This window comes from Nilaparvata lugens, chromosome 6 (genome assembly GCF_014356525.2).
Source record: "Nilaparvata lugens isolate BPH chromosome 6, ASM1435652v1, whole genome shotgun sequence".
Taxonomy (NCBI): domain Eukaryota; kingdom Metazoa; phylum Arthropoda; class Insecta; order Hemiptera; family Delphacidae; genus Nilaparvata; species Nilaparvata lugens.
Window position 1 is genome coordinate 53,114,875 of NC_052509.1, and position 106,297 is coordinate 53,221,171.

The window sequence follows — 106,297 nt, forward strand, 5'->3', positions numbered from 1 at the left end:
ACATGTTGTGAGAAATAAAATGAAGTTGAGAAGAAGGCACTTTGATTTTATATTTTCATGTAAATACTAAACAAACATCAATTGAATATTTTTAAATAAATAAATTATTTGAAGAGTGAATGTTATGTAACGTAACATTCTAGTTTACCCGTTGGTGGTAATGAAGTGCAACTCCAGAGCCACGACTGCTTTTCCTGTGCAACCAGTGGCGCCAATTAGGGGGAGGGGAGGTGCAGGGCGACCGGGGCGGTCACCCCGGGCGCCGTGGCTAGGGGGGCGCCGCGGTCGTATAATGTTTACCGCCCAGACATTATCGGTTCAAGTTCAAGTATATTTATTTCACCTTCACGTTAAAAGTCTTGAACCATTTTCTTATCAATCCATTTCTATGTATAACTCATTACTTTTATGTGTAGTGTGAATTGTAGCATAAACAATAAAAACTTGACGTTCTCTGACTAAACTTTGGTAAATACAGTCACTCTACGCATAGCATAGGCGTATATTTTTCCAGTCATTGAGTGAGCCTGTGCGCGCCCACTCACTATCACCGTAAACAAAGCCGTAGTGCATTCGTGTGACGTCAGCACAGGTAGTGCTTCTACACCAATAAAAATTCGTCGATTTAAGCTGATCAGCTTCGTTTACGGAGGTAGTGGCCCACTGCCCTGCAACCTGTAAATCGTCATTGGTCGCTTCATTGTCTCAAGCTGGGTGATAAAACTTCTTATCTTACTTATACTACTCTTTTCTAAGCTTGTATTCAGCAGGCTAAAACCGATTTATTTTTAAATTTCCGTTGAAATTCCAAAATTGAAAATTTTCAATTTAAAATAAATTAAAAATGTTTCAATTTAGGAATATCAACGGAAGTTAGAAATTAAATCTGTTTTAGTCTACAGAATACAAGGTTAGAAAAGAGTATAAAATAAAACAAGCTGGACCGGATGGTTATATGGAGCTGTTCAAGCATATGGGGGACTCTTCTTCAAACGTCACTTCCTCCATTTGATAAATGATATGTTCTGGAGACAATTGAGGATCCCAGAAGTTTGGAAAGTGGCTACATTCAAATCTCTTTTCAAAAAGGAAGATTTATAGTCCATTCACTATATACATTGGTGCTTGCAATTTATATTCAAAAAACTAGATTTCTTCCCTTTTCATTGTCGTCCTCTGGATTGCCTCCAGATAATACTGACTGTAAACTAGTATCACATAATATAAATTGTGTCAGTCCATACTACAGCTGTGGATGTCCTACATTAGAGAAAGAAAACGAAATAAAATATTTAGGTGTAGTATTGGATGTACATTTACGGTGGAGAACGCACATTTCATACATCTGTTCAAAGCTTAGAAAATTAATTTATAAATTCGTTCAATTAAGGAATGTCCTTCCTATCTATCAATTAAGAATGGTATTCTTGGCACTGATACAGTCAATTATCTGCTATGGTATTGTATCCTGGGGAAGTTGTAGGAATTCAATTTTGCAACCTCTCATAATTCTTTATAGAATAATAATAGAAATATGTTTAAAGAGACCCATAAGATATCCAACCGAAGTATTGTATAGAGAATTTGGCGTTTTTAGTGTTGATACCCTATTTGAAATAAATTTTTTGAAGTTTGTGTATTTAAGACGTTCAAAGTTTCCAGTTATGGATGAACATGTATATTCCACTCGTCGAAATCTTGCTAATAAATTAAAAGAACCCTTCACAAGAAGTAGAGTGGCCTCCTTACATGCTTTTGCTAAGGGACCACGACTTTTCAATAAACTGCAATCAGATATATCAGATGCATCCAGTTATAATTTGTTTAAGAATAGACTTAATCGCTTCTATGAAGAAAAACGTTTAATGGAGGTGTGATATTATTTACAATTTTTTTTGCTGTCTTCATTCAAATCTAGGCTTGTTTTTTACTTATTTTTTTCTGGGTAATTTATTGTTAAAGATTCATAATCCCATCTTGTGAAAAGCAATTATTATTTAACGAATATTATTACATAATTAGCATTTGAATAAATGCATTCTCTATTTAATTCCATTTGTGAAAAGCACACTGATTATTGTATAAAATTTACTTTATTGTTTGATACCTCAAAATTGTTATTGTATTATAATTAAGTTGACTCAACTAGAGAGCGAGACATCCCTCAACACAAGTTTAGCCTAAAGAGGGATGGACTGTGTTTTTTTCTGTTACATGCTTAATATTATCATCTATATATGTTCAATCATTATGCTTAAGGTATGTATTTGTGTTACCAATTGTAATGTTCAATCATTATGCTTAATGTATGTATTTGTATTACCAATTGTAAAAATGCAGTGAAATAAACGAATTAATTAATTAATATTGTAGTTCTATTTTTAATATATTTTTTAATATATTATCCGGATACATGAGAAAAGTCCAGAACCAATTTTTTCATGCAAAATTTTCTTGTGCTAGATACAGAGTTGCCCAGAAACCTCGTATTTTCAGTTCATTTTCCAGTTTTCAGCTATTTCTCCCAAATCCAGTAATCGGACGGAAAAATTTGCTCTATACTAGGCTTTGTTTTAGATTATAAAATTCTGAATAGAATGAGATCATTCGGAACTCTCTATATCCAATAAGTACTGAGTTATGATTTTTCAAAAATGAGTAAAATTTAAAGGAAAAATCAATTTCATGAACTTTAGTTTATGATTAACAATATCTTCCGATTGTTATCATTTAGTTATATATAATTCAAAGTCCCTCTGAGCGTATTTTTATGCTCTACAATCTAAGATCAGGTAGAGTCCCAGAGGGATTTTGAATTATACCTCTAACTTAATGTTAACAATCGGAAGATATTGTTGATTAAAAACTAAAATTCATCAGAATTGATTTTTTTTAATTTTACTAATTTTTGAGAAATCATAACTCAGTACTTATTGGGATAGATTGTTCCGAATGATCTCATTTTATTCAGAATTTAATAATCTAAAACAAAGGCTGGAGCAAATTTTTCCGTCCGATTACTGGATTTGGTAGAAATAGCTGAAAACTGGTGAATGAACTGAAAATACGAGGTTCTGGACTATTTGTTCCGGTCTTCTCTCATTTTGTATCCAAAAAATATATTTAAAAATCAAAACTACAATATAAATTGCAAGCACACCTTCTTTTTTATGTCTATATTGACTGGACTAAGAAGTTCCTGTGACAACTATAAAGGAATCAGCTTGCTAAACACTGCTTACAAAATTTATAGCATGATTATCACGGAGAGGATGCAGCCCAGAAATTCTCCTCCTGGAAGAGCAATGTAGCTTCACTTTTAAATACTACCTTACCGCGCTATACTTGGGAGGGGGCGATTTAAAAATCTCGCCCCGGGCGCCTATCAACCTCGGGGCGGCCCTGGGCAGGGGGTCCTAGGCCCCCCCAAGGATTAAATAAATATTGAAAATACTGGTCTATCTACACGAATTCCTAGAATCTCATTCTGATTTAATACTTTTTTAAACAGTAGTAGTATAATTCCTTCTACAGTATCAACAATGTAGCAAAATTGCCTTGAAAGTATGGATACGGGTAAGGAGTAATACATAATATATTTTTCTCTGTGGTATAGTTGAAGCTTGAATATAAAATGGGTACAATATTATTGATCAGGGCACAATAAGTGAGTTATTGCATAAATTTCAACGTGAGAATTAACAAGTTTCAAGATGTCACAGTGAAAGCAAAAGAAAGGGCACAATCAGACAATCATAAATGTATGTACAGAGTCGGTGAGAATTATGGGAACAGCTTAATGTTTCTTTAGCTTTTTAACTGAAAGTTATTCTCCAATTAGAATATGATCCCAATGGAATTGTCATTGTAAAAGAAAAATTTATCTTTTTCCATTATCTGTTTCAGTGTAGTCATACTTTAGGGCCTCTCTGTAGACCTATATTTCTAATGAATATTTCATGATTTCATAACTAATAATGTATATGTTTGTATTGATACGTCAACCACATTATTTGTATAGAACTGGAAAAAATGAAGCATATAATAACATCTTCGAATGTAACATTTATGGGGAAAAACCCAGGACCCTCTATCCTTTGGGGGTATTCCTTGGGTATTCCTTCCCCCCCTCATACCTCTTGGTTTTTGCCCCCCACCCCCCTAGCAGTTTGGTGAAATGGCGCCACTGTGTGCAACTTCAAACTGTCAGCATTGGTTGAATACGATGCATCTATGTTACTCTTGAGGAATGCTGACAGCTTCAAGTGAATCTCAATAGTGTTTGCAGCATTGATTTACAAAAGTACCAGAATCAAATCACAGCATTTTAGAAATGAATTGATTATCCTCCTAGAGAATAGTGAAGTATAGTACGGTAAGTGTAGTGAATATTGAAACAAAGTTTTAGAATGAACACCTTTGAGTTTACTGTTAGTGGTGATGAAGAGCAGCCCCAAAGCCATGGCAGCTTCCTGTACAACATCCTCGTTTTCGTGTTCGAGCAGATTAGTCAGCTCCAAAACCATATCCACCGAACAGTTTTCAGCCGCTAGCTTTCCTGCTCGTCTCATCAGCATAAGTTGCAGAACTTTCAGTGTGGCAAGTTTCGCTTCTGCTCTGTCGTGACTTAAATAGATTGAAATTGTTTCGCACAGTCCTTGTTCAATTGCATAGTCGGTTGCTTTGCCTGAATTGCTCATGAAGGCTTCGAGAGCGCTGAGGACGGCAATCTGGAAATATTGAAGAAAATTTGAGGAGAATAATTGATGATTGTCAACTCATCGAAGAAATTTATATCATGCGAATAAAATTGACCAAATAATAAATTTTAATTGATTAATTATGAACATGTTAGGCCTATACAACATCAAATTTATAAAATAGAATTATATAGTACCGGTACTCTTTTTTGAATTTAATAAAATAATATATTAAAAATACAAATTATAACAACTAGTTTCAGTGGATCACTGTAATTACTATGTACTATAATCATATTTTATAAATAAAAATAAGTAGCCCTGTATTCAAATTTTAAGAAAACATCAAATTTATTTGTTCAAATTTTAATGAAGTAGGAGTTATGTTATGTTTTGAAGGGACGGATTCAAGGATCCAAAGGTTCAAAGAACCTCACACGTCAACCGAAGCTTATTGTGTGTCACAAGTACAGTACATTAGTTGGACAACCTAATTTCAACGGAGAAAAATTGATTTTTTTAATTAGTTTAAAAAAATAAAATATTGTTGGGAAAGTTGATATACGGTAATCAAAAAGCCTGAACTATTAAATAACGGTACTGATTATAATTCATTGGCAGAATATATTATAGTACAATTGATTTTTCAATCAGTTTGAGAAGGGGAATATTGTTGGTGAAGAGGTTGTACTGTAATCAATACCGTAATCATGTACTATTAAATACTGATTTGAATTTATTGGCAGAATATATCTTTTGGTAAATATTCAAGAGTACGGTGTTCAATAAGAAGGTTTTTGAAAGCCTAGGCCTTCTCTTTGTTGAAGGATGGATTCCATTTCATCTAAATTGAATAGTCTTGTAGTTTTGTATTGAAAGTTTCAGTAAAGTTATATTTCCTATCAATCTATTTTCTCAATCAAATTTCGATTATGCCGATGAACATACAATAATTTGTCAGTTGACAATAAGTTTTAATATCTATAGTGAGTCTGTATCTATCTTAAACCTGATGAAGTTTAATTTCGCTTAATTAAATATGTTGTATTCTAATATTATACTGTAGTCTATAGATTTTTCTAGTCTTCAACTTTCAGATCGGTCATTATTCACAATAATAGACTACTACTTTTTTGCAAAAAGTTGAAAAAGATATTTTAGACAGTTCGGCATTCCTACATACGGTACTCAATTGGATTCTAGCTTAAATTGACATATTAAAAGACAAATTTGAAATATAGTATTTGAAAAAAAATGGAGCATTTTATTTACCAGAGCATCAATATCTTCCTCCAGTCCAACTCTTTCAACAAGATGCTGATCAAATTCGTTATCAATTAAGCAGGAGAATGCTGAAAACATTTATTCTAGTCTTGTTAATAATTATTTCAAAAAGACAAAATATCAAATAGTGATTTTAATTGTTGAAACGAAGATTTTAATCAAAGAATGAAAAAAAACAACATGTATGGACTATTCATAAATTCATTAGTGAGTTGCAAAGAAATGAGTAAGTACCTAGTTTACACTGCATGTGATTTCATTTTTTTTGTGGATGATGCCCACATAAGCTTTTAGCTTGTGTGTGGGTAATGGGAAGTGAGTGAGTGATTTCATGGACATGATCAAAAGTCCGTGTCTATAATGGGATTCGAACCCACAACCAGGTAGAGCTAGCAGACTGAGGCCCGTATGCAGAAACTCGGTTTAAACGGAGAAATGTCAGCTGTTCGTTTAAACCTCGTATGAAACACATTTTCATAAATGCAACCATATCTACAAGTAAACGTGGTTTAGCGTTAAACGTAGTGTTAGCATATGGCTCTGGAGTGTGCAACGCCTTAGTCGTCTCAGCTATCCTGGACGGCTAAATAAAATAAAACAAAAAAACCGGCTGTCAATAGTAAATTAGAAGCAATAACTCGATTAATTAAAGATAAAATGAAAACTGGTACTTGTCATCACTTTATCAATATCGGTATAATGAAATAATTGAAAGAATTCAGAATTAGCTACTTCTCATTCATATGCTGAAATCCTCAGTATATAAAAGTAGTAAACATTATTCTACTTCCATTCATAATGGCTCTATATCACGCAATATAATTATATTGTTTATTAGGGTGATTTCTATTGACCATGGCCCAATGACCAAATTTTCAATAACAGCAATAAGAAAAGTATTTAACAATAAGAAAAATATTACCTACTATTAGAACTGGAATGTCTCTCAAATATTGAAATTCATCATCAAATTAAGATGATGACATGTTCATTACTTTTTTAACACTTTTTCTATTGATTATTCATTAACATAGATTTGATACATACCAAACACACTCTTGCCAAGTGTTTCAATTGTATTCGCTGCCTGTTTCCTTATTTTAGGATTTTCATCAGGTATAACTTTTGATAAATTTTTTATAATGAACTGTTTGTTGACAATGGCTTGAGCTCCATTGGGTTGAGTTGCCAAAACATTCAAAACCAAGAGAGTATGATAACGAATGAAGTCGTCTTCTGATAGTATCATTCGAACCAATCTGTTATTCATAACAATAGCCAATATAGTGATAGTGATAATAATCAACAAAACACTTGGGATAAATACATTTAAAAAAGTTCAATAGCTGTATCATGAGTTTTGCTAATCCTAGAACTAGATCTACCAGAAATTAGTAGTATCAGTTTCTTACGGAGGGGATAATATATCAATAGATATCAAAAAGATCAATTTCTGAAATCATTACAAATTTGATTAGATTCTTATTAGTAGTTGGAATTTTATATTGGAAATTAATAAAATGGAAGAGACAAAGCTGCTAGAGTCGGAACAAGATGGAACGAAAATAGAAAAGCTGCATTCCCTCAAACTATGAAAAGTTGGAAATAAAAAAAACTACTAAACCTACTTTACCAAGTTGGAGAAATTAATTCTTATTTCACTCAGCATCTTCCTCCTCAGAAGCTCTACGGCTAAGAATAATAATAATAATGATCAATGAGAATTTCCTGAGATTACAATAGTCATTAAGTATTGAGATGATATCATTATGAGCTATCATAATAATATTATGAACGGTATAGTATTGTATAATTATCTTGTACTCTCTTCAATCAGTATGAATGTAACATTTTACTAATCTTCTTGTTTTAATAATGTGAATTTACTGATATTTGAATAATCCATACCTTGCCAAAACATTTAATCTGATAATGTCTTGTGCTTGTTCTGGATCATGTGCAAAATCCAATAGGGACACCAAAGCTTGTCTGGCAATCGTCAAGTCACTGTGAAGTAACTCTTTTCTCTGTAACAATAGATTGTTCCAATTTGTTCAATTATGTGTAACAATTGTTTTCATGGTAAGTAGGCTAATCTAATTCAAGTATCAAAAATGAAATTTCGTAATAATTACGCATTCCAAGATTATTACTAGAAAGTTCATATCATGTTAAGGAGTTCCATAATTTTAATAAAAAATTCTATGTTCGTTGAAAATATTTTTTCTGTATCCACTGGAAATAGATTGGATATAAAGGTATCTTTCAGTCTTATTTACAAGAGGTTAACCGCATTGCTTAGCTCGATCAAATTTACTCGATTTTACAAAATATTTTACTCTATAAGAATAATATAACGCAATAGAGGAGTTGCAGTAGAGGTGATGTGGTAGATATTGTTGACTTGAAATAGTCATAACTACTTTTTCATTAAAAATTGAGAAACTATTTCTATTCACTACCTACATTATCATCATCTAATTATCATGCTCTACTAAACCCTCTAGTAAATTGATGATTCCTTTCGAGTTTGCTAGATATTTATAATAGTATAGCAATAACAAGAAAACTATTTTCTCAAGAATCCAATAAATAATAAGTTGATGTGACAATTTCAAGTAATTTACGACAATCTAAAGCAAAACTTTCAAGTAACTTGTGAGTAAAATTTCAAGTAGGAATAATTGATTTGAATAACAAGTACGCTAGGCCTACATAATAATCATTCTATAACAAGATTGAATTATGAGTCTCCAGCTTCAAAATGTACTGAGCAAATCAGTTATTGTTTGAAATAAAAACTTTAAGAAATTCAATAATGTTTACAAGTTTTGGGATAGCCCATCTGCCAAATGCTACTTGTCTTTTAGTGCCATCAACATGGGGACCAAAAATAGTAGCATCATATTTCAAGGGTCCAGATTCTATGTAATCAGCTTCCAACATATCCTGACCTGTTAAAAGATTAATACACATATTAAATTGACTAAATCTACAATAGAAGCAATTTAAAAAAGTGTACTAGTGATATATCAAATTCAAAATAAGATATGACTGCACACAATTGAAGATAGTCTTATAGTGTACGGTATCCAATTTGGTACCCGTATGTTGGTATTTTCTCTTTTAATCGTCTAGTACTGGGCCTGTATTTAGAACACAACCTAAACAAATCTACTTTACCGTACTTTTCGCAAAGTAATAAATCATCCTTCTAAATAAACCTATTATTTTCTTGTAGGAAGGCTAGATGGCTTATTGTTATAATCTTTAGGATAGTTGGTGATATATTTTTGTTAATTAAGTTGCTTCAATCATTATTTTATTTTTATAAAAATTGCCAAAAATTAAATTTTATGTTCATTTATAAAATTTATATAATCTCAACTGCAATTTAATTTTGATATCCATGTAAAATAATTAAGGTATTTAGTTATTTTAGTTAATAATTATTACTATAGGCATATCATGCTAGTCTCCTATGTACGATGTAGCCTACTAAAAATGGATTCACTCACGGAAATGCCTGAGTCCTCGATTAACCTTGAAATAATTATTTTGTTCCGCCATTATGTATAACAAATTTTTAGCTTCTCAACTTTAAAATGTTGATTTGAAAATTTTAATCTTTATTTTTGAAATCAATCGTTTTTATTCAATAAGATTGATTAACGTACAATATGACAGATTCAATAACACATGTTCTTCGGACATACAGACAATAGGATGATTTTAGCTATTTACATTTTAATTAATTTTGCAGTTGAATTAATTTGTATCTCAATAGCAAAGACAAACTAATGTACTTAAAATTAGTAGTTTAAATTTTCATTTAGTTCTTTTGCCGCAGAATTCAAATTTTTACCGCCAGTATCAATTGTCTAGTCATCGACACGAAATAGAAAATAGAGTGGTTGATAGTTAATTTGATCATAGCAATGTAAAAAATAATGCGAAACAAAAAACTTCTTGAACAGATTTTCAAGCATCAAAAACGAATAAATGATTTTATATTGTATCTATATGAAAAATTAGTAGAATAGAATTTTGCACAGTTGTGAGTGAGTACGGAAGCAGTCTATTGGTTGTCGTCTGGACTTTGGACAGAGACAGAAAATAATAGTGAAGAAGTTAGAAGATGGCGGATTAGCATCACAAGTGCTATTAATTTCTTCTTTTGAATTTCTGTTTGGTAAGTCGAATTCTCAATTCAAGTGTTAATTAATTTAGATTCGTCACAGGTTCAACTTAAACAACAATAATTTATAAGGTCTTATTAGTAAAAAAGCCATATTCTGCGTTTTTGAACAAACCCATTGACAAAGTAGGTTATAATATATTAGACTATCTCTATTTCATAGCCTAGACAGGATAGGGATAAGAAAATTTATACGCGCACAAAATGTCAAGAAATTGTTTAACCATTTCTGAATTTTATCGTCTGCTATCATGTAAATCAGCAGCCCATTGCTATGTAGAATAAATGTTGAAATATTGAAATTAAGAGTTAAATTATATGATGATGCCTATTTTGATAAGAGAATTCATTTTTTCTTCTGCTACCCGCTTTTATAACCTTACATTAGTTAAATTTTAACATTTTTTTTCTCAGAGTCTTAATTAAAGAATTATGTTAACTGTAAGTTGATTAGTTTCTTTGTTGGCCACTGATAGAATAATAATGTAACTTGATAATATTTCAGAAGTAGCGTACTCTGTAATTCAATTTTCAAAAAACTCTAAATCAAAATTAGCCTATTTGTAAATCAATCACAATCAACTTCTTTATATTTTGTCAATTATTGAATTTTGTATCTTTTTATAATTTAACTACTGTACTATAGACTTAATAGTAATGTAGCAAGCTTTTAGTTTGCTTTAAAAAGCATTATTATTTGATGTTATTGTATACATACGGTAAATCTCATGAAATATTATTCTACATTAACTTTGACCCCGTTCCTAACAGTCCTTGTTATGAAAGTCTTAACTGCTTGTCCTAATTCCTTGTTGAAAGATTTATAGCTTCTGTTAAATTGACAGTTGAAAGAACAATAATTCAACTTGAACCTAACATTCTTCTCTTCAATCGGATTCTATTATTTCAATGAATATTGATTTTATTTAGTCAAAGACCCAAGATAACTTGAAACTCATGGTAACGATGTCATAGGCTTCATCAACCTTATGTTTCGGATTAGAAAATAACTAATTGTAATATTACTAGCCTAGTATATTTTTGTTTCAGATTTTAAAATAGTTTTTATTAAGAATATTTATTATAGAGATTGAAGAACAACAGTCTACTCTGGATATATCGTGTCAAATTTTGAATAGTATATAGTAATAATTTATTAGTCTACCATATCAGTTACCGTATTCTACTTTTTAACACTACAATAGAATATTATAGGCGAAATCATTGATACATCCTGCACTAACAGAATCAACTATATTAAAAATCTCATTATCTCCCTTCTTGATGTAAATGACTATCAGAACAATAACTTTCCAAAAACCATTCACTTCAGTGCAATTTTTCTCAGCCTTATTATCTGTAACAGTGATTGTGTGAGCGGCTGTAAAATAATAAAAAGTGAGTGTGGTACTGTACACTCGCGTTTGATAACAGATTATTTGAGTAGAAAAACGAGCGCTCTGTATGGTGTGTCTCACTTGAGCTGCCTTAGTTGGTTGCTTGGTCTTGTCAATGAGTTGCTTATTAATTTATGTAGGCGCTTCCCAGTTCATTGAGTAGTCGCGTTGACAGTGTTTAATTTGGTAGTTGATCGTTGTGTTTGGTGAATGCCAGTGTTTTGTCAGAAGCTGGCCAGTGCTTTTGCAGTGTTACAGTTGTTTGAAAGTTTTAGTCTGTGTACATTCTTATCAAATTCAATAGCTCAGATTTTTTGACTTATAAAAATGACAGAATTGGTAGTCTAGGTCTGTGTAATATTGTGAGTCATATGCCTAATAACAAAACTCTTATTTTTATTTTCGATCTTCGACAGGAAGCAGGGGTACGATTTAGAATGTTTTGATCAGTAAAATTGTCACTTGAAATGTGGTACCAAGGATTGCAATTATTGTTCTTAAACTGTGTGTGATTGGTCACACATGTGTGGTGCGACGTAAAAGTGTGATATTAGACTTGGTTGTCTAAAACTTCTGAAAAGTAAGAATGATTTTATTTGTAGATCAAGAATTATGTTTGATGGTTGTTGATAGATTTAACTCAACATTGAAAAAAAATTCTTACGAAATATTTTTTTCTTTGAATTGATAGAAATCATATAGGCCTACACAATTGCTATAGAAATTCTCAGACAGAAAATAGTCCTAATACACACTTGATTGATTGATTGAGTACTTTATTCATGTAGATTACAACAATATATACTGGCTTATACACTTATATACAATAGCTTACAATACAGCAAAATTACTGATGAATTTACATAATATAGACTAAGAAAATTATTATTGAACTGTATATGATATGAATAAAGCAATTTGTGATAACTATAGATAATATTGTTATGCATCTACATAAATTGGCGGAGCTTTGGACATATCAATGTCCATTCTTCGGAAAGAATATTCAAAATATCCTTCCCACTAACTCTCTACCAAAATGTTTGATGTATAATGTTTAAATAACAAACATATAAAAACCTAAATTTATTTATAATAGCAAATAAAAATTAAACTTGCGCGCTGATGTTATTTAAATATTGGAAAATAAATTCGTCTTTGGCAATTTTTAAGCTTAATCACATAAATGTCTAAATTGTACTACCGTACATGTTACCTTATGGAATTTTCTATCCCCAATACTTCTTCAATTTAGAATCAGTTCTGAATCCAACCGCTTCAAATCATCGACATCAATTTCAATTAATTTAGTCCATTTTCAATTTCAATTCATTTAGTCCATTTTCAATTTAAGTTCATTTCATTTAGTCCATACCCAAAAATTTACTAATTCAATGTACATTGTAATATGAGAAAATGTGTATGATACATTCTGTTTTAATCTAGTCAATGATTAATTCGAATAGTTCCGTTCAGTTGATGTCTGATTTTTTATCAGTAGAGCCTTTTACTTGAGATATTGCATCGGAATCTTCTAAGTTCTTCATGGATCAAGAAACACAAGATAACAATAGTGTGGCTCTTTTATCGTTCAAACAAGTTTGCATACGCGAATGTCAACACCACTCACTGTCTCTCTTTTTCTCTCTATCCATATTTGTCTATTGATCTGTTGATTCAACCACTCTAACCATCTCATTGTTTAGTCCCATGGTGTTTTGGTTAAAACCTTGAATCCTATTCAATTTGTGTAGCTCCTGGTTATCATATCCTAATAATTTCTCCCACGATTTGAATCAGATGACTTGAAGTTGCCTCAACCATTGATTTGTTGAAGAATTTAGAGAGTAGTTTCGGTTGACACACCGAATTTACTAGAGTTTGGTAATGGTGTAACAAATGAAAATAGTTTGTTGATATTTTAATAAATAAGTTGTGACGATTTGAAGCAATATTAACCAACCATGGCTGTTATTCGTGCCTATGATAAATGTCTGCAAGTCTATAATGCTATTGTGAAATTCACTTTAAACTCATTACCCCAAATAAAAGTGCTTCTCATTCGCCCAATGCTGTTTGTTTGAGGATTCTAACTTTAGTGTTTTGTATGGGTCATGTAAGTATATTTATAGTATAGAAAGATATACTCTCAGAATTGAATTGAATTGAATGGCTGCCTCAGATATTTTGATATTCAATATTTCTTTAATACATTGCCAGGTCTGCAAAAAGAGAGAGTGACGGAGACATTTAGAGACAGTAATATTTCATCCACTAGAGTAGGCTTATGAAAGTAACATGAAGTTTTGCTCCTGTCGAGTTCTATCTAAATAAATGAAAATAAGCCAAACATGTTGTATGGTATTTGGTTATTGTAATTATCATTGCGAGCTGTGAGTCGGGTGATGGATGGGGTTATGTCGGAAGGTCGGTCTTGCGTGCTCTTAATAAAGTATAGTCTTATGTGTACACAAATGTGTTTTATTTCTTCAACATTCTACATACACTATATATTTATAGTGAGGTCCACGTTATAATGGCAGTCAAGATAGATAGGAGAAAAACGTTGCCGATCCTCTTTCTTGTCAATGCCTTCTATAGAAGGTAGCTGATACAGGTTTATTGATTTAATATTAACTGTTCATTCTCGTTCAAAATAATCAATTATATTTTATTAAGCAAGAAATTGTTAAGTTATTACTGGATTGGCTTAGGTCATTCACCACCTAATTCGTCTGACAATAAATCTTCATATATTTTAAAAAAGATATATTTCTTTCAAGTGCCGTAGTTTATTGCACATGCTAGACTTTCCAAACTAATTGCACGAATTTTAGGCAGGTGTGATTGATTTTGCCAGAGAAAGTATATTAATATTTTCCATTTTTCTCCCTTTTGCTTTTCTGACAGGCTGAAGTGGTTCTAAAGCAAACATAAGCTCAATAAACATAATCATCATCATCATCATCACAATCATAATTGCCAAATATTGGGAGATTGCAGAATTTTATTAACTTAACATATTCCAACTGGATATATCTAGACTTGGTGAAAGACTGATTATAACCTGTTATATTTCTATAATGAAGTGTCACCTAACCTTCTGTGGTATGTTGTAGTACAGCAGTAAGTCACTAAATAATAAACTAACCTTCTATAGTTGGGTAGCATTTAAATACTTTACTAGATTAGCCCATATTAACTTTTAAATAAAGTATTGGTAAATTATTGAATGTTTTAATGTATAGATTACAATATTTGTAAGGGAACTGACAAATTTTAAACTTTTGTCAACCCTTCCTTCTTCTCTGATGCTTAATCAATATTTGAACATGATCAAACTATGAATATTTATAAATCTTTTGAATAGAAGAAAATCTGCTTGTAATTTCTGTTTATTTGTGAAGGTGATATTTCAGTACTAACTACTACTTGTCCCAGGGGTGCCCAGCCCCCCCAAGGCCAATGGCGCATGCCCCCCCCCAATTCAAGTGTGATGCCCCCCCCAATCCATGTGTAATGACCCCCCCCCCCAAAGTACCCCAACTCCCAACTCTTTACTTTTTAACATTAGTCAGTGTATGACAATAAAATTCACATCTTAAGGTGCTTACAGATATACGCGCCGCGAACATGAGCAATTCACTTTTAATCAGCTGATTCCAAGCTTTTTATATCTGTATTTTACCGTTTCTGTAAAAATACAGATATAATCAGCTGATTAAAAGTGAATTGCTCATGTTCGCGGCGCGTATATCTGTACGCACCTCTACATTCTAATCTTCCATAGGACATTATTTACCTTTGGTCTTGTGAGGAATTCTTTCTGTTTTCATAATATTGTAAAAATATATACCATCGTTTCTTATCTCTTTAAAATAGAAATAAAGTATCTTTTTGATATTATTTTTGAGACTAGCAGTGCACCCGTTCTTGTTCGGGAGGACTAGAAAGAACTTCATTACATCAGGAAAAACTACATGACACATATTTTAATAGGATATTAAAAGATAAGTAAGGGAGGCTTTGCTTTTTAAATGTTAAGGTTACTTATAAAAAGTTGAATAATAATATCATTGATAATTCTTTATTGCAAAAGAATATTGCATAGCAATCTTGGTAAACATTCATACAAATTTGGAACGATTTTATTCATACAATATAATGTCGGCAAGTTTAGGTATTCTAAATCCTATACTATCAAACGACCAATTTCTGTTTAGATGTTTTGATGTTTAAATTTTTAGATGTTTATATGTTTGTATTTCACCGGATCTCGAAAACGGCTCTAACGATTCTCACTAAATTCAGAACATAGTAGGTTTATAATATGAAAATTCGATTACCCTAGGTCTCATCCCTGGGGAAACTCGCTGAAGGACATTAGAAGAATTTATTCATCCTTGGAAAAACAGCTGATAATTTCGGCATCTGTTGATGATGGAAGTGAGTGAGCGAGTGCATGTGTGTGGGACTGAGACAAAATTATGACTCAGCTGTTGAACTTTTGTACATAATTCAATCGGGTACTTAGTGACAGTTGTACAAAAGCCGGTTAAATTTTAATCCTGATTAATTCCAGTAGAACCAATCAGATAAGCTATCTTTTTGAGATGGTCTTCTGTGATTTGGTTCACGTGAAATGAATCAGGATTAAGATTTAACATGCTTTTGTGAGAGAAATGTTTGCATTCCTCTGCGAATTAATCTCAATCCACTGTGATTAGATAGAACCTTCCTGTATGAACTATGAATATTTAGTATAATTTCTTCTTTCGTAATAATTCTTGATAATCATTTCTTTAAAATGATTGGGGAAGTACTAACAGGCACGGCCCAAAACTGTTACTTACCCGAATTTTGATTTATTCACTACGAAAAATATATTTCGTCTGTGATTTATTCACAGACGAAATCATCATCTGTTTTTCCAAGGATGAATTATCCTTTTCATGTCCTTTAGGGAGTTTTCTCAGGGATGAGACCTAGTGCAATCGAATTTTGATATCATAAACCTACTATATTCCGAATTTCGTGAAAATCGTTAGAGCCGTTTCCGAGATCTGTTGAACATAAATAACCATATAACGAGATAGCCAGATAAAAAATATAAAAATATAAACTGTTATACAGAAATTGCTCGCTTAATATAATAGGATAACAACTTATAGTCCAGTCAAATGATCGTTTTTCAGGAAACAGCCCCGAAAGAATTTTTTTCGATGGTTCTATCTGTATTTTGGGCTTTTTTTAAGTTTTCCATTAAATCTCGAGAACCTCGAATTTATCGAGAAAAAGCATTCTCTTATAATATTAAAGATAATAAAATGTCCAATGAATTGACTGGTCGCGCAGGACTACTCTTTGGATTTTTTATCTGAAGTGTTCCACAAGATACACAACTTTGAATGTGCGAGAAATTTGTGATATTTCCCCCATTTTCACAGTCTCGCATATGCAACGTTGCGTATCTTGTGGAACACTTCAGATAAAAAATCAAAAAAAGTAGTCGAGGTTGTGATGAATTCTCCTCTTTTCACTCCCATGAATTATACTTCTGTTTTCAATACCGTTAAAAAGTTACAGCCAATTGAATGATGATCTTTATTTTCTCATTTTTCTTGCGATTTTACTGTTATTAAAGAGTCTCTAAAATGAGTACAATACATGATAGAAACTTGCAATTGGTCTTAAATGAGAGAAAATTCCATGCTCTATAAGCTTAGTTGCCCTAAATTGATCTTGCATTACTGTTTAAATCGAAAAACTGTCGAGACTGTGAAAATGAGAAAAATATCGCATATTTCTTGCAACAGCAAGGAAACTCAAACACAGGACCATTAAAAATTAAAATGAAGCAAAGGAGATCAGAATAATAGTTAATGATGAAGTTATAATTTATTTTTGTCAAAGATTTACCTTCAAACTCATAGGCTTAAAATTACTATAATTCCTGCATACAAAACATTATCAATTGTGATTATGCTTTATATTGAGTTACACTTAGCAAAATATAACATTGTACAGGTGGGAAAAATTAACTACATTAGGATATCTCTATTTAATACCTTGATTTTTTAATCATAATTCAAAATGTTGACATAAAATATACAAAAAATCATGCCCCCCCCCAAAAAATGTTGATGGCGCAAATTGCGCCATGCCCCCCCCTTGTGGGCACCCCTGACTTGTCCAATTCTTTTTCAACATTCTTAAAAAAATTTCTTCTATCTACTTCATCACTGTTGCTTAATCAATGCTATTTTCGTTATGGAATGTTCTTTTTCCATTAGTTCGATTTTCTAATCGTTCTAGAATTTCTAGAAATGTGCGTTTTCCTGATTATTGATAATTTACTGTCAACTGAACTAGTCAATACATTCCCAACAGATGGATGACAATTGATTCAGAGAAGATGCGTTATTTGAAACTATAGAACTGAGACAGGGATTCAATGGGGTTTTGCTGTTTCTTTTTGGCAAAGTGTTGAATTTTGGCAAAAATAAATTACAAATTAGAGACTGAAAGTACGCTCTTCAGTCTGCCAAGTTTTGAGAGTTCCTTCGCTGAGCTTTTGACACTTGACGTATCTTTCTGTAAAACTTTGTTTCTTCTTGGTTCCATTGCATAGTTTTTTTTTACATGTCCCTCCAACCCAGTAATTCATTTCTACCAGTTAGTTTTCTTTAATCAAATGGGTAGAAATGAAACTGAGAGATTTTGTTTTAGTTTATTTATTCAGTCAAGATACACAATTATTAAAATTAATGCAACCAACTACTATATCAAGTTCACCAGAAGATGAGCTCTGCCTGTCATTCCAAAACCATTGTCAACAATGAAAAGCGAGCCCTACTGATAAACTATAGTGAGATTCACAATATAAAGGCAGCACCTGTTTAACAGTGGTTTGCTATCCTTGTCTGTCATGAGACAAAGTAGATAGCTCCATCATTTTCTAGCTCTGCTCACTTGCTAAATTATTTGTAGGCTATGTAGAAATATAATTAGCTACCAGAATTATTAAAATGTATTACCAAATTATGAAAATATATATTTTATTGAAGATTATAATAAATTTAGGTATTTGAGATAGAATTGACCATTATTAAAAGAATCAACAATATCAATCAATTCAAATTTCCATTTTCACACAATATACATAGAATAGAATAGAAAAAACGTTTATTGAATAAATAAGCTATCTTAAGAGAACCTCAAAGAGGCTGCTTGACAAGGTACTATATACAAAACATGTAAATTCAAATATAAATATACATATATCAGTGAACTTTATTTTTACTCAAATAAATTCACTTATCAGTTTATTACACTGTTAAATTTACAATCTAACAGTTAAATTCACTTATCAGTTTATTACACTGTTAAATTTACTTAACAGTTGAAATTATCATGATATTAATTAATTAATTGTTGGCTCAGCTCTCAAAAATCTCAAAAGTGTTATAATATTTAGTCATCCTGAACTTACATGCAAAAAATAGAACAGAATGAATTACAACAATACAATACATTAATAATGAGTTACGTTATTTTACATCTAAAGTGTAATTTATTCAACCAAATCTTTAAATTTCTTTTCAACAGGCGCATATTAACAAACTCCAATTATTGGGTAAATCATTGAAAGTTATACATGATATAATATTATAAGAATTAATACTAACTATTCAATGAAAATGAAAATTATCAGATCAGATTTACCAGGATGACTCGAATTACAACTATTTACTATAGAAGACGGTGGGAAAAGAAATTCGACAACTATGCCGTCCTATCATTTCCATTGACTTGATAACGTGAATATCACTACAGCTAAAGTCACATGGCGTCATTGTAGTGTTGCTACTTAGGAACGGATAAGTTGAATTAGTGTTTCAGCTGATGAATAATGAGGAAGTGTATTTAGAAATGTAATGAAGAATGAAGATAATAAAAAAAGAAGAATGGAATATAACAGGTCGATGTTGAATAGTGGACTACATAAGTTAGTTGAATTGTATTCATCATCATTTGGTATGTTGGAGCAAATTATTCTGTGAATGGATAGTAGGATAATGCGGAGAATAGGAGGAGTCCTAATAGAGATTGAGAGAGAAAGAAGGATGAGAGAGTGAGAGACTAGACTAATTTGGGCCAAAAGGGTTAGTGCTCCAGAGAGAGAAAGATGATTGAATGATCGCATCTGCACATAGTTTGGTTTAATAGACTGGCAAGGACTCATCCTATTTGATTGGTTGCCTATTTGGAGCTAAATAATTGTACTTTTATTGCATTATTTACATTACTGTATCCATTTTTCCATTATTGCTGGGGAATTCTGTGGAATGGAATAATTATTGGTTGTTTTTTCTCATCTAAAAACATGTAACCTAATTGAATTGGGATTCATAGGAAATTGAGGTTCAATTGAGATTCCTTGTGGTTTTCTGGGAGTGGTCTGTTGAAGTATTTCATGCTGAAAAAATTGACATGTTAGTAGAAGAGACCCTTTAAAACGCAAACCCCCACTTGATAATTGTATATAGTTGACAGCTTGGCACTATAGTTAGTAATTTACTATAAACGTAGTCTTAGTATGTAGTTGATTTTATACACATAGTAGTATATTGAAAAAACCTAAAGATGGCTCCACAAGTTGATTTTTATTCAGAATAAAGATACTAGATATTGATTTTTATTATTTGTCAGATCAACATAATCTGCTTTGCCAACTGCTTGGCTGTTCTGGTTTGAATGATTCTCTCATATTTACATGATTGCATGCTGGAAAAACATTAGTATCTGTAATATGACATTGAAGCTGATATAAACATTTGAACTTGTTGACATGAAAGGCAATAGATCTTTTCAATATTGACATTATTCTCCCTCATATTTTGTAGATTGTGTAGCTTAGCAAGTAATACAAGTAATAGACTCTACTCAATTAATTTATCTAGGCTAGATTTGTTAAAGAAGCGAAATATTTGCATTTTTCACATATTTATTTAATTATCTAATAATGTTTTATGACATCATATTTATTATTTGTTGGATGAAACAAAAAATACAATATTCTGGAAAGAAGAGATAAGCTAGGCTAATGCTGAAAATTTCTTCTATTATTCAATTTTGTGTTATAAATAATCCAAATATTCAGATAAAGTCCAAATTTAAATTATATTTATCATCCCATCAAGTTCTTAATATTTTGTGTCCATGTTGAGGAATTTCAAGTAGGCTATCTTATAACCTTGTCCAACAAATCATGTCTTGAAATGCGTTTTGTAAAATTATAAATTTATTCTCCTATTTTTTATATAATTTATATATTTTTATTAACCAACATAAACATATTCTTTATAATATCTAATTTACTTATAACCAGATTATCCACAATATATATCTTGACTTGTATCGAAACAAATACTTTTATATTCCTTATTATATTGGACATTTTAAACTCATTTACATGAAAATATCATCAACTATATTTTTTAATATCTTGTTTGAGTCTATCAACCAATAATTTTAAACTTTGTATTTTAAAATAAAATTTATTTAGGTCTATAACAGTATAACAGGTCTATAGGTCTAATAACAGTATATTCTTGGCTTCAATAAAAACGGGATATATTTGAGAACAACTCCTTGCAATATTGGACATTTTCAACACACAGTAAAAAAATTTCAATACACAGTATTTACTTAGAAAATGTTATGTATCTGTTTTATCGACCAAGTAAAGCCTTTTTCATTCAATACCAGAATAACCGCATATAATAACTAGACTTGCATGGGAACAAATGATTTAGAATCCGTTTAGTAATTTAATCTGATATTGGACATACCGATTAGGAAAAAAGATTCCAAATATCTCTACCGTTCGAAATAACGTTACTGAATTAGTAAAACCGTTTAAAACTTTCACTGCTTTGGAGCTTAGAAACTTGTTGGACAAGTTCGGGTGTCTGCATGGTAATTTGCTTGATTGATTTTCAAAAACTATTAATTATTCATAGTTGCGTCAATACGGTTGTGGCGATTTAAATTTTGCAAAATCTCCTTGAAGATTTGCGCATTATTTGAACGTATTGCAATTAGTTCGATGGTTGAAGAGAGAAGAGATTGAGAGAGGTTGTCATACTGTTTTCTGTAGAAACTCCACATCATGCTAGGAAATTTTATTCTGTTTATAAAACCAGTCCTGACCCAGTAGGCATGATGCTGTATGGTTAAAGCTGTTGAAAGAGGGGATATTCAAAACAGTATTTTATTTATTATATCACAAGCATTGTATAAAGCTTCGGAATAGAAAAGCCTATTCAGGTGAGGTGTAACCTTTCCGCAAGGGACTCCCCACCAACAAAAACCATACGAATTTACTTTTTTACCAGTTACTAATTACTTTTAGGCTCAACATTTCATAATTTGCTCATGATTCTTTTCTCACTTCTATCTAGTCTTCAAGCAATGTACCGTATTCATGAAATTGAAATTGTTCATGTCAACGTTTATTTCTTCTTGTCTGTTTTTCGTGATTGGTTCGTTATGATTGATTTTTTTGCTGTTGAAGGTGTTCTAATTATTGAAAGTCTGTATTTGGACTACGCATTTCATTTGCAGTGCGTCACCTGTGAAGCTAGGATCGGTGTCAGAATTTAATCGCAGTAGGCATTTAACCAATGGTAAGTGAATTTTTCTCAATGTTTAATTTCAATAGTCTATAGTGAGATTCATTTAAAATATCAGCATTGATTGATTTTGTTTATAGTCTACATGATTAAAGAATGCTGATGATTATAATTTAAAGTGAATCTCACAAAAGTGAAGCTTTTTTTAACATGTATTGGATTATTATTTAGATATTTATTATTGGATTATAATTATCATTATTGAGATTATTATTTGTATATAATTTTTATTATTTGGATTATAATTGAAAGTGAATCTCACAAAAGTAAAGCTTTTTACACATGTATTGGATTATTGAATAAAACGTCTTTTCACAAGCATTCATTTAAATTGTCACAATTATTTATTAAAACATTTTTGTGATGTACTTAGTGTTTGTGACAATTTCAAGTCCTTGCATCCGATATGGATATCTATCAAAACATCACCACAACACAGAAATTTTAAATTGATTATTCACTGTGAAAAGTTGACTATATATATACTGTTTGAAATCTGACTATTTACTGTCTCATTAGAGAAATATATTCTCGGTTTCATTTTAAATAATCCAATATTATTGTTTACTAACATTGATAGTGTTGGTAAGTAAAATAAACAACATGAACCACAATCAATGTGGGATTCATAGCAATGAAGTTATTTCATCAATTATATTCCAGTTTCACTTCTGTGAAATGAACAACTACAAGACTTACCCCATTTCGGACTATGTGTAACCTTATCTAAAATTGGGAAGTAAATAAAAATAAATCAATAATAATTTAAAAAATACAATCTCACTGTAATACAAATTACAATCATTGTTCAGAAATGATTTGTCCAATCACAAAGAAAATAATATTTTACAACAATTTGAGATGATATTGGCGGGTATTTAGTGTTATCAAACACCGACCCTTTTTGTTTGTTAGCTTCTTCAATTTTATTAACCTCAACAATGTAATTTCAGTTTCACTTTCGATAAAATTAACATGAATTTGATACGCATATTTCTCACAAGTTTCTGTGCAACCCCAACAGCTATTTCAAAATCGATTGACTGTCTTTGCTCACCAAAATGACCTTTCTGAGCAGTTTTTGTTACTTTCCCTCTTGCCGAGTGAGAGAATCATTTTTGGTCTGCTGGCTCGTTGCCAGAGTAGGTGTCAAGAGGAGAAGAAGAATGGGAGGAAGAAGGTTAAGGTGAATAAGACAGTCACTCCATCATTCACACCGATCATTACAGCTTCAGATATTGATCGTTGTAGAAGTGCCGAATTGGAATGGAACGCGGTGTTCTTTCTCTAAAAACACCGCTCTGGATGCATTCATTCTAATTATTTTTGTTGTTATTGACATTCTTATCAGATCTGGGGTAGAAAAAAGCGTAGGCTTGTTGCGGTTTGTCAGAAACTATTGAAAAATATGCAGGCAAATGGAAAAATACTTTCTTAAACTGCCAATTCAGACAGTCCTGTATTTCACACTCTCATGTACCCTCTAATCAAATTGTTATTAAAAATGAAAGACCATCCAAATATTCATTATTGTGAATTAATGAGCTAACTTTCAATTATTGTTACCTCTAAATTAGTAGATTTTTTTCAGTTTGTTATGGAATTAATATAATTTCTAATTATATGCAAAACGTCTGTTCTGAAATTTGACTTGATATTTCAAGTATACGACAATAGATGGTTCAGCGACGAGGAAAAGCTCGATTGCTGTTACAGTTTTACAAGATTTTCTCTTCACTGTATCATCTATAGAATCTCATGAAGATTTTGTAGTTTTATATTGCAAAAAACCTCTCTCACACTAGAATAAGAGGCCTATAATTATTGTTACTAACTACGATTATTAAGTTGACTTGAACTCTTATATCATGGCATTCTATGTACACATTCCAGTGTGTGGTAGCTTTCACCTGTAGCAGACGACAGAATTTCAATTTTTTAAACATGCTACATATATCAATGAGAATATAATTTATGATTCAATTATATGATTACATTATAGATTTTTCTGGTAATGTAGTTTTATCTAATTGATTGTTCTTTTTCCAGACTACCCGCAAGAAAGCTGACGACGAGTTTGAAGATGAACAAAAGAAGAAGAAGATGAAGCTTACGGATGCGAGAAACAGTGCAACTGACATCCAGTGGACGCTAAAAGCAGTACTGGCAGACGAAGTGTACGAAAAAGTGAACAGTGATACAGCCGTCTACGTCACCACCTTGACCGATAAGAGTGCTATGTCAAGATTCATTAAGTTTCTATGCGTCGAGTACCCAATACCCAGGCTGCACCACTTGAAACGTGTGAACAAAAGCAAGGTCATCTTGCAAGTTGTCGGTGATGTTAGTGAGGAAGATTTGCGCGAGAAACTTGTGTCAGAGGGGTTTAAATTTGGAGAGAAATTTGAGGTTATGTGTGTACCTAGTAAGAAACCGCTCACTAGAGCGCAGTACTTGGAGGCTAACAAAATATGGCCGTGTAGTGTGCACGACAACAAGTATTTGGAGAGTTTGTTGAACGGTGATGTTTTCAGTGGGGAGGATTTGGTGAAGCATGAGAAATACATGAGGATGGCTGTTGAAGCGGCGAAGCATTGTAAATCTGGGGAAAAAGTTGGGGCAGTAGTGGTGGATCCTGTGTTGGATGAGGTTATAAGTGTAGCATCGGATGATAGAGGAAACCACCCTCTAAAACATGCCGTTATGGTTGCTGTTGATCTGGTGGCGAGGTCACAGAAGGGTGGTGCATGGACGTGTTCTGATTCAGATTACTATTTTGGTTCCAAAGTTTCTAAGCTGTCTTCTCCTCTGGAACAGAAAGAGAGTAAAGGTAATAGAGTGGAAAACTCTGAAGTTTGTAAGCCGTCTTTCCCAGTGGAACACAAGAAATGTGGAGGTGATAGTGTTGAAAATACAGTGAAGAATTATGAAGTTTCTAAGCCGTCTTCCTCTCTGGAACACAAGAAAAATGAAGTTAATAGTGGTGAAAATACAGTGGAAAGCTCAGAAAAGCCTTCTCGTCCTCTGGAACACAAGAAAAGAGGAGGAAATATCTGTGAAAACGCAGCTGAAAACTCTGGGTTACCTTACCTGTGCACTGGTTATTACATTTATTTGACTAGAGAACCTTGTAGCATGTGTGCCATGGCTCTAGTGCATAGCAGGATTTTGAGGACGTTCTACGGGTGTGCTTCTAGCCACGGTGTGCTGGGAACTCTGGCTAAAGTTCATCTCTTGAAAGACTTGAATCATCGGTTTGAGGTTTTCAGTGGTGTGTTGGGGGATGAGTGTGCTGGATTAAATAGTTGATGGTGGAAAATTGTTGGATATTCGTGCTGCAAAATATGGATTTAAGAAGTAATACTCGTGAATATTAATAACTGTATCATTCATTTATTACATTGTGTACAAATATTAAACTTGAGGAAAGGCACAATAGACTCATACCCAAAACTACAGTGCTGTGGTTTATTTAACTTGAATATTTTTATGATTACTGAAAAATTCTCAACTAAGACAAAATTTTGACTTTAAAATTTACAATTAGACAAGAGCTTACAAGAAGAAAAGTTACTATTGTGGAACCTACTATTACAACCTACCGTAACTCGAGATACAACTATGGAAAAATTAAGGATGATGAATCGACAAGTTGTGTTGAAAATCTAGGATGTGGGTAGAAATTACTTTTATTCAATTATATTTTTATTGGGCGAAATTTTGTTGATTTTAAATGCTGCTTGAGATGGTCTTTCTTATAGTTGATTTATGTTTTAATAAGTCTAGGTTGTTGTAAATGGCACTGATAGAGACTGAAATTCATAGACGCTGGTTTACTATTCTTGTCTCAATAACTGTAAGTCATGTTCTAGGTAATGATAATAACCATTATTGAAGTAATGTTATATTTTTACAAGAGATTCTTGAAGAAAATGTAATAAAAGCAGATGTTTAGTTAATAATATTCATTATTTATTCACCTATATTGCCGAATACATAACTTTGTCAACAAGATTTCAAAAATCTTTTATACTCTTTTATCAAATACAGAATTATCACTGATGAATGTCGATATATCCTTCTTTTACTATTCTTCTTATATTAAAAAAAATCTGGTGTGGTACACTCACACAACTTTCCTTGCTCATTGAACTGTAAGCCCCGTTCTTAAACGAGAATAATTTAGGGGAATAACATAATGATGATTGGCGGCAACATATTTGAAACTACAATCAGACTTCTGTATAATATGTGTATATATAATTATTGTTTTCAGAGAACTTTTCCCTTTGTGTAAATTGTGAAATTCATGCTTTTTTAAAAGTCGTCAAAACAGCTGTTCTACAGATGAAATATCTTGCCTATGACTGTGTTCTTTTTATAAACTGCTCTACCTACCTACCTCATGCACGAGAAGGAGGTTACAAAGTTCATTTCTCAAGGATGGGATGGACCCCCCATTAGTTTCCCAGGAAAAAGACTCATGCCAGTTGATAGAGCTGATATATAACTATACAGGGTATGAAATTGAAAAAAAAATCGGTCGAGTCATTTTTGAGAAAATCGTGAAAAACATGTTTTTTTAGTAATTATCCGCCATTTTTCTCAAGAATATTACGGAGCTCCTGTAATTTTCCCAGAAATGAGACTTATCTCAGTTGATAGGGCTTATGAATAGCTATCCATGTTATAAATTTGAAGAAAATCGTTAGAGCCGTTTTCGAGAAAACCGTGAAAAACATGGTTTTTTAGTAATCATCCGCAATTTTTCTCGAGAATATTACGCAGCTCCTGCAATTTTCCCAGAAATGAGACTCATGTCAGTTGATAGGGCTTATAAATAGCTATCCATGGTATAAATTTGAAGAAAATCTTTAGAGCCGTTTTTGAGAAAATCGTGAAAAACATGGTTTTTTAGTAATTATCCGCCATTTTTTCCGCCATCTTCAATTGAATTTTATTGAATTTCTTATTGTCGAGTCCTGATGGTATAAGGACCTCATGTTTAAAATTTCAAGTCAATCGGTTGATTAGGAATGGAGTTATCGTGTTCACAGACATACACACACACATACACATACACACACACACACACACACACACACACACATACACACACACAGACCAACACCCAAAAATCATGTTTTTGGACTCAGGGGGCATTGAAACGTATAGAAAAGAAATCAGGGTACCTTAATTTTTTTGGAAAGCAATACTTTCCTTACCTATGGTAATAGGGCAAGGAAAGTAATAAATACAGTATTTTATGCTTGTTTTCAATTGAATATTGTCATAAATTCCTGACTAGGATTTGTATAGTTTAGGATATATGCTATGAATACAGAATAATAATCTCCTAAATTCACTAATAACCCTTAACTATATTTAACTGCTTGGATTTCGCCAGGTTCTATCCTGATTTCCTATTTGTGAATCAGATTAGGTAATTTGAACAATATTTTGGTAGCAAATGTAATCCGTTTCTACTTTACTTGCCCTATTACCGTAGGTAAGGAAAGTATTGCTTTCCAAAAAAAATCTGGTGTGGTACACTCACACAACTTTCCTTGCTCATATTCGAAACTACGATCAGACTTTTGTATATGTGTATATATAATTGTTTTCAGAGTACTTTTTCCTTTGTGTAAATTGTGAAATTCAATGATTTTTTTAGTCGTCATTTCTTTAAAGTCGTCAAAACAGCTGTTCTACAGATGAAATATCTCGACTATGTGTTCTTTTTATGAACTGCTCTACCTACCTACCTCATGCACGAGAAGGAGGTTACAAAGTCCATTTCTCAAGGATGGGGTGGACCCCCCATTAGTTTCCCAGAAAGGAGACTCATGCCAGTTAATAGAGCTGATAAATAACTATACAGAGTATGAATTTGAAAAAAATCGGTCAAGTTATTTTGAAAAAATCGTGAAAAACATGGTTTTTTAGTAATTATCCGCCATTTTTCTCAAGAATATTACGGAGCTCCTGCAATTTTCCAAGGAAAAAACTCATGTCATTTGATAGGACTTATGAATAGCTACCCATGGCTTGAATTTGAAGAAAATCGTTAGAGCCGTTTTCGAGAAAACCGTGAAAAACCTGGTTTTTGGTCATTATCCGCCATTTTTATCAAGAATATTACGGAGCTCATGGAATTTTCCCAGAAATGAGACTCATGCCAGTTGATAGTGCTTATGAATATCTATCCATGGTATGAATTTGAAGTAAATCGTTAGAGCAGTTTTCGAGAAAACGGTGAAAAACATGGATTTTTAGTCATTATCCGCCATTTTTCTCAAGAATATTACGGAGCTCCTGAAATTTTCCCAGAAATGAAACTTATGCCAGTTGATAGGGCTTAAAAATAGCTCTCCATGGTATAAATTTGAAGAAAATCGTTGGAGCCGTTTTCGAGAAAACCGTGAAAAACATGGTTTTTTAGTCATTTTCCGCCATTTTTCTCAAGAATATTACGGAGCTCCTGAAATTTTCCCAGAAATGAGACTTATGCTAGTTGATAGGGCTTATAAATAGCTATCCATGATATAAATTTGAAGAAAATCGTTAGAGCCATTTTCGAGAAAAACGTGAAAAACATGGTTTTTTAGTCATTTTCCGCCATTTTTTCCGCCATTTTGAGCTTTTTAAGCTTGAGGTCCTTATACCATGAGGATCTGACAATAAGAAATTCAATAAAATTGAATTCAAAATGGCGGATAATTACTAAAAACCATGTTTTTCACGGTTTTCTCGAAAACGGCTCTAACGATTTTCTTCAAATTTATACCATGTATAGCTATTTATAAGCCCTATCAACTGACATGAGTCTCATTTCTGGGAAAATTGCAGTAGCTCCGTAATATTCTTGAGAAAAATGGCGGATAATTACTAAAAAACCAAGTTTTTCACGATTTTCTCAAAATAACTTGATCGATTATTTCAAATTCATACTCTGTATAGTTATTTATCAGCTCTATCAACTGGCATGAGTCTCCTTACTGGGAAATTAATGGGGGGTCCACCCCATCCTTGAGAAATGGACTTTGTAACCTCTTTCTCGTGCATGAAATAGGTAGGTAGCGCAGTTCATAAAAAGAACACATAGTCGAGATATTTCATATGTAGAACAGCTGACGAATTTAAAAATATGACGACTAAAAAAAATCATCGAATTTCACAATTTATAAGGAATAAGTTTCCTATAATTTAAAGGAAAAAGTACTCTGAAAACAATTATACATACACATATACAAAAGTCTGATTGTAGTTTCAAATATGAGCAAGGAAAGTTGTGTGAGTGCACCACACCAGATTTTTTATTGTCCTAAAATACCAATACGATCAATTATAATATACAATATTGCATTTTAGCAAATGATGGTTGCTATCTCTCAAGTCTAAAATTGCAATAGAGTGTGTCATACAGACAATTATTGTACATGAGTATCACACATGACACCATGACCTATCATGAGATCAGCATTGGTTAAATGGCAAGCAAACATGTTGTGATACTGACATTTAGAAGTGAATCTAACTGTAGCTTTGCCATTTGTTTTTAATTGCTTTTGATTAAGAGCATCAGCAACTGTCTTCCTCCTCCTCATCCTCCCCCTCGTTCTCCTTCTCATCTTCCTCCCCCCCCAGGAAGGCTGCATGTGTAGGACAACATCAAAATTATTGAGAGCAGGCATTTTTTCGGTCGGTTTCTTGTCTCATGCTTTTCTAAGTTCGGTAGTGTCGTCTTGTCAAGTGTTTTTTCTCTCATCTATAGTTTGGACCTCTTAATGACATAATGATGCCGGTTCATATAGTGAGATTCACTTTGAACGTTCAGCACTCCTTATAAAATGACATGAATGCTTCCCATTCAACCAATGCAGACAGCGTGAAGTGTATAGACTATGCTTGTAGTAGGATCGTGGTTGATAATAATAAGAGCTGAGTCTAATTGTATAACAAGGCTGCTTCTGTTGTACAGTGGAGGAAAAACTGAAAAGTTAGATGATGTTTGAAGTAGTCGGTGTCGGAATTTTGAGAGTGTTGGACAGTTTTTCACAAGGATATCAATCGGTTTGTAGATGAGCTATTTTGAATAGTTACTAGATAATCTTGTTGAATTGCTGATACTAACTGGCTCGTGAATGAATTTTTGTATTTATCTCGCTAGATTAACAAATAAAATGTCTATTTTCTAGAAAAACTAAAACTGCTACATCAATTACAGAAAATATTAGATAAATTACAATTTCATACAATAGTAAGTTACAAAAAATTTCTTATAATGTGTTCTCTACATGTTTAGTGTTTTCTGTGTGGAAATTGACCATATATTGGAAATATATCAGGAAAATCAGAACAGGCAGGCTCCTGGAATTCTTCTACTTTCAGTATCAATACATGAGAATTTACTTATGAAAATTGAGAATTTTCAATATCATTGACATCATTTTGCTGGGGTTTAGTGTTAAGAGAATATTAAAAAAGAAAAGAAATTGGATGAGTCATAGACATTCACTCTAACAAAATAGTTCTGATCTACTCGAAACTAGAGTAATTCACATTGGATTAGCCGATTGAGCAGTTGATTTGTATTCTCAATTAATCTTATTCAACGATCTGCAATTTTTTTGTTACTTATAAAAGTTTATTTAAAAAAGACAACAGTTTTTTTATAAGAATTTATGTGCCGTGTGATGTCATTTCAATTGAATAGGGACTATGTTTAAATAATTCCGATAAAAATGAGAGGATAATTGTTATGCAACATTGAAATTTGTTGTCAGAGTTGAAACTGATATCTTCATGTCTGCGGTTGAATTGAATCTCAGTTAAATTTAATACAACGCAATAGTGATATATTGTGGTGCATTGAAGTCATATGAAGTTTGAATGTTGAGCTCAAGTTGTAAAGTTTTTTTCTGAGGAAAGATGTCAAATATAAAATAGTTGCCGAGTTGAAATAAATAATGATTTGATAAAATTCTGATGTATATTCTTGAACTGTATTAATACAAAAAATACCGTATAGAAAAAATAATTGATACAAACATATTCGATAGAATCATCAGTGTATTCAGTTATTTATTTATTCACAATGGAGAAAATATATATTTGATTGGATTCATCTCTATACTATGTAATTTACCTATTTATAAAAAGAATTTGACTCTTTCCAAACTTGTTAGCTTGTAGCTTGTTATAAAAAATTCACTATTTATGCATCCGTCATTTAAAGGAAAGGAAAACCATACATTAATATTATGATTTTGATTAATATTTATTTATTCCATAAAAACATAGAAAGGCTCACAAACTCCAGTACCAGCCTTAATGACATATTTGATTGTGTAACTTTACAATTAAAAAAAGAAAATAATATCGCACTTCATTAAAAATATTCGCAATTCAGTAGGCTATAACTAATAAGATTAGAAGAGAACGATATATTGGTTAGATTCCGGAAAGTTAGTAAAAGGGTATAGGATGAAAAATATTTAAATAAAAAGAAAGAAGAAACAGTTGAAAAAAGGAGAGTTAGTAGAGCTCAAAAATAATAATTTATTCATCAGTTGAGCAGCATAATTTTTCACAAGATTTTTTTGAATGTATTGAAGCGGTCATAGAAGGGGTCAAGGAATGGGTTTAGTCTATTGTACAATCTCATTGCTCTATTTAGGTAGGAATTGAAATGGTGAGCGGTTCTGACAAACGGTATCTGAAATAGCATATTAAGAAGTCTTGGTCCATTGCATGGAACATGGAAATTTATCAAATTGATGAAATCTTATTATTATTATTATTTAGAGATGAAATATTATTATTTAGAATTTCATATAATAACATTAATGCTCTAATGGATCTTCTGGTTTTTAATTTTTGGACCTTAAGGTTTCGGTGGAAAAAGCTATCGGACAAAATGTATTATACGTTTTTAAATAAAGATACCTCAATAACCTATTTTGAATAATCTCCAAATCATCTCCAAAATCATATCAGAATATCAGGCACTGTAAAAGGGAGCTTAACCAAAAGACAGGTCCACAAGTCAAGGGCTATATCACAGCTATATTTAATAAAAATATGTCCTTTGGAGAATGTCAACTATCAAGTAGGGAGAAGTAGCGCTATAAACTAGCCAGCCCGAGTTGAAAGAATTGGAAAGTATAAAAAGATAGTTCAAGATGAATTAAGTTATTACTTTCATGCAATGATTTTCACTGCTCCCAACTCGGGCTTACCAATTCAACGTACTTCTTCTCAACGTTGCCATTCTCCCTTCTACTTGACATTCTAAAGGAGGCTATGGTTTACGTCAACAAATAAACAAGTCGTTCTATTCTACTCTAAAGGTGCAGACTTCGAGTTCGATCACATTGGATGCGTATATGTGGAAGTGCACGCTTGTTTATGCATAACTAAGTGCGCAGATGAGGAAATAGCAATAGAAACACCCACACTGAACGTGTGCACTTGCTGGTGGCGTTCAGTGTGAGCAGCGACAGACAAGTCACAAGTGGTCGTGGTCTATGGGTGGTCGTGTGGTCATGTATGGTCTCGCGTGCACTTGCATATACGTGCATCCAATGTGATCGTTATGCACCACGAACACGTGCATTTCGCTTCGCATTAGCTGATGCCTATTATATCTGTATTTGTACAGAAACATTTAGGTACAGATATAATGTACCTGTAATGTAATAGAAAAACAGCACTAACTGTCTATCATGGCTATTTCATGTCTCACATCAGATACAGTATCTTATTCTGGGGTAGCAGCCAAACAAACCTTCAGAATATGTTTCGTAAGCAAAAGAAAGATATCAGGGTTATTGAGGAAGCCGAATCTAGGGTTTAATGTAGGCCAATTTTAAAAAAAAACTCAAATTATTAACAATTTCAGCCCTTTATTTTTTGGATATTGCATCTTTTGTTTACAATAATAAGCAGCAATTCATGGAGGATAACATTTTACACAGATACCCCCAAGACATAAGATGTTTAACCTCCAGTACTCACTTATAGACTTTCGCTCTTGGAGGGGGGACCACATTAAGCTGGGCTTAGAATTTCCAACTGTTTGATGGACGAACTTAAGAGTGTTGACAGTCTTGGTAAATTTTATACAGCTCTCAAATATACTCTGACTTAATGCTATCCTTATTCATTAAGAGAATGTTATGAGATCTTCTCATTGGAATCCTTGAGATCAGAGATTATCCAGACGATTTTGTAAAATGAAAAACTTTCCCTCAACTTTCCACTATACTTTTATGATTGTATAGTGTCAGGGAAACCATATATTTGACTTGTCGTACACCGTTTGAGCTGTGCTCATCAAATGCGGTTTTACGATGAAATAACAATAACAATGAGCGTCAGCTGATGAAAAGTGAAATGCGAGTGTTCGTGGCGCTTAAGCCTTTATTCACCTCAATATTATAACTACGCGAGGTTCACTGTTCTCAGAATTGTATCCTCTTAAGCTCTGCAGTAATAATTCTATCAACAATATTTAATGTTTTTTGTTGCAGACGCACTGAAACGCGAGAAGAAGAGGAGGCCGCCTTTGACCGGCCGCCATCCCGGCTGAATGCAACGCATCTGAATCGGGCTTCAATCAAATAACTTCAACCAAACTTCCCGCCGCGCGCGTCATATACCAGCCACAACGTGCATATACTGTCATGGGAGATTACTAGAGTGCTGTGATGATATTTTAGATAGGTGTCTAGATAGGCTCGATTGTTGTTGATTTTAACTCTTTAATTATAATTGTTGATATTTCAGAAGCATTTTATTATCAGTGTAGAGTTCAGTTTTTTAGCTCAAATTTTTGATATTTTGAAAGCATTTTATTATCATTGATAGAGTGTAGGAAACATAGTGATATTATTTTTAAATTTTTGCCAGTTTTATAGTTTATTATTTATGTAGACCATGTATATTGTAGGGGGGTAGTCATTTACAACATGGTTGCCTAGTGCAACACTAAACAATCACGATGGACTGATAGGGGGTGGCCTGGTTTTGTATATTTTCGTTTGAGATTAATTTAGTGGGTGATGCGTAGAATAAACTCGCTGAACAAGTGTGATCTGAGGCGCGGCAACTTTTCGCGGTATTTCCTGGGCGGGCATCGTGTGGTTTCGAGAAAAGTGCGCAAATCCATGATACGACTGGTCCTGTCTACGCAGCATTACGAGATGGCTTTCCTGCAAATTCCTCATTCAGCCCTGCCTGAAAAGAACAGCAAGGACCCTCCGTGTGTTGGCTCCATGCAAGTGTTTAGCGAGTCCTACTACATTTGAACTCAGGACTCCCTACAGTTTTGAACATTGTACATGCAGTGGTGCAGAGAAACGTCAAAGGCAATTTTGTTGAGCTCAAACTTAGCTATTGATACTGATATCAATTTTCGTGTATTGGTCTACAGTAAGACACTACACTCATCTAAACAAGTTTCTAAACTCAGGTATATGCAGTGGTGCAGAGAGAAAACAAAGGCAATTTTGTTGTGCTCAAACTGGATACTGATATTTTCTTGTTTCATTCTAACACTACTTCCATCTAAACAAGTTTTAAAATCGTTTTAAACTTAGGCATATGCATCGGTGCATATATAAGACAAAGGTGAGCCCAAAACCAGCGATTGGTACTGTTAGTATTGTTATATTTGTGTTGTTACTCTTGAAGAACAAGATCCCCAACGTCGAAAGAAGTTCTAAAATTGTCCTAAACCGAAGTTTATGCTGTGCTTTAGAGGGGAATCAAAGGCAAATTTGTTGAGCTCAAACCCAGATACTGATACCGGTTTCTTCGTATTGTTACTCTCGATCACAGCTAAATCACCAGGAAGTGCCTTATACAGGGTGTGTCAACCCACACCATCCCTCTGGGATGGAATTTCTGATAATGGCGGACGAAATGATGAATTCGTCGTCGTTTCTGGAGGCGGCCGACCAGGACCTCGGAGGATGGGGGGCGGTGTGGCCTGATGACGTCATGGGGGGTGGACACAGTGAAGTGGGGGCGCAAGCGAACCCCTCCCGTAAGCGCAAGGCGGGGGCCCCCATGCACCCCCTGCCGTCATCAGCTGATTACAAGATGCACCACGACTCCGCTCCCAAACAGGCTAAGGGTGAGTGAACAGTTGATTGTTGATCATTTCATTCATGCATGAATATCACAGATAATTTATGAATGAAGCTTGCTAAACTCGGGTTTTGGGCCAAGCCACATGAAGCGTTTTTCAGGTGTTTCTGCACTGGCGGCGGACGAGTTGGCAGGGCAGGAAGCTCTCCGATTGGATGATAATCAGCTGATTTGCGAACGCCAACCCAATGAACACAATTGTTCTGGTTGATAAAATTATCAGGGGAAAAGACTCGCGGTTGAGGTTGATCCACATCTGTAACAATAGTGTTGAATTCAAATGTCGATGAATGATTGCAAAATTGGAAATTAAACTTTTTTGATTGTCAAAAATTTCTTCAAGCCTCTTCTGCTGATAATTTCACCAATAAAAACAAAATAATTTGTTTACATCACTTTATTGTTTTTGTGAATACACCAGTACCTACAAATTGATAATTTGTCTTTAAATATCAGAACCATTTCATAGTTACTAGTGATTGGAATAATCCAGAATACAGAGATAACAATAAATAAAATATATTCAATGTTATCACATTGAATAAAGTCGTCAGTCACATGGGATCAGTTTCAATTTAGTTCAATTTCATGGGATCATTCACATTAGAACGTCTCAATTTCACGCAATCTGGCAACGCCGCTATTTGGTCGACTAGGAAGCACAGTCCAACCATTACTTAGTAACTCAAACTTTATTGAGTGTATCATAATCTAACGTTGTTAGATTTCAAAATCAAAAGAAATCAATAATTTTAATTAATGAATTAATTAAAAAAGAATGGTTATAATTAATTATACACATTGACACCTATAATGATAATTAAATATATAATTTAATGTTTTTTTTAAATCACGGAATATCATTGTACAGTATGCAACAGTAGCTTGACACATTACTTCATTATGATAATTTTGTAATTAATCAAGTGCTCTCTCCGTGCCTATAGATGTTTGTGGCAGTTCAAAGTTCCCCTGCCAAAGATAACCGAGTTATATCTGAATCTGGGCTTGCTGAATCTTTATTTGTGTAGTAGTGTGCTGTTTGTTATGACGAAAATCGTGATGGATTATTTTGATCCAGGTCTGCTAACCTATGATTCACACTAGTAGACCTATCAGTTAGTTATCACATGTGAACCCTTTCATTCAAGTTCGTCATAGAAATAATGTAAAACAGAATATTTACACTGCTATTTGGGAAGTTTCAATCTAGAGAACAAGTAATGAGCTCAAAATTACTGGCTAGGTTATCAATATTCATGATGACCCAATAGTGTTGTATGCTTTCATTGAATACTCAGTTGTTACTTAAAGTTCGGTATTAGTCTTCAAGAAAAGTTCTGTATTTAGTATTTGAGACAAAGACTGAATTCTCAAATTGCTGAAGCATGTAGTTCTATGATTGCAACATGACTTGTTTAACGTTCACTAAACAATACTTTCTTTAAACACAACATTTTTTGAAAAGAGATAAGGATGCCAATAATATCCATAACATTAAATAATCCTTGTATTTCATGAAGAAATATTATTTAATTGTTAGTCAGTGGTAGCCTACTAATAGTGGTGTTACTATATTTATACCCGTTAGGCTATCAGGAGTTGGGCTAGCATGATATGTCCAATTTTTTATCACGACTACCAACAGAGTTTTTAATTCACCTATCCAGATTTGGCAGTTTAAACCAGTAAAATATAGAACTAATTCTAACTACAAAATTTAATCATTTATAACTGTATGATTCCTTTAAAATGCTTCCGTACAAACAAATGAAATAGAACTGATACTTTCATTACGATTTAGAATGCTCTAAGACGCATCATTTCTATCAAGTTATTGAGTAGTCGATGTTGAAATATATTTCACTTTTCTCAGTCTCTCAGCCTACCTGGAGAGCAATTATTTGATATTCGGAGGGTGTTGACCAACTAAATAGACAATACATAGAATTACAAATCTCAGTACCATTTTTGAATAATTTTATCACAAACATGTTAAAAAAATGGCATGAATGTCCGAAACATGTTGTGATAAAATAATTTAAAAAGGGTACTAAGATTTGAATTTCTATTTATATTACGAGTAGCCCTAAACAGCAAAGAGACAATAAATAGACAATATATTGTACTATTGTCTATTTAGATGGTAATTCCCCTCCTCATTTTAAATTAATATATTACTCTCCAGGTAGGCTGTAGAGCTGAGAGACTACTCCAAATGTAGTATCTTGTATAAATATTGGGCACTTTCTTGATAATGTCATTACATCTATTATTACTCTAATAGTATGATTTCTATTTTTAAAAATTCCTGATTTTAATAGACTATTTGCATTCAATTTCAGATGACAGAGATGATCAAAGTAGTTCGGGTTGGCAGGCCCCTGCTATGGAAGAACTGGGGAACTGCAGCAATTTGGCAGATGAACTGGATAGCTCTTGCGGCCTGACTGGAATCAGTGTCGACTTGAACCAGTCCTCCTACAACAATATCAGGTACAGTTAGACTCATTTCTCTTCAAAGTCTCAAATCTGCCTAGTAAACAGTATTTTCATCCAATTTCGTTAGTGTTTTATCAACCTACAAACCCTTACTAATAATAATAATAATGGAGATAACAGGTAAAACCCGGAGGATCTCAGTCAGTCAAGATCGTTTAGTTTGTCAAGTTTCACGTAATCAAGGTTTCGTTGCAGACTGATACACAAGTCAGCTACATCGTTGCACACTAGGGATATTCATCAGGTATCTATTTCGACCATTTACTGAGATCCTGAAACAAATGGGAAGTTGAGAGCTGGTTAGTTCGTCAAGTTTCACATAATCAAGTTTTTGTTGTAGATTGATACACAGTCAGCTACATCGTTGCACACTACTTAGGAGTTAGTGAAAATGGGTTTGGTAGAAGTTGGGTAAGAGTTAGGTTAGGGGTTAGGTGTATGCTTTCAAGTGGCTATAGTACACTATTATTCGCATTTTTTTTGTAACTTTGGAATTAAATAGATGATCTGTATCCACTGGGTATTCTGAAAGCAACAGGAACTTGACGAACTGAAAATTGATGTACTGAAATTGCCTACCGGGGCTGGTTCTTGACCAACTGAGATCTTGATGAAGTGAATGTCACCTCAAAAACTAAAACATTATGAGATACACTTGCACATATTTGTCTTCAAAGTATTAACTCCACATAATAAAGGGTATCTTCTCACCAATTTTTTTTTATTTACATTATTGTATTTTTTCTTTTGAATTGTATTGTTTTCGTGAGAAATGACATTTATTTTATTTCTTATATTTCAGTGATGCTCTCTTGACTTTGCCGTCGCTCACAGTTTTCAAGCAAGAGCTGCCGTCTCCTGGCAATAATAACCATGACAACAGGTAAAATTCAAACAAGCCATGTCTTTACTATAGATCAGTTCTGCTGTTTATGAATGAGTGAGTGAATGAATTGGTGCCATTCCGCTTCTATATAGATTAAATAATGATTTTCAGCATACAATTTTCATAGTCGGCTAACCACGAGAAAGTGCCTATATTGCGGGCTATACATTCTTCTTGTAAAGTCAATGAGAATAGATTAGGCATAGGACGGCAACAGGACCGCATAGTTGTCACGTTTCTTTTCCTACCGCCTTCTATAGTAGATAGCTGTGATTTTGTGTAGACTCACCGCACTCGCTTAAAAGCTGCGTTTAAAAAAGCTCTTGAAAAAGTTGACTCTGCCGGCGACTTAACACGCCACTCGCCGGCTTTTGAGCACTAGCGCATGCGCATACTCCTCAATTCTAGTGCTTAAAATCTGGCGCGAAAGGCATAACGACATAACCTAACTCTCAAATCAAGCCAAGCTCTGCATGAAGTCGAATAAATTTCTAAAAATATTAAATATAAGTAAAAACAGGTAATAAGAGCAGTAAAACAGTGTTGAAAACAGTATTCCATACGCCAGCTACTTGGCTACTGAGCGAGTGGAATGTTTTGTGTGTACTCGACAACTAGCGCACTCGCCAACTCGCCGGCTTGTAGCTTATAAAAAAGCCCCTTGGACTTGATCCTTAATGACAGACAAGTTCAACAAACGAATGTTAATCAGGTACTGACTTGAAATTGTGAATCTCACCATATGTGACTACTCAATGATTATAAAACATATTGTCTATAGTCCGTGAAAACCTTGGTTTTATGGCCAATGCTATTTCAATATAACAATATGAGCACACTTTTGCGGTTTTTATGCTGATTCTATCAAAAAGGCTCTCTTTTTCGCTCTTTCTCACACAGTTAGCTCAAAGGCTTTCTGGCTTCTGTGAAATATGGCAGCTCTGTACTCGATAAGAGCAGTGTTGCAATCTAAGCTTTGCACATACTGTAGTTGTCTGTTTCTTGTCCGCTACATACTATTGTATTTGTGTATTGCATTATATTTTTTGCCTAATGCAATTAATAAATATGTTTGTTTTTTAGTGTGCTGTCCTACAACAACTATAATGGAAACAGCAATGGCAGCGGCAATCTGTCTCCCAATCTGCTGTGTCCCTCTAATGGCGTCGCTGCAAATGCTGCCTCCAACAACATCAACTCCACCTCACCGTCACAATCTCAGTCGGCCCAGCTCAAATCGATGATGTTATACAACGCAACCGGTGAGAAAATATTTTTTTTTCAAAACCGCATCTTTTCAAAAACGTTCATAATTTCAATCACAATTTCCCATCTTTAAAAACGTTCATTATCTCAATCATTACAATTCCTCATCTTTGACAAATGAGATGAATTATTCCATAATAAGCAGTGTAGAAGACAACAGAAACAGCACGCATTGGTTGACAAGTGTGTGGATGGGTAGTTTGCACTGGCCTTCATTGGTCTTCGCTGAGCTGGCCTTCGCTCGACAAAAAACGGAACGATGGCCAACAAAGGCCAATGAAGACGAGCGCTGGCAAACCCCCCATCCACACTCTGGCGCTGGTCGTCATTTGTACGTATTGGGCCAACATGTGGATGCAGCATTAAGGATGTTCAAACAAATGTAACTGCCGACAGCCCATGAAAGTTGAAGTCTTGTTTAAATTCATTTTATTTTAGGCACTCGATTATGCTAGGTTACGATTGGAATGATATATTATTTGACTAAAGATTATTGAAAGTTGTGTAGCATGTTTTAAAATGTAACATAATTATGTTTGTTGTAGATGAACGCAAAGACAAGCCTGCCCCGCCAGTACCCGTGTGCCTTGTGATTCCAGACAACACGATGTCAGCGCTATCTAGCGAGAAGAGCGCTAACGACTTCAAGGAGAAGATCGCCTGTGGAGAAGGCAGTACCAGAGCTGCTGCAGCGGCGAGCAAGAGGTCCGAGTTGGAAGGCAACAAGAATAGTAACATTGCTGTCAGCTCGTCGTGTATGTCTCCCACTAGTTCATCGGAGCCGTCGGCTGAGGATTGCAGGTGAGCTGTTGTCAGATTCACTTCAAACTGTCAGAAGGGGAGATGAAAAGAAAGGCTTTTCCAATTAAACATTGGGTAAAAGAAACGAGACGGGGCCGCGCTACCTGTACACTGGGCTAAAGGTTCATCCTCTAGCGCTCGGATAGCATACTTTATTGTCCTCTAATTCCGCTTCATTTCCCTCATTGGTGGCCCCATGTGGATCCTTGAATGTAGAACACTAACTTATCTATTACTTTGCACCTTACATCTGTTGTATTTTCTATTGGATCTACTAATTATTGAATCTAAGTCAGTGATCCAGTACTTGTAATTATATTATTCCCAATTGTTCATTTGATGAACCTCAACTTGCTCACTAGCTGTATACAGACTAACTTGAGTTACTTATTAATACTTATTGAACTTATTTGGCTTAAGACAAGGTTGTCCGCTTTCTCCAACATTTTTCAATGTGTATGCTGATGATCTGTGTAGAAGTTGGAAGCAAAAGATACAAGGAGGCCTCCAGATATCTCCTACGATGCTTCTCAGTTCACTGTGGTTTGCTGATGACCAGGTAATATTGCAAGAAACTGAGGATGAGGAAAGAGAGCATTATACCATCTGAATCTCCTCAGTGCTGAGTATGGCATGACGATCTCATTCAGCAAAACGAAGGTGATGGCTTTCCAGGGAAAATATCCATTGAGATCTAAAATAGTCCTCGATAATAAAGTCCTGGAACAAGTATCACACTTCAAGTATTTGGGATTTGATATAACCTATGAAATGGACCAAGACTTGAGTGTAAAAATGAATAGATTCCAATCCATTTGTGGAACAATAAATAGGACTTTGAGAAACAGAGCCAGGAGAGAGACAAAACTTAAATTCTATAAGGTTATGGCTATTCCAACGCTCTTATATGGCTCTGAATCTTGGATACCTAGGAAGAAAGAATGGAGTAGGTTACAGGCTGCCGAAATGAGGTTTTTAAGAGCAGTAAAAGGGTGCACAAGGGAAGATAGGCTTCATAAAGTTGATATAAGAAGCGAGCTTAACATAATCTCCATATGGCAGAAGATTGAAGAAAATCGGCAAAACTGGAAAGAGCATGTTGAAAGGATGGAGAGCGACAGTATTCCCAGGGCAGTCATGTTGTATAACCTGGTTGGAAGGAGAAGTGTAGGCAGACCCCGTAAAAGATGGATGTGATGGTGAGTTTGAAGTTGGAACAGGCAAATTGCCTAATCCTTGTAGGAAGACGACGACGACGAACGTACGATTTTTTGGCGTCCTTTTAAATTCTATTAGATTGAACACAACTTGGCAAACATATGAAATGTATAATGTGTTTGTCAAGTTCCATCCAATCTCGTAGACTTGATAAGGCCATCAAACAAATGAAATTTACGTCCAAAAATCGATGTGGGCTTTACGCACCACGTACGTTTGTACTCATCATCGAACGATAGTAATGTGTGTGTTTATCCAATAACTGTATGCTACCACTGGTTTACTGCTGAAAGTGCCTTAAAGTAAGCTGACTGGTCCACCAAAATATTCCTCAGAGTGGAAACCTTAACAATAGACCACGAAAATGTCGAAATTCAATAACAATAGGCGACCACTGAAGGGTAACTCGATTTTCTGCCTGTCCATCCATTGTTTTCAGCGGCCCCGTCTCGTTTCTTTAGCCCTAAAAATTTATTTCCCAGACTAATGTAACACATGATGGACGTGTTCCATGAAAGCACATCTGAAGTAAATTTATATACACACTTTTCATGCATGTAATGAAGTCTAAGTTCATGATTAAATATCTCTGTAGATGGGCTGAGAGTGAATGGAAAAACACAATATCTTTGAACGCCGATTGAAATACCATCAACAACTACCAAATATAATATAAAATATTATAAATTATATAATATTGAAAGAATATAAAATCCAACGAGTACTGTTAGCGATCCCATCCGTATTACAAAGCATCTTGCACACATGAACAATAGTAGCTTCCAGTTGTTGCTGCGGGAATACTGAATTGGAAATGTCATGTTCTGTACGTTGTTTTTAGTTCTGGACATTTCCAAAATGTCATGTAGGTTACCTTATTCTCAGTTCCGGACATTTCCAATTCTGCGCTCCCGCGGCAGCTAGAGGAAGCTACTTTTATTGTCCGTATGTGCAGCGTACTTGATACATTGCTCCTTATGCATTCTATTTTATGCATAGGTCGATATAATAACAAACAAATAACAAATGATATCCATAAACGAGGACTACTGAAGGACTCTGTAAGATCTAGGATGGATGCAATACCTTCAACTACTTCAAAAATTATGACAAATCATACATCCAACAAATTTTGTCTATTTAGGTTGTGAATCCATCCTTTTATTGATACATTGCTGTCAAGGTAGGATGGATAAAAACATTAATGGCAACCTATAAATCCACTCAATAATTTAATGAAGCCAATAATTATAAATATGAGAACAGTTTTCCAGAACTTCATCATTAACATTAATTTGTTACGGATGAATTTATCGACAGTTCTAGGTAAGTTCTGAATCACGTAAAAGCAATTTCATGCAATATTTTATCTTAATCTTCATTCTATTTGATTACAAAATAATACTTTATTTGACAAGAACTCTCTTTTGATTTCAGATTCCAGTACGTGTTAGCGGCTGCAACATCGATAGCAACGAAGGTCAACGAAGAAACGCAGACTTATCTCAATCAAGGCCAGTCCTACGAAATCAAACTGAAGAAACTCGGCGACTTGTCCAACTACAGAGGCAAGGTTCTCAAGGTAAATTATTTCATTCACTTCAGTTATATTAGCTCCCAAATACGTTTAAATTTTCACGTTGAAAAATGCGTTGAATAAAATTCAATCCAATTTTCAGTTCTGAGCCTATTCAATAAATAATACTTTTAATAATGTCTATAACCTCAAACTTGGAGTAACAAACATTCATGGCCACTCGACAAGAAATAATAATCAACTAGAAGTTAGATTGTCATATACCGAAAAGAACTTAACTATATGAGAAATAAGTTATTCAATAAGTTACCAGTAAGTAGTGCTAGACATGTTACCTCAAGTAAGTTTGAATGTATACTGTAGGAGTGGTTAAAATCAAAATAATGTTATTCTCCCCAAGAGTGGCATGATATAAGCCTCAATGGCCTCAGTTTTCTATAGATTTATTGTTCTTTGCATCGATGCTTGTTTATCTTATTGCTTCTGAAGGTGCGTACAAACTTGCGCGCCACGAACCAGGACCTCCTATATACTACCGGAACAGAGCCTAGAAAAAAAATCTGGTGTGGTACACTCACACAACTTTCCTTGTTCATTGAACTGTAAGCCTCATTCTTAAACGAGAATAATTTTGGGGAATAACATAATGACGATTGGCGGCAACATATTTGAAACTACGATCAGACTACTGTATATGTGTATATATAATAATTGTTTTCAGAGTACTTTTTTCTTTGTGTAAATAAAATTGTAAAATTAGATGATTTTTTAAAAGTCGTCAAAACAGCTTTTTTACAGATGAAATATCTCGACTATGTGTTCTTCTTATAAACTCCTCTACCTTATACCTCATGCACGAGAGGGAGTTCACAAAGTCCATATTTCTCAAGGATTGGGTGAACCTCATTAGTTTCCCAGGGAAAAGAGCTGATAAATAAGTATAGAGTGTATGAATTTGAAATAAATCGGTCTACTCATTTTTGAGAAAATCGTGAAAAACATGTTTTTTTTAGTAACTATCCGCCATTTTTCTCAAGAATATTACGAAGCTACTGCAATTTTCCCAGAAATGGGACTCATGTCAGTTGATAGGGCTTATTAATAGCTATCCATGGTATAAATTTGAAGGAAATCGTTAGAGCCGTTTTCGAGCAAACCGTGAAAAAATTGTTTTTTTAGAAATTATCCGCCATTTTTCTGAAGAATATTACGTAGCTCCTGCAATTTTCCCAGAAATGAGACTCATGTCAGTTGATAGGGCATATAAATAGCTATCCATGGTATAAATTTGAAGAAAATCGTTAGAGCTGTTTTTGAGAAAAACATGATTTTTTAGTAATTATCCGCCATCTTGAATTGAATTTTATTGAATTTCTTGCTGTCGGGTCCTCATGGTATAAGGACCTTAAGTTTAAAATTTAAAGTCAATCGGTTATAGGTATCGTGTTCACAGACATACACACACACAGACCAACACCCAAAAATCATGTTTTTGGACTCAGGGGACCTTGAAACGTATAGAAAACTTGAAATTGGGGTACGTTAATTTTTTTTTGGAAAGCAATACTTTACTATCAAACCTATGGTAGTAGGGCAAGGAAAGTAAAAAATGACCGCCGTATGTGGTGGTCATATAGAAATTCCTACTGAGAAAAAAATCACTAATCAGCTGTTAGTGAGCGTTTCAGTTTGTCGAAATCTCGGTTCGTCTAGTTCCTGTTTAGATATCAATTCCGGCCACCACTTACGGTGGCCATTTTTTTTTTGTAGGCGCAGTTCCGGTATATAGGAAGTCCTGCACGAACACGCACATTTTGCTAATCAGCTGATGTTCAGCTTATTATATCAGTATTTGATCAGAGACAGTGAGATAAATATATATAATATGTATAGCATCAGCTGACGAAAAGTTGAATGCGCGTGTTCGTGGCGCTCAAGTCTGTAGGCACCTTAAGATGAATATTAGATGTTGTCTTTTCTGTGATATATCTTTGTAACTTTGATTTTATACTGTGATCATGTGGATAATACTATACTCTGTTGGAGATGTCCATTTGTTCTTGTAAATACGATGACAAATAAATGCTATTCTTTAAAATGTATGAATTCAGGGCTACTTTCTTGTATTTATAAAATAGAATTATAGTACCCTTTAAAATTAATAAAATCTGTATCCTTCTTTTATTATTTTATTAATTTTAAAGGGCACTATAATTCTATTTTATAAATGCTATTCTATTTTATTTCTTCATTGCAATTTGTCTACTTAATTTGTAGTTTGATGACAAATAAATGTGTTTGTTCAGAGCGTGGTGCGCCTGAGCTTCCACGAGCGTCGCCTGCAGTACACAGAGAGCGAGCAGATGGCAGCGTGGGTGGCCAGCCACCCGATGCAACGCCTGCTCGAAGCCGACCTGCCTCTCTCCTACGGCATAGTCGACGTCCTCCAGCACGACTCGCTGCTCAACACCATTCAGTTCCTCTGGGATCCCACCAAGGAAGTTGGCGTCTATATCAAGGTCAGTTATGATTTTTGGAGGTTCAGTCAGTGGAAATGATGGGAATCATGTAAAAAATAAATCAGAAACTGTACTTTTTATTTATATTTTGAACCTTGAATGCCGCATATTAAATTAATTCAAATTTTTTTTAGTTCAAGTAACTTACTTGTTGAACTATTATTTTTGCTGATTGACAGAATCCAAAGTCAGGGCAGTAGACTGTGAATGATAGTTGGTATTAATACCTACAAATAAATCTCTGAATTCTGTGCATAAAAAACTGATAGCTTGAAGTGTGGTGAGTACGCCAATAAAAGACAAAATGAGTCAACAAGATGAGATTTAATATTAATAAAATAATAGGCAGATGGCCACATACAAAAACAAGTGTAAGTAGATTAAATCGAATAAAATCTTTAGATGAATTTTATTACAACATGTAATAAAACCGTTAGAAAATAAGCGATTACCAACTTTAAATGAATTTAGGTCAATGACACTAATGACCATTGACGACTGACAACAATTGATAAGGTACTGTCAATAATACCTGAATTGAGAATAGAAAATTTTAAATGATACAATAATGAAGTTACTGCTGAAAAATTCAATCTTAATGATTTTAAAAAGAATAATAACAAATAACAATGAGATGTAGATAATGCTCTATATATTGAAATGAAGTTCCAAGGTCAATGTCATACACATTGAAATAGGCGTCAGTGTCCTTAAAATAACGCTTGTGAGCTAAGGGTAGCTGTCAAATACAATGAAATAATTGTTAATATTGAGTTATAGGCGACATAGGCCTTCAATGAATTGAATGTCAAGTTAAACATCAATTGAACAACTCAGATATGAGATTACGCTTGCAAGCCAAGGGTAGCTATCAAATACAATGTAATAATTGTCAATGTTGAATACAGGCGACATAGGCCTTCAATGAATTGAATGTCAAGTTAGACATCAATTGAACAACTCAGATATGAGATTACGCTTGCAAGCCAAGGGTAGCTATCAAATAATAATAATTTCTCTGGATGTTGGACGACACATCCAGAGGAGTTTATTCATAAATTCATACATTACATATTTTTTCATATATTTTCAATAATATAACAATATTCAGTGTTTACAAAAATGATACCTCACTATATAATATATGTGTCGAGGTTATCATCAAATTAATACTAATTTATGCTACAACAGATAATACAAAAATTCCAAAAATCTAAAACTATATCTATTACCCTAAGCAACCCTCTGCACTCATATGGTTCTCAACCTTTGTTTTTTGCTGTCGATTGCTGAGGTAGGATCTGAACCATTCAAGTGGCACTCCTCTTATACCTATTGCCTCAAGCTTTTTTATTAATAAGTCATGAGAAACAGAGTCGAAGGCCTTTGCTAAATCTAAAAATACTGCTAGACATTTATTCTTTTCCTCTAAATTGCTAGTTACAAATTTTGATAATTCTAGTACAGCTAATTCTGTACTTATACCTTTGCGGAAGCCAAATTGGTTAGGAGAAAGAATATTATTAATTTCTAAAAAGCTTATTAATCTTGATTTAACTAGTTTTTCTAAAATTTTTGATACATTGCTAATCAGTGAAATAGGTCTATAATTACTAATAATTAGTTTATCGCCTGCTTTATGTATAGGTCTGACACAGATTTGCTTCATTGCTCTTGGAAAAGTACCATATAACAAGCTCAGATTAAAAATATGAGTTAAAGGCTTAGAAATTAAATCTTTTATTCCTTTCAAGGTCCTGTTATCTAATCCATCTAGGCCTGGTGCACTATGATGTGTAAAGAATCAATTGTGTTTATTATTTCCTTTTCATCTATGGGGAAAAGAAACATATTACTCTGTACATGCAATTCTGGTACATTATCTGCTATAATTTCGTTAATATTTTTATTCAGACTCTCAGATATTTTGTTAGCCATACTCTCTCCAATATTAACAAAGAAATTATTTACATGACTCAATAGTTCTCTAGGATTATCTTTCAGTGTGACTATGTCACCATTAATTTTCAAAGCATTCAGTTGTATATCCTTTTTCTGATCTGAATCTGTAGCATCCTTGATTATTTTCCATGTCTTCCTTACATCATTGTTTGCTTCATTTAGTTGCATCTTGAAATAATTTTCTTTTGTAGTTTGGATGAGTGACGTCAGTGTATTTCTGTATCTTCGGTAGTAGTTAGCGAGTTCTCCGTTCTCTGGGTCCAGCTTCCTTCTTCTATTTAGAGAATCCCTTGTTCTTATAGCTGAGATAAGTCCTCGTGTTATCCATGGTTTTATGCTCTTGATCCTCTTCTTTTGTCTGTAATGATGTGTATTGCTCTCCATATGTTTTTGTAGAATTTCTAGGAACTTTTCGTAAGCTGAGTCTGTGTTATTTGACTCAAAAACCTCCGTCCATTGTTCCACTCGCAGTCCTCTCCTCAAGCCGTTCAAGTTGACAGATTTACAGTTAGTTGAGAGTTGACAGTTAGTTGAGCTCTGTTCATCCCCATTTGTTCTGTCTAACTGATGTTCTTCCAGTCCAAGAATTGTAATGAAGTGGTCTGTGATACTCGAGTGATACACGATTGGATGGATTTTACTTTTACAGTTGGTCAACATATGATCCAAACAAGAAGACGTTCCCGCTGTTACTCTGGTAGCCTTTTTAATGCAGTTCTTCAAACCGTGTTCACTCAATAAGTCGTAATAATCATCAAGTTGATAATGCTGATGTGGCTGTAGCGTATTAATGTTGAAGTCTCCTGCGCAAATAATAAGTTGACCTCTCAGTCTACCAAGCACTGTTTCAAAGTCCTCTAAAAACTCTGTTATGCTGGCGTAGGAAGGTGATCTGTACACTGCTAATATATTATATCTCTCCTTTGATGTTTGAAGTCGTAGATGAAGAACGTTGGCCTGTCTGATATTTAGTTCTACCGATTGTACATTGAGATTTTCCTTTGCATATACAATTACTCCATCATTTTGAGTACGATTATTCAAAGAGTGAAAAATATTGTAGTCCTTCAGTTGCTTCTGTGTATAATCTCTTTTGATCCAGCATTCTGTTAGTATTATTATCGAAATCATGGGACATATCCTGTAGTTGAATCATCAGGTCATCGAAGTTCTTCCTAATACTTCTGATATTGAGAGAAAATACAGTTATATTAGAGTGTTGAAGAGCAACGTGGAGTTGTTGTTTATCCTCAATCACACTGTCCTCTATCTCATCCACGGAATCAAGTTCATTTGCCACATCCAGCACGTTATTATTACTCATCATCATGCTTATTCATACGCACCCCTCCATGCTTGTTCTCCTCTATTTTCCTCTGCCATCTCATTATATATTTATCATCAAAGCTTAATGTGTTTTTTATAAGCAATGATATGAGATCATTCTCCGCTGTTGTTAGATAGTTGAAACTATGAGTGTGCCTACTGAGTGCTACAATCACATGACTTTCACTGTTATAGATCTCTAGATCCTTTGAATTTGTCCTCACTAGAATAACATTTCTATAAGTAAGACCTTGTGCTTCGTGTATCGTGTGAATTTTTATTGTTTTATCAATCCTGTCACCTAGTAACTCTTGAATAATTTTTTTCTCATTCTGCGTGTATGTTAATACAAGTGTTTCTGGATCAAGCTGTGGAAGACCGCCGTTAAAGATGGTCTTCCTAATTGAGCGAAGAGTTCCACTAGTTGTTTCAATTTTACCATAGAATTTGGATAGTGCGCAGCATACATCGATCGGACATCTTCTAGTTAAAGTCACTTTCCGTGTGGGCTCACAAAAAACTGAAGGATGAGACCATCTAACTTTCAGTCCACTCCTTTCGATGTAAGGAATCTGTTTAGAATCACCAAGTAGGAAAACTTCGGAGCATCCTGATAATTTCGCAATGAAACCAATGTAGCCAGCATGCATCAGTACAGCCTCATCTATAAAGACACGATGATATTTCTTGCCCACTCCATTTATAATGAAAGATGAAACGGTTCTGTAATCTGATCTTATTATCTTTCTACAGTAATCCTTACCGTACTTATGAATGACAGCCTCTCTGATGTCTTTGATTCCTGCTCTTGTTTGACTGAGAACTAAATCTATTCCTGGTTTATGCTGGTTCAGTATTTCAAACGTCTTTCCACACCCTGGCACACCATCTATCCACGTAATATTAGGAAGACTTGAAGCAGAAATGTCAATTGATGATATTTTCTGATACAGCTCACCGTTTAACATGAGTTGTGTATCTCTACTAACAAGAATGTATTTTTCTTTTGTTAAGAATCTTTTATTACTCTCGTTGAATTCCACGTAGGTTCCTTCGTTATCCAAGCAGAAGCCCATTCTATAACTTTTCCTAGTTGGCCATAGAAATGTTCTTAGATTATTATCATAAATATTCATCTCTTTACGCTTTATCTCTATTAGGTACGAATAAGAGCTCAATAAGTTTTTTTTTGTAATGTTAGTCAGAATTTCATAGTAAATAATAGAATTTATCTGATCATGTTGACTCAGAAGATTTCTGAGCTCCAGCATACTATTTATAAATTCATGTTTGGGTGGTTTTTCAGGTAAGTATCCCGTTGGACATGGTTTCTCATTGTTTTTCTCTTCTGGAATATTTAAAAATGTAAGATTATTTATACCCTTGTAGTAAAACACATATTTAATGTGTTTTGTTGCCAAGACAGTACTTAAGAGATCAATACAAGATACATCAGCCATGGTTCCAAAAAAATCAATTCCAACTGTCAGAGCTTGTTTATCTGAAGCCCATTCATCGATCATAGATAGTAATATTTCTAGATTGGAAAGCAAGTTACTATTATCTGTCAATAAAAACAAATTGAGTATTTTCAATGTCTCGTCGAATTTCACCGACGCATCAATTTGCTTTGTTTGTGAAAATATAGTAGTTAGACTATTGAAGTAATCAATGCTCATACATTTCCTATTTACTACGGTAGCAATGCCCTTGGAAATATTTACTTTTCCGTTTTTTACGCTGGCGAAGGAAATATTCAGGTCAGTGTAACCTCCAAAATTAAATACGAGTGATGTCCTACTTTTTGATCTTTGTTGAACTCTATATGTATAATTCAAATTACCTAAAATTTCATTAATATCCATCACAATATTTCCAGTCTGATTTATTATTTTTTGAGAACAATATATATTTTTAAACAATCCCATAATTAGTCTTTTCAATCAATTGCTGCAATGATTTCTGGTGGCTAGGACATTGTGGATCGTGAACTTTATGATTTGATGGCTTTTTGTTCTTCTTACAATTGCTACATATTGCTTCCTTGGCGGTATTTGGACAATCTTTAGTACTATGATCTTCAGCACAGTGACCGCAGACTTCACTTTCTTTTTTGCAATACTTTGAAACGTGACCAAAGCACTGGCACTTGAAGCACCGTTGAACCGAAATAAAGTCATTTAACCTGCAAGAAGTCATGTCGACAAAGACTCGTTTCCTATTTATTAGAATTCTTCTTATCTCGGGCTCACATTCAATGATCCAATGAACTACTTCCTTGTTCTTTGGTCCAACCTTGTAGAGAGGCTTACATCCGTTTAAAAATGATTCTTTTCCTAGTTCAGAGATAGCAAAGTTTTTGTTGAAAATACTCTCGGCTAGTTCCTCTTTGCTTAAATCACTAGGGACATCGTAAATTATTAAACGTGGTTTCCTATTCTGTGGTTCAACTATTTTCAAATTTTTCATATTTCCAGTCTTCAACGCCTCATTTTCAATGATTTTCTTCTTGTCCTCTTCCGAATTCAGAAAAATCATGAGGCCACCTCCTCTAACATTCACGGTCTTTTTAACTCTAATATCGTCTTTGTTTTTGATATTCTCCGCAATACATTTTCAATAATTCTACTGTTTTCCGCTTCGTTCAGGACTGGTTTGACTGGCTGCAACATAACTATATGCTCCTGTGGTTGTAGTTTCCTAACATTGTTCCCTGCAACTTTATTGTCCTTCAATTTTCCTGGCAACTGCACCATATCAGCATAGCTTAACATAGGCCTACTTTCACTTTGTTTCATAGTGTCTACCGCCTTATTTATTTTTAAGGGACTCCTGAATACCCTTATTAGTGTTTCCGAGCCCTGCCGCTAGCTGTGAAATTGTCACTGACCTTGTTTCTAGTTTGACGATTGTTTCCGACAATTCATTAGTTATTGAAATAAATCTGTCGAAATCAGCCCTCAGAACTTTTCTTTTTTCATATTCCGCTTCCGCCCATAGATTAAGTTCGTGCTTTATCTGCTTTAAAAGTTCATAATCCTTTGAAAATTCATTGCTGATTACCTTTGATGTAGATTGCTCTGCTGGTTTCTCCATTGTAGGGGACTCCTGGACCTGTCCTGAAGATGATGATTGCTCCTGCTCTTCTCCCACTTCCTCGAATTCCGGAATTAATCCATATGGCGCCCTGACCGGTGATCTCATACGTAACGTAACGGATGGATTCACTAGTCTATCAGCTATAACTCACTTTTGCAATAATCACAACACAATTGTTATTATGTTCCGCAGCTCTAAACAACGATGTTTACTACTCGGCGTCTCAATTAAGAAATACAATGAAATAATTGTCAATGTTGAATACAAGCGACATAGGCCTTCAATGATTTGAATGTCAAGTTAGACATCAATAGAACAACTCAGATATGAGAATACGCTTGCAAGCCAAGGGTAGCTATCAAAATTGAATGTCTCGGTCGACATTAATACAATAATTTAGATATGAAAATACGCTTATAAGCCAAGGGTAGCTATCAAAATTGAATGTCTCGGTCGACATTAATACAATAATTTAGACATGAAAATACACTTATAAGCCAAGGGTAGCTATCAAAATTGAATGTCTCGGTCGACATTAATACAATAATTTAGATATGAAAATACGCTTATAAGCCAAGGGTAGCTATCAAAATTGAATGTCTCGGTCGACATTAATACAATAATTTAGACATGAAAATACACTTATAAGCCAAGGGTAGCTATCAAAATTGAATGTCTCGGTCGACATTATACAATAATTTAGACATGAAAATACACTTATAAGCCAAGGGTAGCTATCAAAATTGAATGTCTCGGTCGACATTAATACAATAATTTAGATATGAAAATACGCTTATAAGCCAAGGGTAGCTATCAAAATTGAATGTCTCGGTCGACATTAATACAATAATTTAGACATGAAAATACACTTATAAGCCAAGGGTAGCTATCAAAATTGAATGTCTCGGTCGACATTAATACACTTGTAAGCCAAGGGTAGCTATCAAATACAATGAATACATATTATAACTTTGAAATAACGTAGGACAGTGCTCTCAATGAGACATACACTCCAACATATTGAATTCATGAACATAGGCTTGAATGCCGAATAAGTACGGACAATTAAATATTTTTAATTGCCGTAAAAGCTGAATGATAGCTACAAAAATAATATGAATGCACATTAAAATGTTTGAATTAGAGATAGAGAACAACGTGGTCCAGTATCGACACGCTGTTAGTATTTTCATGAACAGTTATGCAATACATGAGTAAATGAAAGTTGAATGAAACGATTTATGTAACCTGAATAAAATTTTGAGGAAGAGATGCAGCCAGGTAGACAGGCAAGGAATCCACGGTACCCCAAGGAACAGGACATCAGCAAGCGACGATATGATGGCCACGTGATGACGAGAATGGAAGCGTCCAACACAGTAGGCAATTCCAACAATGGAAATGTGAGCAGGAAAATGTAGAATTCCAAACAAATAATCCGAATTTCAAGTTGTGAAATTTTCAGAACGATTTCCAAACGGTAGAGATGATGAAATTGAAAGTTTGAATTTCAAATGTCGAAAACATGTTGATAGAAGAATGGCGATAGACGCTAACACAATACTATGGAACTTTGACAAAGTTTATCAACGTAAATACACGAAGAAATTGATGAATAATTGAATCACAGTTGATGAATACATTTGAAGAATTAATTTGAAGGAATAATTCACATTTAAAAACGTTCAGTAAACCAGATGAATTTGGATGAAAAAGGTTAGACCAGGAGCGAATGTGCACTCACCGACTAGACGTGATCAAAGGCAAGGAAACAAGCTAAGGCTCAACTGACAAAGGACAAGCCGGAAATGCTCGATACGTAAGCAAAACGTTTGCAAACGTTTGATGAAAAAATAGCAAATATCAAGAAAGTAAGATGCCTAAAAGACGAAATAAATTCCAAAAAATTGAATAATACAAATGTTAAAATTGAAACGACGAATAATATTAGAAAACAATCTTGAGTATGACAGTGACGTGTAACCGTGACTGTGACGTCACCGGACAGTGCAGACGGACAAAATGACGTCTACGTAGTAACGGAACAAGTATCGAAGTGGACCTGTTCCAATAAATGCTTTGTCAGATTTTACACTGATAATTTTCAATTTCTTATTTTATTAGTAATTTTCTTAGCAAGTAGATTTTTTATTGTATCTAGTATCAATAAAGTATAGTTATTCTTTTTCTTATCGATTGTCAGTAGACTCCTCCATGCACAAGGACTTGTCATCCAAGCATGGAGTTATTCATTTTACCTTTTACTTGTTTTTCATATTAATGTTACAATCTAATATATTGCGTTTACTTCGTTTTTACATACTATTTAATGTATTAAGTTTTTGAATAAATTGAAATTTAATTGAAAATGAAATGCAATAAAATAATAAAACAATGTATAAAAGGTAATAAAATGAAATGAATTAACCGATTCAATGTAGGGTTTTCCACCGAGAATCCTCCCCAATATATTAATTAAGAAGCTGCTAACTATCTTAAAGATATTAATATGTTGTCTTTTTTCGTTTTCTATAAACGACACTGTTATTCAAGTTATCCCGGTGTACTTTGGGGTACCCAAAAATAACCGGAATTGTTCTGCTGTGAGCATGCCTTTTGTAGGGAGAAATAAGCCGCTAGAAGCGTGCAACATAACTCTGATAGTTCAGTGCCGCTCAGTTCAACGATCTATAGTGAGGTCCACCTTATAATGGCAGTGGAGAACGATAGGAAAGAACGTTGTCGATCCTCTGTCTTGTCAATGCCTTCTATAGACGGTAGCTGATACAGGTTTATTGATGTAATATTGACGGTTCATTCTCGTTTAAAATAATCAATTATATTTTATCAAGCAAGATATATTTTTCAAAATTTTATAATGAATTTTCATAATTTTGTTAATTAATGATCAATTCTACATTGTTAAAATACGATCTGGCAACAGAGCAAAGCGAGAAAGAGATAGCGCTATCCGCTTTGTTGAATAATAGACGCTATAGAAGCTATAGAAGCTTGCAACATAACTCTTTGATAGTTCAGTCACAGAATACATCTAAATAACTCAGGTGACCGATTGATTCGGATCAGTAAAGTGATCCGAACCTCCCATCTATACTATAGTGTGGTCCATGTTATAATGGCAGTGGATGAAGATAGAAGAATAGCGATGCCGATTCTCTGCATTAATTAATTATATTTCTACACTGTCAAAAACATAACTGTCATCGTTGTGGACCTAGAAAAGGATAGTACCACCGGCTTTGTCGAATGATAGACAAGGATAGCAAAACCAAAGTTGATCAAATACTGTCATTATAACGTGGACCTCACTATATTTACAATGTTGAACTTTCAATATGGCGGATTTTTGTGACAGGATACTAGCTTAGTTTCCATTCTGTATGTATTCTGTGGTTCAATGCTGTTTAGTTACAATGCTGTAACTTTTTCAATAAATATTATCAACAGGTTGCATATAATCTCCAAAAGTCACTGAACACTAATACTTATAATACAACTACATTAAATGCTGAGCCAATTGAAAAGGTATTTAAATTTCATCCATTATCAAGAGATGAGTTGTCAAGAATAATAAAAAATTTGAATAACAAAAAAACAGTAGGATTGGATGGGGTCTCAAGCAAAATTTTAAAAGAATGTGAAAATGAATTACTGGACCCTTTATTGCATCTCCTTAATACTTCACTAGAGCAGGGTATTTTCCCTGATGATCTGAAACAAGGAAAAATTTTGCCAATTTTCAAGAGCGGTGATTCTGAAAGAGTGAAAATTATAGACCCATTAGTATTCTAAATGTAATAAGTAAAATTTTTGAAAGAGTAGTTTTAAATAGGTTATTGATGCACCTGGAAGAAATTAATTTCATATGTGATGAACAGCATGGGTTCCAGAAAGGGAAATCTACTAAGACTGCAATAGTATCCCTTGTTGAAAGACTAATAGATATAATAGATTCAGGTGAGAAGGCAGCCGCAATATTTCTTGATTTATCGAAAGCTTTTGATTGTGTGAACCATAGAATATTATTGGAAATACTAAAAACTGTAGGTGTGAATGGTATAGAACTAAAATGGTTTGAATCATATCTCATAGGTAGAAACCAGTGTGTTGAGCTTACCAAGGTGGATGGGAATGAAATAGTAAAAATTAAATCTCAAAAACTGGAGGTCCAGGCTGGAGTACCTCAAGGCTCAATTCTGGGTCCCTTACTGTTTCTGTTGTATGTGAACCAATTACCAAAAGAGTTAAAAGATCACAGAGCTCTGTTGTTTGCTGATGACACATCGCTTATCTTTAACAATTATTTATTAGATAGTCTAGAAATAAATGCTTTTACTGGAGTACAGTCAATTGTCCAATTCTTGAAGCAAAGGCAATTAACAATAAATAGTAAGAAATGTCAATTCCTACAATTCAAAAGTAAATATAATTCAGTAGAGGATAGAGAAATAATGTGTTTATAGAGGAAAATGAATTAGACCAAGAAGAGAAAGTAGCATTCTTGGAATTTTATTGGACAGGAATTTAACATGGCATCCTTACATTGAGAGGATATGTAATAAGATATCATCTGGGGTATTTGTCCTGCGGCAGCTTGCTAGGCTGAATGATAAAAAACTACTGTTAACTGCTTACCATGGACTTATACTATCTCATATTAGGTATGCTATTTTAGTATGGGGTAATTCATCTCAACAAAATATGGACAGAGTGTTTAAGATTCAAAAGAAGGCACTCAGATGTATAGAGAAAGTGAATAGGTTAGACTCTTGTAGGCCTTTATTTAAAAAGCTTGGTCTATTAACTGTGCCATCTTTGTATGTATATGAAGTTGTAATGCATGTGAAAACGAGTGGTGTGATCCAGAATTCAGATGTTCATGAGTATAATACGCGAAACAGAGCAGATTATCATATAATGGGTCACAATAGTAGGTTATTTGAACAAAAACCAGATTAGGAAAACTAGGTAGGAAATTTTATAACAAGCTACCTCAAATCTTGAAAAGTAATGATGATTTGAAGATTTTCAAAAAACAAATTAAAAAATATTTAGTTGATAGAGCTTTTTATAGTGTACAAGAATTCCTTTCAAACCTAAACTAGGTTGAACTACTTAGTGTTAGAATTATTATGTAATAACATGACTTGTCTTATACTCCATGACTGGAGTCTTTAGGACGTTCAACGAGCTAGCTAATTCTGCTCGTCTACAGTGATATTTTCCGCGAGCGCTGGTTTGTTTGTATTTCGTTTTTTTGTGATTGCGAATTCAAATGAACAATATAAAAATATTAGAGTGACACATACCGTAACCGATTAGCTAGCTAGAGATTTGGATTGTTGAATAAATTAGAATTGAAACAGTTTTGGGCTTGAGCGTATGGTACTTTTTTGAAACTTGTGTAATTCTTTATGATTGAATAAATAAATAAATATGTTCCAAATAGGAGGCGGTGAAAAAAGAGACATCAATGGTATCCTATCATTTCACAGACTTTATTACGTGAATATTAGTAATAAGTGATTTATCTCTAACTACACAATTCTAATTTTTTGATTGATTTGAAATTAAATTGAAGTTTGCATTTTCTCAGGTGAACTGCATCAGCACCGAGTTCACACCGAACAAACATGGCGGCGAAAAGGGCGTGCCCTTCCGCATTCAGGTGGAAACATCACTGCACGGGCAAAGTCCACCCTGCCGGCTGCACACTGCTTCTTGCCAGATCAAGGTTTTCAAGGTGGGTGCCCTTAAATATTAACCTTAGAAACTTGGTCCTCCAATGTGATGGAAAAACAGGCTATTGCACTAAACTTCTTCGAATGATGACCAAACAATTTCAAGTTGATGTGAGACTCATTACAAGATGTCAGCATTCCTTTAAAATTACATCAATGTCTTCCATTCAACCAATGATGAAAGTTTGAAGTGAATCTCACTTATCCGACCGAGCTATCAGAGTCCATTTGTATCTTGATCAGAATTTATAATGTCTAGTTTGATCGATAGTTTTGGAGTGAAAATTGGACTTGAAAGTGAAAAGTAAAAACATAACCACATTATTTTTTCGAAACTTTCATTCATCAAAATTTGGGAGAAAGAGACTTTTGGGCCATGCCTGTTGTCTTCTCCCAATCATATTATTATATAACACAAAGATTTGTGATTGTCAATAGATGAAATGAAATTGCATTGTTGATAATTCAAGTCCGATGAGAAAATAATACGATATTAGTTTGAGAGTTTTGCATTTCTCATACAGCTTTCATGTTTGAATCGAATTCAGATTTATAACTGCATTGCTATATTGTTGATAATTCGAGTCTGATTAAAAATAAAAACCTCAGTGAGTAGGTTGATGTAATTTTGGCTTAATTTTTCTGAAGTACATAATTTTTTTCAAATTCTCATTGATTTATCAAGTTTAATATTACAGTGCTTATCCTTCCAAATTAGAAACTTCTAGTTTGTTCATTTTGAGCATACAATTGGACTCCTTAAAAGTGAAAATATAACCTATTTTTTTGTAAAGTTTACTGTTTATGAAATAAGGGAGTAGAACAGTTTTGGGCTAGGCTTGTTGCTCTCACCCAGTCATATCGTTATTTATATGTATATTCATTCATTCATTTATACAATAAGTATACATTATCAAAATGATAGGGAGAGGAAAAAGAAGGTAACCTTGTGCTATTCCTCTCCCAAATTTAGATAACACATAGTCCGAAATAGGTCAAGTCTTCTAGTTCTTCAATTCACAAAATTATCAGTCCTCAAGTATTTTCACAAAGTAGATTTTCAAATTTAGTTTAGATGCTTCAAAACTAAACATAGATGTATTGCTTCAATACTAAACATTTCACATTATTATAACTAAAATAGGAAATATTATGATTTGTAATTGTATTGATGAATAAATTGCATTAATATGATATTTAGTTTGAGAGTTATGCATATTTTGTAAGAGTTTCATGTTTGAATCTAATGAATTTTGTGTGTTTTCAGTTGAAAGGCGCCGACCGCAAACATAAACAAGACCGAGAGAAGATTCTAAAGAGACCGCTCATTGAGCAAGAAAAGTACCAACCTTCCTACGACTGTACTGTGCTCAATGATGTAAGTGTATCACATGAAACCATTTCAAAATCAAATTTATCGCCGTCAAAATTGAATATTATGATAGCATCAAGTAAAATGTGTGTGTATTTGGTTGTAGATGTAAGACGGTTTTCGTTCAATAACTGTTGTAAACCAAGTAATGTTTGAGACTGGGAACAGAACCTCTCTATCAGCAAAACAAAACATAATTTATGATTCCTGAAGGGTTGAGGATTTAAAAGTAGAATAAGCGATAATTGTTCAAAAATAATTACAGTATTATTTCCACTTTTTGTGTAGTTGAGAAGTTGATATTGTGGTAATTATTCATATTAAATAAAAATACTAAGAAATTGTCAAAAACCACAGATTTATTGATACTTATAAAAACCGGTTTCGGTTGTTACACCATTGTCTTTCTAAGTATCAATAAATCTGTGGTTTTAGACAATTTTTTATTATTTTTATTTAATTTAAATAATTATTATTGTTATGCATTGAATAGACAAGCTCATTATCGATCAGAATACCGTTTCACTTTCTGTGTTGTTGTGAAGGTTGATACCTATATTGAATGAATACGACTATAGTCAATACCTACTAATACTTCTGATAAGTAATAATAGGTATTGCTATAGTGAGGTCCACGTTATAATGGCAGTGGAGAAACATAGGAGAAAACATTGCCGATCCTCTGTCTTGTCAATGCCTTCTATAGACGGTAGCTGATACAGGTTTATTGATGTAATATTAACGGTTCATTCTCGTATAAAATAATTAATTATATTTTATTAAGCAAGAAATTTTATTTTTTAATAATTTCATTATGAATTTTCATAACTTGAGATGAAATATTTTGTTAATTAATTGATAATTCTACATTGTTAAAAGACGATCGGGCAACAGATCAAAGCGAGAAAGAGATAGCGCTATCCGCTTTGTTGAATGATAGACAAGGATAGCAATACCATTCCTAATCAAACTCTGTCATTATAACGTGGAACTCATTATGGATATTGTTAAAATAATTCATTTCTTAAAGCAATTTCTTGAAAGTAAAAATGTAATCTATTTTTTGAAAATGTTACTGGATAAGCTAATAAAATTTGGGAAAACAGTTTTGGGATGAGCTTGTTGTTCTCTGCCTTTATGATTTGTAATTGTATCAAATGATTTTTGTTTCATTCAATGAATAGCTTTCAATATTTAAATTTGTTTTTCAGATGCCCAACGATGCTGACCCTGTCTTCAGTCCAATTGCAATAACTAACAACCAGCCTGTTGTTGCTACAGCTGCTATCCAGTCGCCTGACAACAAGTAAGTGATTCCTTTTTTTAATTCCATTCACGATTCTTCTACCTAATAAAATACCTATTACCTATTTATCATACCTAATAAAATAAAATTATAACAAAATTACTGTTATGATGAGGAAACGGCAACATAAGCAATATTAATAATTCATTTCATCATAATATTTTCATTACATTCATTGATCATCTATATATTGCTTGTTTCCGTCAGTATCGGTGTGCCGATAATGAACTGTTGGTTGGTGGCTTAAGTGCAGATAATTTACTGCTCAATAAATTTTATGCAGTTATATAACATTATATTGTAAAATCAGCTCTGCATAAATCTGCTGCTCCAAAAATGGAACTATCCATCACTCGCTATGATACTAGTCCTTCTTTTCAGCTACTGCAGGCTAATTACTGCTAATAATTTTTACCGCTGCAGGCTAATTACTGCTAATAATTTTTACCGCTGCAGGCTAATTACTGCGCGTCTAGCCTCCTTCCATTATCTACAATGGAATCTATTTCTGACGAACCCTAGCTAGCTCTAAACTACTGCTTGTGGATCTGTACCTATAATGATGCATAACTAATTCATATGGTTGTTATAGAATAGTATCAGATAACCAATACGAACCAAGACTAGAACTCTTCACATATCTACAAACCTACAAATGCTATGATCACTGACTGTGATTTATACAATACTACATTTACTACTTTGAAAAATACTTTCTACTTTGAAATAAATTGTTCGACTTTTGCTATGTATTTTATTCTTTATACAAGGGTCATCGTGTCTTGAAGATTAGAGTACTATGTTAATGTTAACTGCCAACTATTGGTCAGTTAGGGAAAGAGGACAGGGTTGTCCTCGCAATCAGAACCGTATCTAATCTATTGCAATAGATAAGCGCCGTGGTCTCGGTTCTCTCTGTTGAAGGGTGGTTCCTTAAGGTCAGATCCGCTAACAGACAATTTATGAGATTAAAAATTACTTTTGTTGTAGAATTTTACTTTTATTTATTTACAGAACAACTATTACAGACTACAGGCATTAAGCCCAAAACAGTCTTCACTACCATTTACAATCGAATAAAGTAAGTTACTAAAAGAAATAAAAATGAGAGATACAGTACATGCAATTCACAAATACATAAGAAAGTTGATAAGTATGAGGAAAGAATAAGTAATTGTAAGTAATCTAAGCATAAATAATAAATACAGAATAAAAACTAATCTAACTTATCCAAACTTATCCAATAAGTTATAAAAAGAATAGGCCTACAGTTGAGCATAGAAACAGGTTAAGGGAAAACATGTGCCACCGTGGGAAGAAAATTGATGAAAGCAGAGAAGAAAAAGAAAAAGTTTTAACAACAACAAATATTCAAGTATAAAAGTTAAGGGATTTAAACTGTAGGTTTGATCAACTCTATAAAATTAATAAGAATCACGGACATCGTATTAATTGAATCAATTCAGAAACTGAATTCAAATTCAATGATGAATAGCCTCAATAATGCGCCTTCTAACCTCACTAACAGGGCCATGCACATCAACACCTTCACAAACGCTATTGAATAGCCTCAGAACTCTATTAAGTGGAGAGCAGAAGTTATTGAATCAAAGATTCGTAATCTACCTGAAACAGAAGTTCTCTCATAGAATAAGCTTTGGGAAGAACATTTCAGAATAAAGTTACACTATTTTTTATAATCCTATACATGACAGAAAAAGGCAGAAATTTTCTTCTGGGTTTGGTGTCAGTGCTGTAAAATTTCCATGCGGCTGCCATGATTCATTCATCAATTAAGCCTAGTTTATAAGATGCCAAATGGCGAGACAATCGTCATAAGGTAACTGACTGGCATAAAATTATTGTCTTCGTATAAACACTTAAGGCCAATTGTCTTGCCAACTGTCCCGACAATTGGCCCGAAATTCAACTGTCTCCGGGAGTAGACTATGGACAGTCAATGGGCCCACTTCACATTCCCCAAACATTGTTGAATATGTCCGAAGACACTGACCTTAGCCGGACGATCAAAAAAATTCATCAGCTACTCTATCCAAATGTTGAAATTAGCTACACATACTACACAACTTGCGGTGAATTTCAGTCGCATTTTTATTCTTTCCTGTTGAAAAACGGATGACACTACGTATTTTTAATTTTGCGGTAGAAGTGAGTGGTAGTTCCATATTGGATTGCTTGTAAATGACGAATTAATCATTCCAGCCGCATTAATAGTCTATCTTAATTCTGGATCGATCCTCGTAGCTTCAGACCCTTCGATAAACTTAATTTGTGTTATGACTAAACTTTGTAATTATTGTTAGAATTGATTCAATTAACTCAATATTATTTTGTTTTTAATTGAAAAAATATTAATAACAATATTATATTGTTTTCTCTCAATATTATATTTTTTTATGAATTCACTTATTCATTTACGTATTATCGGCTGAAGACATTATACAAATGACATTATAGCCAAAACATGTCGTGTCCATTAGAAAATACGTGAAAGGGAATTAGTTGATTCATTGAAAAAATATACATGTGTAACCCTAGAAGATACCGTACCAAAAGGTTTTTCTTGCATAATATTTTAATAGCTGTCTCTCTGCTAGTAGTTACTGCTAATACTAGGCTCTGCTTGCTAGTAGCTACGGAGTTTCAATTAATGATTGATCATAATATCATCACATGGCTGGAATTATCAGACGTTTTTGCTATTTCTAATAATACTTTTAAGAAATCTTCCCTATTTTAAAACTTTTATTTTCTATTGATTCGCCTCATCCAATTGGTATTAAAGTTATTTTATCCCATTGGTCATTTCTACCAATCAATGATGAATCATTACAACTTAAACTAGAACCATAAACAGATGGTTCCTTTATTTTTATGATATTTTATCAGATCTACTTCTTAATTTTAAGTACAGTAGTTTCTTCTATTTTCAATTGCATCATATTATTCAGCTCTTACTGCCTGTCTTAATCGTATCCAATTTGTAAATTTGTTGCTTCTTGAAGTTGAAAAGCTGTGTAGTTGAGAAACTAGTAAATTCTAGTTATTTATGATTACGGTCTTAGAGAAAGAAATACATCTTTATTGTTTATTCTTTTTCTGCCTCTATGTAGGGATTTTCTTGTTCTTTTTTGTTGATGACTCATTTGTTAAGCAGCTTGCAAAATCCACTGGAATATTCTGACTTTTAGCAAAACACCAGTGAAATGCAGTGGAATTTCCTGCATCTCAGAGTTATTCCGATTGTCTAAAAATATCCTCCCCGAACCAATAAATCGTGATTGTTTACTGACTCAATCTGTCGAAATATTATTTATAGACTTTGCTTATAAACTGAGAACTTCCATTCAGTTTTATGGCAGACCATAAAGTCTGTTTCTGATTAGAAACTTTGGCTGAATTGGTCTCTCGTCATGTAAGAGCAAGTTTTTACATAGGTGCATTTTGGGATGAAATTGAAACAAATAATTGATCATTTAGTGAATCAATAATCCAGTTTAATACTACAGTCGAAAAAATGATTGTTGTCATTCTTTAGTTTTGTTCGAGATATTATAAAACTGTAATCAATGTTAGGTGAAGATAAGATAATACTCTTATTACTCTCTATTTGGCATACTCCAGATAAAATTCTTCTGACTTTTTTTTCAAAAGCTATCTACACTTTAGCTTTGCTTATTTAGAACCTGTTTACATTTCGCGTTATTTTGTGAGGATTTAAAAAGTACTTGACTTAGAGGTTTTGCTAATTTCCTCTACTATTAGTGGATGAATAATATTGCCGAAAGTTATTTAGACAATTAATTAACTCATTCAATCAATCGGAAGTTCAACGTTAATTTTATTTCATCATTACTGGCCAAACGAATGCATTATTCTATTAAATTATTTATTTATGCTTTTCAAGATTATTTGTATCTCATACAAATAATTGAAAACTTTTCGATAGTCTCTCCATCTCACTTATCATATTATAGATCAATCCTTATGTTTTTTTAATTGCATATTCAATAAAAAAATTAAATTTTTTTTCAAGTTATTGGATATATCAAGAACAAAATAATAATGTATGCTACCACGCTTATTCAAGATTTGTAATTTAAACATAACTATAATGAAACGGGAGACTAAATAGAAAGTGTAATTTGTGATAATTTTGACTGAGAGGTAATTAGAATCTATTTGGTTACAAGTAAAGCAAACAATTTTAGGCTAGTCTTACTTTCCTCTCCTAAGTTCCTTTCATTCAACATTGTGTAACGCTTTACGACTAGATAGTAAATGTGAAACATATGGATAATACTGAATGAAAGTAAGAAAATTGAGTGTTATTCAACTTATTAAAATCTAGAACTAACACAAAGCCGCAGTTATTAAGAATAAACATTATCATGAGCTAGGGATAGGCTATAGGTAAAGGTATTTTTGATGATAAACTATTCTCAATAAATAAAAATTAGAAATCTAATTACCCTTTTAAAATTGTTCAATCACGACCTTCTTCATTCTAATTTTTATTCATATTAAGAGTAGCCCTAAAGATTTTTTTTTAATACTATTCTCATTTTTTTTAGAGATTTTAGTTCGAATATTCTACTTCAAGATACAATATTTGGGTTAATTTCATTTCATTTATTTATCGTCACATTACATTAATTTTTGAGTAACACTCATTTGACTGGTGACTTGTCAATACTAGAACAAAATTATATATTCAAAAGACTTAGTTCTAACTTCTTGAAAGTAAAATAAATAAGTAAATACACTCTATGATGTATCTCATCAAATTCACATGGAAATGAAAGTCACAAAAAGTTAAGTTACACTCTACAGCCCCTTTTCACAAATTAAAATTCGGCAGCAGAGTATAGATAGGGCTTTCTCTACTAGCATTTTTCTGACTGTTAGTTTGAATTTGCATATTGAATCTAGATTTCTTCTGAATATTGGAAAATGTCAAATCTCAAATTATTCAAACTTTTAATAAATTTATTACTGAATCTATTACGCAAATGATTTCTGTTTCGTTTAGAATGTTTTACAAGCTCGAGAGTAGTACTGACAGTGTACAAATTATCCTTAATTTTGTTTCTTGTTTGGAATATTCCAATATTATTCTTCAACAATTTAAAGCTCCTAATGCTCGACCTACATACTCTTACTTAATTTGCATAAATAATTATTCACAATTTCTGTTAAGAGTATTGATTAATGGTTCTGGCAGAAAGCAAGCATCTGTGCTTGAATGGTCGTCTTTGTGTTATGTGGCGACTTTTCTGTCCATTATATTGTCTTGAGTGGTTGTTAACTAGTATTGCTAGATGATTATCAATACCGTACTTGCCGGTTGCCGGCCGGCTTTGTCTTGGATTTTTCTTCTCCTTTTTCTTCGCCACACTGGTTCAAACCAGATGACGGTCTCTTTGCAAACTTGCACCTTGGTTTAGGTTCTGTCTAGCTTGAACAGGATTCAGCATTTCGTACGATTCATGATTTTTACTATTTTTTTTAGTTTCATTGACCTCTGAGCTACAATCTGCAAAAGTGTTTGGTGTTCACAGATTTTGCCATCTTACTTACTTTCCTAATCCCCCCCCCTTTCAGGGCTCGGAGGCTGCTGTAGAAATCAATATTATAAAAGAAAAATTAAATTTCTATTAAAAGCAAATTGTTGGAGATTTTTCGGCACCTCTTGTTGAAAGTTCCAGAGCAAATAATTTCTGAGTACAACTGAGGGTTGTATTTATAAACTATTATTGAGAACGTCCATAGTAGGCAAGCTAAATAAGCCTTTTGAGGAGTGAAACTGTTGAACTGTTGAGTAGATTGGAGGAGGGGCAGTTTTTTATATGAACCTGTTGTGCCTTTCATTATGAGCGTGCAATGACAGTAGGCAATATTGAATTAATGGCAAATGTTTTTCATAAGATCAATGTGAAAACAAACAAATCATACATTTGCTGGAACACATCACGTCTACAGTTCACATATTCTGGAAAAATTTATTCGATAAAGTATTTAATGTGGCTTTCTCAAACGTTCAATAATCCTTACAAAAATTCTTGAAATATGTTCAAACTTGAAGTGATTCATTTTCTATTCAATGATTAAATTAGTTTTTTAATTGAAAAAGTAAAAATCAATTGCCCTGAAGAATTTTCTTCTCTTTTCATGGACATAGTATAGAACGAGAATTTCTGTCCAGAAATAAGCGCGCTTTATGTTCCATAGATTATATTGATCTTGTTAAAAAAATAGTTATTTGTGCAACTAGTGCGCAAAGTGACAGTCTGCTGCACCGAAAGAAACGTTTACGCACGAGCCATAGGCGAGTGCGGAATGGTTTCTTGAGTGCAGCAGAGGAACTTTGTGCACGTATTTCACATTAAATTTTTCCTACAGTTACCATTGAATATGAAAAGTGAGTAATTATCAGTAAAATGATGGCTGCAATCCATCAAATGTTTGTGTGTGTGATGCTGTTATTAATAACAACCTAAATTTATAATCCAATTAAAGTTGAAAATTCTCAGCCAAAGTTCTCATTTTTATTCATTCAAGAATCAGAAAAAATACAGATAGAACAAAAAATTCGCATTCAAAATACACTCCAACAGCTGATTGATGGCTGCAAGATGGCTGAACCAACAAGCGCGCGCCCTAGAGGGAAGAATCGTACCTAAGTTTGTTTCAACCAGCTAAAAAGTACTGAAACAGGATTCAGAAATTTATACTTTTGCTCAAACTAACGAGAAAAATGCTCAAAGTAAAATAAAAAATATTTATAAAAATAACATAGACAACAGAGAATATTTATTGTAGTATTCTTATGTTTTTTTATTATTTTTATTTACATGGATATCAAACGGTAATTATTTAACCTGAAAATTCGATATTTATAATGTATATTTGCTACTTTTCTCATTGCTTGCAGTTCAAATAATAATTATCAATAGAAAAGAACTATTATTTATTATTAAATGATGAGAATTTGTATCATTATTCTTGTTTTGGATTTCTAAATTGGGATTTTATCATAAATGTAGGGTAGCCATTGAAATGATTCTCATCTAAATCTAACCACAGTCATTGTTACCAACTTAATTTTTGTTTTCGTGCACTAATCCTCCATATAACCCACCAACTATTTTGTGTTGCCATGTTGCAAATCTGGAGTACGCAAAGTAATCACTTTGCGCACTAGTGCGGAAAAGTGATTCTTTCATTCTTTGCGTTCTGTAATCAGTGCAGGAATGGTCACTTTACAAGGTAACTGTAAGAAAACAATATTATCAACTACCACCGCTCACTTAAGTTACTATATTATATATTTTAAAAAAGAACTATTCATAAAGGTTTTATTCAATTGTAATTAACATGTTGCCTTGAATTGAGTTTATTACGGACTGAACAAGCAACAATATAATAAGGAATGATCATAATAGAAACCATATTAACCATAGGGATGTAACATATATCTCGAGCAATTATTGTTCATGAATTGAAATTGACATAACCTACATAATATTTAGACGATTTGAAACTAAACTAAATAAATTGAAGAAGTTTTGGGCAATAGCCTGGATTTTCTTTTCCGATCATTGTATTGTTTGTTCTATCTAATAAATAAATAAATGATGAAATAAATGATTGGTTGCCTAGCAATAAAGAACAAGAACTGTTGTGATTGGTTCCTGTTGTTGGACATTTGCAGCCAAAGTGGGCTTGGCTAGGAACGTTTTTAATATAGTTTGAGAATACGGCCCCAAATGACTGTTAAAATGGACGTTATTGATTTCTAACCCAAGCGTTAGAAGCTGTGAATCAATTCAGCCTTAAACTAGTAATTCTACAACATTTTTGGGAATTTCAGTACATTGAATTTGAAATCATTTTCAAATAACCTCCAGGTTAATTAAATCGGTCTCTTATCTGAGTTGGATTTATTTAATAAAACTTAGATATTTTTCTTAAATTTCTAAACTTAATCTTGATTTTTGACATTAAATTACTGGTTTCTGGCGTTGAATCTTCTATGAAAATAAATAATAAATGTTTCAATTTTTCACTCTCTCGAGCAAAATATAATCTTACACTCTTTTATGCATTTCGAGCTATTATGGATTATTCCAATAACTATTTTGAAAATTTTAATAATTTTTCCAATAGTTTTTGTAGGCCTACTAATAAATTATTTTTAAAAAATAAAAAAAAATTATTGGTTATTATTTTTGTCAAAATAAAAAGAAAAACTAAATCGATTTTCCAGTTTTTGTGAACGAATCGGTTATTTTTGTTGGATGTTTTGCATGTAAAGCAAAAGATTGATGTTATTTTTTAATGTATCTATTAAAGATAAGATAACCCCCTATCTGCATTTGTCAAAGTATAGTACATACACGGATTTTATTAATAGTATGAAGGTCAAAACACAGTCACTAAGCAAAGCAATATGATGTGGTGTGGTATGGTATGAGCATTTGGAACTGGAAAAATCTAGTAAATCGTAACACACCGTCGCTCTGTCTCTGATCACAAGCTAAAGTGCAGCAATATTTTGTTACGAAATTGGTTTTTATCTCATGAGAAAGATTTTCCGATTGCTCAATAATTATTTTTTGATGATTCTTTTAATAGTGTTAGATTCTATTAAAAAATGCAAGTTTGTAGAAATATTTTGGTCTAAACTTACGCTTGTCTCGCCTGCTTACATATTATCCATAATAGGCTGCGATTGGTGAATATTAATATGAAATTGCTTATTTCAAATTGATACTTTCTACTGTTATCTATATTTTACTTTGGAAACCATGTTTTATTTTCCTGCAAGAAATTCAGAACTAGGTTCACACTCCAATCATTAAACGACTATATACCCACTCTTTATTTATTTTGGTTCAAATTTTCTCACTGCTCATGATGTAGTCAACTCTTCAGAGGGAAGCTAACCTAAGCTAACCTAATTGTGTTTAGAAATAAGAATACTGAATATAAATGGTTCCCAACTACTTAACAGTTCCGATAATAATTGAGCCAACCTCCAAATTCACTGAATAATATTTATTTGAATGTAAAACTTTTATAACATTTTATATTTATTCATTAATATTGTTTAGTCTCTCCATAGTTGATTTTTTTTTAAATTTTCGAAATATGTTTCTGTGGCATTTTTTCGTTACTTAAAAACTTAAAGTATTATAATATTAAAGTTATAAAGAAATAATTAATTATTTATAACAGTATTATGTACGATTTGGTGGCCAGTGTCATAGGTCTAATTATAGACATAATATCATTTCTGAAAATTACCTACTTTGCATCTACTATTGTAATACACTAAAAAAACAAGCCAATAATATTTAGCAGTATCATGGAATTGAAAAATTAATTTCTCCTATCTATTTCAAAATATGAAGATTATCTTTTTAATTATATTGGTCTTATAATCTATTATGAGTGGCTAGATTTCCTTGTGCTTGATTGAAACCAAATAATTGAATTAGCATTTCCTCATTACAATGCGCATTTATGAGTACAATCCAGATTCGCCTGGTTTCCGCGGTGATCTACGGTTAGCATTACTAGTTCAATCTACTCGCACCTTTTCATTTTAGACGTATTCTGTGTGAGAAGTCAGCTACCTTTATTATAATGCTGTCTATTAATCCTTGATTGAACTGACAGACAATAAGGAAAGAAACTCTATAAGGAAAGTGGTTGCTCCTGGAATTATTGTCTTTCTCTTCACACTTTAGTCAAGCTTGATGGCAGCCTAACAAAGATCATCAAAATTGAGACCTCTATCTATTAAGGAAAATATTCCATTAAAACTTCGAATTGAGGAATTTTGTCTATCTGAATACAAGGAAAACGTCTTGATGATATTCAGGCGACTGTGTAATCAGTAATCAAGGCGTCTCATCTAAAGTAATGTTGAGAAATTTTGTGCAGGGAATTCTAAATTCAAGTTATGATTCAGTTAGGGTAGTGAATGACCCTAAGTGTAGAGTTATCTACTAGCTCAGATAAGATAGGTCGGTTTGTTCAGTATTAGTTGGTGGTGAGTTAACTAATGTCCACAAACTGTCAATGCTTAGAATCACTTTTTATTAATTTGAGGAACGTTTATTGGTGGTTCGGAATACACCCGTACTAAAACTGTTGGCATTCTCATCAGTACCCTGCAGAATTCTTGGGCTCATCCTCGGCTTATGCTTATCCACATGTTGGCCCAGCCTGCAATGTGACCAATGCCCAATGAAGGCCAGCGTTGGCAAACCACCCATCCATACACTGGCGCTGGTCATCATTGGCCTTCATTGGGCCAACATGTGGATGCAGAATTAGTGTTTGTTTGTTGATTTTCATTATTGATAACTGTATTGTAGGCTCTTCTGTACTGTGTAAAATAATGGGATTCACTTTAAACTATCTCATCATCCTTATAATATTCTTATATTATAACACCAATGCTCCCCCCCCCCCCATTCACCAATGTTGACAGTCTGAGGTGAATCTCACTATAAATAGTGTTATAGTCACTATCGGTTGTTCGTGGATTATAATTAATAATTATTATTATGTATGAAATTCCAATTAAGTGCTGTAAATCACCCCGAAGACTTCTGCTATTCCAAATATTGACAATAGGGTAAACAGCTAGATGGAAATTCGATGAGCGCTACTATACAAAAATTATTTGTCAGCCCGGGAGTTTATTTCCATCTGTAGATTATAATTAAGATCGTTATCGTACAACATACATCATAAAAACACTTCACTTATATGGGCTACTTTTCTACAAATTAATAAAAACAATATGAAAACTTGTGGGTACCCTTTATTATTAAAAACTTTTAAATGTATACTATTTTTATAGGAGGTTAGTTAGAATATTTATTTTCTTCCAGGATGTTTAGCCCTGTAGATTCTCCCCTGCTTCGGATGTTTGTTGTAAATTGGATAGAGAGAGCAAAAAGGTGATAATAGTCGGTAAATAAAGAAGGGTGATGACGTAATGGCAGTGTGTTTTGTTGTGAATTTTCTGACAAGTCAAGTGGAAAAGAAGAGCACAGGATGATGTTGATGAGTGAGAAAGTAGAGTAGAAAGCTGATTTGCGCAGTCGTTGAGGGCCGTGGCTGATTGACGATTGCAGATAGGCTGCTCGCATGATACAGTATCACTGTGGGATGATACTGTGTCAACAGATTTATCTGCTGGATAAAACATGTTTTTAGAGCTGATAGTTTTCAAGGAATAAGATTACTCGACCTGGTCCGCTGTGATAAGGGAAGGGAGGGTATTCCATTGAAACAAATCTGCAGGAGATTTTTTTTCAATATTGGTTTAATTGAATTTATTTCAACTTGAGAAATTGAATTTGAATAGGCTACAGATAATAGTTATAATAGCTTAAAATGAGTACCAAAACCCAGTAGAATTCAGGTGCCGGTAGTCATTTTTTTATTCTTTTTTCATGTGAATTTTCCACCAATATGCTACGTAGCATATCAAAATGCAATCATGTATGAAAGTAATTTCTATTCTGAAATCGAATTACTATTTCATTGATGAGATATTTAAATTTGTTGATTTGATTAGATTTGGAATAGTGGGTCTGTAGTGTGAGGGTCACCAATTGAGATCAAGGACAAATTAAATCACTTCTTATTCTCCGAAATGCACTTGACATTCAATTTCAATAGAATTAATATTACCTCTGTTTTGGAGTGACAATGTCAATTAAGGTGAAGAAGTGGAAGAGCAACATTCATGACCTAAGGTTTCTAGAACCTAATTTCAAATTAATGTACAGTTGATTGACGAATATCAATTCCAGAGAATTTTACAGTTATCCTTCTTTGATTACATTAGCATATAACAACATATCAGACACAGTTTCATTCCATCATCTCTTGAGATGAACGGGCTATTTCTGTTTGAATTTTTCCATTCCAACATGTAATCATTTTCATAATCATAATAATACCTTTATTTGTACAAATAGACAAGTTAGAACACATCTAAATATACAGAATAATGGTAGGTTTTTAACGTGCAGAATGACAGCTCAAGGCCTTTGTAAGTTGCACAAGTCAAAAATGAAAAGAGAAAAAGTTCAGGTACATTGATATAAATGTCTTTGAGTAGTTTTTATGAGTTTGAATCGTTTAAGAACATGCTATGCTCAATCATATTATCAATTTCTTGAAAACTTTTATAAATATCTGATTTTTGGCTTATTAGTAAGTTACAGTATTTATATTTTTGCAGAAATCTACAAAATAATTCTTTGAATTTCGATAACATGTCGTATATCCTTATCAACTTTTCCAGACTAGCCATTCTGATTTTTCCACAATATTATTTCCAAACATTTCTCGGTAGAGAGACTCTTCTGCCTCTGAGGGTCTATGGATACCATTATTAGTTCTTGAGGACCCTCTGCGGTCCATGGATAGTCAAAACTGGACTAACTTTGGTATTCACCTCTCATGTAGGCATAGGACACCTCCAAGAAAAGCTTTTCTTACCCACTGTAATAAAGGAAAATTCCTTTCAGTTTTTCAGTATCATATATCCTGTAACAATTCGTCTTTTTTGTATCATAAATCATGATACCCACCTCCTTGTATCCGCTGCGAAGCTCTCTCCGTTATCATGTCTCTTGTGTGGTTGTAGTAGTGAGTGAATAGCGTTGATGTTGAGGAGGAAGGAAGGGAATATCGAAGCCAGCCAGAGCGAATGCAATCGACATAGCCCGAAATAACACGACGACCGAGAAAATATTACAGCTGTGTATAGGCACAAGCACAAACTGGATTGTGCCAGTTTGAGCTTCGCTGGTGTCAGTTTTTGTTGTTCGCAGTGTGCCGTTCTCAGTTGAGCATAATATCGTCGAGTTGTGTGTTGTAGTAGAAGTGCGTAATCTTCTTTGTGCAAGGGAAAAGAAGACACACCTTTCGTCGATAAGAAGAGGAGGAATATAGTGTGTTAGTAGTGAAGTGTAGTGCGTGGGGATCAGTAGATAGTTTGGTTTCAGTCGTGGCGAATGTGTGAGCGGACTCAGACTCCCATCTTTCGTGGGGCGCTTTGTCGCAATAATTGTAGTTCAATCGTGACCGCACCAATTAACACTCGGGAATGGTGTTCACAATCAAGTGTGCGCTGTTCGAGCACCTCGTCGTACTGCCCGCAGCCAGCGTCTCAATCCTCAGACAAGACCACTTCCTTAGCTGACCAAGTCTATCGCCAGCTGCTGCGGTATCACTCTTTTCCCGTTTTAAAAAGAATTGGGCCCTGTGGAGCGTGGGACGAGGTTGTCAGGTCGGGTCCTAGGTACAGGCATGCTGCTGGTCTAACGTAGTTCGACTCCAAAACAAAATTCTGTGATCGTTCCACCACACAAGCTGAGCGCTGTCCTAACCTAACAGCGTGTGAAAGCTTCTAGTTACCTGAGAACTTTTGGATACTACTACTGCAGTAACCTATTTAAGTTACACTTACTCTAGGCTTTACTACTAGTCCTATATAGTTGAAATTCAAACTCGAAACTAGGCTTTACTAAATTAGTAACTGACCTACGACAAGTCTTCAAAAATGTGATCCAAACATAACCTCCTCTGGCGTACGAACTTGTGTTGATTGCTTGAAAGAACTGTTGTACTGGTTTGGTGTAGTGTTGTTTTTGTGCCGGATTTGAGAGGAGATAAATATTGTTAAAACTTTGTATAATGCTGTTGCTAGTGCATACTATTACAATGACTGTCGACGAATTAGAAGTAAGTGCTCGGTTCTATCACACTGTCTCACAACTGTCGCAAATGCAGCGCGTGAGATTGGCGCTCGTTGGGAAGCAGATGGCTGTTATGAGACGAAATAAGATGACATCTTGCAAGCTCAGTAGTCAGAAACGGTTGTCGAGACCCCATTTCAGGCAGAGCTTGAGAGCTGTGGCGCTGTAAGTACCCGAGTTAACCTTCCCAAGCTATTTGTTGTTCATTGATATACATTATGTTTAGCTTATTTTTAAGACAGTAAAGTTACTGAGTTGCTTACTACTCCTTCATTAACACAGGTTGCAGGATCTTACAGAAAAAAGATTTGATATTCTTGACGTCTTTCGTGGGTACTGAATTTGTGAAATTTTGAGGTTATGTTGACACTTGCTATTGTTGAATAACTTGATGCAGGTTAGATAAGAGGAAAATGGTATTTCTTTATACGTCCTGGCGTGCTGTTTTTATGAGAATTATTCTCATATAGCACTAGACTTGTGCGTGGGTAATGTAAGGAATGATGCGAAATGGATGGAAAGGTGGGTTGCGAACCACCGGGAAGTCATTTTGAAGCTCTTAACCATAATAACTGTTGCTAAAGTAACTATAGGTCTAACTATAGTATACACAATTGCCCTCAGACACACTTGCAATGGCCGTTTCCACAGTCACCGACACGACACCCAGCAACAATTACTACAAACAGCTGGTTCTCAGCCAATCGGAGGACTTTCTAGGTGTCGTGGCGATAAATGTCGGTCGACAATCGGTCAGTGTGAAAACGGCCAATAGGAAAACCAAGAGCACCATTTAATTTTGCTTATTAGCTTATTCATCGCTCTTCGATAGGCCAAAAAAATAGTCTTTTCTTCAGGGCTACTTTTAATAGAAATAAAAATATGAATCTCAGTACCCTTTTAAATTATTTTGTCACAACATGTTTCGGACATTAAAGCCATTTTCAAGTTGTGTAAAGCCATTTTCAACTTGTGACAAAATAATTTAAAGCTGCGTTTACACCAAAGTTAATAACTTAATCCTTATAGATTCTATTAGATTGAACATATCTTATCATACATAAGATGAACATATATGTGTTTGTTAAGTTCCGTTCAATCTAATAGGGTTTAATTTAATCTATAAGGATTAAGTTATTAACATTTTGTCAATAACTTTGGTGTAAACCCAGAGGGTACTGAGATTTAAATTTTTATCTATAAAAATAGTTTTGGTGTGACATGAAAATCTTGGCATAGGTTTGCTCCCATGAAAATTGCATTTGAAGGACTACAATCTGTCACGTCTTTTGGAGGATTACTACAACAATAACAATAGAATACAGAAAGGAAAGTTAGTCTACTGTATTAATAGTACGGTACTGTGTAGTTGGGAATATTTTATTTTTCGGAAAAGGGAAATTCAATCATTCTATTATGCAGTTTTGGAATGAAAACTGGGAGGTGAAATGTATTAAAACCAGTTTATTCTTAGTATAAATAGGGCCTACTTGTGTACTGATAAGCTACCACAAATTAGATATTATTTGAAGAAATGTTTAGGGCTTCAAGATAATATAATCAATATTATCAACTGCTACAAAAATTTGAGAAATAATCAATAAATTATGAGTGTATAGCTTATCTATGATAAATTTACTTTATCTAGATTTGAGTTATGCCGGTACCGGTATGAGTGGTGCTACTACTCATTGAGGAAGCATACTCAGTTTGTTGATGATGAAAAGGGGAGGGGGGTTTGAACATAATTAAGGGAACTCGAAAGAGAATAATAGTAAACAAGTTGAATGAGTTGTACTTGCTTGCTTATCTATAGTCAGATTCACTTCAAACTGCCAGCAGCCCTCATAAATAGCATCAATGCTCCTCATTCAGCCAATGCTGACAGTTTCAAGGGAATCCCACTCTAGCCTACTACTCTCGATGTGATGAGTGTGTTGGCCTTGCAAACCTATGACAAGGGGAGTGGGGATTTCTAGTGGCTATTTAGAAAGGCATTCAATGAATTTCGGCTTCTTAACGTCTATTGCCTGAAGCCTGTTGCATAATCTAAGAGGTCCGTCCCTGTAGTGTGATATACTAAGTTGAACGCATAGATAGTTTTTTTACAATACTTATAGTTTTTTCACTTATCTCTGAATAGTCATTGAATAGTCCTTCAAAACAATAGGAACATTTACAACGAACAGATGAGTAAAGTTTGATGAATCTGATCAATATTATAGCCTAGTAGTCAATCTATGAATAGTTTTGAATGGAAAAAGAGGTGTACTAAGTAAATCACTCACTGATAAACAGAGATTGACAATGGTGTAATAACCGAAACCGGTCTTTCTTATTATCAATAAATCAGTGGTTTTTTGACAATTTCTTAGTCTTTTCCATTCAATATGAATAATTACCACAATATCAACTTCTCAACTACTCAAAAAGTAAATCAATCACTTTATTCTTACCCTACAGTATAGTCTTAGTGCAAATTGGAAATTGTGAAATAATAGAAAATATCTTCGTTCCAAAACAATCATTTTATCTATTGAGAAAATTAGAAAGATTGATACTATAAAATTTATTAATAGCACTAGTATCAAAATATAGAAAAACTATTGTGATTAATATAATTTATTTTCCGTGCAATTGAGATATTGCTATTGGAAAATTATTATCATCATCGTCAGAGAAAATTGTAGTATTCACCCAAATATTGCAAAAATATTGTATTTGTGGATAACATTGAACTGATCGTCATACTGAAACTTTTCTTACCATCCATTAATATTTTCATCAATTTATCCATAATTGAATGAATGTCATCAATTCATCCTTATGAGAAAAATTGAATTTCAATAATTTGAGTGGCAATTTTTATATTTCATTAATTGAAGTTCAATTTTTCTGATAAGGATTAATTGATAACATTATAAATTATTGTAGTCTTCTGAACTGTTATCTTGACACTGAAAAATTAGGAATCTTTCTCTATCAACGTGGATTCAATCGATTTATTAATAGAGCCAGATGAATCATTGGAGTTTCTTTTCCGACATTCAATCAACTAATTATCCGTCCGACTAACGAGATTTGATTAATTATTCAATTTGTCAGCAAGTGTTTGAATTTATTACCGAACTGAAAAGTTGTTGGATGAGTGCCGTTGACATTTGATATGTGATTGAGCACTTTGGCTGATCTGTCAGTGTCTTGACTCAACAATTTATGGCTTGTGATCCAACACATTTCAGGCCACTACTGTTTTTATTTCGAGAGAATTAAAGTATCTATTAGTTTACGGCTGAATAAGAACCACATTCTTTATTAATAGCATCAATACTTCTTATTCAACCAATGCCTGAAGTTTTTTTTATTTTAGACCCTTGCGAAGCACAGGCTACCTGCTAGTCTTTTAAAAGATTTGTGAGTTTTTTTTGTGCGTAACATGTTGTGTTTGTTTTGCAGACGTGGCAGTGCTTCAGTTGAGCAGAGATCGCCTCTGCGTGCGGCTGCCGTGTCGTCAGCCAATCAGGCCGAGCCGCCCACCTCCAGTCAGGCGTGCCAACAGCTGCAGCAGCTAGTGCCCAGGGTTGCCACCCAGCCGCAAGATGCCAACACTGTCAGTTCAATTCAATCATTTATTTCAGCCTAAATTATAATCAGATCACAACGGGTGGGTTTCAGTTCGTCAAGATGTCAGTTCATTGCCTATTTTGACCATTATATTTATTGAGATACTGAAACAAATGGGAAGAAGAACTTCAAGTCTCACAGCATCAATTTTAGGTTGCAGGATGTTACACAGTCAGCACCTGCGCACACTAGGCTAGTTAAAAATTAAATTAAGAATTTAATTGAATTGCCTTTATTAAGCCGGGTCCAGACGCTCAAGTTTACCATCAGTCTTTTGCTCAAGTAAAAGACGGATCGTTTGGTTCAACCAAAATACAGATGTAAAATTGCGTCCACACGCATCCGTCTTATGTCGTCAGTTTTCCTATTTTTGTGCTCACAAGGCTCAGTTCGTCATCAACATCTACCATATATCTGGTAATAATTATATCGTATTTTTTCGCTGATTCAACTGGATAATGCTATATTTAACAACATAATGACAAAAATATTACTGTTAATCGCTAAATGGCTTTGTTTACATGTCATATCTCGAGACACAGTGATTGTAAATGGATTGAAATTTTGTAGATAGTATTCTTATCAACAATATAGTACATCTTAATATATCATGATAGTAAATCATAATATCAACATCAAATCCTGAGAGTATCATGAGAATCAAGAAAGAAAAAAATGGTTAAATGGCGTTATATACAATCGATAAAAAAACTTGCTTATTTTCAAGTACTCGCCAGACATTTTATTAATTTGAGGGCGCTGAATCCGAATCTGAAATCACAATTTCTCTATCTCCATTTTCACGCGATTTAGGTTTTGGTGGATAGGCAAAAGACGGACGGTTTGATGGAAAAAGATTCCCGGCCGATACATTTTAAGTTTGACGACGTAAGCTTGAGGACCCATCCGTTTTACCGTCCAGACGCAACGACTTACATGCTCCGACTTATGCTTGAGCAAAAGACTGAAGCTTGGACTGAAACTTGAGCGTTTGGACCGGGCTTTAAGGGCGGAGTTAGGTCTCTAGGTCCTCTCTGCCAAACAACCCTGAATGTTTTTGAGATTAGTTGGTTAAATGTTAGATTAGAGGTTAGGATTTCGCTTTTGGCAATATGCTGGTATTATTCAGAATTTGTTTGATAATTTTAGAATTAAATTCATGATACTGTATCCACTGCACTTTCTGAAAGCCACAGGAACTTGACGTAGTGAAGTTGCCTACCCGAGCTGATTCTTGATCAACTGAGATCTTGATGAAGTGGATGTCATATAATTAAATGTCGATTTTTAAATACATGACACAGTTTATAATTGTTGTATATGACCCTCCTCACTAGATACTAGTTTGTAGGGAGATTTACGTTATAAAATCAGCATCAGATCAACATTGCTTTGTCTGTCATTGGACAGTGAGATAGCTCTATACTTTTCCAAGTTAATAATAATAATAATAATAATTTTATTCATGGAGGCAACAGGTAAAAACCCATTTTGCCTCCTACACACATTACAATCATACACTATACAATCCAAAAATGTATTTTAAGAATTAAGTATGAAGAAATGTTAAAAAACAAGAAATGTAATGTAAGTGAAATAATAAGAAATAGAAATTAAATGAATCAAAAATACTAACAAAAGTATGTCAAATGAATGAGAATGAAATTAAATATAAGATTTTAACAATTTTAGAAAACTTGAAATCAATAATTACTGTATTCAATTAATCAATCATCAATAAACTACAATAAATTAATCAATAGGCCTGAAAAATAATTATTCAATTAATCAATAATTATCAATAAATCACAGCAAATAAATCAATATTTATAATGAGAAAATTGCAAAGGTAATTAATTAAACCCTGAACTTCAAAACTTAATAAAAATCTGTTGATTCAAGTTTATCCTACAATGAAAAGAAAAATAGAATGTCTGTGAATCACTACCACATAAAATTAATGAAAGAAAGAAATGCAAATCACGAAATGACAAATCACATAATATTATCGACTAGATCGCACGCCATCCTACGGAATTTGTACGGGGAGAACCAAAAGATATCCAAGCGCTGAGAACAACTATTGAAAATTCTCTGTGCTCTATTCAGAGGAGAGTTATAATGACTCACCGTTCTGGAGCGTGAGATATGAAAAGAAAAGGTCGAACGGCGAGCAATTGTATTTATATAAATATTAATTTTTGAAAGCAGATACGGAGAATCAATTTTGTTTCACACAGTTTCTAAATTGTTTGTAGACTAAGATAGTAGAAATATGACGAACTACCAAAATTCCATCCCAATCAGGAAAATCTATCATCATCAAATCATAAAAATATACACTTTTTGGTGAATATAAAATATTTTTGAGAAATAATTGATCATATAGAACCTACCTACCAATTTCCAACGCAGACACTTAGAATAGAGATGCTTCCCATGTTATTTAAATGCTGTTATTTTAATTCCCCGGGCATATAGTAACTACTCAACTTTCTAGGGAAAAAAGAGCGCTTTAGTATCCTGTTCCAGAGAGAATGGTTCTAGATTACCAGAAGAACTATGGTTTTCATTGTCGACAATAGTTTCCAAATAGGAGGAAGCCAGAGCTATTATTCTACTGGAGTAGGAGAAATAGAGTTCATTCTTCATTTTATCAACTATTTTTTATTTATATTTTGTTGTAGAACAACTTTGAAGTGGGTTTGAGCCGAACAGCCACCGTACAGCAGGCGAACGTTTGGCTGCAGACCAATCGCTTCTCTGCGTTTCTGCGCACATTTTCAAATTTCTCCGGCCTCGACCTGCTTCGTCTGTCCTGCGACAACCTCATTCAAATTTGCGGCCTGCCTGAAGGAATTCGTCTCTTCAATGCATTGCACAGGTATGAATTGCTGATGATTTTACTTTTTCGCCACACTGCACAGAAAGCAGCTGTTTTCCAGTCCCTACGTAGATCTGAAAGACCTTGTTTGCAGACGACGTCAGAAAAGGATTTCTTTTCCGGTCTAGGCCAGAAAGTTGTCTCTTTCCAGCCGCTCATGGAAGTAGTTAATAAGTCATCCGCTAGATCGGGCGAGTGTCCACTTTCATCATCAGCTGAAGTCGCCATGATTTCAGTTCCAGTTTCGAATCAAACTAATTCGCTTCGCAACCAGTTTTATTCAATTATTTATTGTTGATTAGTGCATTCCGAATTTTCAAAAATGCTTGAAGATGACTGTGGTATTCCAAGTGAAATTTTAAAAGAATCTGAAATCCTGACTGCAAATCTTCTACCACTAAAATCAAGAGATAGGTACGATAGCTTAACGAGTATTCTTTATTTATTTTGTCAGCAATACCTGTAGTGTGGCGAAAAATATCGTTCGCACCACGGGCAAAAATGTTTTCTGCTCTAGGTGCGAAATATACTATTTATTCATTACTTACATTGTACACTATAAATTAGTTGTAATTTTTGCAGATAAAATTCCTTTATTATCTTTACTCGTACTACATTCATTAAAATATAAAATAACGTACATTATTGCTTACAACATTTCATCAAACTTTGTAGAAACTATTTAACTAATGAAAATCAGTACCTGAAGAAGTCTTGGATGGAACGCGTATTATCGGTTCAAATCAAGCTATTCAATTCAATTTTGGGCTGTGTCTGTTGGTCCTCCCCCAATAATTTTAATTAATAAATACATTTTCAGAACATATAAAATATAATAGTTATCACACAAATTAGTGCTGTATTTCGGATTAATCTTCTTATTAATAAAGAAAATTTGTCTTATACGGGATAGGAAATACACGATTCACGCATCATCACTTTATGAACTAATGAACTGATTAACATGCAAGTTTACATTATATTCTGAATTTACCAAGGATGGTTATAGCCCTATTCTCACATTTCTATTAATCAATTCATAATGAAAACACATATTGAAATTGTCAACAACTTTTATTGTCACTTTAAAAGTGGTTGACAATTTCAATGTGTGTTTCATTATGGAAAAGTGCCACAACATCACATACAACACAACTGTAAAATTTATTTATAGTTGAGAATGGTATTGTATTTATCAATGTATAAATATTTTAATTATTAGAACAAATTTATTCAATTTGTGATTGTAAAGTTTACAAAAGATAAAACCTGATCAAATACTTTTTCTATTGTGAATTATTACAGTTGTTTATAATTTCTATTTCAGCATGGAACTTCAAAATTAAATTTAATATTTTGGTGCTTTTAAGAGAACCCTTGCGCTTGCGTAGCACGGCTAACACCTGCTCGCTCGTATTATACATAAATTAATATTTTGTATTAATTTTATCTAATTATCTCGATGTTTTGGATTGAATAATCATCATTATTGGATTGAGAATAAATTTTAATGTAATCTATAATGTTGTCACCTGCATTTATAACCGTTGATGGGTTTAAGATCTATAATACAATAAAGGAAAGAATTGGCTTATACACGTATGGGATAGGAAATTCACGAATGAAGACGCATCATCACGTTTGAACTACTGGAATGATTACCTTGGAATTTTGCATATAGATTCTTAATTTACCGAGGATGGTTATAGGCCTATTTAAAATGCCTCAAGATTTCAGTAGGACAATTTTTCAGTTTCAAGTTTGTCAAGTTTTTAATTAGACCCTTGCGAAGCACGGGTTACCTGCTAGTTGTCACCTGCATCTATAACGGTTGATGGGTTTCAGATCACCGCTGTCGCCCCGCCTGACACTGTACATGTGCGTGGACACGAGTGTGGACGTGTATCAGGCTCTCTACCTGGAGACGTTGACCAGTGCCGAGTTGGGTCGCAAGTTGGCCGCACTGGTGCAGTGTGCCTCCCCGGTTGCCGGCGCACAGCTGCTGCTGCAAGGCCCCACCGGCATACATGTCGCCGTTTCAGACCAGGTGGTTGCCAACATGAAGGACGAGGCTGTGTTTGTCGTCGAACGATTGTCGTCGCCAGGTTAGTTCAATCGAGTCACTTCGAGTCGAGTTCATCTGTCTGTCGGAACTAGGAGACAAATGCACAGGGATTACATTCGATTAGTGAAAAGATAGCATGAGAAGATATTCCATGGTATGTTCCAAACTTCAAGCCGATTACTGTCAACTGCTACCTATTATTACTGTTCTGGCTGGGTGAGAGTGTATTGGTGCATACAGATATACGCGCCTCGAACACGCTCCGCACTCGCTCCGATCATGAACATTACGCGAGATGTTACGCAAGGGATCGCTAGAGGTTCGAAATAGGTTTGAAGGATGATCGCGCGCTTGTCGTATTGTTGACTTCGCTACAACCTAACCTCACAAATGTGAAACGTTAAATCCAGCTGATCGGGTGACAAAACGAAATAAAATATTCTAACCAGGGGATTTCTGGGTAGCATAATAATACATTATGTTTATATAATAAATTGATGATAATTATTATGTTTGTTGCATCTATGTTGATGTCTGTCAATGTTTGAAAGGTGAAAGGCGTGGTTGAGTGTTTGGCTTCTTTCTTCTAAATTCTAATATGGTACCTATTATTAAAAATGTTTTTATAATTTTACATGATTTAAGGCTTTAATTAATTATTAATTTTGATAATTTTATATGCTCGTAATTTTCGCAAGTGATCTAACAGAAATGTTAACCGCGCATGCGCAACTATTGGTTAGTTCGCCCTAGGAACTTGCCAAGCTCGAGCTCTGTTACACGCTCTTCTCGCGTTCCACTCTTGCTCCACCAGTGATCATCAATCGATCTGCTCGATTGCGGAGCGGAGCGTAAGTCTGTACGCATCTTAAGAACAGCACAGTATGAGCGACTACCAGCATCACATAGTGTAATAGAAATTAGATACGTTTTCAGAAATGTAGGCTTTAATCAACTAGAACTGAACATGAATGGTTGAAAAGGAGGAAATTACAAACTGAATAAATAACGGTTGCTATGTTTGCATCACCACATTCTTCCCCGTTTAAGAGAATTCCAATTCAAAAGTTGTGAGGTTTCGGTGCTAAATAACGAAGAGATACTGTGGATTCACGTCCATCTTGATGACGTACTCGAATGCATACTCGGGATTGGCTTATGAGTTCAACCTCTTCGACTAAAGGGGAATCTTTTTGATCTTCTAACTAGTTTCTTCAACCAGACTGTGCCAGGGGCTGATAACCAAGAAGGAAAATATGCGCTGATCTGAGAACGTCAAGAGTGGAGAAACATTCTTTCATGCAGGGTTACATTGGTCGCTGTGCACAGTAGAGAACGGATTGAGTGTAGTGCTCCTGGAAGGGCTGTTTCCCACCTGCAAATCGGCAAGGCAAGGCTTTTCAAGCCCAAAGTTATGGTTTTCCAAACAACCCCCACGTATCGTTACTGCCCATTTCCTTTACGGTTGTAAGGCGGTGTATGGCTGATTGCTATACCTTTTGACTGTAAATGAGTTTTAAAACGATCCGACATGAATGATAATCCTCGATCTGAATACCGACATATTCAGATGGTTGCATCGCCATACATAGCTTCACTAAAAAGAGCTATGTAGATTATCAGCTTGAGTTAACAGTGAAATTTGGAACAGCTTCACTAAAGAGAGCTACGTGGATTATCAGCTTGAGTTAACAGTGAAATTTGGAACATAAACTCTCTATACCATGGAATATCTTCTTATGCTATCTTTTCTCTATGATAATACTCTGAATATAACAAGTTGCGACTTGGAAACTTATCTGTGTTGCCAAACTGTGTGAAATTCCAATCTTTTCATGCAAGCCAATATAACTGGAATTATTCAAATTGTCAACTCTGCATCAACTGCGTTGTCAAATTTAATACACCTCAGTCATATGGCCTTGTATCATAGCCACCTCTAATACCTACCTGTATTAGAGGTGGCTATGCCTTGTATAAAAAATAAACATATGGCACAATTTGGCAACATGGATATGCAAGCCATGCAAGCCAGACTATTTGTCAAAGTCTCAACTTGTTTTATTCAGAGTATAGATTTATTTCTGTACGAGTAGATTACGATATATACTGGCTTATACTCTAATTTGCAATAAATGACAATATATCTAATTATTAAATTAGTTTCACAAACTATGAAGAATACAGTAATATTTAAATTAGTGATCAAAATGATGATGATTTCACAATCATTGGAATATAAAGAAGGAGGATTTTGAACAGATAACCTTTCTTTGTGAGAGGTGGCTCCCGAATCAATGTGTGCTTATTCTCGTGAATTCGCGAGAAAAATAGTTTAGGTTTGCTTGCATTTTTTAAATGATTTATGATATGAATTAATACCGTGTAACCTGGGTGGCTCAGGTCTGGTGTCAGAGATTGCAGGTCGCTCCTGATCAATTTTACGGCCGCTGTCTTGACTTATTGACTGCTTTTAGACAGCCGAGACCGAGGAATTAACGTGTCCAACTAACTGAAACACGGGAGTAACTCGAAAAAATATCTTGCTTCACCAAGACTCGAACTGAGGGCCTCTGGTTTTTAAAGCCAGTGTCTAGGCCAATCAAAATCGTTAATTGATCAAAGCAGTTGTAAGGCTTTTCAGTTTCAGTTAAATTTGGATTTCGCATTGGATCTAAATGTGTGTTTTTTATTTCACAGGTCAGGCTGACCAGTTCTGTCTTCTTCTGAAACCATCCAACCGAACCCGTTGAAAGTCCTTCCTACTTTACAACCGAAGCTCTGCGTTTTCTATAAATTAAATGTAGAACAACACAACGCTGCTAGGACACTACACACCTTCATTATAATACCTACTATATGATTGCTTAACATTAGCGCATAAATCATATAACAACACGATTGTTGCCTTTGTTTTAGAAGCTTTATAGAATGATGTTAATGTAGTGCATTTCATGGCTTAAGACATCTATCCATATTTGTGTAGCCTTTGTTTTAGAATCTTTATAGATGTTATTGTAGTACATTTCATGGCTCAAGACATCTAATCTCCATGACTCGAGCATATCTCGGTACTTGGAGAGATATAGCTATAATATGATTCAATTCAAACGGTCAGCATTGATGTTATTAACAAGGAATGTTGAAATTTTGAAGTGAGTGCTGTATAATTATGTCATCTGCATCTGCATAATAAAAAGTTGATCTTCGTGTCGATAAAATACATGTTATTTGTATGCTATAGTGAGATTCACTTGAAACTGTCATGATTGGACAAATGGACAGCATTTGTTATCAAAACTAAGGCCCGGTTGCACAAAAGCCGGTTAAATTTTAACCGTGATTAATTTTACGAAAACCAATCGGAGAAGCCGTCTTTTCAATATAGCCTTCTCTGATTGGTTCTCGTGGAATTAATCACGGTTAAAATTTAACCGGCTTTTGTGCAACCGGCACTGACAGTTTAAAGTGAGAATGACTATAGCTCTAAAAGTGGTGGGAGCTGTCAGATGTCTTTAGCCGTGAAATGCACTCTAATTTCTGTTATATGTTATAGGAAATGCTTTTAAAAGTTTATTGTTATTGTTGAAATAATATAATACATTTTTGAATAATAAAAATGTCAGTTGAAAATTGTTTATTGTTATCCGACTGATGTTCAATGAACTATGTTGTAAAGCTATTGATTAATTACCATTGGTGCTTTCAGTTTGCAATTTTTGATCTGAATGAAAATGTTCACAGAAGTGCCCTGATTACGAATTTCTTGAATACGCTCTAAGAGTTTTCTATTATGTATTTTTATACCATAAAGAAGTAAACCTGTATCAATCACCCCAATACATGAGCTGGCGGAAAATATTTTAAGCACTTTTTTACAAACATCGTGGATAACAATAATATAAAATAATATTATATTTATATTTTATATACACTATACAGTATTCGTTATTCTCTCATTTAAAATACCTAGAAAATTAAATGAACGTACAGTACTATTTTATTATGGAATATTTATAAAACCATTTTCACGTTATGTACTGTTGGCTTTATTTGGAACTAAGATATTCTTTATTATACGGTTCCAAGTTGGCTTAGAAACTTCAAATGTGACTATTTTCTTTTTAACAAAGGATATAATGATTGAAACAATTTTATATAGAAGTGAATATCGGTTGGGTTTTTCATTCACTTGAATTGCTTTTATATAGCAAGTCCAAATTACAATGGAAGTTACCTAAAACTGGAGATTTTGAAAAATAAAAACCAATGTATAAGGTAATAAAAACCTTTTAGTAAAATTATAAATTAAAAAATATATTGATGTTATGATATGAATATGCAACGCATTTTATAGTTGAAGTGTATAAAATATTATGCTTGTCGCTTTATAGATAGTACATTATACAGTTTAAGTAGTATGAGTATTACCTTGGATAAATTTTGGAAACATGTTGATGTAGAGTTGATCATAACTTAGATTTATTCTTCAATTATTAATATCAATCTGAATGTCATATTTTTATTTCAGATTAATTGCTATTAACGTGCCTTTTATAAATGAGCCTTATTGATAAATTATAAGTATAAATATTGAATAAAACTATAAAAAGCATAAATATTTTATTAAACTATCAATTTACATAATATATTTTGGCATCACTACAAAATGCTTCTCGGAAGACGTTGTCTAATCTCTAACGAATTAATAATTAATTCATTGATTGTCGAAAACATCTTCTTGAAGTTTCTCTTTATTGAAACCAATCAAACCTAAATGACTAGCACGTTAATCAACGTAATTGATGGCCTTACACTTTCGTGTGAATTGAATACTATGTTTGATAGGTATTGATTATTATGCTGTTAAAAATGAATTGATATAATATGTAATTGTTGTCAAAAGATATTACGATTATGCTATTGATAATATTTTCTTGCTTGTGAACCTTAGTGAATTAGGATTGTTAGCATTTAATGATTATGTATTGTTGTTGAATCTACATAGTTTTGAGACAGTTATCCAAATGTTTATCAAATGTTATAGTAGTCAATATTTTATATTAAGCTTGTGAAACATATACTGTTCCGATTAGAACACGTTTTAGCGAATGCAGTTCTATAGTACGGTAACTGTTGTTATATTGAAATTGAGAGTTTATAATATGTTGACTTCAATTGAAAATTGGAAGAACTGCATGGATGTTTCTTGTAATTAGAAAATACTATGTCAATTGAAATAGTATGAACCGTTCGAAACATCTCCTTTCTTTTTGGATTACGTTTGTTCTAATAATGTACTTGATAAAGTTAATTGGAATTAGAACAAAACGATTCAGAAAAGAGGAATACATCAAGAGAAGGAGTTGGATGTAGCCTACATATCTATCAATAGGATTAAACATATCCGACAGATTATTATTATCATTATATCATGATTGACGGAATTTGTAACTTATTAATAGTTGTTCAATATTATCAAGAACATAACTGGAAAATTGTTATTAATTTTATAACAATTCAATTGTTGTAAGATGTTGGGAAAATAGTGGTAGGTAAACTACTGCAGGTTGTCCAATCTTGGCAATTTTCACCAAATTTTTGTGCATGAAGGAAATTTAGGTGGGGATAAAATGGGAAGTTGGTTTTTGGTTAAGGAATCAAGATATTGAATTGAAAACATGGAATTTTCAATTTTGTGGATAGTAGACTTACCGCTTGTATCGGATTCAATCGATATAGAGTTGAATTTTTAATTTTATGTTTTCAACTTTGAAGAACAAAATGAACTTGTCAAGTTGCCTGAGTTTTAGTAGGAAAAGTCTCATTGCCTAAACTAAATATAGATGTTTCAATTAGAGCTGATATTGTTATTAGAATTATATATTATTAACAGATAATCAATATAGAGTTATCATTATTGATTGAATGTATCATTATCTATTTTGAGCTGAGTAGAATTGTCTTTGTCATGAATAAATTACCGTATATCACGGTTTTCTCCTGCACTTGTTTGCTAAATAGTATTGGAGAAAATGTTTTTGCTTGAGAAATGTAGTTGTTTTATAATATGTAGGCTATTATTTACAAGTTAAAAATAATGAAATATTTTATTTTTAGATCTAGAAAGTTGTTGAAATAATATAGTTTGTGCCATGTCAATTAGGTATCTGCTCTATTTGCTTACTTTCTGGAGATTTGGTAGAACAATCTGTTCGTCCTATTATTCTTTAGGAGAAATGGGAATCTTGAAGAGTCCGTTTTTTCTATTGAGACTTTGTCCATGAAAATCATTCATTCGTAGAACGTTTTTTAGATATTTTTACCAATAATAACCAAATATGAAAGTAATGATATAAAGTTTTGATATGTCGAATTATTTTTAAAACAGGTTCGCCAAATTATCATAGTGGCTCCTCGCCAAAAATTATTTGGATTCATAGATTGTTATTAACAGAGTTTTTAGCTCAGTTCGACCTTGAGGCGTGCTTTTCTACTGAACACCTATAGAAACTCATTGGTTTTTATTAGTGTGTTCACACAATTGCTAGTATGCCAATGTGTGAACTCTCATGACAATAAATGACTTTTCAAGATTCCTGTCTCACTAAGCAGAATAAACATTCTAATAAGTCCCATTCAATGACAACATTCTCACATAAATTCATTGAAAAGCAGAGCTTTTACTCTGGAATGCAGTAATCCAATGTCTATTATAACTTCAGAAATTATGATGTTTCAAAGAAGTCTAGTGAATTTATACTTGGCATACTAGACTAAGACTATACTGTAAACCATTCATTAGTATACTCCAAGTTATATATTTTAATTTTTTTCAATGGAAGAGTATTGTTTCGAAAAATCGAACTGAACTATGTTATAGGTTGATGGTATCTCATTTGGAAGTGGAATAAAGATCTAGAAAGCTTTTAGTGAATTGTTGATTTGATCAACTCCTGTGCGCGGACGGAAAATTTATTTTCTTTGCGCTCAGTAAATTTGCCATAATTATTATGATTTAGTTTTAAATTTTTATTGTATTATTGTTTTATTTACAATCAATATTGTGTTTCCAACAGTATGTCTGTATTTGTTTTTATGGCAAATAAAGTCTATTCTATTCTATTCTATTCTTCAAATCAAAAAAGTACAAAGCTATTTGTTAAGCAAAGAATTATACAAAACAAACTGAGTAATGATGAATATCTTTGTTTCAGCTATGTTTATGTGGCATTTATGAATTTAAACAAAATCTCTTGTTCTAGGCTACTGCTAATTAAATAGTTCATATAAATTGGATATGTTTTAGAAATTGATTTTAAACTTTGAAAATTACTATTTTTGCAGAATATTGCAAGTTTCACCAATTATAATTTGTGCGTTAGGTATTGCTTTTATTGTAACAATATATATGTATTGTATGGCATAATAAATTTTCATTTCAAAGTATCACTTTCTATTGTTTTCTGTGGAAGACACCCAAGAATAGTTAGGTTACTTTTCTTTTGCACTCAGTGATGGCAGAGTTTACCAAGATAGATCAGTCTCCCGATGTATCGCAAGCTACATAATTATTTCGGTAGAGAAAATAGATATTTGGGTTTCAAATAACGAAAATTCGAATACATCTCAACTTCAATAACAAGATAACAAACTTTAATGGGTAACAAACAAACGAAATAGATCATAGATCTTTAGGTAATTTAGATATTTTAAGTTTAGAAAAATTGAAAATACTGCATAGCAGTTAATCATTAAATAACTCCGATATATTGAAAGGCGAAAATCGATAGTGATACATCGATATAACAAAATATTTGTGATCAATCGTTATTTTGTTGCTTTTTCCATAGTTGCACCACAGTAATTCAGATTGCACAGTAGCTAAAATTAGCAAAGTTTGCAGCTGCACAACTCACTCTGTAAAGTAGCTAGAGACGCCTAATTTGGCTCCGACATTTCTGAGGTCAAGCACTATCTATAGTGCAAATTTCAACCAAATCTGAGGTATTTTTTATTTTACACAACATTTTCATGGACTATTATATAATATACATCATGAATTTTTAAGAATCCTGAACGGATTTTTTTTTTTTTTTTTAATCACATTACTATTGCTATCTAGTCTTGAGACTAATGAGCAAATTTTATCAAACCTAATTTACTAATTGTATATAATATGGACTACAGTGAAACTCTCTTTAGAATTTCTTACTGCTACCTACTAATAATTATTATGTACATCTATTAACTGTACTACTTAAGCTAGATTTCACTCAATCACTGCTCTGCTTTTTCACTAGACACCACTTTCACTGCACACCAATTCAAATGGTTTCCTTCTTTTCAGTCTCCGCACAAACCCTCCGTTGTCTAGCAGCTGGATTGCTTCGACGTTCGTGTGTTGGTGGAGCCGTTCTTCATGACTTTCTGCATACCTTTGAATCTCACAGGATACCATGTTGACTCCCAGGTCCCTATGGATGTCGCTGTTCCGCACATACCAGGGAGCATCAACGATGTTTCGGAGCACCTTGTTCTGGAATCTTTGTATGATGGTGACGTTGCTCTGTTTGGTGCAGCCCCATAGTTGTATTCCATAGGTCCAAACAGGTTTGAAGATCTGCTTGTAGAGGAGCAATTTGTTTGGTATTGAAAGTGATGAGTTTCTTCCAATAAGCCAGTAGAGTAGAGGAAGATTGTGGGGATAGACTGACTTTTTTGCTCCAAGACCCTCTCCCCCCTCGTCCATCCCTCCTCCCCTTCCCCCCGCCTGTAGGGTGGGGGGTGTTCTAAAAATAGATTTCCCCTTCCCCTTGCCCAGTGGAGGTGAGGGGGCTTCCCCCTCTCCAGTGGAGGTGAGGGGGAGAGAGAGAGAGATATATCTTTCTCTCTCTTTCTAAAAATAGATTTCCCCTTCCCCTTGCTCAGTGGAGGTGAGAGAGAGAGAGAGAGAGATATCTTTCTCTCTCTTTCTAAAAATAGATTTCCCCTTCCCCCTCTCCAGTGGAGGTGAGGGGGATAGAGAAAGATATATCTTTCTCTCTCTCTCTCTCTCCAGGTGAGGGAAAAAAAAATTCCCTTTTAGGAGGAAAAATTCCCTCTCTATAGTGACAGATTGAAGTGAATCCATATTTCTACATCTAATGCTATACTGACAGATTGAGGTGAAACCTAAAGATGTGGGGAAAAAATCTCTTTGAGAGGGAAAAATTCTCTACTGTCAAATTAAAGTGAATCCATATTTCTACATCTAATGCTATACTGACAGATTGAAGTGAATCCATATTTCTACATCTAATGCTATACTGACAGATTGAAGTGAATCCATTTCGCTCTAATGCTATACTATGATGCCGGACTCACTTTGAGAAATTCCTTTGGTGTCAGATTAAAGTGAATTCATATTTCTACATCTAATGCTATACTGACAGATTGAAGTGAATCCATTTCACTCTAATGATATACTACGATGACGGGCTCAAGAGAGAGAGTTCTCCTTCTTTTACTCGTGGCATCTCTTTCCCGCACCCTTCTTTATTATGAAAGGCGGAATCTAGATACGCTCCCCTCGCTTCTCACAACCAGCATTACTGCTTTCTTCTTCTTTTACTTGGTCCATCTCTTTCCCGCGCGCTTCTTTATTACGAAAGGCGAGTAAAGGAGACAAGAATCAAGTTCCATTTTGATCGATCGTTCCTATACTGTCAGATTAAAGTGAAACGTTTCTCTCTGACCAGCATTATGAAAGGCGAGTAAGGAATCTAGTATAAGTTTTATAATGGCTCATATTATGTTTGCTTTCCAACTGACAGTCAAGAGTTCAATCAAACTGATAATGAATGTGTAAAAAAATTGAGCTCTTTTGCTGTACAAACATGGCAGTCGTTTTTTTTAAAGTGATTTCTCCGACAATATGTAAGTATAATTGGAATGTGCTAGCATATCCAAAAATACTTACACATTCTCAGACCTATTTCACTCGGGACGGAACTCAACGTCTATAGTTACCATGAAACTGTCTTAAGAAGATACGATTTCCGCTCACATTTAATTGCCATGAACGAGAATTAAAACTTCTGATGTTATTCTCATTCAAAACCACCGAATATTCTTTCGGCAACTTGATAGTATGTTTAAAGTCGGCTTCACTATCAATATCGATAATTTTAAGGTGAATTTCACCATTATCGGGAAATGTTACCTTTGTTACCACAAACCAATCATAGGCATAAAATTCAAAACCCCAATTAACTACAGGATTTGCTTCTACTGACAACTCATTGAAACTTGTGCAGTCAAAATAGTTAGTCATCATGTTGTCACTTCACCTGTTTAGAGTAAAGTGACACGTGCATTCGCTCGCGTGTGCCTCATCTAGTCACATCTGCTCTGCTCCCTGTGAGGTCCCTTTCTAAGCTCCATAACTCCTGCACCGAAAACCGTTACATGAAAAAAAAAATGTCTAAATCGATTTATGTGACAAGTGTTTAGTCGTTAAAGTTACTTCACACATCCTTTAAAAGATTTATCGAGATACTCAAAAATGTCTAGGGTGTGAAATTTGAAACTATAGGTCTGTACTTCTCTCTCTCACACAAGTGTTTATACAATCAATCACGGAGGTGTAGACTGAAACAACATATCGTTCACTCTCTCTCATAATATGTCAACCTTTTACAAGATTTATGCATGTATCAGATTGCTATGTGCTTATAACATTGATGAAATAAAAACAATGAAGTCTTATAACATTGCTTGAATGATAAGAATATAGATAAGAATCTGAAAAGGTGAATGTGATTTGAAAAGGGGGAGGTGCGCCCACCCACATCTGTGGGAGCACGTGCTAATGTAGGAGGGGGCGAGAAGCTGTCAGCGCTTGCCTGCACAGCTGTGTGTGTGTGTGTGTGTGTGTGTGTGCTTGTGTGTGTATGGCGGAAAAGACTAGTGAGCATGCTCACAACAAACTATAAAAGACGTGCTCACCTTATTTGAATTATCATTCACAACAGAGCAGCTGAAGCATTTCTTCTTCTTCTGTGTGATATTCATTACGAACTTATCAACATCGTCAACAACAGGTAAGAATTGAAAACAATTTTTTATCAAATATGCACACATTTTATTGATCTATTCACACATACATACAATACGTAACACATAGGTCATATGTATACAGATATAAAAATTGTTAAGCAATAACAATTTTTATATCCGACCAATTTACTGACTTATGTGTTACTAGCAACACATAATTTTTACAGTTGATGTTAAAATGTTCTATTTTTTCTCTGCTAATGCAGGAAGCAAATCTTTGACCGTGTTTATTGGTATGCTCCCTTGCGCTGATAATGGGGTAGGGTACATCCTCTTTCAACTCTCTCAGTGGCACCCAGGGTTTGGGTGCAGGCTGATTGATGAGTTGAACAGAGTCCATCTCCCTCCTCTCATCCTCCTCTGCCCTCTGCACTTCCTTCATCAGGGTGACAAGTGATGACTCGTTCTCCACTGCAGCCAGTTTCTGTTGAAAAATATTTGATAAGTGTCTTATTTGTTTCAGATTATCATCAGATCAGATTTGTCAAATCATACTAGAGAACTTGATCAATAGATTCACTACACAATCTCAAAGTGAGTAATTGCAGAATCTGCCAACACTAATATCTTGTAATTCAATTGTATCTCTAATCAGTTCAAATAATATTTCCTTGCTATCAAATAATTTATGCATGAGCGATTACTTTTAACACTAATATCTTGTAATCCAATTGTATCTCCAATCAGTTCAAATAATGTTTCCTTGCTATCAAATAATTTATGCATGAGCGATTACTTTTAACACTAATATCTTGTAATTCAATTGTATCTCTAATCAGTTCAAATAATATTTTCTGTGATCAAATAATTTATGCATGAGTGATTACTTTAAACAATAATTCTTTGCTATCAAATAATAATAATCAAAGACTTGTATGTGTACAGATTTTTTTTTTCCAATGATCGATTGTTTTATAAAAAAATCTGTACACATACAAGTTAATAATATTTGTTGAAACTGACCTTTGTTTGTGAGCAGATTGACTCCTCCTCCTCCTCTCCCCCGCTAACCTCAGCCTCGTGCCCAAACACCAACTTCCTCTTCGCCTGCTTCTTCCTCTCATCACTTCTGTTTATATAGCATACGTTTCTCTCTCTGTTCCAGGCACGTGCGAGCGAGAGCGTGCTACAAGGCGAAAAAAATTCGAATTTCTCCCCCAACAACACGTGCTCCCAGATCGTTATCAGATTGTAAGTATCCCACACACGATCATTTTTCAAATAGCATCCATGTGTTAGAAGACGAAAAAATCTCGTCTAGAACTTAGCATGAGACTTCACCTGCTAGAAGCTGAAATCCCCATGTCAACTCACTTAAACATATTTCTAATATTATTAAATATTTCACAACATTTCAAGATAGAGGCTCACTTTTTTGAATAGCATTCTCGAATGATTGATTTCAGTTCAGTTATTAAATATTTCACAACATTTCAAGATAGAGGCTCACTTTTTTGAATAGCATTCTCGATTGATTTCTAATATTTCACAACATTTCAAGATAGAGGCTCACTTTTTTGAATAGCATTCTCGATTGATTTCTAATATTTCACAACATTTCAAGATAGAGGCTCACTTTTTTGAATAGCATTCTCGATTGATTTCTAATATTATTAAATATTTCACAACATTTCAAGATAGAGGAATAGCATTCTCGATTCAGTTATTAAATATTTCATTGTTTTTCACAGCATTTTCTCGCCTCTCAACTCGAGTTCCGAACCTCATAACCAGTTGAGCTCTCGTCGAGACAACACAGCTGAGAGGAATCAATCATAGGACGGTATCTACACCTGAGAGGAATCAATCATAGCATAGCCCGCTATCTACACCTGTAGCCTGCTATCTACACCTGTAGCCCGCTATCTACACTCGAGGAGATTCACGCAGCATCAACCACTACATGTAAGTACATTTTTACTTTGATTTCATCCTCTGAGGACTATTTTTCTCCTCCGAGGACAGGTTTTCTCCTCCGAGGACAGGTTTTCTCCTCCGAGGACAGGTTTTCTCCTCCGAGGACAGTTTTTGTCCTCCGACGACAGTTTTTCTCCTCGGAGCACAGTTTTTGTCCTCGGAGGATAAAAAACCTTCTACAATATACTGCATGCATGCGATTTATCTTTAGAATATGCTATATCCGGAACATCCAAGCCCCGCTCTTCTTTCTCACTCTCTTCATATAAACAAAACGGTAAATGTATTACTTTTTCAAATGGTTCATCGATAATATATTTGCAATAGACACATTGCAGATAGAATGGATTTTTATGTAAGAAATAACCATTTCTCGCAAAATACTCTGCTTTATTGCGTAATGATTTACAAAAGTCACAATGTAGATGGTGTGGAGGTAGTTTTTCAAAGTACTCTCCTTGAACGGATGAATCTTCTACACAATTAAAAGTTGAATATCTTTCTTCATATTCTCGTAGAATATTATTATCGTAATTCTCCTCTTCAATTGTTATATTATCTTTCCTTCTACAGTTCGGACTGTACCTTGCATGCTCTATTGCTGGTATGTCACTTTCTTCCCATTTTCCCAAATAAATTGAACAAAATACACATCACACAATGTCTGGTGGAGATGAGAATATAAATCCCTCTTTCGCCATGTTTTCCGCGGACAAATGCGGAGAAGATTTCAACCATCTTTTATCAAAAGATAATAATCTTAATCTTTCATGCAACATTATGTGATCTTGAGATATCATTTTCACACACCCTTCTTCTACCAATGGCAATTCACAACTAAACATGTTGTTGTACTCTATCTCATCCTGATCGTTTTGTTTTTCAGAATCATGCCGAGGGAACGCAGACTACGTGGTATCAATTCAAGCGCAGCCCGCCATCGCATCAGCCTCGATGAGGAGGATATCGACATCACCAGCGTGCTTGAGAGCTCGAAACGTCGAGTTTTCGATATAATTAGGGAACATGCGGCGCACTATGATGGGAATGTTAAGTGGTTTATTGTCCTTAACGTTTTGCTGTATAAATTAGTGGTGATGGATGACAAGCAGGTTGGTGACTCTGTCTCATCTCTAATAAATCTACATAGTTACTCCAACATAGCGCTAAACGTGCTTGAGAACTATGAAGATTTTAATAACCATTTCATGTTAGCTGTGAGAAAAATCCTCTCATCTTTTGAAAATTTCGTAAGATATGGGAGTGGATGGGTGCTAAAGAAAATTGAATCACTGGATGTGAACGTGATTAAATTTAATCCTATATACACATCCAGTTTCATTCAAACACCCCAGTTTTTGAAAAACAAAAAATGTATTATAAATGTCAAAAATCTCTCTGACGAAAAATGCTTTTTATGGTCAGTGCTCGCGTATTTCCATCAGAAGCCAAGGAACTCGAACTTAAGTGTAAAGTATTTGAGCAAGTTTGCTCACACACTTAATACACGAGGTGTAAATTTCCCGGTGACGACACGCGATATTAAGAAATTTGAAATACTCAATCCGGACATTGCAATTCACGTCATCGCATACGAGAACAAAAAGTTTTTCCCCTTCCGTACAAGCATTTTCCGCACGCGTAAACACCAAATTAATCTTTTAATGCTAAAAGGCGATGCAGGAAAAACTCATTTCTGTTTAGTAAATACCGCGAACGGGAAAAACGGGCTATCACGTCTTCTCTGTCACCTTTCAAAACACAAGGGTCAAGTACATGTTTGTAATTTCTGTTTTCACCGGTTCACATCAGACAAAACTCGAAATGTAGACGGTAAAGCAAATTTGTTGAAACATGTGGAACTTTGTTCCAAGTTTGAATCTCAGCGCGTTTCATATCCTAAACGCGGAGAGACAATTAAATTCAAGAAACTAGGCGCGACGTTGAAGAAAAAGTACACCATTTACGCGGATTTAGAAACATACGTTGTTAATATCGATAATGATGATGATTCCGATTCTGATGAAGTTACTCATAGTTACACAAAGAAAACGGCGCGTCATATTCCCTGCGGGTATTGTTTCATTGTTATAGATGTTAACGGGGAAATCGCCTACGGACCTGTACTCCATAGATCGAGTAGTTTAGACAAAAAAATCATGGAGAAATTTCTTCAGGAAATTACAGATCTCGGCGACATTTTGTATGAGGATATGAAACGAGAAATTCCGATGCAAGCTTTATCCGAAAGTCAAGAGCGCGAATTTCAAAATTCAGTAAACTGCGGGCTTTGTGCTGAACCGTTTTTAGACAGCGATATTAAATGTCGTCACCACACGCATGAAACCGGTAATTACTTGTGTGCGGCACATGTTTCTTGTAATTTAACAGCTCGTACTCCGGAGTACATATCGTGTTATTTTCATAATTTCTCCGGTTTTGATTCGCATTTTATTCTGAAATCGCTCGGTAAATGTAAAAAAGAAATTTCCTGCATCGCAAATACGTCAGAGAGATTTTTGACACTTTCAGTAGGCAAAATTAAATTTTTAGATTCCTACAAGTTTATGTCTGAATCCTTGGAAGTATTGGTGCGTAATTTGGTAGAAAGTACAGACATGGAAAAGAAGTTCGAACGATTATTTTCGGTGTTTGATGATCCACCTCGCGAACACAGACAGCTCTTGTTGAAAAAAGGAGTATATCCCTACTTGTACATGAGCTGTCCCGAAAAATTCGCGGAAACAATTCTTCCTCCCATCGAATGTTTTCATAACGACTTAACTGATACACCTCTGTCTCGCGAAGAATATGAGCATGCGCAAAGAGTGTTCTCAACATTCAAGCTGAAAAATCTGGGTGAATATCACGATTTTTATTTATGTTTGGACGTAATGCTATTAGCGGTAGTTTTTGAATCCATGAGGTCTACGCTTTTTAGCTCATACGGCCTCGATGTGACCCATTTTGTTTCTCTCGCGCACTTCACCTGGAATTGCATGCTGAAACACACTAAAGTCGAACTGCAATTACTTACAGATCCTGACATGCATCTTATGTTTGAGGCAGGGATGAGGGGTGGGGTGTCATTCATCGGTAAATGTTATTGCGAAGCAAATAACAAACATCTACCCGAAACATACGATCCTTCAAAACCGTCTAATTATCTGCTTTATATCGATGCAAACAGTTTATACTCGGAAGCTATGAGCCGAAGCTTACCTGTTGGAAATTTCAAATTCCTCTCAGAGGAAGAAATTTCCAGCCTTGATTTCGCGAATTTGGACAGCAATTCAGAAACCGGGTATATAATAGAATGTGATCTCAAGTACCCTCAAGAGTTACATGATAAGCATGCGAGCTTCCCCCTTGCTCCTCTCCACCAAACGCCCCCGCGCGAATTGCTGTCGAACTACCAAACAAATGAGAACGGTCAAACTGGAACCAAAAAGCTCATGAACACACTTTTCGACCGTGAAAAGTACATTGTTCACTATGTCAATTTAAAGCTCTACCTTCAGCTCGGTTTGAAATTATTGAAAGTGCATCGCGTCATTAGCTTTTCCCAATCTCCCTGGCTGAAAAGCTACATCGACTTCAATATCCGGAATAGACAGAACGCGAAAAATAAATTTGAAATATCCTTCTTTAAGGCCTGTTGCAATTTGATTTTTGGTAAGACAATTCAGAGTAGTCGTAAGCAAATGAATGTTAAAATTATCACGGATGAAAAACGGTTAGATAAGTACATTTCAAATCCACTATGTAAACGCTGGCAAATAATTAGTCCGAACGTGATCGCGGTTTTCTCTCGTAAGTTGGAACTTAAAATGAACAAGCCTGTCTATTCCGGCTTTTCCGTACTGGAGTTGAGTAAATTCCATATGTACGATTTTTTCTATTGTAAATTACAAAAAATTATACCGTGGGATCGTATAGAACTGTGCATGACTGACACCGACAGTTTTCTTCTAAACCTTAAAGTCGAAGATGTGTATCAGTTGATTAGAGAAAATTTGTCCCTTTTCGATACTTCTAACTATCCACCTTCCCACCCTTGCTTTTCCATGGAGAGAAATAAAGTTGTAGGAAAGTTCAAGGATGAGACCGGGTCAAAGCCTGTCCATAGATTTCTTGGACTTAGATCCAAACTTTACTCATATTTAGTATGTAACGAGAATGAAGAACCTGTAAATAAATGTATAGCAAAGGGTGTACAGAGCGGAGTAAAATGTAGAAAGCTTAATTTTAATTTATATATGAAATCATTGTTTGAACGTAGTGAACATGTAGAAAAATTAATATGTTAAGATCCTATAATCACACCATGTATCAGGTTGAATGTGCAAAAATCTGTTTGAGCCCTTATGATGATAAGAGGTATATTGCTGAGAATGGTGTTGATACTCTCCCATTCGGACATCATAGAGTGCCCACAACACTCTAACTGATTGGTCAGTATGTCCCATGACAATCATCCGACACCACTGATTTTGATTTGTCTGTTGTAAATATCATGAATATTATTAGATCTAAGTTAGCTTTAGAGCTTCATAGCGTGCCGCGTGTGAACTATCCCACTCGCAAATATGAGTTGAAAAGTGAAAAAGACTTGCTTCAAGCCGATCTCATTGAGATGACAAGTTTATCACGTTTTAATAAGGGTTACAAATATATCTTAGCTGTTATTAATTGTTTTTCAAAATTTGCATATTGTGTACCATTAAAAGACAAGACAAGCCAATCTGTATTTAACGCTCTCGAGCCAATTATTTCTAAAAATAAAGGAGTTAAGCTGTTCCAAACAGATCAAGGAACAGAATTCTTTAATTTAAAAGTTAAAGCATTATTAGATAGATATAGTATTAAACATTATCATGTTTTTAGTGATAAGAAAGCCTCCATAGTTGAAAGGTTTAATAGAACACTTAAAGCAAAAATTATAGATATTTAACTGAACATGGAACCAAAAACTGGATATCACAACTAGACAGTTTAGTTCGAGATTATAATGCAACAATGCATTCATCCATTAGAATGAAACCTAAAGATGTGGGGAAAAAAGATCGTAATCATGTTTTAATGTCATTGAATTCTGCATTCAATAGACGATATAAATTGAAAAATTCAAAACCGAAATTTAAGCTAGGAGATGTTGTACGAATCTCAAAGAAAAGGGTTCTTTTCGATAAATCTTATAACATAAACTGGAGCGCAGAGTATTTTGTAATTCATTCTATATTTCCTTCTCAACCTGTAACGTATAGCTTGCGAGATCTAAACGGAGAAGTAATTAGTGGTAGGTTTTATGCAGAAGAAATTAAAAAAACACAATTAAATGAATCGGAGAGACAAGTGTATTTGATTGAAAAAATATTAAAACGTGATAAAAAAGGACTGCTAGTGAAATGGATTGGGTTTTCAACGCCTAGTTATATTACCAAAGATCAACTATTAGATGAAAAATAATCTATTGTAAATATCATGTACATTTATTGTAAATAATCTATTGTAAATATCATGTACATTTATTGTAAATAATCTATTGCAAATACATTCCATTCAGTGTAAATATGACAAAGATTTGGTGTAAATATAATACGTCTCTATCAAAAAATGCTTCTCAGTTTCATTTTAATCTGAAGTTTTATTTGCTAAGGGGGAACACATGCGTTCTCGTGAAGAGGGTGCGGGAGAGAGAGGGGGAATTGAAGTGAGAAACTTCTATCAGTGCATTGAAAGGGGAGAGCGAGAACCTGTCGCTTGCATCCCGATGTGATAAGCTATACACACCCATGTGGTGTCTAGCGCACAACCTCCTCCTCCTTGATAACTTACGAAAAATGATTAGTTCCTTATCAGATCGCATGCTGTACACGTGACTAACATGAGTAATATCCCGATAGTAAATTTCGACAATGTTATAAGAGAGAAAGAAATGCCAACATGGTGTAAAAATGGTAAGTTATTACCACATAATGCAAGGATCCTTATAATAGGCTCTTCAGGTTGTGGCAAGACCAATTTACTATTTAATTTAATTTTTTCAAAGAATGGGTTGAGATTTAAAACTATATACTTGCACACGAAGAGCGAGTATCAAGATAAGTACTTGTTTTTGAGAAAAGTCTTTTCAAAAATGAAGGGTATTGAATTTCATATAAACAGCAATTCGGAATCTATAGTTCACCCCAACAAAATTCAACAATTTTCTCTTGTCATTTTCGATGACTTCCAACTTAATCACGTACCTCAAATAAGAGTTTACCATGGGTCGACATCGTAATATTGACACAGCATATTTAATTCAGAGTTATGGAGCTACACAGAAACATTTCACTAGGGACAACGCAAATATGATTATAATCTTCAAGGTAGATTTATTGAGTCTGAAATTAATTCACAGAGATCATGTTGGAGCAGATATTTCTTATAAAGATTTCGTTAAACTTTGTCATACAGTTTGGAATCGTAAACCTCATAATTTTCTAACTATTATGACCGAGTGTGGAATTAATAGCGGCAAGTACCGAGATTCGCTCGATACGTTTCTTACCGTTCAGTAGAGATTAATTCTTTGTGCAGTCATGTTGTCATACAGCAGGAAGCTGAATAGAAAGGACGTTGGTTTAATCGAAAAGATTAAGAAATTGAGAAAAGTAATTAGAGAGAAGCATAAAAGCTTAGTCAATTTTGAAAAGCGATCGGAGGAATATAATAGGAAAACGCTCTCCCCGTTGATAGAGCCCATAATTGAACTGGGAAAAAACAAATTCTCACACTCTGGTGTAAAACCAAAAAAGGAACAAGTAAAAGAGGAACAAGAGAGTATGCAAATTGATGATAATGGAGAGGGGGATGAACAGAGTTATGAGAGTTCAGCAGACAATTTTTTAAGCTCGACTAAATTTGAAAACAGTTTACTTGGTTCTAGCAGAAACGATGATGTGCTGTCACAATATCTAAAAACGTTTCATGCGGAAAAACAGAATAATTCAATCAGTTATGGAATTTCATATAATTCTAAAGATGACGTGTATTATATTGGAAATCAGCAAGTAATATTCGATAACGGTTATATAGATATTGATAGTGAAAGATTTCGATTAACACACGGTCTACTTGAGTTATTATTCAGTGCGAGACCAAACTCAAATCTTTATAATGAGAGAGATCTGGATAAGTATAAAAAAATCTTAACACTTACAGGTATACATTTAGATCGAAGAGGCTATGTTAAACGAAATCAGGGAATTAAATCGCAAATGATTCAAAAGTTATTTCCCAGTAAAAAAATTAGTAAAAAGAAGGGTTGGGGTTTATTGAAATTTGCAAAAAATAATTCTCATGATAGAATTTATCAATACTTTGATAATTTTGACGAATTAGTGGAAAGATTAAATTTACTCTATTCCTCAAAAGCTAGTGGGAACAGTGGGCATGATGTGGAAATCGCGAGTATAATTGAAGAGCTAAAAGAAGCAAAATTAATTGTTTAGTGTCACGATGACTCTACATCGATTCGGACGAATTGATACGGTAGTGCTAGCGGAGCTCTTGCTAATCTTACGTGTGATATTGACTCGATAACACAGAAGATAATCGAATCGATAAATCAACAAGGAATCAGCGAAGCTGTGAAATTTTATTTAGATTCGCAAATAACCAAACTCGTTTCGGAAAATACAAAGAATATTGGAGTGAGCATAATTGAAAGAGAACATATTCTAAGTACGTTACAAAATTTCAGTGCTAATATCGATAAAGCTATTGGAGAGAGAACTCAAACTCTAGAGAGTGCTTTAGGAGAAGTGAAAACTTTAACAGACAGCTTTTCATCTCAGTTGCTCAGTATTAACAACGATAAAGTTGATAAGGCTTATTTAGATGAAAAATTAAAAGCCGTATCAGATAAAATTAAGAATTTGGAGGTGCTGGACAGAAACTATCTCAATACTAAATTGAAACAACTTAGTACAGAAATTTTTACTAAAGTAAATGAAACACACCCATCGGAATTGATAAGCAATATTTAGAATCTACTTTGCAGAAATTGATTAGTTCTTCATTAACAAAGGAAGAGTTTGAAAAACGATTATCTGAAATGGCGAGTGCAATAAAAGCTAATATTATGGAGGGTATTGAGCAGTTTATTACAAAAGATGCTATTGCTATTCTGATTAATCAAATTGCAGAAAAGTATGCAACTAAAAATGATATTGGAGATTTTATTAAGAAAAACGAGATGGCAGACGCTGTGAAAAGCGTTCGTGATGAAATAGCTGAGGCAATTAAAAATTCGGAAGAAGGTACTGTCATGAGACTGCAATGTTCGGCCCCATTCATTGACTACCTAAGTCTATTCATACACAGAATCGCATTTGACATTGTATCAAAATATGCCGAGGTAAGTTTCCATATGAATTGGATTGAAGCCAAACAACATAACCTTAACGAACATCAGGTAGTGCAAATTATTACAGAAAAAATGGATTTAGCCAAATATAAAGACTTTATATTGGCGCCGAAAACATAAAATCTTGAGTTGTGTGAGAGAGAGTGAACGATATGTTGTTTCAAATTTCAGTCTAGACATTTTTCACTATGGTTGATTGTGGTGTGAATTCATTTCCAACTCAATTTTTTATCCAATTCAAGTTGGTGTACCATAACCTCAGTTAATGTTCAACCATTGAGTTGAAAGGTAATGAAAAATGGTATGTAGGAGAAAAAAGCAGAGTTCGAGAAAAAAGCAGAGTTTGAGGAAACGGGGTAAAGGAATCTTGAGTTCAGCGGCAAGAGTTTTTAAAGGTGTGACAGGTTTGGCAGGTAATGTAACATCAACTATTCTAAATAAGGTAATTGATAACCTTGGGGAAGAATATCATATTCCCGGATACGAGTATTGCGGACCAGGAACAAAGGTTAATGAAAGGTTAAAGAGAGGTGATCAAGGTATAAATTCGTTAGATAAAGCTTGCAAGGCTCACGATATAGCCTATACTCAAAATAGCGATAATAAAACTCGGGCGGTAGCCGACAGAGCTCTAGCGAACGCTGCATGGGACATTTTCAAAAATCCTCAAACACCCCTTGCCGAGAAAGCACTTAGCTATCTTGTTACAAACGTTATGAAAGCTAAAGCAGCGTTTGGTGGGTCTTTGAGAAAGAAGAAGAAGAAGAAGGGGGAGAGGAGAAGTTATAGTAACGATATTAGACGCAAAGCTATAGCTCAGTTGAAAAAGCATATTGCAGGAAAAGGATATTTTTTGAAGCCTTTTCCTAAAAGTGGTGGCAGACTTCTACCCCCAGTCCCACCAGCATCATATGGAGTGAGTTTATTCCCTCAAGTTAAGAAACGTAGAACAACAAAGAAGAAGAAGAAGAAGAAGAAGAAGACATGAATATTGAAGGAGAATTAAGTAATTATGATTTGATTGATTGGTCGAAATTATTACAGATTCAGCTAAGAGGCATATATATGCTAGATGCATTACCCAAAAAAATTCTAAAAAACGAGAATGCCATTGTGAATTTAGCAAGGGAAAGCGAGGATGGCACACATTGGGTAGCATATAAGAAAGTTGGTTCTAATGTTTGGTATTTTGATCCAATTGGAAATTTACAACCTCCATACGAATTGGACAAATATTGGAAAAAAGAAAATGGAGTAAATATATTTTATAATGTAGAGCATATGCAACCATTAAATAGCGATTTTTGTGGTCATCTTACATTATTGTTTCTTGCAAATCAGTTGTAATTAAGTGTTTGTGGTGAACACACAAGATGGTGGTTATTACATTACGATCTAACACAAGTGATCTCTATGAACATTTACAAGAAATTATAGAATTGGATAAAAATCGTGAATGGGAAATTGGATTGATTAATTTTTCCAGT

At 34.0% G+C, this 106,297-nt stretch overlaps 3 protein-coding genes across 6 annotated transcripts; 2 read left to right on the forward strand and 1 right to left on the reverse strand.

The window, feature by feature from the left end:
* Positions 1-4,417: 4,417 nt before the first annotated feature.
* LOC111053478 (radial spoke head 14 homolog) lies at positions 4,418-9,792 on the reverse strand (the record flags this gene model as incomplete). Of its 2 annotated transcripts, none has more annotated exon segments than XM_022340376.2 (6): positions 4,418-4,730; positions 5,973-6,052; positions 7,032-7,243; positions 7,893-8,011; positions 8,811-8,938; positions 9,503-9,792. In XM_022340376.2, coding segments are annotated over 6 exon segments (904 nt in total), but the record flags the coding sequence as incomplete, so codon positions are not given.
* A 289-nt stretch (positions 9,793-10,081) lies between these two features.
* LOC111053482 (probable inactive tRNA-specific adenosine deaminase-like protein 3) lies at positions 10,082-26,235 on the forward strand. Of its 3 annotated transcripts, none has more exons than XM_039431252.1 (3): positions 10,082-10,176; positions 22,209-22,270; positions 24,326-26,235. In XM_039431252.1, exons 2-3 carry the CDS (start codon positions 22,268-22,270, stop codon positions 25,583-25,585), a joined length of 1,263 nt encoding a protein of 420 aa, XP_039287186.1. In that variant the 5' UTR covers positions 10,082-10,176; positions 22,209-22,267; the 3' UTR covers positions 25,586-26,235. The 3 variants fall into 3 exon arrangements, with proteins under 3 accessions (XP_039287186.1, XP_039287187.1, XP_039287188.1); XM_039431253.1 differs by having other exon boundaries at positions 10,118-10,176; positions 22,159-22,270; XM_039431254.1 differs by lacking the exon at positions 10,082-10,176 and adding an exon at positions 11,576-12,159.
* Positions 26,236-35,056: 8,821 nt separating this feature from the next.
* LOC111053479 (transcription factor CP2) lies at positions 35,057-89,814 on the forward strand. The gene is made up of 14 exons (XM_039431256.1): positions 35,057-35,417; positions 37,777-37,927; positions 38,736-38,816; positions 39,903-40,081; positions 40,631-40,886; positions 43,542-43,686; positions 45,948-46,160; positions 58,165-58,311; positions 59,577-59,687; positions 60,893-60,987; positions 78,261-78,414; positions 81,116-81,312; positions 83,158-83,417; positions 86,078-89,814. Exons 1-14 carry the CDS (start codon positions 35,177-35,179, stop codon positions 86,128-86,130), a joined length of 2,283 nt encoding a protein of 760 aa, XP_039287190.1. The 5' UTR covers positions 35,057-35,176; the 3' UTR covers positions 86,131-89,814.
* Positions 89,815-106,297: the final 16,483 nt, after the last annotated feature.

What these genes read in the sequence shown, in the direction of transcription:
- LOC111053479 (XM_039431256.1), top strand. Translation starts at nt 35,177, where the DNA reads ATGGAATTTCTGATAATGGCGGACGAAATGATGAATTCGTCGTCGTTT. An exon ending in AATAATAACCATGACAACAG is followed by an intron (nt 38,817 to 39,902) that starts GTAAAATTCAAA and finishes TTTGTTTTTTAG; the next exon opens with TGTGCTGTCCTACAACAACT. An exon ending in AAGTTGGCGTCTATATCAAG is followed by an intron (nt 46,161 to 58,164) that starts GTCAGTTATGAT and finishes GCATTTTCTCAG; the next exon opens with GTGAACTGCATCAGCACCGA.